Source organism: Alosa alosa, chromosome 23 (assembly GCF_017589495.1).
Source record: "Alosa alosa isolate M-15738 ecotype Scorff River chromosome 23, AALO_Geno_1.1, whole genome shotgun sequence".
In the NCBI taxonomy this organism is placed as follows: Eukaryota; Metazoa; Chordata; class Actinopteri; order Clupeiformes; family Clupeidae; genus Alosa; species Alosa alosa.
In genome coordinates, this window is record NC_063211.1 from 20856916 (window position 1) to 20982883 (window position 125968).

General features: G+C 44.6%; 3 protein-coding genes and 1 non-coding gene across 7 annotated transcripts in view; 2 read left to right on the forward strand and 2 right to left on the reverse strand.

The window, feature by feature from the left end:
- The window catches only part of LOC125288448 (H(+)/Cl(-) exchange transporter 4-like), a 17568-nt gene extending 3664 nt beyond the window's left edge, over positions 1-13904 (forward strand). Inside the window, 10 exon segments of the mRNA XM_048234823.1 lie at positions 1809-1996; positions 2129-2251; positions 3916-4122; positions 7176-7256; positions 7621-8160; positions 8370-8556; positions 9525-9891; positions 9893-9912; positions 10219-10435; positions 12084-13904. Coding sequence (XP_048090780.1) covers positions 1809-1996; positions 2129-2251; positions 3916-4122; positions 7176-7256; positions 7621-8160; positions 8370-8556; positions 9525-9891; positions 9893-9912; positions 10219-10435; positions 12084-12174 — 2021 coding nt within the window. The 3' untranslated portion in view covers positions 12175-13904.
- Positions 13905-13926: 22 nt separating this feature from the next.
- traf3ip2b (TRAF3 interacting protein 2b) lies at positions 13927-36747 on the reverse strand. Of its 3 annotated transcripts, XM_048234824.1 has the most exons (10): positions 36634-36747; positions 35556-35635; positions 34137-34816; positions 31946-31994; positions 30393-30457; positions 29643-29740; positions 25305-25373; positions 24830-24946; positions 24543-24617; positions 13927-15796 (listed from the first exon to the last, which is right to left on the reverse strand). In XM_048234824.1, the coding sequence occupies exons 2-10, from the start codon at positions 35576-35578 to the stop codon at positions 15650-15652; spliced, it is 1323 nt and encodes a 440-aa protein (XP_048090781.1). In that variant the 5' UTR covers positions 35579-35635; positions 36634-36747; the 3' UTR covers positions 13927-15649. The 3 variants fall into 3 exon arrangements, with proteins under 3 accessions (XP_048090781.1, XP_048090783.1, XP_048090784.1); XM_048234826.1 differs by lacking the exon at positions 35556-35635; XM_048234827.1 differs by lacking the exons at positions 35556-35635; positions 36634-36747 and adding an exon at positions 35154-35200.
- An 11878-nt stretch (positions 36748-48625) lies between these two features.
- On the forward strand, positions 48626-116816 carry LOC125288745 (CLIP-associating protein 1-B-like). 2 transcript variants are annotated; one of them, XM_048235348.1, is made up of 41 exons: positions 48626-49151; positions 62494-62572; positions 63046-63149; positions 64383-64474; positions 64595-64670; positions 65053-65150; positions 65990-66054; positions 82417-82551; positions 86719-86795; positions 87133-87225; positions 87549-87694; positions 88061-88196; positions 88460-88530; positions 89967-90026; positions 90896-90973; positions 91205-91372; positions 91690-91733; positions 92235-92408; positions 94805-94912; positions 96335-96364; positions 97216-97374; positions 98116-98223; positions 98692-98754; positions 99637-99740; positions 101732-101982; positions 102471-102534; positions 102740-102742; positions 102877-103040; positions 103589-103667; positions 104364-104507; positions 106431-106569; positions 107177-107291; positions 109244-109372; positions 110449-110596; positions 111171-111414; positions 111703-111762; positions 112079-112272; positions 112644-112772; positions 114105-114311; positions 114616-114732; positions 115425-116816. In XM_048235348.1, the coding sequence occupies exons 1-41, from the start codon at positions 48960-48962 to the stop codon at positions 115509-115511; spliced, it is 4734 nt and encodes a 1577-aa protein (XP_048091305.1). In that variant the 5' UTR covers positions 48626-48959; the 3' UTR covers positions 115512-116816. The 2 variants fall into 2 exon arrangements, with proteins under 2 accessions (XP_048091305.1, XP_048091306.1); XM_048235349.1 differs by lacking the exons at positions 96335-96364; positions 98116-98223; positions 98692-98754; positions 109244-109372 and adding an exon at positions 100718-100741 and having other exon boundaries at positions 106431-106583; positions 107182-107291.
- On the reverse strand, positions 61930-62060 carry LOC125289015. Its single transcript, XR_007192566.1, has one exon. It is a non-coding gene; the product is annotated as a U4atac minor spliceosomal RNA (small nuclear RNA).
- Positions 116817-125968: the final 9152 nt, after the last annotated feature.

Below are 125968 nucleotides of genomic sequence, written 5' to 3' on the forward strand. Positions count from 1 at the left end.
TGAATACATTGAGCCAATCATATGGTGTGTTGTGAAGACATCGTGCCAATCATGTGTTGTGATCTCGCCGCTGGAGAAAGATTGGTGTCGTGAAGCCTTGCCCAGCGCATTTCTGCCGAAATGGATGCTCGACGAGTGCCCAAAAAGCGTTGTCAAATGGCCGCCGAGTGGAGGGACTTGCCTAAAAGGACTGTGCTATTACTGAAGCTTGTTGAAAGTTTGCTACACATCATTTGGAATACTGAAAGAATGTATTCCGGTCAGACGAGAGCAAAATTTAACTTTTTGGATGTCATACTACATTCCATATTTGGAGGAGAAATGGCACTGTGCATCACCCTAAAAATACCATACCAAGAGTGAGGTTTGGAGGTGGAGGCATCATGGTGTGGGGCTGTTTTTCGTCTCGTAGTACTGGCAGACTACATACAGTTGAAAGAATGATGAATGGAGTCATTTTGTTCCTGGAGAATCCTGCCATCCACCAGGATGATGAAGATGAGACATGGCTAGACCTTCCAGCAGGACAATGATCCAAAGGAAACTCTCAATTGGTTTCAGAGAAAGGAAATCAAGGCCCTGACTTAAATCCAATTGAACAGTTTTGGAAGTTAGGATTCACAAGAGGGACCCCTGGAATCTTATTAAAAGACTATCTGTTTAAAAGAATGGGCCAAAATCACACCTGAATACTGCAACTGATAGTTTCGTCATACAGAAAATGACTTGAAGCTGTTATTACAAATAAAGGCTTTTCCACAAAGTATTTAAGAAATCTCAGTAGGTGTGTTCAATACTTTTTTCCTGTGTCATTTCACTTTATTACACACAACTCTACTTATGGTCAGTGTTTGGATTTTTTTATATGGGTGGATTATCTGAGTTAGTACTAATGTCTGCTAACGCAAATAGCCTCATTGGAAGTATACTTACTGAAAAAAATGTTGACATGTTCAATACTTATTTCCCCCGCTGTATGTGTTGCTGACAACAACAATATGTGTTTGAGTCAGCAAATTTGCTTTGTATGTGTTGCTTGAGGAAGTGAAACATATCAGTGCAGCGCATTGTTTTAAAGTGTGGAGAAAATGTATAGGATTGGAAACGTCCAAGTTAAAGATCAGAAGCTCATGTCCTCAGTTCTTCAAAAAGTTAAGGTTATATCATATTGCAGTGGTTGTCTGTGTGTTTACATATCTCATTTGTCACTTCACACTGTATGGATTGTGTAATACATACTGTATACATACAAATATTGGTATCTCTTAAAGTAACACATGGTAGGAATTCCCATGTTCGTCAATTGTCAATGTACTGGGTTCACGTTTAGTGCTAATGGGCTAAAGCTAACGCAAAAGGTCATGCACCTGTTCACAATAACATAGTGAAATATCAGGCTTTCTGGTATTGGTATATTCCGGCATTGACAATGTCAGATACTCTCTTTATTTCTTTATTATTTAAAGAGACATTCTCTTTTTTCGGCTTTTGAGTTTGAAGCCGTTGTGTTGCTTTAAGTAAAAAGATAACCATTAAAGATAGATTTCATATTTTATTGAAGAATCTACATGAAATAGATTCTGTGTTTGATTGAAGGAAGCTCTAGCCTATGGTCTGGAATGTTGTATATTCTGATGTCTGGCCTTCGGTCTGCTGATGCATGTGATGTGTGCTGCTCAGACACTTGCATGAGCGTCATTGACCTTGTGGGCGACTGGATGACGGATCCTGATAGAGGTGGTGTGTGTGTGTGTGTGTCTGCATTCTGCTGATGCTGAACAACTGCGTTGTTGTGCTTCTCTGATCAGGCACTCTGGCAGGCGTCATTGACCTGGCGGTGGACTGGATGACGGATCTGAAGGAGGGGGTGTGTTTGTCGGCGTTCTGGTACAGCCACGAGCAGTGCTGCTGGACGTCCAACGAGACCACCTTCGACGACCGTGACAAGTGCCCGCAGTGGCAGAAATGGGCCGAACTCATGACTGGTTACAACGAGGTCACATTCTTTTACACATTCTTTTAGTATACCTGTCTCACATTCTTTTAGTATACCGGTCTCTTTGGGTGTGACACTGTGTGTGTGTGTGTTTGTTAAATGAAAACTCCTGTCCTGCTGTTTGCTGTCCAGGGTGCTGGAGCGTATCTCCTGAACTACTTCTTGTACGTGATGTGGGCGCTCTGCTTCTCCTTCCTGGCCGTGTCGCTGGTGCGTGTGTTCGCCCCCTACGCCTGTGGCTCAGGAATCCCAGAGGTGAGACCCGTACAGAACCGTCCAAACCTCAGTCCCACAGGATAGAAGGATCTGCTAAGTGCATGAATCTAAATAGTTAAACATGGCTAAAGCTAAACTTGGTTACTAGGTTCCATGGTGACATAGAATTATTATTATTTTTTCCAATTGAGACCTTAAAGCTGCAGTTGGCAAGTCTGACAGATTGAAGGGAGTTAGCCAAAATGTTGAATGTTTACAACTCTCATGCCCCTCCCCCACTACCACAAGCACCCTCTCATCGAGTTTGTTCTCGTCAGTGCGCACCAGACTGCACAGACTGTGATTGGCAGTCAGATCTCACACAGCCCTGCTCTGATTGGACCAGAAGAACCGGGAGCTGTGGATTTTTTAAAACGATTAACAGGCACTAGGTGGAGGTAGAAGTGCGGGTTTTTTTTCTAAAACCGGCTGATTTATGTTGTCCTGTCGGAGCATAGTGTCGGTTTCAGGGAATATGATCAAAAAAATCTTGCCAACTGCAGCTTTAATAGAACCATCTAAACCTCATGAGGTGCAGCTCCACCAGGCTTGTGCAAAATTCCAGAATTGAATTGAAACTGGCTCTTAAATTCTAATTCAATTCTTGAATTTCACTTGCAATTCAATTGAGGTAGCAAACAGGAAGCAGAATTGCAATTCAAATTGTGCACAACCCTGACCTCCACAGCATGGGTCAGGCACCTAGACATATCTGCTTCGGATAGAAGTGTCTCTAAGTGCATTAATGTAAATGTAAACATGGTTCAGTGATATAGAATCAATATTTATTGCAGTCTCCCGGGAGCAACTCGGGGTACAATGCCTTGCCTTGGCTTTGTTTTGTGGCTACTGCATGCTAGGCTAGTTTCTTAGCCACTACACTATCCCCGCCCATGCTAGGCTAGTTTCTTAGCCACTACACTATCCCCGCCCATGCTAGGCTGGTTCCTTAGCCACCACACTATCCCCACCCATGCTAGCCTTAGCCATAACCCAAAGTCCTTTTAGGCAAGTCCCTCCACTTGGCGACCATATTGCAACGCTTTTTGGGCACTTATTATCGGGCATCTATTTCAGCAGAAATGCGCGTGCGCAAGGCTTCACGACACCAATCTTGCTCCAGCGGCGAGATCACAACACATGATTGGCAGGATGTCTTCACAACACACCACATTATTGTCTTCACAACACACCACATACAACGTTTTGCCGCAGAAGGGGTGTGATATGCGTAGACAACTGCAATATTGGCGTTACAAACTATGCATTTTTATAGAGGATTTTTTGAGTGCTGTCTCCTCATTAGAAAGTCTCTGACTACACTATCCTCACCCATGCTAGGATAGTTCCTTAGCCACTACATTATCCCCACCCCACCAAGGATGACTTACAACTATTTGCTGCTACTGACAATTTTTTTGAAGGTGCTTTGTGCAGCTTTTATTTCTCCTCCTTCATTGACCTACTTGTAGGATTTGCACACAGGGCAGGAATAGTAGACTTCAATAGAATAGTAGAATCATAGCACATTAAATATATTGCTGATTGATTAATTGAAAATATGTATGAAGATGTATATAGCATAGTATATTATAATGTAATATAATATAATATAATATATTGTAATATAATTTAACATAATATAATATGCGCTGTCTTGTCAGATTAAGACGATCCTGAGTGGCTTCATCATCCGTGGCTACCTGGGCAAGTGGACGCTGCTGATTAAGACGGTCACTCTGGTCCTGGCCGTGTCGTCAGGCCTCAGCCTGGGCAAAGAGGGCCCGCTCGTACACGTGGCCTGTTGCTGTGGCAACCTCTTCTGCAGCCTCTTCTCCAAGTATAGCAAGAATGAGGGCAAGCGCCGTGAGGTGAGACAAGACACACTCACCATCTCTATTCACACTTTACACACTCACCATCTCTATTCACACTTACCATCTCTATTCACACTCACCATCTCTATTCACACTCTCACCATCTCTATTCACACTTTACACACTCACCATCTCTATTCACACTTTACACACTCACCATCTCTATTCACACTTTACACACTCACCATCTCTATTCACACTCACCATCTCTATTCACACTCACCATCTCTATTCACACTTTACACACTCACCATCTCTATTCACACTTTACACACTCACCATCTCTATTCACTTTACACCACCATCTCTATTCACACTTTACACGCCACCTCTATTCACACTTTTACCACATTCACACCATCTCTATTCACACTTTTAAACACTCACCATCTCTATTCACACTTACTATTTTATTTCACCATCTCTATTCACACTTTTACCATCTCTATTCACACTTTTATTTACATTTTACTATTTTATTTTACATTTTTATTACTCTATTCATTTTTATATATACACTTTTGCACACCATCTCTATTCACACTTACTATCTTTTGTTTCACACTCACCATCTCTATTCACACTTTTTGACTATTTTATCATTCACATTTTATATACTCTTACACCATATTCACACTCACCATCTCTATTCACACTTTTTATTCACACTCACCATCTCTATTCTCACACTTTTTATCTCTATTCACACTTACCATCTCTATTCACACACTTTACTATTCATCATCTTACTTCTCTATTCACACTCACCATCTCTATTCACACTTTACACACTCACCATCTCTATTCACACTTTACACACTCACCATCTCTATTCACACTCACCATCTCTATTCACACTTTACACACTCACCATCTCTATTCACACTTTACACACTCACCATCTCTATTCACACTTACCATCTCTATTCACACTCACCATCTCTATTCACACCTCACCATCTCTATTCACACTTTACACACTCACCATCTCTATTCACACTTTACACACTCACCATCTCTATTCACACTTTACACACTTACCATCTCTATTCACACTTTTATTCACACTCACCATCTCTATTCACACTTTACACACTCACCATCTCTATTCACACTCACCATCTCTATTCACACTTACCATCTCTATTCACACTTTACACACTCACCATCTCTATTCACACTTTACACACTCACCATCTCTATTCACACTCACCATCTCTATTCACACACTTACCATCTCTATTCACACTCACCATCTCTATTCACACTTTACACACTCACCATCTCTATTCACACTTTCACACTCTTACCATCTTTATTCACATCTCTTATTCATACTTACTATCTTTATCTTTATTCATTTACTATCTTTTATTCACACTTTTACACACCATCTCTATTCACACATCTTTACACACTCACCATCTTTATTCACACACACTCTTACCATCTCTATTCACACTTTTACACCTTATCACCATCTCTATTCACACTTTTACTATTCGTACACATCTCACCATTCATTCACACTCTACCATCTCTATTCACACTTTTACACCATCTACTATTCACACTCACCATCAATATTCACACTTTTACACACTTTACCATCTTTATTCACACTTTACATTACACACTTACCATCTCTATTCACACTTACCATCTCTATTCACACTCACCATCTTTCACTATTCACACTCACCATCTCTATTCACACTTTACACACTCACCATCTCTATTCACACACTCACCATCTCTATTCACACTTCTACCATCTCTATTCACACTTTTACCATCTCTATTCACCATCTCTATTCACACTTTTACACACCACCATCTCTATTCACACTTTACACACACTTTATTCACACCACACCTACCATCTCTATTCACACTTTACACACTCACCATCTTCACATTTTTCACACTTTACACACTTACCATCTCTATTCACACTTACACACTTACCATCTCTATTCACACTTTACACACTCACCATCTCTATTCACACTTTCTCTATTCACACTTTACACACTTACCATCTCTATTCACACTTTTCTATTCACACTTTAATACTTCACATCTCTATTCACACCTTTACCATCTCTATTCACACTTTTACACACTTTACCATCTCTATTCACACTTTTTTACACTTACCTTTATTCACTCACCATCTTTATTCACACTTTACACACCTCACCATCTCTATTCACACTTTTACATCTCTATTCTTTATTCACACATTCACACTTACCATCTCTATTCACACTTTACACACTCACCATCAATCTCTATTCACACTTTACACACTCACCATCAATCTCTATTCACACTTTACACACTCACCATCTCTATTCACACTTTACACACTCACCATCTCTATTCACACTTTACACACTCACCATCTCTATTCACACTTTACACACTCACACTTTACACACTTACCATCATTCACACTTCCTATTTCACATCAATTTCTATTTACACTTACACATCTTTACCGGCTTTATTCACACTTTACACACTTACCATCTCTATTCACACTTTACACACTCACCATCAATCTCTATTTACACTTTACACACTTACCATCTCTATTCACACTTTACACACTTACCATCTCTATTCACACTTTACACACTCACCATCTCTATTCACACTTTACACACTCACCATCTCTATTCACACTTTACAATTTACACACTCACCATCAATCTCTATTCACACTTTACAAACTCACCACCACCAATCTCTATTCACACTTTACACTTAACAAACTCCCCATCAATCTCTATTTACACTTTAGCTCTATTCACTCTTTTCCTTTATTGGTCTGTATTTTTTGTATGTCGCTTTGGACAGTGTTAATGTAAATGTAAACCCCAAATTATTCAAACCCACTTCGCTGCATTGAAGTGAAGTCTGTGGTAGTCTGTCTGGCAAAGAGACGGTCGTGTTGTAAGTAGCCCGTTACAGATCAGTGACTGACTGAGTGTGTGTGTGTGTGTGTGTGTGTGTGCGCGTTGTGACCCTTTGACCCACAGGTGTTGTCTGCGGCTGCTGCAGCTGGTGTCTCAGTAGCCTTTGGTGCTCCCATTGGAGGCGTACTCTTCAGTCTCGAGGAGGTAGGGACCGCACGACACTCATACTCATTTATGCAGGTGTGGTGGAGCAGCACTGACAATCGGTCGTCCCGGGTTTGATTCCCGTAAAAATATCCATATTGAACACCTGTGGTGACTTCAAGGAAGGTTTTTTCTCAGAGAGACTGAGAGATTGAGATACTGAGATGATTCACTGAGCTTTAGCCTCACTGACTATCACTGAAACATCCATATTATATTCCCAACTTGTGTGCTTGTGTCAGGTTGTGTCCATGGAGTACGTTAGCCTGTGTCAGCCTTTGTGAGATCTTCGAGACTGGGTTTAGGTGAGTTGATGTTTAGATGAGATGTTTGCCTGAGCTCCAACCTCCTCCTCCCTCTCCAGGTGAGTTACTACTTCCCTCTGAAGACTCTGTGGCGCTCCTTTTTCGCCGCCCTGGTGGCGGCCTTCACGCTGCGCTCCATCAACCCCTTCGGCAACAACCGCCTGGTGCTGTTCTACGTGGAGTACCACACCCCCTGGTACATGGCCGAGCTGGTGCCCTTCATCCTGCTCGGCGTGTTCGGCGGCCTGTGGGGCACGCTCTTCATCCGCGCCAACATCGCCTGGTGCCGCCGGCGCAAGACCACGCAGCTGGGCAAGTACCCGGTGCTGGAGGTGATCGCGGTGGCGGGCATCACTGCCATCCTGGCGTTCCCCAACCCGTACACGCGGCGCAGCACCAGCCAGCTCATCTCGGAGCTGTTCAACGACTGCGGCGCACTCGAGTCCTCACAGCTCTGCGACTACTATAATAGCCCCAACATGACGCCCCCGATCTATATCCCCGACGTCCCGACCGACCCGGTCTACGCTGGCGCCTGGCAGCCGTCGCCGTGACTCATCTTCAAGGTCGTCATCACCATCTTCACCTTCGGCATGAAGGTCAGTCCTGTTCTCATTGCAACAACAACACTTTGCATTCATAAAGCGCTTTTTAATTTCGAGTGTGGCCTGTTGTTAACCTGAGCAGGTGAAATAAATAAAAAAGCCAAAAATAAGTACTTGTTTGGGTGTGAGTTAGGAAAAGACTTAAAGTTGTTAACCTCTTAACTTATTGTGCCCTGTTGTTGTTGTTGTTTTCTCTCTGCCAGATTCCCTCTGGGTTGTTCATTCCCAGCATGGCTGTGGGCGCCATCGCTGGGCGCATAGTTGGGATCGCCGTGGAGCAGATGGCGTACCACCACCACGACTGGATCATCTTTAAGAACTGGTGCCGACCCGGGGCCGACTGCGTCACGCCAGGCCTCTATGCCATGGTCGGAGCTGCTGCATGTCTGGGTGAGTCCTTTATGTCAGAGGTTCACCAAATCGCCAAGACACACCGACTTATGGTTACTGATTATGATGATTTTCACCAACATTAATATAGGCAATAACAGTTGGGTCCTCATTCTTCAAACAGTACACCCATATTTTTTCCCGTGAGCTGAGCACAACAGAAAGGCAAGTTTTGACATTTTTCACAGATTGGGAAAGGTAATTTTATTCTATTGCTCAACAAGGGTGCTACCAAAGTTGTAAGTGTGTTTTTGTTGCTGGAACAGACAGGTGGAAAATCAACTGACTATATAAACCAGAAAAGACTAAAAAAAAAACTGTAGCCTATTTCATAAGCTTTTGCCAAAATGTATTTGGATCCTAAAAATGTCACAGTACACCTCGCTTTGCCTCACGGCTCACTGCTCTGTGCCACCGTTTCTGCCGTATCGTATGTCTGGGGAAATCAGACCATCCATTTAGAGTTAGGCTGCTTTGTCACTTGTCATTATCGGGAAAATAAGTCCTGACAGGGCGAACCGGTTATGGGGGGTGTTGGTGTGTGTGTGTGTGTGTGTGTGTGTGTGTGTGTGTGTGTGTGTGTGTGGGGACGGGGACGGGGACGGGTAATGGGGTCTGTGGGAGAGGGATGATGATGAGCTGTAATTACATGAATATATTTGACCCTAGAATGTTGGGAAATCCCATTCAAGTCAATAGACCATTCTACTAGCATTGTGAAGAGCAGTATAATAAGTGTAATAGTGTAATAATATGCAAATCTGTGACTGTATAATGTAGTGATGCAGATTCCATACTCCAATGACTTGCCACTGTACTCAGTTACCTGTAGTTGAGCCCGGATATAGAAAGGCAAAGGGTTGGATTTCTATATCACTTTATTCTGTAACAGTACACCCAAGCTGTTTAGTTTAAGGACTTGCTCACCACGACGTGTGTGTGTGTGTGTGTGTGTGGTTCCCCTTTAGGTGGCGTGACACGGATGACTGTGTCCCTGGTGGTCATCATGTTCGAGCTGACCGGTGGCCTGGAGTACATCGTGCCACTCATGGCGGCCGCCGTCACCAGCAAGTGGGTGGCCGACGCCTTCAACAAGGAGGGCATCTACGGTGGGCACATCCGGGCCAACGCTACCCGCACTGGACCAGGGACGAAGTTCACGCACCGCCGCCAGCTACGGACGCAGACGCGTCGGCTGCCGAAACGCACTGCCGGGGCCGCCCTCCGCAGGACAGCACCACGGTGGAGGACGTGGAGACGCCATCAGACACACACGACTTCTAACGCTTCCCGTGGTGGTCGCATGAGTCCGAGGCTCATCGGGTTCGGCAGCAGAGGACCTCACCCTCGCTATCAGTGAGTAGACACACACACACACACACACACACACAAACATAAATCACACAAACATAAATCACACACACACACACAAGCATAAATCACACACTCTTAAAGCTACATAAAGTCACACTCTTACACACACACACACAAACATAAATCTCATACTCTTACACATGCTCACACATACACACATAAACAAAAATCACACACACACACACACACAAATGTAAACGTAAATTGCACATCGCACACTCTTGCACACACTCTTCCTTACACTCACACATACACTCTCCTCTCCTCTGCTGTGCCCCCCTGGTGTAGAGACAGCGCGTCAGAAGCAGGACGGCGTGGTGAGCAACTCCATGGTGTACTTCACGGAGGATGCCCCTCAGCTGCCCGCCAGCTGCCCGCAGCCCCTCAAACTGCGGCGCATCCTCAACCTCAGCCCCTTCACCGTCACCGACCACACGCCCATGGAGACGGTCGTCGACATCTTCCGCAAGCTCGGCCTCCGCCAGTGCCTGGTCACGCGCAGTGGGTTAGTAACCGGACACAGAAATGCATAGATACACACACACACACACACACACACACATTCACACACACACACACACACACACACTAACACTATTCACACTCGTACACATACTATTCACACACACACACATACTATTCACACACACACACACACACTATTCACACTCATACATACTATTAACACACACACACACACACACACACACACTACTCACACTCATGCACATACTATTCACACACACACACACACACTATTCACACTTATACACATACTATTTACAGTACACACACACACACTATTCACACACCCATACTCACACACACACACACACACACACACACACACACACACACTATTCAGACTCATCAGACACATACTATTCACACACACACACACTATTAACACACACACACCACCACTATGTACCACTATATTGATAACAATACGCTATGACCCATGGTCCCTAATGCACAGTAAGATGCACATTCTCTCCCACCAAATATATCAGTTGTGCCCTTTACACTGAATCCTGTTGTACATTGTACATTACACGCTCTCATACACACACACACACACACACACACATTTGGCTAGAGGACCACACAGACAGCCCCACACACTCTTAAAGGAAAATTCCGGTATTTAGCACTTTGAGTCTCTTTTCTGGAGTGGTGGACACCGAAATTTTGACGATTGGTCCTGTCTCGACTCTTCTGACTCATTTTGAATTGCCTTTCCTGCTTCAGTGTCTGCCTACAGACATGCACAAACATGTCCTTAAAAATATATACAATAAATACAAATATATCGGCGCAACGTATGATTTCCAGCTGTCTTATTTGCTATTGCGGAACTATTTTTTCAGACACCTCACAACCGCGTATAAACTTCCGCTCAATATTTGAGCCTGAAGCATAGACGGTAGCGCAGTAATATCAACGTGCAATGAGTCTTCCAACAGAAATCAATGGGATTTTACAAAATGCCAAATAAAACACGACAGAAACGGTATTTCGCTACGCTACTTGTTTAGGAACAACAAACAAACACCACTAACCACTCGGTGAGTTGCAGTTTTAAAAAAGGAACGTTAAGGGTTGTTTTAGGACATGTTTGTGCATGCCTGTAGGCAGCCACTCTGAAGTAGTCAAAGGCGATTCAAAATGAATCAGAAAAGTCGAGACCGGACCAATCGTCAACATTTCGGTGTCCACCACTCTAGTTCATCCAAAACAAACCAGAAAAGGGACTCAAAGTGCTAAATACCGGAATTTTCCTTTAAGACCAATGCCCACTGGCGTCTACATTCGCATCTCTGGACGCTCAATTTTCTAAATGTTTGCGTTGATGCGGGTCAGATGCCGCCAGTGGGCATGGCTTTGTTCAAAGTAATGGAGTTCTAAACTTTGGTGTCATTTGATGCGCGTCAGACGCCCACAGTGGCCGTTGGCCTTTACACACACTCACACTTGCACACACACACGTTTGAGGAGAAGACTACACAGTAAGTTCCGTTTGAGGAGAAGACTACACAGTAAGTTCCGTTTGAGGAGAAGACTACACAGTAAGTTCTGTAGGGGCCCTCTGTGCTGTCATGCCGTCACGAGAGGATTTTCACCTTCTCTCCTCTCCCTCTCCACACCCGCAGGCGACTCCTGGGAATCATCACCAAGAAGGACGTGCTCAGACACATGGCCCAGATGACCAATCAGGATCCAGAGTCCATCATGTTCAACTAGACCCCCCTCCCAGTGCTGGTTCTCTGGCCCCGGGAACCAATCACATGCCTTCAAGGACATTTGACATTTGTAAATAGTGCATTACTACTGTAACTTACCAATCACTCACTCCAGATCTCATTCACCAGTAGGTGGCTCTGAAGAGACCTCTTACAGGTAACATAGGAGAGAACGGGAGGGAGGGAGGGGTGAGAAAGGAAGAGAGAGAAAAACAGGTCGGGCCAACAGTTTGTGGTACTGTTTTGTGATTTCTTTTTTTTTTTTGTTAATTATTATTAATGTTAATGCTGCCATATTTATGTTTTTACCGAAGGAAAAAATATGCTTGCGTTGTAATCATGTAGTCAAACAAACATAAATGTGAACAGATGTTGCCAAATTATAAAGGAACAGACCTAAAAGTAATACAGTGCAATACATCAGTCCTGTGATCAATCTTTGCTTCATGAAGGTTATAATATTTGGTATTTGAGTACCCTAATTTAGAAAGCTGTAGATTAACTGAACAAGATCACAAACATTAAGGGCCATTCCTTGCTGGACATGAGACTGCATTCGTTTAGGTTTTCCTAATAAATTGGCTAAATAACTGTACGTTTTCACATGAACACTTTTCCGGGAGCTATTTAAATCTTTCTGGCGACCTATCAATGCCACAGAAGTCTGTTACGGACACTATAAAAAACTGAATGTAATTAATTTAAGGTATGAACAATGGAGGCACTTTGAACTTGACAGATTCTAACCATGTAGCTAACTCTTTTAACGTGTTGCATTTTAGGTAGATTCCTCAGAAGTACACAGTATTGGTCAGTTTAAGCTGCCCCCAAGTCCAACAACTCATAACGGCTGCACATTGAAACCCTTCGTAGGTTTGTTGCGGCACATCCTCTTTGTCTGTCCGTCCCCTTTGACGTTGTTTGAGTTGGTGCATTAATGTTCCTGTTAATTTGTGCCATGAGGCATGCACAGTCCTGCAAGACCCTGAGCTACTACAGATGACTATTTATTCCATATCGCGTTTCAGGATGCTTTATGTTATAATCCGCCGTGAACAGTGAAGACCCTGTAAAGTTATGAACAATGTAGGCTGCTTTTTTTTTTTGCCATGTAAGTTATTTGCATTAACGGAACACTAAAGGCTGTATAAAAGGAAGCGTAGCATAAAACGAAAGATTTGTTTTATTTATGTGGGTCAGCCGCTGTCAACCTCTGGGCTCTAATTTGAATGACTGGCAACGTGCAAAGTTTTAGGTCTAACTAAAGCTCATTTAATAACTAGTCAAAGACAGTTTGCTAGTTTCATGATGACTAAGCTCAATGTTCCGTTATGCCACTCAATAGCTGTACACGTTCATGCACGAGAACTTTGTTTTATGACTTTGCACTTTGCTGCCAAACAAATTTGGGCCCGCTGTCTCACCAGTAATTGGAAAGGCTGTATATGCTGAATCCTTTTCTGCTTCAATCTCTGTTCTTTTCAGTGAAGCGGTGAAAGTTGTGTAGTTGTTTGCACTACTGTATATGAAGGGACAAAATCATGCAAGCATATCAAAGAGTGTTTAAAACACTTAATCTGTATACCGTTGTCTCCTCTGTCCTGGTGTTGCTCTTTCACACTAATATTATATTTAAAATCGACGGTTGAGTTGTGAATATTTTATTTCAAGTTTTAAATTGATTTTCTTTCTTTTTTTCTTTTAATAAACAAAACAACAAAGTCAAGCACAGATATAAGAATAAGTGCTTTAATCAAGGTGAGGAAAACGGAACACAATTATTAATTTGTTATTATATTAATCAAAAAGGGTCAGCCAAATATTCAAAACAAAAAAAACATTCTAAACTAATATTGTAAGTACATTCATTTAAGCAACACAATGTTGTTCTTTAACCTAAAAATAACTGCTTCAAACTAATTTTGATGCAGTGATACACCGACTTGCAATACCGAGACTGAAGTCTCTGACATTGACAATGTGCAACTGGAATGCCTAGTATTACAAAAATGTAACATTGTCGCGGGTAAGAGCATGATTCTTTTTGTTGACAAATGGGGTACCACTTTATTGGATACCCAGTACACAAATTGACAACATGATTGCATTATGAATTCCACTGTAGTGTACAACAGTGGCCTAGGCTCAGACTACAGGGATGAGCTATAAGAACAAAATATGTGTATTGTATTTCCCCTGCAAACCGCATCTTTCAGATACATTTAAAGTAATACAAAAAAATATTTAAACCTATTAACCATTGTGTAGCTGGGTAAAGTCATTTGAAGTCAAAAGTCCAGAAGTTGGACACAATGTTGTTATTCATGATGGAAACACAACATGATTCACACCCCAAAAAAGGCAACAACATAATGGATTTAAAAACAAAATTAAAAAAATATCCAACCAAGGAAATAAACCTGAAATACTGTAGATAAAAGACAGTACAGAACATGATTGAGATGCCAAACGGAAAATAAAACCACCCTCGCAATGGAGAAGAATGTACTTCAGGCAGAGAGCTCAGTTTGGCAGTTGTAAGGGACCTCCTGCAAAGCACTAAATTGCTCATGGGTCTTGAAACTAGCAAAGGCACCGTCGCCACTTTTCATAAACAGGGTTGCATTTCATAAACTGACCGCACAAAAAAACCTAGATGTTTATGTGATATTTTATCAAAGCAATGTGCCGATGTGACACCTTAAATCAAATAGTAATCATGTGTGTGATGTAGCCGACTGCGTGGGTGTGAGACGTGCCCTCTGCCCTCCAGTAAACCGGAGGAAACCATGCTAACAAGAATCAGAAAAATGCTGTCCCTAAACTAAGTGAAAATGTCATTCAATGTCACTTTCTTATGTAACAGAACCTCAAACCTGTATTGCAATTAATGTAGTCCCGCTGTTATTTGTCACATTTTTTGTATTCTATTGATATGTAACACTTTTTAAAGTATGGTATGTTTCCCTTTTCAGCACCTCTTAGTCCACTCCTGAGAGCTATGTTGTGTGATGGTTCTTAGTCTAAATACATCTGACCTGAGTGACTTATCAATGAGCTTATCCTCTGGCTCAAATCTGGTGTGGATTTGGCTGAGACCTGGTTGAGAACCGGTTTGGATCCAGCTGAGTTATGGCTGAGATCCGGCCAAGAGATCAGGGCTAGGAAAGGAACTTAACCGAGCTGAGCTTTGTTGGGTGTCATCACTGTGCCACACACAGACAAGAACTACCTGTCTGTCACTCCCATAATGGGTAACCGACCCAACTTCAAAAACATCTTTCAAAGAAAACCATCTTCACAGTCTGCACCAAACAAAGTCATGCCAAAATCAACATTCCATACAGTACACTCACACACGTATACACACACACACACACACACACACACACACACACACACACACACACACACACACAGGGCGGACCTGTCTTAAAAGGCAGTTGTGCCACTACTCCGTTTCCAGGGCAGCAGGTTTAAATGGGGATTGAGACGATGGTGGGCAGCTCTCCGATGGGCGGAGGGTTGTACTTCTCCACCCTCATCAGTCGCCGCAGGATATCGTCCCGATCCTTGGGCCAGTTGTACACATGTGTGTTCTGAAGCCACGTGGGAACATGGCTCTGAAGAGAGAGAGAGAGAGAGAGAGAGAGAGAGAGAGAGAGAAATGAGACCGGGAGAGAGACAGAGAGAGAGAGAGAAATGAGACAGAGAGAGAGAGAGAAAATGAGACAGAGAGAGAGAGAGAGAGAAATGAGACAGAGAGAGAGAGAGAGAGAATGAGACAGAGAGAGAGAGAGAGAGAGAGAGAGAAATGAGACAGAGAGAGAGATGAGAGAGAGAGAAATGAGACAGAGAGAGAGAGAGAGAGAGAAATGAGACCGGAGAGAGAGAGAGAGAAATGAGACCGGGAGAGAGAGAGAGAGAGAGAGAGAGAGAGAGAGAGAAATGAGAGAGAGAGAGAGAGAGAGAGAAATGAGACAGAGAGAGACTTTGACTTTAAGGTTCCTTTATTGACAGTCAAAAAAGGAAACCAGGTAACATTAAAAACAACCCATAATAAAACCTCCCTCCACCCCACCCCCCCACCATCCCCAAACTCACATCCACAAAATATTCAAAAAAAAATTACCACAAAAAAAAACAAAACAAAGACAGAAAAACAAAAAGAAAACAATCAACCAGACAGACAGACCAACCTAGCTGTCAGACACCCATTATCTGACCCATCAAAACTTGAACAGTAATTCCCTCCTTCATCCAGTGCACAAATACAACCCTCAACCCCCCATGTTCCATTAAAAGTCTCATGGTCACCAATTAGCTGATAGTACTTGTACTCAATCCTCAGCCTTGTGGCCAAGGATAGTTTTAACAAGGGCACCGGCTCTGTTAAGCCTGTCCCCTCCACCCTGTTTCTCCGGGACAGCCACACAGCCATCTTAGCCTGTCCGAAAAGAAAATTCAGAAGAACCACATGAGCCTTCCTAGCCACAGAGTATTTGGGACCAAAAATAAACAAACCCCACGAAAAAAACTCCCCCAATCTCCCACACCACTCCTTCACTAAATCAAACAACCCCCTCAGCCTAGAGCATTCTACAAACAAATGTGGCAAAGTTTCATTCTCCCCACAGAAAACGCACCCTTCCCCTACCCCTGGCTCTAAGTGTGCTCTGTGTCTGTTCGTAGCTATTGCACCATGTACAACTCTCCACTGGAGATCACCCGTTCTTTTTTGAATGGGACACTTGTACATAGACCGCCAACTGCCTTTCGGAGAAGAACCCGGCCCCAAAAAACCCCCCACCTCGACTCCCTCACACCAGAGAAGCCCTGAAGATTCCTGACTTTCACACAGATGTGATAGAGTGCCTTCTTGCTTGCATTCTCAAAAAACTCCAGCTGTGGTGTCGCGAAGCTGAGAAGCACACCTTGGCCCTCACACCACTGTCCGACTGCGGGTCTCACCCGCAGCTCCGGGAACCAGTCCAGCTCACCTATGAACTCCATCGGGGACAGGAGACAATGTTTTGCATCCTCAGGGATAATCCTGTGAATGTCCGTCATCACCCTTGAAACAAGCCGGACTGAAAAAGTCCCCGTAAGTCCTGCCACCTCCTCTGCAGAGCGCCAGGAGTCCGCCAGCACTAAATCCCTGAGCTTCATGATGCCAGCCCGAAGAAAACCAGCCCTCAAAGTGGGGGACTGCAATGCCACCACTGGTAGAGCTGCATTGTGGAAAAGTGGTTCCTCTCCCACCCACATACTGGGTACAATGACCCTTCCCTGAGTGCTTAACATTTTCCAAGCCCGTAGGACTGACTGGTAGAAAGGGGTCAACCCTGAAAGACCTCCTGAGTCCAGGTCCATCAAAAACAATTGCCTGTCCATCCCCAAGCCACCGGCTTGCCTCAACAAAGCACAAGCAATCTGTGCCCAGCTGACCTCCGGGACGTACAGCAGTCTCTGGGCCGCCTGCAGCCGGAAAGCGTCCACTCGGCTTCCTATGTCCATGAGGCCTTGGCCCCCCTCCTGCAGCGGGAGGTATAACACAGCCGCTCTGAGCCAGTGCTGCCCCGACCAAAAGAAGTCCACCATCATACGCTGGATCTCCACCACCAACTCCTTGGGTGGATCCAGAACAGACATCCGGTGCCACAGTGCCGAGGCAATGAGGTTATTCAGGACCAGAACTCTCCCCCTATATGACAGCTGAGGTAGCAACCATTTCCATCTAGACAACCGAGCACACATTTTATTAACTAACCCCTCCCAATTTTTCTGTTGAAAAGTAATGTCCCCTAAAAACACACCCAGGAATTTTAATCCCTTTCGATCCCATTTTAAATTACAGGGGAGCTTTGGAGCATCACACTCTCTCCCACACCACAAGGCTTCACTCTTAGTCCAATTTACCTTAGCAGAAGATGCCCTCTCAAACACTGCCAATGCCTGACGAACAGAGCTCACATCGTCATTATTGCAAATCATAATAGTCACATCATCTGCATATGCTGAGAGCTTTACAGGCTCTTCCAACATCCCAACCCTAAAACCCCCCAACCTTTGTCTAAGTAGACATAGCAAAGGCTCAATTGATATAGAGTATAACAACCCTGAGAGAGGGCAACCCTGTCTAATACCCCTCCCAACCTGAATGGGTGTGCTCAGACCCCCACCAACCATAACCATACATACAGCTTTAGCATACAGGAGTCTCACCCAGGATATAAAACATTCCCCAAACCCAAAAGCCTTTATAGCGTGCTAAAAAGAAAACGATGGTCAACGCGATAAAACGCTTTTTCTTGGTCTAGTGACAGCATCCCAAGGTTTTGATTATGACCTTTAGCTAGGTCTAAAAGGTCACGGATTAAGAACAAGTTATCTTGTATTGTTCGACCCTGAATACAGTAGGACTGATCCTTATCAATTATAGTGTCCATGTGTTCCCCAAGTCTATTTGCCATCACTTTTGATAGAATCTTATAGTCCGTACATAGTAAAGCCACAGGTCTCCAATTGGCGAGCAAACATAAGTCCCCCTTCTTTGATAAAAGTGTCAGGGCCGCCCGTCGACAGCTTTCGGAGAGGGATCCATCCCTGATCCACTCCTGCAGCACTTCAAAGAAGTCGTTCCCAATCATCCCCCAAAAAGCCTTGTAAAAGTCTGCAGGAAGACCGTCCATGCCTGGGGCTCGACCTATAGACAGCTGTTGTACAGCAGCAGTCACTTCCTGAAAAGTTATAACAGAGTCCAATATCCGTCTCTGATCCGCACTGATTTGCAGGAGATTCTGTAGAATATCATCCCCACTCCGTACATCCACCTCCTTCGCAGAATACAAATCAGTGTAAAAACGACCAGCTAACTTGCGCATCTCTGACGGATCAGAAGTGCTGCCACCCTCAGGAGTTTTGAGACTGAGCATCTGTTTATTCTGCCCAGTCTTCCTCTCCAACCCAAAAAAGAAAGATGTAGGCCCATCAATATCCCTCAAAGTGAGAAATCTGCTTCTGACTAAAGCCCCTTTAACCCTTTCTTGTAAAAAAGAACCCAGCTCCTGCCGTTTAGACTTTATAGCCTCATTTAAAGAAGACTCATTATTCCCTGCAAATTGTTGTTCCAAAAGTAAAATCTCCCCCTCCAAACCTTTTAAAGAATTTAACAGCTGCAAAAAGAGGCATACTGCTGACAAAAACCTGTTTCCAAACCATTGTAAATTCCTATATAAATGTTCCAAAAATGTTAAAACGGAAAATTTGTCCTAACAGCTGAGATGTCCAGTTGATGATCAGAAAAAGAGGTTGGATAGATATGAACCCCAAATACTCTATTCCATACTGACTAGAAAACTCTGTCAAGCCTAGCTAAATTCTGTCCCTCCAGGCCTTATCCAAGTATATTGCCTTATACCTGCATTCTTCTCCCTCCAGCCAACAACAGGGTTCATCAAGACGACAACTCTCTCTAAGACACTTGCAGATGGCGGATGAGGCTCTTCACCGTTCCTATCATGCATAAAATCAATAATTCCAGTCACCACCTAAAACTAAAATATCATCATTCCCAAGGCCTGCAGCCCCTGATAAACATTCTGAAAAAACTTAACTCTGTCACAGCCCCTGTTTGGAGCATACACATTAACAAAAACAAAAACAGACTCCCCAATCTCAGCCTTCACTGCTAAACAGCGCCCCCTTTCTATCTCCCACGTTGCTAAAACATTGACTGTCAACGCAGGAGAAAAAAGAACGGCAACCCCGGCGCTAAAATTTGAACCATGACTAAGAAAGTGCTTCCCCTCCCACCATAAACCCCACTCTGATTCATTATTCACATCTGTATGAGTTTCTTGTAAGAAACACACACCAATTTGTTTAACTTTCAACAAATCTGCAATCAAAACCCGTTTCCCTCTATCTCTTGCTCCGTTGGTATTTAAAGATCCCACTCTTAGCAAAATCCCATGAACAGGAAGAGGAAAAAAGACAGAAGAGGCCAAGATAAGCGAGTGAAACCACCCATGTGAATCATTTACCCTTACTTTTCTTAAACTAGCCTTCTTGTTTTCCTTATCGCGGTTAAAAGCGTTGCTTAAAGGCGATAACGCTTTGCTTTGTGACAACACATCATATCCGACCGTCACGGCGCTTTGATCACTGACCTCACGAACTTATCCAAGTCAGGGAAATACCTCCCTACCGGTACCCGTCTACCTTTAGTCTCGTCCAAATAAGCATTAATCTGATCAACAGTATACACATCCTCACTATCCTCAAACTCAAACTGACTGAGATCAGACACCTCTGAAAACCGATCTTCATTATCCATTTCATCCCCTGACGGACCCTCCGAGCTCGGCGGGTCATACACAGAGCCATCCGCATCCTGCTCTTGATCTACCACAGTCACCGCCTCAGCACCACCTGCTACCCCTGCCTTCCTTTTCAAACCACGTTCAGAACCAGGCTCATTTTCTGTTTCACCTACCTCCTCATGCTCAGTCGCTCCATGAGACGCGGAAACACCATACGAAGTGGACGCACCTTCACTCGGTTCATCAGGCTCACCAGATGTCGGTGCCAGCGGTGCTTCCTCCTGCCCAACCTCACCCTCTTCCGCTGGGCCTGAAACCATGTTGCCCTCCGTAGGCACAATAGTATGCGGTTGGTCACCGCCCGGTCGCTTGTGTGGACAAGCGAAACGTTTATGGCCTATATCCCCACATTCAAAACACTTCAAACTCTCCGTAGTAGCAAAAAGCATGTAGGTACTCCCCATATACGGTACACGAAACGACACATCTAAACATTTACCAGGCTCATTCAAAAACATAAACACTTGTCTCCTAAAAGACATAACATGTTTAAGGGCCAGGTTCTTACAACCTAAAGGAATCATTGTCAATGTGCTAGCAAACGTCCCAAAACGGGATAGCTCCCGCTTAATGGTGTCATTGGCGATAAACGGTGGAACGTTCGAAATGGTAACTTTTGTCGCTGGCGCGGACAATGGCGTTACCGGCAAAAAGGTATCTCTAACCCACAACCCAGACTCAATCACGGCACAAGCCAGATCCTGCGTTTTTAGGAAAACTACCACGGCTTTATTCATCCTAGAAGCAGAGCCTATATTCCCCGCACCTACTTTATCAGCGATTGCAACTAACACCTCCTCTATCGCAACTACCGCTTCAGGAACACACCTAATTCCATTACGAATTGAGAGAGATGGCGTGTTCTCTGGCTGGGAACACGCCATCTTCCAACAAAGCCAAAACAACCGCAACAAGGAACTGTTTGCACGAGGCCAAACAACAACAAGAAGGCAAATTGTTAAACCGGCATAGGTTTTGAGGGGGGGAAAAGAAGGGGAAAAAAGAAAGAAAAAACAGACAGACAGCAACCTGTGTCCCAAACACGCTCTCACCCAAGACGCACTCACACCTGAACTCCCAGCATGCCCGTGAGAGAGAGGAAAGAGACCGGGAGAGAGAGAGAGAGAGAGAAATGAGACCGGGAGAGAGAGAGAGAGAGAGAGAGAAATGAGACAGAGAGAGAGAGAGAGAGAGAAATGAGACAGACAGAGAGAGAGAGAGAGAGAAATGAGACAGAGAGAGAGAGAGAGAGAGAGAAATGAGACAGAGAGAGAGAGAGGCAGAGATGGGGGGAGAGGGAGAAATGAGAGAGAGAGAGAGAGAGAGAAATGAGACAGAGAGAGAGAGAGAGAGAGAGAGAGAGAAAGAGACAGAGAAAGAGAGAGAAATGAGACAGAGAGAGAGAGAGAGAGAGAGAGAAAGGAGAAAGACAGAGAGAGAGAGAGAAACGAGACCGAGAGAGAGAGAGAAAGAAACAGAGACAGAGAGAGGCAGAGATGGGGAGAGGGAGAAACGAGAGAGAGAGAAAAAATGGAGACAGAGAGAGAAATGAGACAGAGAGAGAGAGAGAGAGAGAGAGAGAAAGAGACAGAGAGAGAGAAAAGAGAGAGAGAGAGAAATGAGAGAGAGAGAGAGAGAGAGAGAGAGAGAGAGAGAGAGAGAGAGAGAGAGAGAGAAATGAGACAGAGAGAGAGAGAGAGAAATGAGACAGAGAGAGAGAGAGGCAGAGATGGGGGGAGAGGGAGAAATGAGAGAGAGAGAGAAATGAGACAGAGAGAGAGAGAGAGAGATGAGACAGAGAGAGAGAGAAATGAGACAGAGAGAGAGAGAGGCAGAGACGGGGGGAGAGGGAGAAATGAGAGAGAGAGAGAAATTAGTGTGCTGTTTATTTGCAGACATGCCAATAGAGAAACTACCGGTATGCAGTTTTGCCAATTTCTTTGCTGTTTTCTCGCAGGTTTCTCTGCAGGGCTCCCCCTACAGCCTCAGAGTGTATGATTTACGACACTCCTCAGTCAGTCAGTCTGTCGTTTCCTCTTCCCTGTTCCTCCGACAACGGTTTACTCGCTTTCTGCTTCTTTTCGCTGGCTCTGTCATGACGAATGTCTGAGAAACTCCATCGCTACCTTGTTCTAGCCTGGCGTATATGTGTGTAAATGCAGTAAAGCATTTTGTTACACTCGTTGCTTCCTGACACTGAGGCCGTCGGCCCTAACCTGGTAATAGCCAGATGAATTTCGCTCCGCCTAGCTCCACTAATCCATCTGGAACCGATCCATTGAAGTGTTGCTTCAGATGGCTGGGTCTAATCAAAAAATGCTTGCATATGATTGAATAAGCCACTTGTCCGTCATCTATTGACGTGCTACTTCAACCACAGACAGAGAGAGAGAGAGGCCTATAGGTGGCACTGTTTCTTCACAGAAATTGACCAAAGTTTGTGCTTTACAAACAGACAGAATAGGCTATGACAAAATGGCTAGTGCAAGGAAACCAGAATTGTTTGTGTGGACTGATGGTGAACTGTCAACTGTAGTCAACTGTAAAACTAATAAACTTTATTTTACGGTTTGTGAAGGTTGCAGTCCCGTCTTTATTTGGCTAACGCAGGTAGGCCTACTAATCACCTTTACTTTCTTTGGTTGTAGGATAGTCCGTGATTCACATTAGTTTTGGCTATCACCGCAATTAGGCTACTAAACGCAAGGCTTACCCAAGTTCTAGGCTTTTCTGTCGCCACATTTATAATATTGCTATAAAACCTTCAAGTAGTAACAGTCAATACGCTTGCCTGCATCAAATCAAATCGCGCGATTTGCATTCAGTGTGCTACCATCGGCTTAACGTGAGTTCTAAGCGCCTTTTGTATGCTTATATCTGATTTCACTCGACTGTGAATGCATGTATATATGTTGTAAGACATGTCAAATAAATGAATGACACTGGCACTACGCACAAATTAATGTAGCCTAATCTTACACGCACTTTCCTAATAACTGAAGTTCTCTCGCGTCACTGACAGTAGCTAGAATGCATTAAAAACCACCGGGAAAAAACCGTGTTCAGTCCACCAAGTCATAAGCTATCGGCGCTGCGCAGCACCAGTTGTGATATTTATCTTACGGAGTGTAATCGTAGGTAATGTCATGTATGAAAACTAGTATTGTTAGGCAATACTATAAGTGCAAGTCCAGGGCAGCTGAGGTGTGGCGATGACATCATCGATACGCAAGCAGGATGTGCGGTTTCTCTGTCTAAACAAATTCAAACGGGCTACGGTTTCAGATTTCTCCACTCTGGGACCAGGTTTCAGAAAAGTGCGGTTTCGGGCAGTGCGTTTACAGGATTCGTTTGGATGCTCGGCCAAGACGAAGCAAAACCTCTGCGTTTAACCTAAAAAGCGTCTCCGTGTGGACGGGCCCTGAGAGAGGTAGAGATGTTTTCTTGTGTGCCAAATGACGATGTTATGGATCACTATTACATTGAGTAATGGAGTTGATATGAGAGAGAGAGAGAGAGAGTGCCAGCGCCAGAGGTGCTGAGAAGCCAGAACCCACTGTTGTCTTTCAACAAGCTGTCATTAACAGTAAGCTGCATCTGTGCATGGTTACGAAAGAAAGAGTTTAAGGAGAATTTCAGGCAAAACAGGAGGTTTGTCAACAGTCACTGAGATCGGGGGGAGAGAAAGAGCAATGACAGGGCTGAAAATAGACATAATGATGGATTTATTATCCATCATTATCCCCACACACACACACACACACACACACACACACACACACACACACACACACACACACACAAACACTTGTGCACACACATGGTAACACACACACACCTTGTGCACATACACACACACACAAACACACATATACACTTTCACTCTCCTGTGCTTGCACACACACACACACACACACACACACACACACACACACACAATTTTAACTTTCAAAGAAGGTGAGAGAAAAACAGCAATTTGATTTACCTTTTTGGCCCCGGGGAACAGAACAGGGATGAACCTGAAGTTCTTGCAGCCATTTTGGATGAACTCATTCTGGAGCTGCCATGGGAAGACACAGAACAAATCTTGCAGCCAAATCACATAAAAAAAATTAAAAAAACACTTTTCGTTTTCGTCCAAACACGCTGTCACAACACATCCTAGCAAAGCATGCCAGACTTACAAAGAACATAAAAAACTCCAGCAAAACTACTTTCAATTAGTTGCAGTCTAGTTTGACAGCCAACGTTTGCTCCCCCGATGAGCCGTACCTGTTTGTGGATGTAAACGGTGTTTAATGTCCGTTCGTCTCTCTCCACGAACATGCTGTCTCCGGACACAACCTCGAAGTACTTAGGGCTTATGGCGATGATGATCAGGTAATCTTTCTATGAGGGACATGAGACAAAACAAACACACACATACACACACACACTGGACTTTAGAGATGTGAGTTTACAGATCTCGGTGCACAGGGCTGTGCGGGCCAGGGGTCAAACAAGGTCATGAAACGTCCCCCCAGGCAAAACAACATCAACTGAAGAAAATGGGCCACCTCAAGCTCAAAGGTCAACGGCACCTCTGACCTCTTGGATGAACCTCTGTGTGTAGTTGCTAATGAATTGGTGTGTGTGTGTGTCTCACCTCTTGGATGTACGTACATCTGTGCAGTTGACCATGCTGATGAATAAATGATAATAAGACTGCGCTCGCGTTTGTGTGTGTGAACGTGTGTGTGTGTCTCACCTCTTGGATGTACCTCTCTGTGCAGTCGATCTTGCTGATGCTGTTCAGCTGCTGCTCAAAGACGTCGATCTGTGGAGGAGATTGACCAATTAAAAAACAAAAGGGAGCCCAGATCTCATACACATCCCTGGTCTATATGAATAAAGATCTCACATAGATCTATAGTACTGTATGTAGATCTCTGTGTGTGAATATGGATCAGATCACCCACAGATTCTTGCTCTGTGTGTGAACGTGTGAATAGAGGGCTCTTATACACAGTAGCGGCTCCTGGGTTGACAAATAGGCTGGGCAGAGTCTGTTGATCAAGTTTAGAAAAAAAAATTGGCATAGTTTCAGGTCACCGGTAGCTGGACGCACAAGGGCGGTCCACAGAGATTTTGTTCATTTTTATGACTTTCTTTCTATGGCTAGGCTATGAGCGAAATCTGGGGAATGGAATTCCATAATGTTACCACTTGCGGTCAAAATACCGTTTTGTTCATGCATTATTAACCTATAGCCTACTTAATGTTATTTTATTCATAAGAAGTGAAGTTTAAAATGTTGAGATTCCAGACAAATAAAAGCTACAATGTAGGTACCGGTAATCAGCTCATTAGCTCAGATCAGTGGAGAACTACTCAGATCAGTGGAGAACCGAGAATTCGTTGCGAAATCAAAATTCCACTAGAGCTCCAAGTGTAGGCTTCACGCCGCCTTACACCACTCAGCTCTCATAGTCAAGTTTAAGTTGTTTATTGTCATGTAGGCCTAGCCTACTCATAAAAGAAACTAGATGTACCGCAGAGCGGTACAAAATATGACCGCCGCCCAGTCCAGCACATTTTTTCCACAAAAAGAAATCACGCTGAACGGCCTATATGATTCTAACTGTCTCACTAAATTGCATTATCCACACTCAATTCTCACTGGTATCTGCTAGACAACAAGTACCAAAACATGATTAGTTCATAGATTTCACATGTAAAATTCATTTTATACAACCCCACCTACATCTTGCCTGTTCATAATTCTGAGAAATTCTTGATTGTTTGTGTTGTGTTATGTGTGTGTGTGTGTGTGTGTGTGTGCGTGCTTGTGTGTGCGCCTGCGTATGTGCCTGTGCATGCAAGCATACATATGTCTACTGTGTGAGTATGTGTCATACGTATGATTACTGTGAATGTATGTATGTGTGTGTGTGTGTGTGTGTGTGTATCTGTTTGTGCACATGAAATGGGTTAACATGACCCCTGGAGGCAAACATACTGAAAAAAAATGGTCATCCTAGGCCCTACAGTTCTCAAGATATTCACAGAGAACTGTGTCTGCCCCCTCCTTTCGGGGTCCAGTCCAGCGGGGGGCTACAGATCAAAACAAAAATGACGGTTCCATGCTATCCATGTGGGGGTACATGCCCACCAAGTTTTGTGTACCCCGGTCTTTCAGTGTCCTGGGAATCCTTGTTGGTGTACGTCACTAAATGTACACATAAACACACTTTTAATTTCGTGAAGTTTTGACCTTCTCAGCCAGAGATATTGTGATGAAAACACCAAATTTTTTGCTTTTTAATTTTTAACTAGGTGGCTATACATGAAATAAGTGGTAATGGGATGGGTTGACATGCCCCCCCAAGACCAACATACATAAAAAAAAAGGTGGACCTCCTAGGCCCCACGGTTCTCGAGATATTCACAGAAAACTGTCTCCGCCACCTACAGGCCAGTTGGTGTATAGTAACATAAATTAATTTATTGTGTGGCCCCCCATGAACAGAATTCCACAAAACTTGGCGTGCATACAGAGGGTGTCATAATGATCCTACACTTCCAATTTTGTGCAGTTTTGACTATGTTAGGTCACAGATACCTTCAATTACAACACCTCATTTTTACTTTTTTGTGTTTAACTAGGTGGCGCTATACATGAAATGAGTGGTTATGGAATGGGTTGACATGGCCCCTTGAGATCAACATACAAAAAAAAAATAGTCCTCCTAAACCCTACGGTTTTCGAGATATTCACAGAAAACTGTGTCTGCCCTACCCTCCTTTCGGGGGTCCAGTCCAGCGAGGGGGCTACAGATCAACAAAAAAAAACGATGGTTCCATGCTATCCATGTGGGGTTACATGCCCACCAAGTTTCGTGTACCCCGGTCTTTCAGTGTCCCGGGAATCATTGACGGAAATTTGGGCATGCGAAAAATAAAAAAAATACAAAATAAATTCTGACTAAACCTATATGACCGCCGCTTCGCTGCGCGATATTAATTATAAGTAACTAAATAAACAGCCTTTTCCATCACCAGGTTCAATTGATGTGCATAGCAATTAGGGTAGGCTACACTTTCTTACGCACTCCAACAGATGCTCCTCTCATGACACTAGCCCCATCAAATGTCTGTGCAAACAGCCTTACTTTATCTGTGTCACTCTCAGGTGAACAAACTTCATTACGATTTCGCTTACAGTGTAGCCCTCATCGAAGTTGTGCTGCAATATTAGCTTTCCCCAGCATGGCTAATTTGCACAACTCAGATGCTAGCCTCATGTTTTTTGCCTTCTCTGAAAATTTTTTCATGTCACACACCTACACTAGCCTACTCCAAACATCCCCTTGTCCCCCAGAAGATCGGAAAAGCAGGCATGGAAAACAGAACATTTTATTGCGTTCAGGACAACCAGAGCTTCTTATCAGACATATGGCCTACCACGAACGTGAAAATGTCAGATTAAATGACCGACTCTTGTCCTTTGTTTGTTGGTATACGATGTTAATGTCGGGCTGATCAGGTCCTAGGTCTTTGATAGCTAAGTTAACTACAAACTCAAGTCTTTCGAATACGTTCTTTAAGAGAAACTATTGCACACACGCTGTTCACTCGCCATTTTTCAACTTTCTGCCTGACCTCACAAACTTTGTGCGGACTAATACAGTAGGCATAGGCTACTACCTACAGTAGGCAGTAAGTTCTGACGTCGTATAGGGTGGGCAGTGGCATGATCTGCCCACCCGACCTTCTACTAACCGCGCTCTAGCTGCAGTTCCATTATCTGTCGACAGATTTACATAGACAAACAGCAGGCGCTGTTCAATTTCTTCAGGGCACCAGAAATGAAATGTAATGTTACAGTAGGCCTACAACGGATATGATCAACGAGATCTTTGCGATCTTTGCGAAATTTCTTTGCAAATCATACACAAATGTAACATGATTAAGTACTTTGCCACTGATTACAATAATAAACAAACAACATTTTATTTAAAAAAAATATTTTGTGGATCTACTTTTCTAGTGGAATCTTTAGTAGGGCTCTGCCCCTCCTGCCCAAGTGAACGAGCCGCGTCTGCTTATACAGTAGATGCCTCTTCTGCGTTGAGAAGAACCAATGGACATCTGATCACATATCTGCTCAAGTAATGGATCTTAGCTGTTTTTGGTGTAGTGGACTGAGTCCAAAGATGACTCAGCTACTGATGGAATTGACTAGTTGCATGAAAGGCTCTCGGTGAGCTCGTTTATTTCCTGTGGAGCCAGGTGTGTTTGGTGTGAGGGCAGCCGTGGCCTACTGGTTAGCGCTTGTAACCGGAGGGTTGCCGGTTCGAACCCCGACCAGGCTGAAGTGCCCTTGAGCAAGGCACCTAACCCCTCACTGCTCCCCGAGCACCGCTGTTGTTGCAGGCAGCTCACTGCGCCAGGATTAGTGTGTGCTTCACCTCACTGTGTGCTGAGTGTGTTTCACTAATTCCCGGATTGGGATAAATGCAGAGACCAAATTTCTCTCACGGGATCAAAAGAGTATATATACTTATACTTATACTTGAACCTGCCGCTATTTGGAATGTAATTAGTGTCTACACGTGTAGATTCAAACGCACCTGGCTCCACAGGAAACAAACAAGGTAAAATTGTTTGTATATAAGTATAAGTATATATACTTTTTTGATCCCGTGAGGGAAATTTGGTTTGTGCAACTGGTCAATTACAAATTCAACTAAAGATCTGGATCTGGATTAAGATGTGTAGTCTTCTATGCTGAAAAGCTGCTGATATTTGAGCTAGCCTTGAACAGTTAATTGCTCTTAAAGCAATGTGTTGATTGTCTGTAACTGTGCTTGGCTAAGTCTAAGATACTTTGTATTTAAATTTTCCATTTCCAGAGCCAGGACTGTACAAAAACAAGTTGTTTTGAAGGCAGACACAAGAGTGGAGCCATTCACTGAATTTGACAAGAGGTTTTGAATTCTAACTGAATTAGTCCCTCACCTTTTCATTTGCTACAATTTTAGCACAATCGCTACTAATAACTATTTACAAGGTAGGCCTGTAACCTAAATAATCCTAAACGTACATGTGTGTCAAAGCCGTTGTGTCTCAGCAGGGCAACAAACTTGATGATCTCTTTGACATGGTCTTCACTGTCGGACTCGTATGTGACAAACACCTTCCCTTTGGAGGACAGAAAGTTAAAAAGGAATTAAATAATTAACATTATATATACACTAAACACAATAAACTCTAAACATCACACTTCAATAATATGTTTTAGGAAGTATGCCAGTATATAAACAAATATATTGTCACTATATGCCATCGTAAAACTACAGCTCGGCTTCCACTAGAGGCTGTGCAGGAGAAAGGGGAGTCGTTCAGCAGTCGGAGGGATTCTGTGTGTGTGTTTGTGTGTGAATGTGAGGCATGAAATTGTAAAGCATTTTGAGTGTTCAGAGGAGTAGAAAAACGCTATATAAATGCAGTCTATTTAGCATTTCCGCTGTTTTATGAGCTCTTCAGCTGGGTCCCATTTCAGTTGAATGAGCTATGGTATATGAATGAGCTATGGTATTTGAATGAATCTGGGTCCTATGTCAGTGTTATGAGGTACAGTACTTGAATTAATCTGGTTTGAAGGACCCGACCCCATGTTTGTGTGCATGTGTGAGTGACTGTGTGTGTACGAGCATGTTTGTGTTTTTGTGACTGTGTCTGTATGCGTGAGTGACAGTGTGCGTGTGTGTGTGTGTGTGTGTGTGTGTGTGTGTGTGTGTGACTGTGTGTGTATGCCTGAGTGACAGTGTGCGTGTGTGTCGGAGTCACTCACTCTGCTCCATGGATAACTGGGTTCCTCTGGGACTGGTATGCTGGGGTTGAGGAACTACATACTCACTGCAAGAAGACAACATGCAGGACACCCATAAGTTAGGAATGAGAGGGAACAAGCCTGAGTGTGTGAGAGTGTGCGAGAGTGTGTGTGTGTGTGTGAGAGTGTGGGAGAACAAGGGAGAGTGTGTGAGAGTGAGTGAGAGTGAGGGAGCGTGTGTGAGAGTGTGTAAGAGAGTGAGGGAGAGTGTGTGAGAGTGAGCGAGAGTGTGTGAGAGTGAGTGTGTGGTAAAGTGTGTGTGAGTGAGTGAGAGAGGGAGCGAGAGTGTGTGAGAGAGGGAGAAAGAGTGTGGGAGTGAGCGAGTGTGTGTGGGCCAGCGTGAGTGTGTGTGAGAGGGAGTGAGGGAGAGTGTGTGAGCAAGCAACAGTGTGTGAGTGAGAGAGGGATTGAGAGTGTGTGAGCAAGGGAGAGTGTGTGAGCGAGGGAGAGTGTGTGAGTTAGTGAGAGTGTGTGAGCGAAGGAGCGAGCATGAGTGTGTGAACGAGCAAGTGAGAGTGTGTGAGTGAGGGGGAGTGGAGGGTGGAGGGTAGAGTAGAGCGAGGGTGGTAACTCTGTCAAAAGAGTTCCATTTTTCGCACGTCAGCAGGAAAAGGGCAATTTTCTCTGTACTGTCAGATTCAGTTGGTTACCTGGCTGATTGATATTCTTTGTCAAAGTGTGAATATCAATGTTTTTGTCACACTATGAAGACTGACATTTGAGTCACGCTATGAACAAAAGGAATGTATTTTGATGTTCCTGAAAGGCTACGATGAGGCAGAGCAGGTTCAACTGTTGCCCTTGTTAACATTTTAAACACGGGACAGTATAGTATTTTTCTCAGAAGTACTGTACACGAAATTCAATAAGCCTTCATTTGATCTGACACAGGCCAAAATAGGTTACAAAAAACACCATTAATACAATGACATTAGGCTACACACCAGACAGTATAAAACATTAAATTACATATTTAGACATGTATGTAGTACTGGAAAGCTCATTTTAAGAGAGCTATAATGAAACCTACATATTTATGTTTTGGCAAGCTAATTTTTAGCATGATCTTCATATTCATTGTGATGCTATATGGGCCTCATGAAAGATTAATGTTGTCATGTCATTATGTTGTTCGTAACACACCGTGAAATAGTTTTCACTTACAACTTTGCTGATAGCATTTCAAATAAATGCCAGTTTGTGCATTAGCATGGTTATTGTGTAAAGTATACTGTTGATGTTGTTTCATAGCCTTTTGCTTGTGTGTAGTTAGGCCTACTTGCTAGATTTTGGCAGGAGCATAATAACATTATATACGTTTGGGTAAAGCACATTTTAAGTGAGCTATTACATTATGCAAGTATGTGAGGCACATTGTGATTATGTAGGCATGCAATTACAAGCATTTGTCCAGGCTTGCAATGTGATAACCACCATCGCATCACATTACATATCCTATGCAACTGACCCAGCACTGGACATGAGTGGTATGATATGTGGTGGACTGGACCCACCTTTGCAATGAACTAGTTCGGACATGCCCAGGGTGATGCTGCTCAGGACCTGAGGCAGAAAAACATGAGAAGATTGTCAGGTTATGCTGGACTGCTGGAGAGGAGAGCTCAGCGGAGCACTATAATGTTACTTCCGCCATGGGGGGGAGGAATGCGTTTAGAAAAGTAAAAGTATAAGTATATAAGTATAAGTATATATACTTTTTTGATCCCGTGAGGGAAATTTGGTCTCTGCATTTAACCCAATCGGTGAATTAGTGAAACACACAGTGAGGTGAAGCACACACTAATCCCGGCGCAGTGAGCTGCCTGCTTCAACGGCGGCGCTCGGGGAGCAGTGAGGGGTTAGGTGCCTTGCTCAAGGGCACTTCAGCCGCGTCCCACTGGTCGGGGCTCGAACCGGCAATCCTCCGGTTACAAGTCCAGAGTGCTAACCAGTGGGCCACGGTTGCCCAACCAGTGGGCCACGGCTGCCCGAATGATGCTTCAAAAGCATCATTGTGTGTGTCCCTGCATTAGAGAGAAAGTGTCTGTGCATGTCAAATACCTTTTTACTCTCTCTCCCCCATGGGCAAAACCTGACTTGCCAACCTGGCGTGCAACTGGCAGGCTCTGAGACACACACTATGCATGCAGTCCTGCACGGCAATAAATTACCAGGACGATAGCTGCGGCAGAGGCGTATTTCACTCATCCATGAATGTGCTTTGGCAGAGTTCCAATTACACCACGACAATCGACTGTAATTCACAATGTCAATGTGTGTATTAAATGTAGCGAACACCACAAGTCTAGTAATTAAGGTAGGCTGCATCAAGACACACTCAGGTAAACATGAATGTTAATAGACAATGAGCTCATACATTAGGCTGCGTTAAATACACCATTTTAACACAGGTACGGAATTGCAATTTACGTTACATAAGAATATATTGAATAGTGCAATCCCCCCCAGACTGTTGTTTCTATTTCTGTTGGGGGAGGTCCTAATCAGGAAGGTCAGACCCCAACAGAAATACAATTTGAACTATGTGCTGTGGGGCGTTGGACTGACTGACTTGACAGAGTGAAAGGGTGTGTGGTAGGTAATACGCAATGGGGAGACAGGCCTGAGGTGACCAAAGTCATCTGAAAGGTTTAGAACTAACACAAACCATGTATATAACAAACAACGCGTGGCAGGCGGCTAGGCCCAAGGTGGAAAAGGGCACCTCAAGGTGTCCTGGCCATTAAGGCAACTTGCTAGCCTAGAAATCTAGACGCAGCGGCAGCAAATTACATTTGCTTCCAGGGCTAGTCTAGCAACTCTCCATTGGCTTGTGAGCTCGAAAAATTAAACTTCTATCAGGCCAATCAAATTGTGTATAGAGTCGTTAGGCGGGCTTAACATAATGATTGATGGCAGAGTTGCAACGATTGGCTTGAATTCCCTGCTACTTGAAAACAAAGAAGATGGATGTTGCTTTTGGCTAACAGTGTGACATGAGTTAAACTGGTTTTAAGTTGGCAAAAGTTTGAACTAGCCAACTAGCTCCGCTGGTGGGAAAACACATGGGACTCAGCGCTGTCCTATTGCGTGCAGAGGGAATTTGAAAGACAACCGATTATCCCTCCCCTCGGACTGTGCACTGCGAACGGTGAGTGCCCCTACATAATGTGGGTCTGGCTTGTCAGGCTAGCAGCTTGCGTCTGGGGTGCCAAAACTACCTTTTTAAGGTTTAAAAAATGCATGGTAGATAGGTCAGGGCAGAAAGACCCTGGGGGTTTAAAAGTGCATATGGTTGCAAAACCCCTATTGGCCAATGCCCACTGGCGACAGCATTTACGTCTATGGATTTGACAATCAAGAGATAGAACAATTTTTCCAGTGGGCTTTACTACTTTAAAACTAATGGAGTTCTAAACTTTGGCAAAACTTGATGCACGTCCCACACTGCCAGTGGGCGTTTGGCAAACGTGGATTTATCCCAAACTGCCTCTGTGTGATATGGACCTCATACGTGCAGGCATGCAGAGAATGCACAGTACTACATAAGCAAAGACTAATAAACATAATGGTCATTCATTACTCTTTTTGTGTATCGCCCTCATTCAAACCGAACCTTGATGTGCAAACAGGGGGCACGAACCAAAGGAGGATGCCTTTTAATGTTACAGCCTTAGGTGATATACCGGAGGTGAACACACTCACCTGAGGGCTTATAGGCCATGTGGTAGGCAGGCTGGGGGCTGAGCTGATGGAGAGGGCCGGGACCCCTGTGGTGGTGGCCTGGGGGTGTATACTGTGTACAGCAGGCAGGGGCCATGGGCACACAGCCATAGGGGAGAGGGTGGGGGTGGGGGTGTGCGGCAGCCAGAGGTGGGTTGGAAAGCAGGGAGCTCGGCTGCTCCAGGCTGGCCAGGCTGGGGCTGTTTCTGCCTGGGAGAGAATGGGACCGGGCCTGCAGGTGGCTGCCATCATCGGGGTAGCTGCTGTACTCATCTGAGGGCAGGGAGGAAGGCATGCTGTGCGGGTGCTGGTACCCCCCCTCTTCGCGCCCGCTGGCGTAGCTGGGGTACGCCCACGCCCACTGGTAATGGTCTGCGGCACTAGTTCCAGCCACCGCCTGACTAGGGAAGGGCGTCTGTGGAAACCTGGCTTGCGCGGCACGGGGTGGCACCGGTGGCGGGGGTTTGTATCCCGTCGCGGGGACGCAGTAGGCGCCGGGCGTCCACTCGTCCTCAATCTCGCTCGGCTTGGCTTCGGACTTGAGCACGCAGTCAGGCTCCACGAGCGATCTGGGCAGGAAGTCGTCGCTCATGGTCTCATCGTTCTCCTCGGGGAAGTTGAGAGACACTGTCTGATGAGTGAAGTTGATCTGCGACACAAATCTGAGCACAGGCAAGACAAAACCACACAGGCCTTGTTAACATCCCGGAAGACCACTGAAGATCTCAACACAGATCAGTTCCATTTAACAGGAAACGTGTCTTAGCATCGTTGCAAGCACACTATGACACAAACCTTAGGCTACCTTACAAAGAAGTTGAACTGAAATTGTGTTGTTTGTGAAGTTGTTTAAAAAAAATCTAAATACTATTTTTTCCTAGTGATTTAACTAAAACTTCAAACAACTGTTTTAAAGCCTGTTTAAGCAAGAAGAGTGTCTCGTCTTTCTCAGCCCAGAAATTAGCATAGTCAAACATTTGGAATGCTAGGTATGCTTACCAGAGGCTACACCACTAAAACTTCTAGACAGGACTTCACCTGCCATGCAGAATAAAAGTGCATTCTACACACACGCACACACACAAACAGATTGGTCAAATAATTGATTGGTCAAAAACAGGTCAAAACAGTTGGTACTAAAAGGGTATGTTAGTAAATAAAAGCATAAACGATAAAAGATCAAAAACAACTGACGAACACAGCCTATGGAAATAGCGTGCAAAAGAAGCGATGCGTTTTTGTCACGCGCTATGCGCAAAACAAGACCTATGTTGAAAACCAAACAGGCTGACAAATTAGGACTACATAGCAAAAGCAAAAGGCAGACTTCATTATTCTTTCAATAGAAACACACACAGCGAGAGAGAGAGAGAGACATATTCTGAAAGACGCAGTGCCTACATTCTGCTGCGGTTGGGAAGCATCCTCCTATGCGTCTGATTCAAAGACTGACCGCACGTGCACACACGATGGTCCTGTCACTGCAAAAATGTGGGAATCAGTTTAGTTTTGTTGCTTTGAGTTTATTTAGCCAGCACAGCACAGCTTTAGTCGGAGATCTGATAAGGTGTCAGTTAAATCCCCGTCACTGTTTGCGGTTAAGAGCACCTCACAACTGCTGAGCTAGAGGCGAAAAGTAGGTCTTCGCACCCAGGATGCTACTTCTTGGACACTTGTAGAGACTGTTTTTCTTGTGAAACTAGGGCATGTGCGCTGAATGGGTTTTACAGCGTTTCATATGACCTTTTTGTGTTGCCTCGGCATGACAGACTTGCATTGAGTTGCACCGAGGCTGCTTTACTGATAACTATGGCATAGGCCTTGATTAATAATAGACTCTGACGAAGACGTGGGTGCACGTCGAAACGTTAGTCCCTTGTATGTTGGCACCTTAAAACATACAAATCTAGGGATTTAACATATGTGTTGCTCCGGTGAACTACGTCTCTCAAGCCTAGATTTATCTTTAAAATATAACTTGCTTCACCCTTAACACAAAAATGGATGTTAACAACGAAGAGTGTGATGTAAGACAAGAGTTACAGAGTTTTATTATTGGCAACATGTAGATTGGTATAGAAAGTTATAGTTTAATAGATTGGTATAGAAAGGTATAGTTTTATCGATAGATCAGGCGGTTTCACTGCGAACCCCCATCAGAAATAAAAGTAGCCTACGACTGATTGATAGTTTTACTCGTAAAACATAGCATAGGCATTTATTCTGTAGTGTACCATAGAAAGTTCTCACAAAACAGAACTCACATACACATACACACACACACCATTCATTAAGAGCGACTAGACTAGGGTATTCAGCGTTATGAGTTGCCAAAACGAAAATACTGTCAATTGGTGTAACGTTTTTACTTCTGTAGCCTACCAAAAAAAGTAATCGTTGTACAAAAATAACAAGAATGAAACGTCTGCTTCTAGCCTAGGCTAACAGTTTGCTGTTAAGTCTGGAGAAGAGCACTTACGCAAGAGAGTCTGTCGAAGCGCGTATATACTTCACTGTATACAATTGCGCGTTAATTTTCTCCTCCTTCAAAAAATGTCGTTGGAAAATCCCAGTGACTGATGGGAAAAAGTAGATGAAGAACAAATTGTGAAGGAGGAAGTAGCATTTTCGATCGCCAAAGTTACGATACCTGCGTGAGTTTCACCTCCTGCCTGGGAGGCTTCGACGATATACGGAAAAATTTGTTCAAGCCAAGCTAAAGCCACTACTACACTTCACAAAGAGAAGGCAGGTCCCAGTTCGTGTCCCAGTCCCATTAGTCCCGTCGTCCCGTAGATAAGTCCCATTAATTTCACATTTCAATCAATAGTTTCATTCAAATCACGTTTCCAATGCATTGTAGCCGAGAAAAAGTGTTGCTTATTTGCAAAAGTATCGTTGTGTCCAGTATAGCCTACACTGAAACTAGGCTATTTTGTAAAACATAATTTGTCGCGAGAAGAGGCAGCGGCGCGTGCGGGTCGGGAAAGTGAGGTTGGAAGAATTAATAAAGTTGTGCTGTCTGTAATCAGAAGTGTAGAGGTGTACGCACATCTATATAAAATTTACAGGTGCTGGATATTGGGAATACTACGTAGAACACAAGAAGAGATATCCGCACACTGTGTCTAAAGCTCCCAATTTAATGGATGATAAGACCTGAGTGGTCGAAACGTTGTGTATCATCATCCACCATTAAATTGGGAGCTTTAGACACAGTGTGCGGATATCTCTTCTTGTGTTCTGTCTGTAATCAGCACATTTCTTCTACAATAGCAACATGAATGTATTTCTTAATTCAGTCAGTCAGCTTTTGCATAAATAAATATAAACAATTGGTTATTAACTAACTGGTATATAATCTTGACAGAGCAGCTAATTGGATAGCCTAATTCTCCAGCAGGTTGGGTGTGATGGAGAAGGTAAGAGCAAATCAGATTGTTTGAAGAAGAGACAGTTTTCACTGTTGATCCTTTGGGATTTGGCCACATGAAAGTGATCACTCTAAGCTGAAAGCAGTGAACACTACACTTGCATGACACAGAAACTTCCTGGGCAATTCCATGCAAAGGTAATCCTTACCATGGAAAAAGAGTTGTGCACACACAAATAGAACTGTTGTTAAAATGTTCATTTAGGTCTATATTTTATTGTTTGTAACTATACTTGAATTTGATGGAGAACACTCTTTTTACATCAGCAATATGGTGTACAACCATACAGAAACAACATTTTTCACATGGCAATATTATACATATTTTAAAAGGGGATAAATGGACTCAAGGTTCCAACAAATTGTTATCATTGGACAAATTCCAGATTGAAAAGGGAATGGTAGAGCAATGTGTATGCTCAGCTTGCCTAGACACAGCTCCATGGCCATGTCACATCCATAACGTTTTATAGGAAAAGTTTATGCTACACATACAGTGTTGATGCGACAATGTCCAAACTGTCTGTGCAAAACTGATTTATATCAATGTAAAGTATGATGAACAAATTGTGCCCCTTTCTTACTTTTAAAACTTTTAATGGTGTGTTATATTTTTATATTTTAAATTATTTGTCCTAATTCTTCATGTGGATCTTGTGGGCACTCTCTCTCTCTCTCTGTGTGTGTGTGTGTGTGTGTGTGTCTGTGTCTGTGTGTAGATCGATGAGATTAGGCAGCATATGGAGAAGAGTCACAAACAAGCCTGCGTCAATTTGGAGAAGGCCACTGAAACCACCACTCAAGCATTACAGGTAAACACTCTCACATGCTGTGAATTTTATGACCACATATAATTTCCCCCCAATCTAGTGCACACACCACTGAGTCTATTTCTGTACTTGTATTATAAAACTTTCAATACACCAGTAACACTTACTGTTAATGGTTATATACCCATGGGTTATACCCATAGTCAGTTATACCACATGCATGGGGGATCCTAAAACAGTTCTAAATGCTCTGTGGTAATCATTACTGCTATGCTGCCATATAGTGGACTTTTTCAGTTTGCAGTTTCTATACACAGGTTACTACGATTCAGGTCTAAATGAAGAGTTTGGTTCCAAAACGCTATATGTCCATTTTAAAAACATAACACATTAAAAACTAATGTTATTTAATTGTGTATTTCGGGTAATATCAATAAAATTGCAGTTGTATTGTTTTGATTGAGTAAAGATAAATCAAACAACAATACCCAACTACGATTTTGCAAAGTATCCTCAGAGGTTAATACACAGGGAGGGCTATAAATAGGAATTATTTTTTTTTCTTCATTCTTATTTCTGATTAAAGGAGAAATACAATTAATTGTCACATCTCCGTTTCACGAGGTCACAAAGTACTGTTGGTACGAAACCCCCCCAAAACAATTGGTTTTACCCAGCTCAAGTTGTTACAGCCAGCAGCTAACACAGCCAAGCAGCTAGCTACACTCTGGGGGCATGTACATGAGCTCCCATGTACATGCCCACAGAGTGTAGCACTGTAGCTGACTGGCTGTGTTAGCTGTTGCCTGTTTTTTTTCCGTACCGACATTACGAGAAAAAGAACAGTACAGAAACGGAGATCTATGTGAAAACTCGCCGGATTTCTCCTTTAAAGCACTGATCTGGTACTGATTCATTGGACTATTTGGCACTGTGGTTAATACATGAGTGCTATCAGTGTTGGGTCAGATTACTTTGAAATGTAATCCAATGCCGTAATAGTGAATACAGACTACACGCCAGTTTCTGTGATCAGTAACGTGTAATCCATTGGATTACAAAAATAATGTAACATAATCTGAGTATTTTTAGATTACTTAAAAATAAAAGACTCAAGAATTAAATACATTAAATAAAAAAAGACATTGTCTGGGTTAAAGATGGCCTATTCGATAGGCCTAAGTAAAATACTGGCATTGTATCTTCTCCATTCCATGTCCATTCATTCCAAATTGGGTCTATCTTAATTTTTTAACTATTAACTGCACTGTATATTAACTGCATGATGTAAAGCTATGTTATGTATTTAAAGACATAATCAAAATGTAATCAAGTTTTTAATATAGTTTTTATTTAAATACATAATATAGTTTTTATTTAAAGACATAATCAAAATGTAATCAAGTTTGTAATATAGTTTTTATTTTTGTAATCTGATTACGTAATCCAGATTACTTGTAATCAGTTACTACCCAACCCAGGGTGCGATCAATACAAACGTTTTGTCTTTTTTGATTTGCAAAAATCATCCTCGCGATTTTTACACAATGCAGCTAGTACATGGGAAATTACTGTATGTAATGACACTGTATTTGAATGACGTTTTCACTTCGGTACGTCTTGCGTGTGTTTGAAGTAGGAAGGAATCAGGAGCTCTGCATGCTAATTCGCCACCTGGAGGACTGTAAGATGGAGACTGGGCGTATTTGATGAGCTACAGAAACTACAAGAGGACAAAGACAACTCACTAACACAAGCCAACCAGGTGTGTGTGTGTGTGTGTTGTGTGTGTATATGTGTGTGTGTGTGTGTGTGTGTGTGTGTGTGTGTGTGTGTGTGTGTGTGTGAGAGAGAGTGAGAGATGAAATGCAATACTTTCATGTCATTTGTGTGTGTGTGTGTGTGTGTGTGTGTGTGTGTGTGTGTGTGTGTAGAATGTGGCTCTTTTGAAGAATGAGCTGAAGGACCTGCATCAAAAGCTCAAGACCCAACAGAGTAAGCATAGATATTTATCCATAATATATATTATGATAATACACACACACACACACACACACACACACACACACACACATGAAGGCCTTATCCCTGTTTGTTCTAAAAAATTTGCACAGATATTTTGTTCAAGTCGTTTCAGGTTCAACTGGTATGAAGGTCTCTGTGGCAGAGCTCAAACCTGTGGTTGGCTTAATGACTTTTCAGTTTCTTTTCATGCCAAAATTCAATTCCTTTTCATGCCACAATTATTTTTCAAACAGTTGTCTCAACACCTCATTCAGCAAATATTAATCAGCAGTTAAATGTTGAATATTTAGTTTTGGTCGGTTATGCTCATATCCAATTAAAGAGTGTGTAAGCGTATGGAAGTGTTTGTATCATGTCTCTCTGAGACTGACAGCGGTGGACGAATTCCTTTACTTAAGTGAAAGTATAAGTATAAGTATAGATACACTGTCAAATATTACTCCAATACAAGTGGAAGTTGCTAAGTCGGATTTTTACGTAAGTTGAAGTACAGAAGTACTTGATTTTAAAAATACTTAAGTATTCAGAAGTACACGTATTTGTCCTTTTTAATGTATTGTAATGTAATGTTTACTTGGTCATTACAGTAAAAAGGTATACATCATTTGGTCACTCTACGACTTACATCCAACAAAAACATTTGACCTATTTTCATAACCTTGCAACTGTTCAAATGGATGCAATAATACAATGTAAATCATTATTCATTCTCTGTTCACAAATCTAAAAACATTTTAACTGGCAAATACAATACAAAACCAGATAACTCAATTTTTAGTAGATTATTTATTGTTTAATGATGTACGCTAAAGATCTAGCTATGTGGTGAATGTCAGGTGATAGGTAATGTCTAATTTCATTCCAATTTCACAATGATCATGGAAGATAACCTGGTTAACACCAGAACGTTTCTCATATCTCAATTGCAAACAGGTTCGTATAGTTCTCCCAGGCTACATGAAGGATTTTCTGATGAAGAATCTATTGCAAACCGGTTTGTGTAGTTCTCCCAGGCTACGGATGATGTTTTGATGAAGAATCTATTGTCAGATGTCAGCCAAGTTCAAATTGGACTATTGAAAAAAATGAACTTCAATATGGTCAATTGCATTATTGTGCATTATTATACCAAATATGGAGTACTTCATGCTCATATTTCAAATGTAGTGGAGTCAAAAGTACAGTATTTGTCTTTCAATTGTAGTGGAGTAAAAGCCACAAGTTTTAAAAAATATTAATACTCAAGTAAAGTACAGATAAATTATACTTTAGTACAGTAATCAAGAAAATGTACTTAGTTACTGTCCACCATCTACTTTTAACACTGGGAGCCTATTAGCACTATCAAGAACATACACACACGCACGCACAGTTCAGGCCACCCACGACACCTATCCAGTGTGAGACAACACCTCCTTTTCTGACGATAACATTGTTGGACCACCACATCTCAAACATTATCTGGGTGAGCAGTGCTCTTTTTGCATGACAACCGTGATTGTTTACATTGCATAGGCCAATGTTTTTTGTCAGTTGCAGGGGCAAATTGCAGGTTTTAAAATGTTTTAAAAATCAACAATATTTGTATACAACTAAAACCTAATTGTTACTTCAATGCATACGTTTCCATTGTACCAGGCAAATACAGAAATGTTTTAAAACACATGAAAAGCAATCAAGATGCACAACATATTTATATTTATTTTAAATTTTATTATTTTCAGACTACATATTCATAAATATTTTAGTTTCAAACTAAAGGCAATGCTTACTATGAATGAATTAATTAGGCTATCTGTCATCATGGATCTATTCCACCCTTATGAAAAAGAACTATAGCAATACTACAGGATTTCTATAGTAGTTATGTGGTAGTGTATAATACCTACGATGTTCTGCAACACCTCTCTATAAAATCATCTATAATGCTATAGTACAGTCCTATAGTACTTCTGTAGTAAAACAAAAAAACTAGGTTCCTCTAACATCTACATTTCCTATAAGATAACTAGAGATTTTAGACATTTGTTTTCAGACTCCTCGGATCAACCTCGGAAAAACACCGAGGAAAACGAGCCGGGGCCCGTAACAGATTGCGGAATAGAGCTCATAGGCCTCCACTGCCTAGCATTCTCCTAGCCAATGTCCAGTCTCTTGTGAACAAGATGGATGAACTAAGAGCGAGGATACAGTTTCAAAGAGACATCAGGGACTGTAACATTCTATGCTTTACTGAGACATGGCTAACTGAACTTGTTCCGGACAGTGCCATCACTCCGGTGGAGTTTTTCTCTGCTGCTCGCTCTGACAGGACTGAGGAATCTGGAAAATCGAAAGGTGGCGGTGTTTGCATCATGACGAACAGCAAGTGGTGTGATCCTAGAAATGTCACCGTTCTCTCAAAGTCCTGCTCGCCTCATCTAGAACATCTAGCGATCGTCTGTCGACCCTTCTACCTGCCCCGTGAGTTTACTTCGGTAATATTCAACGCTGTCTACATTCCTCCACAAGCCAACACAGATGCTGCGGTTTCAGAATTGCAAGAAGTGTTAAATAGACAACAACACACGCACCCTGAAGCTGCGCTTATTGTGGCCGGTGATTTCAATCAAGTACATCTGAACCGGTCCATGCCTGAATTTATTCAACACATTCACTTCCCTACACGTGGTGACAACACACTGGATCACTGCTACACACAGTTCAAGAACAGTTACAAAGCGAAGTCTCTACCAGCTTTCGGAAAATCAGATCATGCCGCTGTTTTCCTACTGCCTATGTACAAACAGAGAAGTCGGACGGACCCCTCAGTGACGAAGGAGGTCAAGCGCTGGACTGACCAATCGGAAGCCAGGCTACAGGACGCCCTTAGCAACGTTGACTGGGAGATGTTGAAGACGAACTCTGCTGACATCAATGAGTTTACGGAAGTATCATTGAGTTACATCAATATGCTGACTGATTCCATCATCCCAACTGTAAAGATCCGAAGCTTCCCTAACCAGAAACCATGGGTGGATAGAGAAGTGAGAACGGCATTAAAGACACGCACCATGACTTATAATGCTGGGCTTATTTCAGGGGATATGACGGATTACAAAGCAGCATCTTATAGTTTACGTAGTGCAATTAAAGATGCTAAGCGGCGCTATAGAGACAGAGTTGAAGCTGATTTCTTGGAGGGTGATCCAGCACGAGTGTGGAAAGGACTCGAACCATCACTGGCTTTGAAAGAAAGTCCCTCCTATGATGAATGTGAGTAAAGCCCTCCCTGATGAACTTAATGCTTTTTATGCTCGCTTTGACATGAAAAACACAGACTATATTGGACTAGCTGCAGCATGTGAAGCAAATGAGGATGCACCTTTCTGTGTCTCTGAGGTCGATGTGAGCAATGCCTTTAGGAGGGTAAATTGTAGAAAAGCTACTGGACCGGATGGAATTTCTAACAGGGTTTTGAAATCCTGCGCTGCTCAGTTAGCTCCTGTGTTCACTTATATCTTTAACACATCATTGGCTCAAGAGACAGTTCCTACTTGCCTCAAGCAGTCTGTTATTGTTCCAGTACCGAAAAACAAAAAGTCCATCATGTCTGAATGACTACCGCCCAGTAGCCCTGGCGTCTACAGTGATGAAGTGTTTTGAGAAGCTTGTGAAAAACATTATCTGCTCATCCCTCCCTGCCTCCTTGACCCCCTCCAATTTGCTTACAGAGCCAACAGGTCTACAGAGGATGCCATCTCAAACCTCATGCACACCACCTTAACTCACCTGGAGGAGGGGAATGGGAATTATGTGAGGATGCTGTTCATTGACTTTAGTTCAGCATTCAACACGATAGTACCTCTCACCTTGGTCACAAAGATGAAGGCCTTAGGACTGAACACCACCCTGTGTCACTGGATATTTGACTTCCTCACCAACCGTTCACAAGTGGTTAGAGTGGGGGTCTGACATCTGACTCATTAACCATCAGCACTGGTGCTCCCCAAGGCTGTGTTTTGAGTCCACTGCTGTACAACATCTACACACATGACTGCAAAGCCAACAGTAGTCATACCTCCATCATCAAGTTTGCAGATGACACAGTGATCTTGGGCCTGATTAGTAACAACAGTGAACAGTTCTACTTGGATCAGGTTGATGAGGTGGCACAGTGGTGTCAATCTAACAGCTTGACACTGAATATCAATAAAACCAAGGAAATGGTAGTGGATTACAGAAGGCAGCAGCAGAACTACAGTTACACCCCACTAATGATCAGCGGGCAACCTGTAGAGAGAGTCACAAGTTTTAAATACCTTGGTGTCCACATTACTGAAGACTTAACATGGACTGTTAACACTCAATATGTTCTGAAGAAGTCCAGACAACGACTCTACTTCCTTACAGCTAAGGAAATTCAAAGTTTCTACATCCATCATGAAGGCCTTCTACACTTCAGCGGTTGAGAGTGTTCTAACTGGTAGCATCATCACCTGGTATGGGAACTCCACAGTTAGAGATTGTAGTACTCTGCAGAGAGTAGTCGCTCAGCTGAACGTACTATAAGAACTCAACTCCCTGCTCTACAAGATATCTATTCCAGAAGAGTACTCCTAAGAGCCCAAAAGATTCTGAAGGACTCTTCTCATCCTAACAATGGATTATTCCTACCGCTGAAATCAAGAAGACGCGCCTATGTAGTCACAAAGCCAGAACTGAGAGACTCAGGAGAAGTTTTTATCCCCAGGCCATCCGAACTCTGAACTCACACTATACTGACTTTGCACACATTCACTCCTCAGCACTCTCAAACATTTCCCAACTCTGAACTCACACTATACTGACTTTGCACTCATTCACTCCTCAGCACTCATGACCCCCCACACACACACACACCCCCACACACACCTACAAGACTTTTAGCACTTTTACATCCCTCTCCTATGCCACAGACCTTTTATTTATTTTCTTATTTCATCACACGTCCAAAACACACACACACACACACACACACATATCTGACTTTCTCCAACTTTTTGCACACTTTTTTTTTTTTATTTTTGATTTCTCCTCCATCTACCCATGTCCTTGATTGCCTAGCCTTTCTGCCCCCCCCCCCCACCCACCCCCATCCCCAACACACACACTTACATCATCACTGTCATCACTTCACATACATACAGCACACTGCTTGCTACAGTAAGCCTCCTCTACATACTTGCTGCACACTGCCCCCTCCCTACATACACAGCACATTGTCTTCAGGATCTTCTCCAACACACATCCTCTACATACTTACAGCACACTGCCCCCCACCTACCCACACACACACACACACACTACACACACACACACACACACTGCTCCACTCCCCTCCCTCCCTACCACACACACATCTTCACTGTCATCACTCACATACATTACATACAGTACTCTGCTTGCAATAGTAAGTCCCTGACCCCCAACACACACACTTACATCATCCGCGGTCATCACTTCACATACATACAGCACACTGCTTGCTACAGTAAGCCTCCTCTACATACTTGCTGCACACTGCCCCCCCACATACACAGCATATTGTCTTCAGGATCTTCTCCAACACACATCCTCTACATACTTACAGCACACTGCCCCCACCTACACACTACACACACACACACACAGTCACTGCCCCTCCCCTCCCAGCCCACACACACATCTTCACTGTCATCACTCACATACATTACATACAGTACTCTGCTTGCAATAGTAAGTCCCTGCCCCCCCCTACATACACAGCACATTATTTCATCAGGAAGCTTCTCCAACACACATCCCCAACATACTTACAGCACACTGCCCCCAATACACAGCACATTGTCTCATGAGGAAGCTTCTCCAACACACATATTGCACACTGCCCTCTCCCCACATACACAGCACACTATCCCATCTCCCCTGTCATCCCCCAACACACACACCAAGACCCCTGGCAGTTGGGTTAGCCCCTTGAGCCGTGGATCTGCCCAAGGTTTCTTCCTTGGTAAGGGAGTTTTTCCTTGGCCCTGTTGCTCTTGGGTGCTCCTTGTTGGTGCCCCCACCCAATCCCAATCCTCCCCACCTTTTTTTATGCAGCCCTTGCCACTTAATCTACTAAACCCCTCTTCTACTGCACTTTTTTACCCCCATTAATGCACAAATACTTTCTTACTTTCAGTAACTATATGCATGTGACAATTAACTTCCTTGTATCCTTGTATCAACCAGTAGAGGACGCTGTCGATCCGTAAATCTGTCTGATTTCCTTGGATTTCCCAAGCAGAGGCTGAGCCGCCGTATGCTGTTGCTTACTGTACAATGGAACCTTAGATGCTCGTGTTAGTAGCCTACATGAACAATTTGTTGAATTTCGTGCAAAATTAATGTTTACATCCAATTGTTAGTCTTGGTCTAGAAAAGTATAATGACTTATGTTGCCCACGTAGGACCCCTTAGATCTAATTCCAAGTCCTTAACAAACAATTCACAACGTATGGCATTACATTTGTCTAATGGTTATGAAGTGGAAACGATAGAAATTCGAACATTGGTTAGCTTTTTTACCAAAGGCTACATCAAAGATCCTTGATTACTAGCTCCGCTTCAACCCTCTCTGGCTACATTGTAGAATGAGCTCAACGCTCCATCAACAGAACCCAACTGGGCAGTAGGCGCCTGCGCGGCAGGCCTTTGATCATGTTCCGAACACGCAACATTTGGGGCGGAGAAGAGTTGCGAGCTGTACGCAGAAGTGTTGGAAATTCAACAAGCCCGCTCGATATTAATTTCGGCTGATGCACGGAGGCTCGTACAAGGCAAGTAGCCTTAATGCTGATTTGTCCTTTGTTTATGTGGATTTGCAAATCACACGTTCTACTGCCAATTATACCCCTAACTTAGTAGTTGGGTTAAATGGGATTCGGTAGCTTGTTTGAAGTTCTGTAGTCGCCTAAATAGTTTCTTCGTGTCTGCTTTGTTTATTTTGAAATATTTATTAAAGTTAGCCTTCTAAACTAAGTAAATATAACATGTGGAGATTTTGGCTTTAACAATATGAATGGCCAATCAGCTTGCCCAGGCAACATTAACGTTACCAAACCGTTGGTGCATTCTCATATTAGCGGTCAAATTTAAGATCCTTAGAAGCAATCCGTTTATGCTATCGGTTTAGTGGCTAACTTTAGCCGCTTAGCTAACATTACCAGTCCACGTTAGCATAATGTACCATTCTACCTAACGTAACATGGCTCGAAAATGGCTTTTGGGTAATGCAATGTGCATTTACAAAATAATCTGAACTGTAAGTCCTAATCTTTTATTATGGAAAGTCTATATTAAAGATGCGGTAAAGTCACGGAATGACTAGTAACTAAGCTAATTGGCTATCTGGCGTCGTTGGCTTATGGAGATTATAATGTACACATGAGTTAGCTAATCATGCAACGGCAGCTACATCTACTCACATAATGCTGGCCATTGCTACCGTGAGAGGGTCTAGTTCTGTTTGTAAATAATGGAAATATCTTAGCATAGTGGGCCTGCTTTTGCTAGGCTAACGGCACCTAGCTTTTCAGCTAGTCTCTGATTTATCACAGGACCCTCATCTGCTACCCTAGATAAGCTAACGGTTGTGAGAGGTGATTAACGTTAAGGTACTGCGCTGTTACTGATGATGTCCAAACAACGTTTTCTATTAACTTAACTTAATACATCCAAATATATTTTAGGTGCAGCACGTACGCCTGTTATGTATGTACTTCGTGATGTTGCATGATTCTGCTTTTTGAGAGACTTGGTTAATGTCTGTGAAAGGTTTTGTTATAAATAAGGTCTAAGTTGGCTAAGAGCTTGTGTGTTACAGCGCCATACTAAGTTAATTAGTTCGCCAGTTAGCTGGTTATTTCGAGTATGGATCAAATGAACGAATGCCACAATCGTTCCGTTGTAGCCTACATTATGTTCATGATGATAAGAAATAGCTAGTTACATGTTTATGAATTTAAAGTACCACGGTTAGCAATTCTTGCCAATCTTTAAATTCCTATGGAAATACCTTTCCATTTTAATTTAAGGTTAGGTTACTTAATCAGTGATTTTATTAGATTTGATGTGGTCATAGCATGGTCACATTTAACAGGTTTGTGTGGTTGTGATCGTTTTTGTTGATGTGCATGATTTTAATATTTTTTGTTTATGTTATGTAGACTCTTAATCACTGCTTGTTGCTTGATGTTTAGAAATCTGCCGATGCAGTGACGTGCAGTATCTGAAGAGGCCTCCTGTTCGCCCCTACCTGGTCCTGCAGATGTCTTCTCTGCCACTGACTCTGCAGCACAGAGCCTGGACATCAGGAAGCCTCAGTCAAACATCTCCTCTAATGCGCATGACCACCATTTCCAGAACTGCAACTCCACTTTGTGGCCTCCTGCCTACCCAGCCAGTGTTGGGTAGACCACTTGGCATAAAACTTTTTTGGCCGCCTTTGGCCATACTCACCGTTTAGCTGTTGCTTTTTTCTTTTTCTTTTGTGCTTGTTGCCTTGAACTGCTGGCCCACTGCTTGGGACTCAGCATGGAGAATATGGAGCAATGCGTTTCCCAGGTGATGCAGAAGGACCTAGGCCGGCGATTACAAGTCGGTCAGGATATTATAGACTACATCTTGGACAAGCAGAGATCCCACGACTTGGAACAGGATCAGACTCTGCTTGACAGAATGGCGGACAACATTGCCTCGTCATGGGTCAATTCCAGTAATTTTAAGGTGAGTGAGCTATCTACAAGTGGTTTATACTTGAAGATGTTGTTTTGGAATAACTGCGCTATAATGTTTCCTAGAAAGCCAGATCCGTTGGGTTTTGTTGTGGTTCATGTGAATGAAAAATGGCAAGTCACAGGAACAGTTTGAAGATGCAGGCTTTAACGGTATCTCTAGCCGGTATCTGTGGTGCTGTTGTGTCATTCAAACAGAGCGTCTCTTGTATCTGTCGGGCTTGTTAAGGTGACTCCCATGTTTCTCTCATCCTCTGGTGAGGTGATATGGTGCTAATGTAAATCAACACTTCCATGTAAAGTGTGAAGAGTCGAGTTTCCTGTCATCCTACGAGCAGTCACACACACTGTCTCTCTCTCTCTCTCTCACACACACACTACACACACACACGAGTGGCGCAGGGCTGAGAAAAGCTCCTGATTCTGGAAATGATAAACACAACTGCTTTCGTCATAGGAAAATAAGGAAGGTTTTAGAGGGGGTTGAGGCACCCTCTGCCCTTAAGTAGTGGTTTTGACATTAGGGAGTCTGTTGTAAAGTTGGCAAATTAAGGAAGCAGTCATTTTTGAAATTGGGACCAGGCTCTCCCTCTAAGGGGGGAAAGCGTCTCCATAAGAGTGGAGTGTGTTTTCTTTTGTCTTATTGTAGGCCTATCCCATCACTGCAAACAAATGAGCTGTGATGGTGAAGAGTAGAAAGAAAGAAAGAAAGAAAGAAAGAAAAAAAATGGAGTGAATAAAACTCGGTCATTGTTGCAGTATCTTGGCCTGTGTGGAGAGTCTTGGCTCTCCGTAGCACACAAGGCGCGACCTAAGACATGTGCCATAGTGCATAGTGAAAGCCTGCAGGCACTGTTATGAGTTACCATGGAAAGTATTCCAAAGAGGAGGGGGGTGGCGGCCTGGAAAATGCATTGGAAAGATGTTCCCCTCTGGCTCATGTCTCTCCTGTTCGTCATGATGTTATCCTTGGCCTCTCAGAGTGTAAAACCAAACCGGTGTCTGTCTGTCCATGCAGTGCGTCAGCTTTTGGTTATCCCCGTCTGAAAAGGAGCTGTTGGAAGGCTAATTAATTGTTGGCTGAGGCTGGGACTGGGGCTTTGCACTCCTACCAGATCCTGGAGGCAGTCGCTTGCGCACGCTTCATAGGGCTGACGACAGTAGTTTTACAGTTGTCTCTCATTTCCTTTTGAGCTCTGCTTTTTGGAAGGCCGAGTCGGGCTGGAATATCAGTTATCTGGTAGAAAGAGCAACCAAACAGCCCTTTTAAATGCAGATGCTATTGAGTCTGTCTGGTCGTTTGAGGTAATGTACACTACACTCTTGCGTCAGTGAATTGATCTAGTTGGGTTGAGAATGAGAATTGGGGAAAAATGCATCACAAATCCAACACTAACTTATGAACACACAACGTGTGTCTTTGATAAGTCCTCCCTGTATTGGACAGCGTTTGAGACAGTAAGAATGCATTAACCGTCAGCAACGCTAACACACACATGCACACACACACACACACATCGAACACACACACTAGTAAAAAGGCATTCTGAATAATGTGTGCTGAAAGAGTAGAGGTTTTGCAGTGATGTGCTGTAGCTTGAAAGTTGAAAAACACACACCACACACAACCACTAATGACTGTCACAGAAACACACACCTCCAAACAACCCCAAACACACACACACACACACACACACACACACACACACACGCATACTCTATTGATTGTCAAAGAAACCTCCAAACTCCTCCAAACATGAAGAAACATTACTTTAAACACATACTCGTACACACACACAAGCACACACATACGCACAAAGACACGCACATCTCTCAAACTCAAAGAGACACATTCCTGTAAACAATACGCTCATGCATGCACACACACACACACACACACAGATCCATGGTAAGCTGCACTGATGTTGACGCTAGGGCCGTCGTCATGTGAAAGCATGACCTTTCCGCGACTGGGGATTGCACTGCAGCTGAGCTGAGCGGTGATGAGATTACGGCTCCAGCGATAACGTGCTGCTCCTGCGTCGCGCCGCGTCACGTCTCGCCCTGTGCCCTCGCCCCGCTGGGCTGTGAGCTCCGTTACACACTAGGCCTTCTGCTCGCTAGCCTGTGTGTTGTCTGGCCAACAGCATGAAAGGTTCTTTGGTGTCTTTAATGGGCTGGTCAGATAGAGAGATTAACTTGTAATTACGTTGGAAGTTGACACTGCTGTTGATGAAGTCTTTCAGGCCTTCTTAGAACAACATTTACCTCGTGCCGAATTGATGCAACATAACAGATAAACATCAGCCAGAGCCATCGGTAAATGTCATATCGTTTTGCCGATAGCCGATATCAGTCAACAAGGCTGATATTGGCCGATACTGATGTTGACCCGTGTATCGATGCATTCCTAGGTAACTCTCTCTGATACTGAATACCTTTTCAGTATCAGGTCAGTAATAATAGTGTACCTTTTTTTACCTTACTGAACCCAGGGGATCTCAATGGGACACACCTGGTAAAATAAAGGATGAATAGAACATAAAATAATGATATTTTCTTGCTAACTAATACTCGCTCCAACCCCTGGAGGAAGACTATCCTCCTACACGCCACTGCACGCGTCTTGTTCCTGTGATTGCAAAGTGGATTGTTCTCTTATAGTCATGATGAGCGCTCATGAAATATTCAGCTAATTCACTGTAGCTCTGCTTTGTTAGCGCGAACGAGTGAGTGAGTGAGTGAGTGAGTGAGCTACGGACGACTCTGGTCACGCGTGGTCTTCGTCAAGTGATTGCCGAGCCCTCGCCCTCGTTCAGCTCTCTCCGCACCCCGCAAGGAGGGACACAAGTGGCCAAGGCAACACACGGTACCTTGGAAGAGGAAGTGACGGGGGAGACGCCGACCTTCAGCGTTTACACCCAAGGACTGTGAGACCTCCGAGCAGTGAGGTTGTAAATTTGCCATGTGACCGATCGTCATCATTACGTCCTCGGTGCAGATGGTGAGATGGTTCTCACGGTGGTGGGGGCATCTGTAAGCTTTTACCGACGAGGACGGTGAGGTCGTAAATTAGTTGTGTGGCCACGGTCCCTGTGCTCACGTTGAGGTGCTCTAGTGTGTGTGTGTGTGTGTGTGCGCACACTTTCCCCGTCTGTCCTTGCACTGACTTCTGTGAGGAGGAGCCGACGCCACACAGCCTCCCATCCAGAGCTTTTAAAACATTTATGCCCAGCCGAGCCGATCCCAGCCTTCTCCTGACAACACCGAAATCAAATGGAGCAGGAAAAGCGACACAATGCTGTATGCATGCTCTACTCCACCCAACGCACAAGCCCGCCACACTTCAGCCTGACCTGCTTTGCGGGAGAGCAGTATAGCGCCACGCTCAGCAGTTCACTACTCAACGATGACAACAATATCATCATCATCATCAACAACAGCAGCAGCAACTTATCACAGAAGAGTTTAAGTGCTTCAGTGATGGTAGAACAGAGGCAGTGTTAACCCTTAAAGGAGTACCGTGGAATGTTGAGAAATGAACGTTCTAAAGAATATCTGGGTTCATTGAATTCAACATAGAATTTTAGAACCTTCAATTGTTGCGGAACTTAGAACGTTCAAAAACCTACACCTTTAAGGGTTAAGTAGGCATAGAGTTAGGTGTGTGTGTGTCCCTAATACCCTCTGACTTTTCCTGTTCCCATTATTGCTCATTTAGCCGTTATCTTCTAGCACATTCTCAACCTGTGTGTGTGTGTGTGTGTGTGTGTGTGTGTGTGTGTGTGTGTGTGTGAAACCCGGAGCTGAACATTCTGCTGCCGCGGCTGGAACAGCCCCTCACTCTGTGCTGACCACAGAAATATAATCGCAAATGACCGAAACTCAATCTTGCCCTTTTATCTAAAAACTAAAAAAACAAACCATATTTGAACATTTTGATATTGGGTGAAGGATAGATTAGAGCTAGCATCACACATGCAAAAAGACACTTAGGAACTGTTTGTGACCGACCTTATCAAACATTCTGATGCCTTTCTGTTTAAAGACAGCCCTGTATCTGCGTCCCATTGAGACATTGCAAATGCCTTAACAACGAGCCTGATCATCACTGCAGTCTGATGCACAAACACATCCATTGTGCACCAGTGCCGCTTACTGTATACCATAGCATCTATGGTGTTCATTCACTGTGCTATTTCTGTGGTATTCTGCAGAATTATTTCAGTGGCTTATGGCGTTACTATGGTGTTGAGTCCTCCCACTAGCAGGTGCCCAGCTGGCTGGTCTGGCCTTAGACAGCTGTGAGACAGCGCATATACATTATCTTGATCACTGCCGTGTTGGGTAAACAAGTCTGACATTGGTACCCTCAGTCTATGGTTTTTTTTATAGTATGTGCTGTATATACTGTAGGAGAGGTGTTTATATTCAGAGTGCTATAGGTAGGGAATTTCCCTCAGCAGTCCAATCAACAACCAAGCCTATTTACCAATAAAAACAAAATCATTAGCAAAGCAAGCTTTGTGGGCAGAACAAAACAAAACATCACCAACAGAGCAGGCTTCCAGAGCATTTCACTGGGCTTATCAAGCAGACACCTTCCCGCATATGATATTTGAGATTGTGTGTAATTATTTCAGTGGCCTGTGTTATTAGTGTGCTGCTGTGTGACCACCTGAGACCTCGCTCTGCCCCCTGCCCTCTACTCAGATGCCCAGGTGGTGTGTCTGGTAGGGGGCATAGCCAGCTGTTCGTACCTGGGGGAGGTCCTGCCTTAAGAAATCAGCCACGCCGGTCAGAAGGCCACCCTTGGACCATGAATAATTAATTTGTCCTTCACTGAAGGCCTCCAGGGAATAGAAAAGGCTTGACAAGGTTATGCTGGATTGGACCTGAAGATGCAAAAGACGTAACCTTGATGAACTTGAAGATGAATTCTGAATGTAGCCTAGCGATAGGCAGATTTGAATTACTGTAGCTAATATTTCCTTGGAGTTGTTTTTATTTTATTTTCTGTGGTGAGCTGTACTATGAGTATGACGGCAGCAGACTGTCGCACCAATGTGACTAGAACGTTCTAAATTCTATATACTGAATAGGCTAATAATTCTAAATGAGAATGTCTTTGTCCATCAAAAAGATCTTTTAGGATCTTACTTTACGTTGTTGATAAATGCCTTTTTTTTTCAATAGAATGCGCAAAACTTCAACAAGCCTGCTGAAGGGTAAAGAGGACCTGCAGGTCACTTTCTGTTGTGGTTGAGCAATGCTATGAGGTGATGGAGCAACATCATGATGAATCATGGTGCACGGTGATTCAGAGATGGAAGCTGGGGGCTGCTTACAGTGGGAGGTTTCTCAATATAGCCAAGAAACTTTGAAAGTGCTATGCCATACACACATATACACTCACACACATATTCTCTCCCTCTCTCTCTCTCAACCAGCTACAGCACTAAGTTCCTGTTCCTAAGTGGTTTGTCTATGAATACGCAGCTCAACTGGTCTGTGGACATGGCAATAACATCAACACATCACTCTGCCATCAACACACTCTCTGTGTGTTTGTGTGTCTGTCTGTCTGTGTATGTGTGTGTGTGTGACCCAGAGGAAGTGTGGGTGGGGCTGGGAACCTCTATTCTCCTCATCTCAGTGCTCCAGATTTCAATTGTCCAGATTCCTTAGACCCGGAAAAGAAAGATGGCCTGCCGACTGGCCGACTGCTTGTCCAGCCTGCCTGCCTGCCCGCCTGTTCCGCATGCTTGTGTGCTCTGGCCTCGTTCCTCTTTGTTTTCTTTGCTCCTCTCCTCTCCCAGTCCAGTGCAGTCCACTCAAAACAGACACACAGACACACAGACACACAGACACACAGACACACAGACACACAGAACGGTGTTGATGGCGCAGTCCTGTCCCTCAGGCTGCGTGTGGGAGATGTTACTCAGCGTGAGAGACCCGTGTGATCCGATGGGCGATGGGTCAGTAGGTCAAAGCTCCTTGACAGACAGCTTAGTGCACTGCACTGCACGCCCTCCAGGTACACTATGCCCCAATACCAGTGGCGTGCAGCGATCAGGAAATAAAAGCCCACGATCAGAAGAAAGCTCTTATCTGGAGCAGCCATTAGATGTTAAAAGCCTTGTCTTGCGCAACCCTTAGACTTACTGGTGCTTATTTTGTGTGCATGTAGGGAACCAGTGCTTGGCTAATGTGAAGCTGGTTAGCAGCGGGTCTATCAGATTGAGCTCGGCTGGCCTATCAGAACGGAGCCCTGGGTTTTAAGACTCGATCTGTGCCACTTGTAGACTGAGACCTAATGCGTTTAATGAGGACAGGAACCGGTTTTGATACGGAGCTAAATAAAAAGCTTCTGATAGAACAAGCGCACGTTTGGACAGAGATTATTTTCATTTTAAAACATTGTTCTGAACTGAATACACGTGAATGTGGCTGAAGGGGGCCAAGCTTCATCCTGTTTCAGATCCTACTGCTCAAAGACTCCGAGGCGTTCATCATGTGGCGCCAGCCCCCACCGCAATCACCCTCAATACACACACACACACACACACACACACACACACACACACACACACACACACACACACACCAGCACCAGTATATGTGACGGTCATAAACTGTGGTGAAGGGTAGCAGAGATGAAATGGGTGCAGTGTAAATCAATGCACAGACACCACTGCTCTGCCCCTGTTATCCGCCTGCTCTCCACTGTTCACCCCAACCCCACCCTCTTCACTGTGTGTGTGTGTGTGAATTCTGATGTGGGTGCGCGCACAGAGAACATGTGGGTGTGAGTGCATGTCTGTGTGTGTCTGCATATAAATGTGTGTGTGTGTGTGTGTGTGTGTGTGTGTGTCTGCATATGATTGTGTGTGTGTGTGAATTCTGATGTGTGTGTGTGTGCACTCAAAGAACGTGTGTGTGCTCCAGTAGGGCTAGGCCTCATTGCTGCAGAGGGAGGCTTGCGTACCCTGTAAGGGGAGAGCCTTTTCTATTATGAATGCAGTCTGGCTTGACTGCCAACAGAGAAGCAGCAAGGGAGCAGAGCAGAGAAGAGCAGCTTCACTTAATCCCTTATCACAACTCTGGAGCTGGAAAGCACAGCACAGCAGAGCAGAGCACAGCAACCCCCTAGCACAGCAACCCCCTAGCACAGCATGGCACAGCACAGCTTTCTACCACAACACAGCACAGCATAGCACAGCTCCCTAGCACAGCATGGCCCAGCTTTCTACCACAGCACAGCACAGCTTCACACAGCACAGAAGAGCACAACATCCTTCCACAGCACAGGAGAGCACCACATTGTACTACAGCACAGCACAGCACAGGAGAGCACCACATCCTTCCACAGCACAGGAGAGCACAACATCCTTCCACAGCACAGGAGGGCACAGCACAGGCTGCTGGAAACTCAATGCAGGGTAGATCATCAAAGACTGCAGACTAGGATCAGCCAGCAGGAACAGCCAGTTATTGTGCGAGGGGACGGGCAGAGGATGGTGTGTGTGTCCAACAGCAGGATTAAATATGAGGCCGTCCCAGGACTGAGTGGAACCTTCTGGAAATCTATAATCATTTTAACATTCGTCCTCGATCGAGTATTTAATGAGAGGTTTATGTTTATGTTCATGGTTTTTGACACTTTTGTCCAAAGAGACTTTCCGTATATAAACACTGCATTATTAGTTTCAAATAAAGTTGAAAAGCCTACATTAAGCACAGTAATGTTTTTGACAATAACAACAATATCAATGATGATACTATCAAATATCAACAATGAAAAATAATGAGTTTTCATATTAACATACAAACCACAAGTTTGTAACAGAATGCAGGAAGTGAAAAGAGGAGTCTTTAAAGCTTCAAAACTCTCAAGAACTTAGAACATTAGGTAACTCATTCCACCAATGAACCGCTGAGGAAAAGAGTCTTGACCAAAGTCCTTTTAGGCAAGTCCCTCCACTTGGCGGCCATATTGCAACGCTTTTTGGGCACTCATCGGGCATCCTATTTGGCAGAAATGTGTGTGTGCAAGGCTTCACGACACCAATCTTGCTCCAGCGGCGAGTTCACAACACATGATTGGCACGATGTCTTTACAACACACCATATGATTGGCTCAATGTATTCACATCACACCACATGATTGGCTCAGTGTATTCACATGTCGACGTTTTGCCGAGGAAGGGGTGGGATATGTGTAGACAACGGCCATATTGCCGTTACAAACTAACCCCATGCATTTCTATGGAGGATTTTTTTAGTGCTGTGTCTCCTCATTAGAAAGTCTCTGTCTTGACTGTGACCTCTTGGTGTTAATGGATGGTTGACACAGCAGATGCTCATCAGAAGACCATCAGCACAAAGGTTGTGTGTGTGTGTGTGTGGGGGGGGGGGGCAGTTAGGGGCACTTACTGAGGAGACTGGCACATGTATTTCTTGCTTCCTTTAGCAACCACCACCCCTTTCTCTCTCCTTTCTCTTTCTTTTCTTCTTTCTCCTTCTCTCCCTTCCTCCCTCGCTTCTGTAAGCTCCTTGTGTTACACGTTTGTCCTCTTGTGGACCTGAGAGGTTGTGCTCTAATGAAGCTGAATGAGATGAATCTGTCGGCTCTGTTTGCAGAGCCAGAGGCACACCCCGACACTGACAGAGGCACGCCCGCGATCAGAGATCATGAAAGACTGATCAAAGGGCTTTTAAGGACCAAGCTGAGGAAGGACACACACACAACACACACTGCACACACTGCACATTTCGCAAGTTATTAGTTGTCACAAGCCGCCAACACATACAAATGGATATCAAAACAGGTCACTTTCAGGTGGGGTCCAGAAATGACCCCAGGCCAGACTCTCACCTATGTCCCTGTGGGCACTGACCAAACGCTACGGCTCAATGAATAGACAGCTTGATGTGGATTGGTTCAGGGCCACGTCAGTCTCATTCCTCAGCAATAGGATGAAATGATTTCTGCCACTAGTACCTGTGAAATAAGTAACAGGTCAGGGAAAGGTGTCCGCTTTTTACAGACTGCATGAAGCCTGTGCTCGTCCTCTCCCTGACCTGTGGAGGGTTTAAATGTTCCCCATCCTCTTAGGGCTCTCCCTCACGCTATTGCCAGTACTTCAGGTATTGAATGATTATGTTATATAGAAGTCTGTAAAGTGCTAGGCTAGGACTAAGCTGCTGCTTTTTGCACAGCATGAACCATCATCATCATCATCATCATCGTCACCTCTTGCTCTCCTCTGCCGAGCCTCTTGGCGTGTGGTCGTGTCTCGTCCTGTCGGCTAGCGGAGCGATTTGTACGCAGGCGGACGGGTGAAGGTTACGGCTCCTCTCTCGTACGTCCGCGCTCCGTGCCGGTGTGTCTGTGGTGGCGGGCGGCAGCGGTCCCTGCGGAGGCCTGAACAGCCGAGCTGTCGTCAGCCAATGGGCGGGCTGCAGCGGCGGTTGTCCTGGAAACCCCGGCGCTCTTCCTGCCTGCGAGAGTGATCAGCCCACTGCAGTAATGAGGACAGGAGTCCCACAGCTGCCCGGGACGGTGCTTATTTTACTCACACACACACACACACACAGGAACACACATATACAAACGCACGCTCACATACACACATGCAGGAATCCCACAGCTGCCCAGCACGTTTATTTTACACGCACACACACACGCGGCCGACAACAGCACTTTTTATTACCTGCCATCCAACCAGAGCTCTGGCCCAGATCCATGACGCCACGACCCAGTTAGACTGGCAGTGAACCCCCCCCACACACACGCACAGATGGGCAGGCAGTGAACCCCAACACACACACACACACAAACATACACTTTCTCTCATCAACACACACACACACACAGGCACACACAGATAGACTGACATTGAACCCCCGAATACAGCACACACACACACACACACGCACTGAACCCCCATACACACACACACACACACATTCATTCACAGAAATGGGATGGTTGTAAAGCCCCTACACACACACACACACACACACACACTTACTGATCATCTCTCTCTGAGTCCTTAAGGCTTCTACATACCTGACGCACCCGACCGGTAGCGCGACAATGTGACGTCAAAATGACGTAGATCTCTCTAGCGCGCCAGGGTTTTGGCCGTGTAAGCGAGGTAGCGCACCACTCATTTTTTTTTCAGGACGAGCGACAAGGCGGAAACAGGAAGATGGACTAGTTCGAGGGCAAGCGAGTTTTTAATAGTTTGCTGGATAAGTTAACAAAGTTACCAGTGAGAGTTGCAACACATGGAATTAAGAGGAAAGAATAGAAACGATTTATTTTCAAACAAAGGATATCTATTAAGGCCTGAACAAAATCTCTTTCCACTTCAGGAAATTACACAAACTCAGCCAGCTGCTAGCTAGCTAACTAAACTGTTTAAATTATTAAAAATTTCCCTCGGATGACTAAAGTACCTATCTATATATCCATCTATCTATCTATCTATCTATCTATCTATCTATCCCTGTGCACACACCTTGGAAACTACATGATAATGATGATGGTAGTTGTGAATAGTAGCAACCAAAGTCTGAAGTACCATCACAGAGGCTAGCTACTGGTGTTTCTTACCTGCAGCTTCTTCTGCTGTGTAAGTAGTTAATGTTAGTCTTTTTCACAACAGCTTACACCTCTGTTCAGGAGAATATTTCAACTAGTGTTAGCACCCACCAGCTGCGGTATAAATGGTTACGGCGCTTCTGTGACGTCACATTGTCGCGCTACTGGTCGGGTGCGTCGAGTATGTGGGACGTTTTACCCTCCTTACCCCTCAGAGACCTTGTTCCCCTCCTCCTGCTTTGCTCTGGTCTCCTCCTCTCTGCCCTCTGGCCTTTTTCTCAAAGTAACGAATCCTGTGTATGTCACAGTAAAAAAATCTGGCTTAGATAACTTCTTTTGCGTCCTCACACACTACCCCTCTGTAGTAATAGTACAGTAATGAGTCTCCTCAGTTCTTACACAACCGCATTTACCAGGTTTGTTTGTCTGCATGTCTGCAACCTCGCTACCTCTGCCCCTACCGTGAGCCTTAATCTGTGCTATCTATGCCTTATCTTGTCTCGCTACCACTTAACCAGTAGCATATGCTAGTGTGCCTTTCAAGCCTTTCCCGTATGCTGCGATTTAAACGCTGTGCTTTAAAACTCTAAATTCTAAAGATTCATTATATTTTCAAAACAAGATAACATCAGCTAGGTAATGTTAACAATGCACTCTAACAAAAGCACAGATAGTATCACAAGCAACATTAACGTTTGGTAAAAAGCAACCAGGAAACATGCCACAAACATAGCCTGAAACTAAGTTTAAATATCTTAAAACTAGCGCACCAGTAAAAGGAAGTTTGGGACTCTAGATGATAACTTAGTGGTCACAAGCAGGCATTAAATATTCCTGATTAAATTATCCTGAGAGAAATTATAAGAATGAAGTTTCTGATATTGGCGTAGCGAGTGAAAACAAAGAAGACAAGTCTTCCCACTGTGAACGTTAGTAGTAGATTTATATTGAGTTGGAGCTCTAGTTATCTTTTACTCTATCTCTCTCTCTCTCTCTCTCTCTGTCCCCCTCTTCCCACTGTGACTACTAGTAGATTTATGTGGAGTGGAGCTCTGGCCTGAGCTGGAGGCGATGTGGAGAGCAGGAGTTGGGGTCTGCAGAGAGAGGGAGAGAGTCGAAAAGGCAGAAAGAGGAGAAAGGGAGGGGGTAGAGTGAGGGGGAGGAAGAAGGGAAATGGAGGAGAGGAAGAAGAGGAGAGTGGCTGCTGCTGCCACCACTGGAGAGATAACAGATCTGCTGGTGTTCTCGCTCTTCTCTCTCTCTCTCTCTCTCTGTTTCACCTGCTTTTTCGCACTCTTGGCCTCCCTGACTCTCCCGCTACCTGTCTGTTTGCCAGATAGTGCCACTGAAGCACAGAGAAGAGTGAAGCGACACATTCATCTGTAGAACTGAATTACAGGAACATGTCCAACAGCATCTCTGCCTCTGCCACTCCCCAATTCTGCCATCATATTTTTGTGCTTAAGCAGAGGTCTTAAAAGATGGGTTGGTGTCTAGTGCAGTGTGTAGCATAGTTTGTCATTAAATATGTACTGTGTGTGTGTGTGTGTGTGTGTGTGTTTGAGTGTTTGATTGAGAACACACATGTGATTTGTGCATATGTGGGCGGTTCGTAAAGCATGTGCTAACAGGGCCGACATTATGTGGTAGGAAGAGAACATGACGGAGGGAGGGAGGGAGAGGGAGAGAGGGAGGGGTTGGCATTGCAGTGGTGTGCACTGCTCCCTTTCTACTGGATAGAGATCACATACATGCGTACATGGCTGACGTGGGCTTGCAGTGGCTTTTTCATGCACTGAGGCAAACTGTAAACAAAACGTGGCCACATGCAATGGGAATTTTGCACGTGATTTGCTTTTCAGCGTGCGTCCAAATATAGCGAATATGATTTCATGAGATGGTTGAGCGTGGCTCTAAAGCATGTTGTGCTGTGAATTTATGTATGGTAGATGTGGCTTTCCATAGTGTTAAATTCCTATGCATCACATACCTGCAGTGGATGATGCATGTGGTTACTCAGCTCAATAACACAGTGCTCCCTCTGCTGGGCAGTCTGTGCAACATGACACGAGCAGCATTTAACATGTAATTTTGCAACTGTCCTCTAGAGGGCATTTAACATGTGCCTGTATTATTTTACAGTTGAAGTGAAGGGGGTTCCAAAAATTGCACCATAGCCTGAGCTAAAAGCCCAGGTGATGCTAGATGTGTTGGTAATGGTGTTAGCAGGGATATTCTCACTATACGTTCATTGAATAGCCCAAGCCACCCCAAGACAAGGAAGGTTGCAGGTGTGTGGGGGGGCAGGGGACATAACACTTTTCAGTACACTTCTAACTAATGGTGGGTAGTTTCTAACGTGTGGAGTTTACGCTTGTAAAAGTTTAGACTAGTGGTATTAGTTGGATTTGACTACTTTTGGTCCTCCCATTTGGTACTGTTTCCGAGAAAACAGAAGAAAAAGGCATCTTTTTCCTCATTACCCATGATCCTTTGCAACCATCAGTTTGCATGGAGCTACTGAGCTGCAGCTGTCCTATTCCTTATCTTGCTGAGTTGTGGAATTGTGCTTTATCTTTAAACATATCATAGTCTGTTTCCTCATTTAATATGTATTCATATAAAATATTCATAATTTATATTCACTTTAATAATGCATTGTAATAGAATATATTTAATAATATTGTAATCTTTTTTTTTTTTTTTTTTTTTTTTAAAGGTCGCATTGCTGGGAATGGACCTGTTGTCAGCCTTAGTTACCAGGTTGCAGGATCGGTTCCGTCCCCAGATAGGAACAGGTAAGTTCACTAGATGGCACTCCATACTGCTTTCCTTAAAATGTAGCTCCAATTTCCCTATTAAACTCATCACTGTGAGCTTTCATTGTGTACATTGTGGTGGTTGAGATGAGGATCCCCCCTTAATTGTAAAGTGCTTTGACTATTGCTATGTAAATATAATATTGTTTTGCTGTAACAAATGTGTAACATTGACCTGGTATTGAGCTGTGTTAAAATGCTTAGCCTATAGCTTAAATGTTATTCTATTGATGTAGATGTAGCTCTGTAACTTAATTTTTAAAATGGTTAAATGTTAACATCTTAAATTTTATTTTATTGCTGTTAGTTGCTTTGGATAAATGTGTCTGCCAAATGAATAAATGTAAATGTACTGCATATTGTACTGCATATTGTACAATATATTGACTGCATTAGTAGATTGCACCTCCGTGTGTGGATACTAATCCTCTGTGTCCTGTGTGTTCTGCCAGTCCTGCCCAGTCTGATAGACCGCTTGGGGGACGCCAAGGACCAGGTGAGGGACCAGGACCAAACCCTGCTGCTGAAGATCATGGAGCAAGCGGCCACTCCCCAGGTACACTTAAACTCTCACCTGTTCACCTTGCACTGAATTCATTAATTATGGTTTGAATGAATATAGTTTATTTGCTATTTGTTTATTTATTTATAAGGACTACACACATTAATCAACAATTCTGTAAATGAGCTAGTGTTTTCAACTGCAGTCCTGTTAATATGCTATGTTAATATGTTAATGTTGATGCATAATTGTTCGTATGAACTCATAATTTTCATTGTTGATATTTAATATTGTATTGTTACTGATGTTGATGTTAATCCTTAATGTATGTTTTTCAACTTTACTTTGAAAGTTGTTTTTTTTTTTTACTTAATTAGTGTTCATATACTGTTAGTGCCTTTGGATAAAAGCGTCTGCCACATACCATCATCATAAACGTAGAAACATGCACATCCCACTAATCCCCATAAACATGTAAACATACACATCCCACTAATCCCAATAAACAAAGACGCTCCCATCTACACTCTGCCAGACCTGCGCTCATTAATGATCAAGGAGAGAATTAGAATGCCTAGACTAGTGTGATCGATATACCCACTACTGTTCTCTATTAGATGATTAGTCTGATGAGTGAGCTAATATACCCTCAAGAGCCATCCCACCCATCATGAAGCAGTGCAAGGCCACACACATCCCAATGCCAGTTTTGGATGGGCGTACGATCTATTACCAGAGAGCTCTCATAGCTCTCACAGTGTTTATTAGTGATCTACCATATTAGTGATCTACCATACCAGAGAGCTCTCATAGCTCTCACAGTGTTTATTAGTGATCTACCATAATAGTGATCTACCATACCAGAGAGCTCTCATTCACAGTGTCTATTAGTGATCTACCATACCAGAGAGCTCTCATTCATGGTGATTATTAGTGATCTACCATACCAGAGAGCTCTCATTCAGTGTTTATTAGTGATCTACCATACCAGAGAGCTCTCATTCACAGTGTTTATTAGTGATCTACCATACCAGAGAGCTCTCATTCATGGTGATTATTAGTGATGTTTTGAGCCATGCGGCTCTTCGTCAGATTTAAAAAAAACAAAAAAAAAAACACTGTGAATGGGAGCTCTCTGGTGTGCGGATCATCTTTGATTCTCTTGAGCTAATAACATAGACTGTATAAATTATAATGAGGGAATAGCCACTGACACCAATAAAGAGATATGCACTGAGGAGCCTCTGACACAGAGAACGGCGGTCTTGTGCTTGTGTTGTCCTGCAGTACGTGTGGGATCGAATGTTGGGCGGATTCAAACACAAAAACAACCGGACCAGAGAAGGAGTCTGCCTCTGCCTTATCTCCACCCTTAATTTGTGAGTACTTCAGATGTTCAACTGGAGCTTTGTACTTGTGACGTATGGTGTCACTGTAGCAATATATATAAAAAACAGTTTGTTCACTGTAAAGTCTTTATTTATGTTTTGTTCTTTCAGATATGGAGCCCAAGGACTCACCCTCAGCAAAATTGTACCTCACATATGTAACCTGTTAGGAGACCCAACAAGCCAGGTAGACACCGTGTTTGAAAGAGAATGTTCTATGGTGTGAGGCAGCAATTCATATAAAATACTGAAGAGCTTAGGAGACCCCTGGTGGTTGGTGAAAGCATTGCTGTTTTAGTCATCCCAACCAAAACAAAGCAGGAGCCTGTCATATCTTGTCATATCAGTTGCAGCCAATCATTTCTTATATCCAGTGCCTCGCCCATTATCAGTTGAAGGGAAACAGTGGTTAGGAACAGGGATGGAAAATATGTTTTTGATATTATGTGCACCTCAGTAGATACATTAACGTGAAATGATACTACATAATTCTCAATCATAGTACACAATAGTAAGGATTAAACAAAGTTGGTTCTGTTTTGAGGTTGAGGTTTCCCCCTTTCCTACAGGTTCGTGACGGAGCCATGAACTGCTTGGTGGAGATCTACAGACACGTGGGGGAGAGGGTCCGCATGGACCTGGGAAAGAAAGGCCTTCCCCAGTCCCGGTAGGCTGCTCCGCGGCTAACGCTGTCAGCTAACACACCACTCGCATAGCATAGTAAACATACCAATACGATGCTTACGCTAACAAACATACGCCACAAAACCCCTTTAGAAGAACTGAACATTATTCACTGTCCACTAACATTGTCAGCTAACACGCCACTCACATAGCAGACATACCAATAACATTCACACTGCCCTCTTGCACAAGCTCAGAATAAACCTTTCAGTGTGCGACAGCACACATGAGGGCCTTATGCAAACTTGTAAATCCATCAGACTGAGTGATATCCGCCCTAGAACACAAACCACACTGTGGCCACAGCATGACGTGGGGAAAGCTACTCTCAGATCTCCTATTGCTCCGTCACTTCAACATTCCTTACTTTCTCGTCTTGGATGGTATTCTTTGCCTGCAAGTTGCTTTGGGTAAAAGCGCCCGCTAGATGAGTAGATGTGTGAAATGAAATGTAACTTTTAAAGGTCATAATGTGTAATATTGAGCTGAGGAACGCAGTGCCGTCTCTGGAAGCTAGTCTGACTGGTTGTTTTTTGTAAACAAGCTGTACAGTAGTCAGTAAGTCACCAGGAGGAACATGTGCTGAAAGCCCAGGGAGCACAAGTTATTACATCTGCTGCTGAGAAATTACATTTCAGACTAAAGAGCTCCAGCCAGAAAAAAAAGATACAGAAGGAAGGCAGCGTCTGCCTCGGAGTTATAGCGACTGACACCACCTCATTCCCCTCACCCACTCTAGCACACTCTCACTCACTCACTCACTCACTCTCTCTCTCTCACTCACTCACTCTCTCTCTCTTTCTCTCCCTCATCTCTTTGCAGCTTGAATGTAATTTTTAGCAAATTTGACGAAGTCCAAAGATCGGGAAACATGATTCTCTCCTCTGGTGAGTACCTGGACTCTTCTCCTCTCTCACAATCTCTGGACTGGCTGTGTGTGAATGAGGGGTCCTCGAGCTGAGGTGTCCTGCTCCTTGCCTGTGCTGTGACCACTGCGTGTGTATTTTGTGTGTGGATGTAAGATCTGTATGTTTGAGCTTATGTGTGTTGAGTGCTGTATGAAGGAACATGCTTAATCTAGTACATGGGTCTCCAACCTTTTTGGGAATGAGGGCTACCTGAAGACCCGAAATCATATGGAGGGCTACTCATTTGAAACAAACATACCCTCACCCCTTTTTTGCGAGGGTAGTCCTCCTAAATAATAGGCCTATGTGATTTTTACTTTTAATATTGTGTAGGCCTATAAGTCTTTATATATTACGTAACTGTATTTTCAACTTTAATATCAATAGCCTATGCAACACTACCAACATTTTTGTTCAGTTTGTTCATTTCAAAGTTTGCATGGGGAATCTAATCCAATTTTTTTTGTAACAAAAAAACAATATTTTTGTGCAATTAATAATTTGGGTTACAATTTGTACCCAATTTATACCCACCCACCATTATGAATTCAGGGGTTGTTTAAGTCCTGATTTCAGTGGACAATTCAGTTTTAACATTTCAATAGTAATCGCCCATACCACCCTAACATATGAAAACTCCTTTTAAAGTTATTGCATACCTGAAATCTCTCCATGATCTGACAAAAAAGGTCATGCACAGTCCTGCTCAGTCATGCATGCCACAAAATTTTCAGCGCTATTATACGGCAGTAGCCTACGGAGGAGAAAAGGCCTGTGAGCAAAAGCAATTGTTTTTCAGTCCTTGAACAATCATGCAAGAACCGTATTTGATGAACATGGAATGGCCACAGAACTTTTGCAAAGATATGTTTCCATTGGCTACTCCAGACGAGCAAGTTTTTTCCCCCTTTACTGTCTATGCATGCGAAGCAGCGTGTATGCGCTCCGGCCCGTTGTTTAAAGATTGAATGGGAACGGATTTGGAGCCAAAGGCTAAAATGTAACGCAGCTACAATTTGTAAGGTATCACCAATATTAATTTAATGTTACAGTTCTATGGCTACATACATTCTTAAAATGGTTCTGGTCTAGACTTAAATATCTATTGAAAACTTCACAATGGAGCGTGTTTTTAGAGCGTGATCTGCAGGCGACCTGTTGGCTATTTTTAGAAGGTGCGCTGGGGGCGCCTCATAGGCACCGTGTTGGAGACCACGGATCTAGTATATTCATATCATACTCAGATTGTCAATATCACTTGACAAATGATCACTAGATTAACAAGGGCAGGAAAGCAGATTGTGTTTGATCAGAGATTCATTACAGAATTATTTATGTCTCTCCTCAGTGCTTCATGTCCCTTGTGTAGTCTAGTCTGCAGATTGATTAAAAACTGTCCAAAGGGTTTTCTCTGTGGCCTGTGTCAGTCTGTGAGCAGTAGGCAGCTAGGCCACAGTATGGTGTGTGAACTGTAGGCAGGTACAGTAGGCACGATGTGGGGTTTTTAAAGTCAGTTGTCAGGTAGGCAACAGCCCTATGCGGGGCTGTTAAAGTCGGTGTTTGCCCCAGGCATGTTGTGTGCACCTGGACAGGAGCAGGTAGAGCCATCTGTCATGTGGTCGCCCCAGGTGAGGACAGAGCACAGGTAGCATGCCATGCTAGTGTTCTGTGCTGTGCTAGCATACTGTGCTGCTGTGCTAGTGCGCTCTGCTAGTGTGTGGTGCTAGTGTGCTATGCTAGTGTGCTATGCTAGTGTGCTATGCTAGTGTGTTGCTAGTGTGCCTTTCTAGTGCTGTGTATTACTGTTAACTGGCAGAAAAGGGCTACTGGTGGGTTACTGTTGCCTGAGGAGAGAGTACAAGTTCCTTTTTATAGTGTGGATGTGTCCAGGTTTGTGATTGAGATTCAGCAGCAGGGTTCGTATGGATTTACTCCGGCTGAAGCGGGATGTGTAGGAGGGAAGCCCCTTTACCCCCCTGTGGAGTGGGCACGCTGCCTCAAGGAGAGAGAGAGAGAGTGTGTGTGTGTGTGTGTATGTGTGTGTGTGTGTGTGTGTGTGTGTGTGTGTGTGTTTGCTCTGTCTGTGGCTGTGTCTGAAAATACTTGAGGCCTTTCTTTGGAATGTGATTGGTTGAATCGAGTACTTCAAGTCTTGAAGTATTTACGTGGGAACGAGCTGGCTCACATCAGACAGTGAGACCTAGTTGTTGCCCAAGAATATCTTTCTATGAGACCCTGGAAGACTGTGAAACAGTCAACACATACACACACACACACACACACACACACACTTTTATATTTTTGAGCATCAGAGATTCTACCAGTGACTGGTCTGAACTGGAACAGAGGAGTGTGTGTGGCTGTGTGTGTGGGCAGGAAGGGATTCAGCATTCAGAGCACACTCAAGCGAGAGGCTTGGACACACTCCTCCTTTTCAAGGAAATCAGGCCATGCTGTGTTTTTTTCTCTCCCATGTGTGTGTGTTTGTGTGTCTCCCAGAAGTTTGACCCTACTTGGAAACTAATCTTTGTGTTTGGGAGAGAGGTGTGGTGGTGGTGCGAGGGGAACAGAGATCTGATGCTCTGCTAAGTGAGCTTTCATTTGGAGAGAGTGACTGTCATTTCACCAACCAGTGGTTCAATCACACAAATGCCTGCTTGATCATTCGCCTCATCACACACACACTAATGCTATGCTAATTCCTATGGGTTAGTACCATGTAAGCTAATCTAAGAGCTTTCTGTTGCACCCAGGCAGTAACTTGGCATACATTGCCCATTTTTCACCAGTTTTTTAGATTTTATCTGATGGTTATTTCTTCCCTTGTACCTAAACTCAATGATTGTACATTTGTCATGATTTTCAAGAATCAGAATTACAAGATTTAATGCAGGTTTTTACCACTGCATGGCCATTGATTATCTGACCTAGATAATCAGTGACCAAATGACCAAATATTAAAAGTGTGTGAGTGTGTGTGATCTGATGCTCTGATAAGTGAGCTTTCATTTGGAGAGCGTGACTGTCAACAACCAGTGGTTCAATCACACAATATCTGCATGATCATCTGCCTGATCACACTTCATTATTAGTTTGGTTGCTTTTCATATGATTAGGCAGTGTGACATCAGTGTGTGTGTGTGTGTAATAAATCACTAACAACACATGCGCAAGGATTTGATACCCAGAAAACAGATGTAATAAAGAAATAAATAACTGTACAATGTTGTAAGTAGCTTTGGGTAAATGCATCTGCTCACTGATGAAAAGTAAAAATGTAACTTGTGTTTCAGGTGTTTCAGTTGACCTGTGTGTCCGTGTGTGTATGTGTGTGTGCAAACCAGAATCAGCCCTAGGTTCAGCTTTAATCCCATTTTGAGTTGAAATTAAAGTACTGAGTCCGTTTTCTGGGTAGGTTGATCAGATGGTGAGGTAATAAAGGAGATGAGGTGGAGCTGTATGGTTGGAGTTCTAGACTCTAGATTTATTAGGATTAGGACTAAGTTATAGGAACTGTAGGTCTAAGAAGGCCGTGTGACTACAGCTGATCCTGTAGAAACCGCCCCTCTTTACTCACATGCCGTGGGTGTGTATGGGGGTGTGTGTGTGTGTGTGGGGGGCTGTGGTGTGTGTTTTATGTAGGAATGCTGTGCATGCTGCTCTTCAGCTTTGTGTCTGTTTTGATGCTTTCAGTCTCTCCCCTTTTCAATCTCAGACTCGGTGTGAGCGCTTCGTCATTTAAAGGGTCCCATCAGTCCCGACTGGGTGCTGTTTTAGCGGCTCTTTACTCACTGTGTGTGTGTGTGTGTGTCATTTAAAGCGTCCCATCAGTCCTGACTGGGTGCTGTTTTAGAAGCTCTTTACGTTCCTCTCTGACGGCTGCAGTTCCTGTGGGACCATTCCTCAGTCTCTGTTTAACTGATCAGAGTGCAGGAGTTCCCACGTGTGTGTGTGTGTGTGTGTGTGTGTGTGTGTGCGCGCGCACGCACATAAAACACACTCTGAGCTGTTATCGACAGGGGTGTGGTGGGGCAGTCCACACACACACTAACGGCTGTATTGAACCAGTCCGACTGGTGATTAATATGGGAACTAGGTCTCCTTTCCTTTTAGCCTATCTGTAGCTCTCTTTGTATGTCACCTTTCTCTCTCTCTCTCTCTCTCTCTCTCTCTCCCTCCTCTCTCTCTCTCTCTCTCCCCCTCCCTCCCTTATCTCTCTTCTCTCTCGACGTCCCCAGAGAGGACGCAGAAAGCTCTGTTTATCTCAGTCATGTGGTTGTCCTGGTCATGGTGGACTCCGTGGCAGGGAAAGAAACTGAGTGCTTTAATCCACTTAGAGCAACTTTTTGCCCTTTTGCCCCTTTTGCCCTCTGCTGTTCTCCTGCCTTAGTCCCAATGGCGCCACCACTTTTCTATCAATCAACAGTGTGTCTTTTTAGATCCTGTTTTTTCATTTGTTTGGATTATTTATGAGACTGATGGTGACTTTAAAGGTGAACTTTAAATGTGATTGATATCAATCTGCCTGTGTGTGTGTGTGTGCCTCTCAGAAAAGACTGATTATCCCCTTCACTTCTCCCTTCTCCATCTCTCACTCTAACTCTCTTCTCTCTCTCTCCATCTCTCTCTCTCTCTTCTCTCTCCCTCCATCTCTCCCTTCACTCTTCTCTCTCCCCTGCCCCCTCTGTCTTCTCGTTATCCCTCCTCTCTCTGGACAAAAAAGTTGGAGTTCGATAATCTCTTGCTGTCAGTAGTGTTTTTTTTTTTTTTTACCACTCTTTCGAAGGGATAACAAGACAGAAAGGCAATAACACTGACCCCCCACACACACACACACACACACACACACACACACACACACACACACACACACACACACACACACACACACACACAGACTTCAAAGATGCTACTTTAGGCCCCCAACAGCACCTGAATACCAAACACCCAGAAAAGTGGAAACTCCCTCTCCATCCTGGAGCCCCAACTGGGATGAGAGAGAGAGAGAGAGAGAGAGAGAGAGAGAGAGAGAGGGAGAGAGAGAGAGAGATATATATATATATATATATATATATATATATATATATATATATATATATATATATATATATATATATATATATATATATATATATACATATATATATATATATATATATATATATATATATATATATATATATATATATATATATATATATATATATATATATATATATATATATATATATATATATATATATATATATATAGAGAGAGAGAGAGAAGAGAGAGAGAGAGAGAGAGAGAGAGAGGGGGAAAAGGAGAAGGAGAGAGCCCAATCGCTGCAAATGAAAAAGACTGATTCCGAGGAGGAGAGCAGACCAGTAGAGACTTTTATTTTGGAGAGCGGTGGTGTCAGGTTGGTCCGTGTGCGGTCACAAGACCCGCCGAAGAGGAGGAGGGAAACGAGAGAGAGAGAAGTGTGAAGAGGGGGAGAGAGAAAGACTTGAGCGACTTCTCTTCTCTTCTGTCTCTACTGCAAGCCTGACGCCATGACAACAGGGGAAGGTATGAGTGAGGAGCACATTTTGACATGTATGACGTGTGGTTTCACAAATGCCATGTAACTAGCACACCTGTCCATGCTTTTGGGTTTTTTAGGAAAGCTAAAGTGTTCAGGACAAGAATGACCTACGGTTGAAACCTGAAAGCGACTGTGACCAACTGAAGTGTTGCAGACTGTCTGAAATCTGTTTTATTGGCTATTTTTGCAAGCCCCATCCAGACCTCCCCTGTGTGCGTGCGTGTGTGTGTCTGTCGAACAGGTGTCCCATTTATAGACGGGCGAGGGGCATCTCAATGTCAGGTGTAGAGGGGGCTTTTTAATAGGCTGGTGTGTGTGTATGCTGATGTATTTCGGTTCTCTGTGTTGCGGTGCGTTTCTTGTGTAAGAGGATGTTTTCTATGCCTGGCTCCTCGTGATTGTCCAGCTCTGGGCAGCCTCTGCCCTGTGCACGGCACAGGAATGCAGCTCGGACGAAAACCCCACTGGGGTCTGAACTGGACTTGAGTTCAGCTCCAAGTTTATTTCTGTGTTTCTGTATTTATATTTTGCAGCAATTTCACACTCTAAAAGGGCACAGTTTGTGCTTGCATGCAAAGATGCCTTCACAGTTTCTGCTGCGGCTTTGTGTTGGACCACTTGTGCTGATGTAATCCTTTTGGCCACAAACTGTCCCAGTGAGAAATAATGAAGTTATTGTAATTCCCTGCTGTTATGTAACAGGTCCCATAGCTACTGATGTTTGTTTGTTTATGTAAGACACATCAAATCTCCTCTTAAATAATGTTTAAGTGGGCCTGAGCACGTAGTTGGTGCTTGTGGAGGATTTAGCACCCAGGAGAGCTATGTTGTGGTCACAGGTGCTGTGTTGACCCATGTGTGTTCCTGTGTGCTTATCGTTGTGAAACTGTTCTCATAACGTGTGTGTTGTCCCATTTCATGCTGCCTGTTCTGTTGCTTTGTAGAACGTTCTGTGTTGGAACACGTTGGAATATTGTTGTGGGGGTAGCGTGTGATTGTGCTTCCATGGCGATGCCATGCCACGGATTGTGCCCGTGTTAAAGCGAGGGTGGCATGGGGGGGAGTGTGGTTTGCAGGTGGCACTCGTCCCCAGCACTGAGCCCCTGGCTTCCTCCCCAGCACCGCCTGAGAAGGTCACAGCGTTCCATGCCAACTGGGGTGTGGGGGTCACTGAATGCGGTCTTTGTTGTGCCCCCCCACTCACCCACCCATTTCCCTACAATGCCCACTGCGGCGTCTGAATAGACCCCTCCTCTCCTCTCCTCTCCTCTCCTCTCCTCTCTCTTTCGCTCCACTCTGCTCCTCTGTTCGCCTCTCGCCCATGTGAGGTGCCCGCTGTCCAGCTCAGAGCCAGCAGGAGGACGTTGGCATTGAGGGGGAAAGGTGGCCTCATGCGCCATGCCACGGCCAGCCTCTGATTTCACCGGGCACTCTTGCCCAGTCTGATGCCATGGAAGCTGACCTTTAAAAAAGTTGAAATGTCCCAACTGAGAGAGAAAGGGGGAGAGGGAGAGCTGTTGGGAAGAGAGGAAATGAAATAGAAGGACAGAATGGGTAGACACTTTTAAAATCCCTTTAAGATGCCCTGTAGGTTTACAACACACACACACACACACACACACACACACACACAGATGATGATGGATTTCCCCCAGCAGGGTGGCTCTATACAGACAGGTGGATCGGCAGGTGTCCTCTCCTGTGCCCAGTACATGGGCACCGTGGCAATGCCAGGCTCCGTGGAGGCCCTCCTGCTGGATTAATTAAGGTGCCAGCCTGAGTGGAAGTGGGTATGGGTCTGTTCTCACTGTGTATTCAGCCCATACGCACACACACACACACACACACACACACACAGACACACACACACACAGACACAGACACACACACACACATAGACATACACTAACTTAAATAGGCGTTTTCAGCTTTTATTGTCTCAGTGTTCTCTCTCCACTGCTCTTTTAAGTGCATTGTTGTGCATTGTGTGGATGTGAATACTTGTTTGCACGCACTCTGAATGTGAGCACTTGTCAACCCAGTTTCCCTGCCTGCCTGCAGGGACCCGAGTGTCATTCTCACCAGGCAAACCAAACTGTTTCTTCTGGGTTCCATTTTTCCTGCACCTCCGTGCTGAGATGGAGAACTAGAACCAGAACTAGAACCAGAACCGCCCAATGCTCCTAGTTTCCAGCGTCCTCGGGCCAAGGAATCCACATAACACGCAATGTGAATGATCAGAGTAAGATGTTGGTTAGTGAGGTGATTGTGAGGCGTTTGTTCCCCCGTGGCGTGTAGCCCTGTAGCGGTCCGTTTGAGGACAGCCCAGTGGCGCCGTGGTGCAACCAGAGCCCGGCTTGAGGCTCCACGGGTCGGGCTCGGCGCTGAAAGGAGATCTCCGCCGACGCCTCTCTGTCCGGGTCGGGTTTCAGGTTCCCAGATCCGTCTCAGGGGGAGCTGGCGCCGCCCCTGCTGCAGTGCACACACACACACACACACACACACACACACACACACACACTCACACTCGTGATTCACCTCAGAAATGTAAACACGACACTTCAGGTCAAATGAACCATAAAATGTAAGCTTTTACTGTAGAACTGTAAACTTGAGATTTCAGATTTAAGATCAAACATGCCATAGATGCTCCAGATTTGACTCCATAAATGTAAAGACCGGAGAGACTTCATATCAGTATAGCACATGCTAGTGTTTGTTTTTCTGTGTCGTGTTTTATGGCTAAGGAGCCTGTGTGGGGAGGTCTTCTTTATTGCTCGCAGGAGACGGTCAGTCCGCGAAGCCCAGTGTTCAAGCTGGGAGGGGACTGTTTATATCCCCTAGGTCCCCATAGGTGTCTTGGGGATTGCCTGTCCAAAAGGGGGAAGGAAGATGAATGGCATGTTGGGAGCTTCAGGGCCCTTGTGAATTATAGGTGAACAGCAAGGACACAAACACTCTGTCTTTTTTGTCTCGCTCTCTTTCTCTCTCTCTCACACACACACACACACAAACACACACACACACACACACACACACACACACACACACACAGATGATGATGGATTTCCCCAGCAGGGTGGCTCTATACAGACAGGTGGTCGGCAGGTGTCTCTCTGTGCCCAGTACATGGGCACCCGTGGCAATGCCAGGCTCGTGGGAGGCCCTCCTGCTGGATTAATTAAGGTGCCAGCCTGAGTGGAAGTGGGTATGGGTCTGTTCTCACTGTGTATTCAGCCCATACGCACACACACACACACACACACACACACAGACACACACACACACAGACACAGACACACACACACACATAGACATACACTAACTTAAATAGGCGTTTTCAGCTTTTATTGTCTCAGTGTTCTCTCTCCACTGCTCTTTTAAGTGCATTGTTGTGCATTGTGTGGATGTGAATACTTGTTTGCACGCACTCTGAATGTGAGCACTTGTCAACCCAGTTTCCCTGCCTGCCTGCAGGGACCCGAGTGTCATTCTCACCAGGCAAACCAAACTGTTTCTTCTGGGTTCCATTTTTCCTGCACCTCCGTGCTGAGATGGAGAACTAGAACCAGAACTAGAACCAGAACCGGCCCAATGCTCTAGTTTCCGCGTCTCGGGGCCGCGAGAACGACGACGCAATGTGAATGATCAGAGTAAGATGTTGGTTAGTGAGGTGATTGTGAGGCGTTTGTTCCCCCGTGGTGTAGCCCTGTAGCGGTCCGTTTGAGGACAGCCCAGTGGCGCCGTGTGGCCTGGTACAACCAGAGCCCGGCCCAGGCTCCGCGGGTCGGGCTTCGCGCTGAAAGGAGATCTCCGCCGGCCGCCTCTCTGTCGGGTGGGTTTCAGGTTCCCAGATCCGTCTCAGGGGGAGCTGGCGCCGCCCCTGCTGCAGTGCACACACACACACATACACACACACACACACACACACACACACACTCACACTCGTGATTCACCTCAGAAATGTAAACACGACACTTCAGGTCAAATGAACCATAAAATGTAAGCTTTTACTGTAGAACTGTAAACTTGAGATTTCAGATTTAAGATCAAACATGCCATAGATGCTCCAGATTTGACTCCATAAATGTAAAGACCGGAGAGACTTCATATCAGTATAGCACATGCTAGTGTTTGTTTTCTGTGCGTGGTTTATGGCTAAGGAGCCTGTGTGGGGGAGGTCTTCTTTATTGCTGCGCAGGAGACGGTCAGTCACGAAGCCCAGTGTTCAAGCTGGGAGGGGACTGTTTATATCCCTTTAGGTCCCCATAGGTGTCTTGGGGATTGCCTGTCCAAAAAGGGGTGGGAAGATGAATGGCATGTTGGGAGCTTCAGGGCCCTTGTGAATTATAGGTGAACAGCAAGGACACAAACACTCTGTCTTTTTGTCTCGCTCTCTTTCTCTCTCTCTCTCACACACACACACACACACACACAAACACACACACACACCAACACACACACACACACACACACACACACACACACACACACACACACACACACATTGTTGCTGTGTCACAGCAGGTCAGGAGTGAGTGATGAGACTGTTATAGAGAAGTCTCAGGGAGGACTGCTGTCGATGCTGTTTTAATCTAATTAAAAACTGCAGTTTGAGAAATTTAAGCTGAGAACTCTTTTAGCTTGGTGAAGGATATGCCAATTTTACATGATTATCTTTCATCTATCTCATCAGTTTTGCCTTGGTGTTAGTTGGATGAGATGCACACTACTAGTAAAGACGTTTGCATGTCTGTATACTAAAGGCCCGCGCGTCAAATGCTGTGGAATTCATCAATATTACACAGTGCACACATTTAACAAAACATTTACATACTGTTTTCTTTTTGTCAAACTCTTTTGAAATATAAGAAACTGAATCGGCATATTGCGTGTGTGTTTCGCTGTGAAAATGATCTACTGTGTCAGAAGAACCTTTGGCCAGCGGTCCAGTTCTTCGTCATGATGGCACTGCACAGATGAAACAAGACCCAAACACTGGTGTGTGTGTGTCTGTTGGGTGAACCTCTTTTGGTGTGTGTGTTGTGAACCTTAGGGAGCTGAGGAATGCTGTTTATGCTATTAAAGCTGGGCCCAGGGGTGTTTCTCTCTCACACACACACACACACACATAACGCCCTGGCTAAGACATGCACATACTTATGTATAGTACACATGCAAGGCCATAGACTGTCTTACACACACACACACACACACACACACTCTCACTCACACTAATATGCTGGTACTCTTGAGCCCATACATCTTACATAGATGGAGCTCAGTCCCAACATATGGTACCTCAGTGCCTACCTCTGATGGCAGTCTGCACAATCTGTGCCCTCTCTGCAATGACGACAACTTCCTCTCATCTTACTGCCTCACCCACATGTCCTATTTCACTGTGTTCAGTCCAGTTGAGCTGCGCTGGATTTAGTTTGTGCTTGTTGTGTGCGTAAGTGGGGGTCAGCAGAGCTCTCAGCAGAGCACTCAGCGTTTCTGCCCCCTTTTGTTCCTTCCTGGAAGTCTTTTCAGGCAAACCTGCCCATGCTGTTTAGGACTAGAAGTCTAAGCCCTGCGTTATTTAATACGGTGTACTTTTTCTCTATTTATCTGCATTTGAAATGGAAAAACAGAGCAAGCAGACACCCCCAGCTGTGTGTGTGTGTGTGTGTGTGTGTGTGTGTGTGTGTGTGTGTGTGTAACCTGTGTTTTAGGTCTGCAGAGATTTCTTGTTCATCTGCTTTTGTTGCTGCTGTCTGAGGGAGGTCCTGGTCTAAGACCAGACGTTTCAGCCCAGTGTTTCAGAATGTATTTTCCGTCCTCATATCTTGTCTTGTGCTTCTATGTAATGGTTGTGTGTATGTGACTGAGCAAGATTTTTTTACCCATACTCCTTCACACTCAACAGCACAGTATTAGAGAGGGAACTATTAACGATCTGCATTTCCAGACTTCATAGGCGCTTTCTTTTGTCCAGCATGGAGGGGAAGGCCCCTGAGTTTTCCACCAATTTCCAGCATTAGCGTCTGAGGGATCAGTTGTCTACTTAGATTAGAAAGCCAAAGCTGTCTGAGCAAAGCCAGGTAGGCAAGGCTGGGATTGAACTGGAGTGTTTATTTAGAGCTTAGAGTTGATACGTTTTGTATTTGATAAGATTCAGTGTTAAATTGATATTGTATTAATGTGTAGTGACCAGTTGTATATTTGTTCATTGATAAGGAGCATTGATAAGCAGTTATCACGGCTCTTTGTCAACTAACAAGTGATGCGGTTGAGAATCATGTAGCTGAGTTTGTGTAACTGTTACCTAGTGTGTATGTGTGTGTGTGTGTGTGTGTGTCTCTCTGTCTGTGTGTGTGTGTGTGTGTGTGTGTGTACCAGCCAGAAGAACTGAAAGAAGGATGCCATGTTTACAGAATCGCAATACGGGTTTTTTATTTTAAATGAAGCTAAATATGCAAAATATGTTGTCCTGCATTGTCATTCTTTACGTATTGATCTCTGAGAGAGACTGAAATCCCTCTGACATCACTGTAACCTTTAGCTGTAGCCATGCACTGCTGAATCATGTTTTGGCTCTGCCTTTGTTTGGGTTGGCAGCGCACACTGCCCTCTAGTGGTCAACCAGCACATTGAACTCGTTTCCTCACATATCAATGTGAGGATGTAATTAAATCTGCAAATGTGAAGACCTACTTAGGCTGTTAGTCGGACTACAGATATAACTAACACAATGCACATTGCACAGATGTGTTTTGAACATTGGCTTGTGCTTTAAGTCATTAAGGGTTTATTTACTCTGATACTCTTCCCAATACTTGATATGTAGTGTGTGTGTAGTCACACAGCAGCCAGGCACAGAGAGCACACATCTGATCTCCAGGATGACAATGCACATGTGCAGTAATAGTGGGAGGTTATATATAGTTATATATGGAGTTATATAGTGACTGCAGTCCCTAATGCCAACCTGGAGCATGAAACACCAACCCCCCACACTGTCCTTCATGATGGCTTTCATTCATCCTTACCTCTCTGTCTCTCTCACTCCCTCTCTCTTTGTCTCTCTCTCTCTCTCTCACACACACACACACACACACGCACACACACATGCACACACACACACACACACACATACACACACACACACACGCTCGCTTGCTCGCGCCGCCCTCCCTAGACGATACTGTCTGACGCTTCTCACACGGCAGACAAAATAAATCAGCTTTTCCTTCCGCGCTGTTTACTCTGCCTCTTAACCCAGTTTTCTCCTGTGTGTGTGTGTGTGTGTGCCTGCGTGCGTGTGCGTGTGCGTGCATGACTGGGTGTGTGCGTGCATGCATGCATATGCCCGCACCTATTTCTGCTTATATTATACTTTGAGAGCTTCTCTGCTGTTACCAAAATAAACAAAAGTTCTAAAATACTTTCCACATACACACACACACACACATACACTCTCCTCTGTCTGTCTTTCTATGGCATGTCACAGGTGATATCTCTCAACAGTGACTGGAGGACAAAAACACAGAGCTCTAGTGCTCTAGTGTGTGTGCGTGTGTGTGTATATGTGTGTGTGTGTGTGTGTGTGTGAGTTGTTGCACTCCAATCCACAAGGACATCTTGAAAAACACTGATGCATTGACGGTGTTAGAGCGGGCGTGTGGCTGACAGAGGGGGGTCTCTCTCTCTCTCTCTCTCTCTCTCTTTTTCTTTCTTTCTTTCTTTCTATCCCTCTCTCATCCATCTATATCTCTCTCTCCCCCTATCATCCAACTCCCTCTCTGTCCCTCCCTTTCTCTCTCACAGACACATTCATTCTCTCCATCCTTCTCTTCTCCATGTCCCTTTCACACACACACACACACTCTCTCTCTCTGTCCTTTGCTCTCTCTCTGTCTCTCTCCTCTATGTCCCTTTCTTCCCCTCCTCTTTAGCCTCTGTCTGTCCCTCTTTCTCTCCTCTATCCCTCTCTCTTTCTCTCTTCTATCCCTCTCTCTTTCTCTCTTCTACCTCTCTCTTTCTCTCCTCTATCCCTCTCTCTTTCTCTCCTCTATCCCTCTCTCTTTTTCTCTTCTACCTCTCTCTTCCTTTCCCCCTTCCTCCCTGTCCCCCTCCCCCGCTGGATGCAACATGAGGCGGAGCTCGGGGACTGACAACTCAGCATACAATTCGGAAGGGGGAGGGTAACACACACACACACACACACACACACACACACACACACACACACACACACACACATATTGAGAAAGGGAGTGGAGAAAAATCCTGTTCAGTGTGGACCTCCATTTGATAAGCTCCCTGCTACATGATCTGCAACACGCGCACGCACACACACAATCACACACACACACAGAGTCACACACACACACACAGGGTCACACACACACACACACACATACATACATACATGTGCACACACGACATGCGCAGACTCAGGGTAGGCAGGGAGGGGCAAGACTGCGTGGTAGAGAGGAGAGAGACTGAGGGAGAGAGAGAGAGAGACAGAGAGGGAGGGAGGGAGAGATAGAGAGAGAGACAGATCGGGAAAGAGAGAGACGCGTGTGTAAGCTGAACGAGGGATGAGGAGGCCGGTGAGGAGAGCGTGAAGGTATGCTGAGGAAGCTGGTGTGCAGGAAAATCTGTGCCTGTAAGCAACCCTCTCTTTTTCTCCTCTCTTCGCTCATTCTCCCTCTCTCTCTCTGTTCTTCTCTCTGTCTCTGTAACTCTACTGGTCCAGCTGCTTATTCTTGTCTCTCTTCTCTCTGTGTCTGCCTCTGTTATCTGGCTCAAGGACAGGAGCTTCTCTGAGCTGTGGATGGAGAGAGTGATTATGTGTGTGTGTGTGTGTGTGTGCGCGAGAGAGAGAGAGAGTGGGAGTGTGTGTGTGTGTGTGTGTGTGTGATGGCTGGCTGGATGGGTGGATGTTGGCATTGGGGTGCTCGGAGGAAGAAAGAGAGAGAGGTGGAGAGAGAGAGGTGGAGAGAAGTAGAAAAGGAGCGCTGCTGTGTTGTTGTTAATAAGAGAGTCATGGCCACACGCAGTAGACGCAGGGAACCGCATCGACTCGTGTAGAAGCAACAGGGTGACATCATAGAACAGGTGTCTGTGTGTGTGTGTGTCTGTGTGTGTGTCTGTGTGTGTGTGTCTGTGTTTGTGTGTCTGTGTGTGTCTCGGTGTGTTAGGCTTGTCTAGAGGCTCCCTGTTGCTACCCAATCTAACATGTGGTGCTGCTACTGTGCTAGCATGGGAGCTAACAGAAGTGAGCTAACACTAGTGCAGACGGCAAGGCAGCATGTCACTACCTCCTCTCTCTCTGTTACACCTATCTTATCGCATCAGCTCTGGGTGCTCTATGTAGAAATTACTGTGTGTTTACTGTGTGTGTGTGTGTGTGTGTGTGTGTGTGTGTGTGTGTGTGTGTGTGTGTGTGTATGTGTGTTTGGGCGTGTTAATGATGTGTGAGGTAGGAATTGTTAGAGTGGACGTTAGAATGATGAATGTGCTTGGTGTGTGAGCAGAATGGTTATGCGTGTGTCAAGTATGTGAATAATTCATGCGGATTGATCTGGTCGGTGTGTGTGTGTGTGTGTGTGTGTGTGTGTGTGTGTGTGTGTGTGTTGGGGCTGACACTTTTCTTCCTCACAATAGAAAAGGTAAATTCGCTCTTTCTCTTTCTCTCACTCATGCGCACACACACACACACACACAGTGAATTGGCCATGTCATCCACAGTGAGGTCTTAGGCTCCTTCGGAAACACTACAGTGTCCTTCAGAACTGGAGCCAGTCCTCCACTCATAACAGGAGTGTGTGTGTGTCGATGTGTGTGTCCATATTCAGGGCTGCCCTTCTGCCGTGATTAGCTCTCTGTGTGTGTATGTGTCTCTCTGTTTGTGTGTGTGTGTGTGTATGTGTGTTTGTTGGGTGTGTATGTGTGTGTGTCCTGACCAGTAGTCCTGCCCTCAGGGCCCTGGCTTGGCTCTGCATCCATCTAATCTATTTGATACCCATCCAGTGATCAAAATGTACGCCTGCACATACACTGCAATCATAAAAAGTGCTGTGTGTGTGTTTGTTTGTTTGTGTGTGTGGGTGTGTGTGTGGGTGGGTGTGTGTGTTTGGCCGAACTACACTGTCTGTGTGGGAGAAGTACACTGTTATTCTGTGTGTGTGAGTGCTTGCATGTTTATTTATCAGCAGATGTACGTGTGTGTGTGTGCGTGTGTGCGTGCGTGTGTGCGTGCGTGTGTGTGCGCGCGTGTGTGCGCGCCTGTGTGTGTCTGTGTTGTCCTCCGTGTGAATGCAGACCAGAAGGCAGGACTCCCTCGTTAATTCACGGGCTCTTAATTACCATGTGAGCTGAGGCTGCAGATTCTGTGGCCTGACCCAATTGCTCCTGCTGCTGCTGCTGCTTCTCTTTGTTATAGTTATGGGCGTTCTGCCTGTGCTCAGATAGGACAGTGGACAGTGACCGGAAGAGAGTAGGAGAGAGAGATGAGGTGGGATCAGGAAATGACCGCGGGTCAGACTCAAATCTGAAAGTGGTACGGATACTGTAGCCACTTTTCCACAGCTTCCTCTCCGTTGCTTGTCCTCTCAGTTAACATGGGATGTGATTATGATACTCTTCTGTGTGTGTGTGTGTGTGTGTGTGTGTGTGTGTGTGTATATATTTACATAGATGGATATGTATTAGTGTGAGTCTTTGTTACATAGGGCATCTGCTAAGGAGGCTCCACTAACTGTGTGTGCTTGTTTGGTTTGCAGATAAGAACATCGACGATGACGACTCTGTGGACGGGGGCCGTTCCTCGTCCTCTAAGGGGGCGTCGTCTGTGCGACGGCCAGGAAACACCGGCTCCATGCGCCGGCCTAGCTCCGCCTCCAGCTCCAAATCCACAGGTGAGACACAGAGGTGTGTGTGTGTGTGTGTGTGTGTGTGAAGCCAAATGATGATAATTCCATATGAAATACTATGAGATCTCATGGTATTCAGCAGTTTAAATGTAATATATCTGTGTAGCACTTTCTTGTTTGTTTTGTCCATATTCAGTAGTTTAATTCATGCATTTGTTACACGTGTGTGTGTGTGTGTGGTGATCTTGTATTGGGTTGTCTTGACTCTTGTCTTCGTGTTGCCCCGTAGTTGTCCATGTTGCTCATTTCCCTTCGATTCAGTCGTCATTACTCTGTGCTGTCCTGCCTCATTCTCTTAAATCCTCCTGTCCTTCTCTAACTCACTGTGTGTTCCCTGTAGACATGCACTTCCCCCCATCTCTCATCTCTTAAAGATCGGTCTGTTCAGTCATTCATCATCCGTGTGTTTCCCATAGACATCCCCATCCCCATCCCCCTTTGTCTGTTTACTCACTGACCAGTGACTGTATATAGAGATGGACATCTTCGTCTGAGCCTCTATGTCCACCTCTCTATACCTAGTCACTGTCTCCAACTCGCTGTGTAAAGATTCCTCATCACTCATCCTCTGTCTCTGTTCTCTCTCTCTCTCTCTCTCTCTCTCTCTCTCTCTCTCTCTCTCATTTCTTGTTTTCATCCATCAGTGGTTCAATGGAGAAGCCATTGATAAATTTGCACAGGGTTTCCCATCTATATCATTGAGCTGTATCTGCATACGGTTGCTTTGAAGGAAAGCCTGGTGCTGTATATATGAAAGTCCTAATGCCCCAGTGCAGTGATGGGGATACTGTGCTGTAGGAGATGCTGCCCTTCCGATGAGATGTTAAGCCGAGGTCTTATTCGTAGGGGTTAAAGAGTGGTGGGTTCCCCAGTGTCCTGGCTAAATTGCCTACCTGGCTCATTCAGTCTGGTCCCCTTATCATGACCGAGTGTAATTGGCACATTCATTCATCCCCTCACAGGCAGGCTGCTCCAGACATGTAACTGAAACGTTCTGAGTGCGGAGTATATGCTGTACCCATTAGCTTCACCACAATCAATGGTATATCAACCAATCAGTGATGGGAGTCTTCTAGAACTATTTTTATGCTCCGCAAATGGAACACTCCTTGTTACGTGCCTGTGTGTCACTATCCACCTCAAGCTAGTGTGTGTGTTTGTGTGTGTGTGTGGTGAGCATTGACAAGCAATGTTTTGTTGTGTTGCATCTGTTCCTGTGACATCATGTCGCATAGTAATCATCATTGTCAAACATCATCATTTACAATATATGCTGCCATGTTGTCAATGCTAGCAGCCGCAGTGATCCTACCCCCGTGTGTGTGTGTGTGTGTGTGTGTCTATCCTAATAAAGTGCATTTTAGCTGTTTCTTTTTGCTCTGGGTGGTTGTATTTTGATCGCTGTAATGGAGACCTTAGACCTCGGAACCTCCACGAGAGTGTGAGGTTGTGCAAGGTCATTAAAGGGCATCGGAGAGTGCTTCCCCTCTGCTGAGGCCAGGGCACAGTGCTGAGGTTGGGGCTACTTGGGTGTGTGTTACACAAAGACAAAAGAGTCGGAGGTCGATTATCTCTTGCTGTCAGTAGCCTTTTTTCCCCTAGCACTCTTTCAGAGGGATAACAAGGCAGAAATGCAAAACCACTGCACAGACACACATACACACACATACACACTCACACACACACACACACACACACACACACACACTGAACTACACTACACTCCCTCACACACACGTGCACACATTCCATAGAAATACTGACACACACACACACATACACTCCATCTGCACTCCATAGGAACACACATATTGGCCAAGCCATGAAAAATAGATGAGGAGAACCCATGGCCATGGAGTGTGAGGGCAAGAGATAACAGACAAGTCTTGGCAGACAGCATCACCACACCACACACACACACACATACGCACGCACACACACATACACACAGACATAGACACACACACACCCCAGATTGTTTTTTTTTTAATGATACCTTGCAGATTCAAAAGCAACTGTTACAAGTTCTGCTTTCTCCCAACTTAAATAACTCTTCTAAATAAAAATACCACAGTCTTGAATTTCATACACAAAGTGTAGACGACCTGTCTACTTCGGTCAGTTCTCCTCTGTGTCTTATAGTCGTGCTACACCTACAAATCATTTTAGAAGTCTGGTCTTATTTTGTCGGATGTTCCCGCGTCACGTCACTGCCGTCACGTCTGGTGTAGCCAGGTCCATTGATTACAGTGGAAGATAATAGTTGCAGCAGACGCTCCACAAATGGAACTCTTCAGTTACAGAACGTGCCCGGCGTAGCCTGTCTGGTACTGTGTTGCACTAATGTGTTGATTGATTGAAAGAGCGGTTTGTTCTGATGCTTAAGTCAAGTTTCTCCCATCAGGACAATAAAGTTTATCTGATCTGATCTTTCTCTCAGTCTTTAATGTCTCTCTTTCTCCATCTATTTTTCTTTAGATCTATTACTCTTTCTCTCAATCTTTCTCCATTGTTCTCTCTGTCTGTCTGTCTGTCTGTCTGTCTGTGTCTGTGTCTGTGTCTGTCTGTCTGTTTTTCTCTCTCTCTCTCTGTCTCTGTCTCTCTCTTCTCTCAATTCAGTAAAACTGAAGGTACAATATTACCAAAGTATTAATGTGAGTAATGAAATAAGTATGAGTAGTAGTAATAAACATATACACATATAATGATGGTACATACAATTCTTCTCTCTATCTCTCGCTCTCTCTGTCTCTCTCTGTCTGTCTTTCCTCACATCTCTGTGTTTTTTGTGGAGTGTGAGATGTTCCAGGAGGTGATTGAGTCAAATGGAAGGCATTAGGGAGGGCGGCAGCTCGTTGCTCAGAGTAATTGGGCCGTCAATCACGTTGACATTCTATCCAAATCTTTTCATGGGTCTCCGTCTGACAGAAACGCAGGAATTCTCCAATTTTTGGCACAGACACACAGAGACGACTTTGGCCATCGCTGCCCCGTCACCCCAGCTTTCTCTTTACATCTCCAGCATATTAAGAGATATCATATATTTTCATATCCTGGAGCGTGGCCAGATAAGCAAGCAGCCAGCTTTGAGATAAACCAGAGTAGAAATCTTCTGAAATCTACTGAAATATATATTGGTAGCATTTAATGCCTCCCAAAAACATTCCCAGTGCTAAGGCTCACTTAGCAGCGAATGGAACCTGAAGTCTGTGTCAGATGCTGTTTTACAAGCCATTTACAACCCTATTATTAGGCTGAGGAATAAGATGGCCCATTTTAGCAGATATCTAGCGCCCCCTCATATTTATCTGGCACCCAAATGAATAATTAAGAGAGCTTTACGCTGATTGGCTGCCTGATATGCTCCAGCAACCTCTTCCTGAATCTTGAAGTGATAAGGTACGTTGTGGAGTGGGGCCTGGGTCAGAGGGATGGTTCACTTCACAGTCTTTGTTGTTCAGATTCGCCTGTTTTTTAGTGGTCATTTCAAACTCGGAGATTTACGTAGGAAGGAGGAAACGACTGTGTTTTCCGTTCACGGTAGTTTTGTGGCCATGCACCAAACTGTCCTAATTCAACTAAGCCAAGGTAAAAATGGTTTTCCATTCTATGTCCTCTTTAAATTAGCAAAGCTTTCACATTGCCTCTGGGAGCTTTGCCCATACCTTACCACGTTGGCACTTGGGATCTTTCTCATAGCATTAAATTAGCAAATTGGTTTGCCAAGTAATTAAATTAGTTTCGGTTCTTGTTGGCTTTTTGCCCGACTTTGCTGTTTTGCTATTGCTTATATTTGGGCCCGGTGTATTTAACCACTGTTGATAGTGGCACAGCCTAATAAACAGGAAGTTACCTGAGGGTGGAACTTCTGAGAGTATGCTATCTTCCTTCCTGTCTCCCCACGTTTTATGCGACAGCTGTAAGAGTGGAGTTCTGCTGTTTTTACAGCAGTCTTTCTGTGGGTGTTAAAAAGCAGTCTTTCTGTGGGTGTTAAAAGCAGTCTTTCTGTGGGTGTTAAAAGCAGTCTTTCTGTGGGTGTTAAAAAGCAGTCTTTCTGTGGGAATGTTGTGAATGATTGCTGAAAGGGATAAGACCAGTGGTGTTGTTCACAGAGGAAAGTAACTTTGTATGTGTGTCCTTTGCTGTGTGCAGGTAAAGAGGGTGGCAGCGCTGGGGCCGTGGATGAGGAGGACTTCATCCGTGCCTTTGAGGACGTGCCCACAGTACAGGTATGAGCACCAGTGCCAACGTTACTGTGCCCTGTGTTCACTCAGGCCCACAACCAGAATGGTGTAAGAGACCTTGCCATCATAGACCCTGCCAGCACTGACAGTTCATTTAAACAGGGTGTTGATATGAGAGACCAATAACTAACAACACAAAAACATTATCTGGTGTGAATCAAGTTCAAATCTGGTTTGAATCCAATTTGAATCTGGTGTGACTCCAGTTTGAATCTGGTGTGACTCCAGTTTGAATCTGGTGTGACTCCAGTATTAATGTGGTGTGACTCCAGTATTAATGTGGTGAGACTCTTGTGAAGCCTGCTCTGGTCTCTTTGTGCAGATCTACTCGAGCCGTGAGCTGGAGGACTCCATGAACAAGATCAGAGAGGTCCTGTCAGACGAGCGTCAAGACTGGGAGCACAGGGTCACCGCGGTAAGAGCCACAAATCAGCCAATCAGAGTCTGCTTTGTTAGACAAGTTAGACACCACCCATTATGGGAGTATAGATGATTGTCATTGTCATTTGTTTGTTAATGTTGATTGTTCATCAAATGTTGCTAGATTAGATGATTGATTGGTTGTTCAAATTGATTGATAAGTTTGCTATGTGTATGTGTGGTAAGTTATGGATGTGGTTAATTAGTACTTGGTTGGGTAATTTTATATCAGTAAACAGTTAAACAATTAAATAATTAATACAATGGTGTGTGTGTGTGTGTGTGTGTGTGTGTGTGTGTGTGTGTGTGTGTACTCAGCTGAAGAAGGTACGCTCATTGCTGCTGGCCGGCGCTGTGGAATATGAGGGTCTCTCTCAGCATTTGCGTCAGATGGAGCCGGCCTTCAAGCTCTCGGCCAAAGACCTGCGCTCACAGGTGGTCCGAGAGGCCTGCATCACGCTTGGGTATGGATCAATCACACGTCACGTCATGCAATCGTACACGCTCATACAATCTCACACATATCACGCAATCATACAAACTCTCACACACATCATGCTGTCACACATGCTAACACACGTCACATGCTGGGAAAAAAAATAGTTTTTCAGTGGCTAGGGTGAAACACACACACATGTACACACTCACAGGAATTTTGTCTCTGCATCTGACCCATCGGTGTGTTGTTAACACACACGCACGCATGCACGCACACACACACACACACCTTGATCCATATGATCCAAATCATATGTAGTCCAAATGTAACAGGATGGTTCAATAAAGGGGTTTTGAATATGCCCACCCCCCCTCTCTTCATTACCCATCAGGCATCTGTCCGTGTTGCTGGGTAACCGCTTTGACCACGGCGCGGAGTCCATCATGCCCACGCTGCTCAACCTGGTACCCAACAGCGCCAAGATCATTGCCACGTCCGGCATGGCTGCCGTCCGCATAATCCTGCGCGTGAGTGTACACACACACACTTTCAATTTCACACTTTTCTACTTTTTTTACACAGACTTTTCTAGTCCACCCATCTTTTTTTGGGACTATACTATTTACATACAAGTGTGTGTGTGTGTGTGTGTGTCCCGTTTCTACCAGGCAGCCCTGCCAGTGGTGTTCTTGGCAAGGCCCCATCTGTGTGTGTATGTGGTCTGTGTGCTTGACTGTGACAGCGATTGATTGATTGATTGACAGGCGTCTGTGTTGTCTCCTCTCTGCAGCACACCCACTACCCTCGCCTCATCCCCATCATCACCAGCAGCTGCATCTCCAAATCTGTGGCCATCCGACGGTGAGCAGCACTGCACTGCACGTGTGTGTATGCATGTGTGAGTGTGTAAGATTGTGAGAGTGTGTGCTTTTGTGTGGCCGTTGGCATCAGACAGTAAAGAGCGGTGTTTGTGTTTTGTGTGTGTGAGTGTGTGCATGGCCGTGTGGATTGCAGCAGAGGAGTTTTGTGATTGTAATTAGTTTTGAATAGCAGTGGGCATGATTCATACATGAGCATAACTGGCATCCGCACCAGTCATCACCACAGGGACCAGCAAATCCACAACAGTGCCACTGACCAAACGTTTGTATTGCTTGATGTGGATTATTGATTAACTCTGTACCATCACTAATATCCAGGGTTCCCATGGGTAATTTTATTATTTTTGGGGCAAAGTCATGGAATATCAAGGAATTTTGTTGCAGCAGTTTAAAATATACTTGCCAAAATACATTAATACAAATATATTTTCATGCAGAATTTGTATATATCTGCTTACAGTATTAGCTTTACTGTTTGCTTGCTTAGCTGTGTTTATTTAAAGCCCATTTATTCTAGCCTGGCCCCGCCTACCTATCTACATCATCTTTCAGGGAGATCTAGTCTCAAACACCATAGTTCATAACCTTTTCCCGCAAACAAGAAAAATGTCAGGCCAATCAGCGACGAGAGAAATGTATGAAATGCAGAAATGTATTTACAGCAAAGGTAGACTCACATACATTGTGTCTATTGATGCTGTTAATTGTCAGTTTGTAAAGTTTAGGCAAAGTAGGAAATAGCGTTAGGAATCTCTGATCAATGTGATTGGTTAGGCTGAACCAATGATTTCAAAGTTAGTGCCTGTTGCTATGCAAGTTTTGGAAACAAATCCCTATGGTGAATGAGTCTGGATTTTTCCAGGCTACATTTATTCATCTCCTGCTCTAAAAAAAAGTCAAAGATTCTTGACCGTTACGCAGGTGCTCTGAAATCATTGGTCGGGATATTGTACTATTCATTATGTAGTAAGTCATGGAAATTCAGGTTTTATGTCAGGGAAAATTTTATGTCATGGAATTTTACATTTGACTTAGAGTGGGAACCCTGAATATCTAATATCTGTAATGATGATCAATCTCTCTAATGGCAGTCTGCGTTAAAGGCTTGGAAGCTCAAAGCAAGTCAACACCACGCAGTTACTTGGCTAAGACTTCCTTGTGGGATCTGTTCAAATCAGACCAGACCCTGTCCACATTCAGATGCATTCTGGGAAGGCAGTGAAGTGACAGGGATATATATCTGATACATTCTGGGAAAGCAGTGAAGGGGTGGGGGTATTTCAGATGCATTCTGGGAAGGCAGAGACGGGGCAGGATTGTTTCAGATGCATTCTGGGAAGCCAGTGACGGGGCGAGAGTATTTCTGAAGTTTGCTGCGTGACACTGCCTGACCTCTTTCTTTTGATCCCCCTTCAGGCGCTGTTATGAGTTCCTGGACCTGATCTTACAGGAGTGGCATACAAACGCTCTTGACAGGTAAAAATGTCTCACAAAGTCTACTAGCATTTTGCTTAAGAATTAATATTTACTGGTAATGTCATAAACTGACATACTAATACGTACACACATTTTACTCACTCTCTCTGTGACACACACACACACACACACACACACACACTGGCCTTCCCAGCTGAGTGGTCCTGTTAGCTCCTCTGAGAAATTAATTATGGTGCATGTGGGACACCAAACAAAGGGCAGGGCCGCCTTTTGCCTCGTCCCAGGGGTTTCCATGGCAACACTTGGCAGTGGCATCTGGGCACTTATCGGCCCTTACTGATTCTGTTAGTTCGGCCCACAGCTCCTCAGTGTTGGTTCCTGTTGGGCTCAGTTCTGGTTGCAGTGGATCCACAAGTCCAGTCCTTATCTGTCCTTGTGGATTGAGTTAGTTCAGCTCTGCTCTGCTTTGGTGCATCCGGTCCAAACAGCTGCCCCTTGTAGGCTGCTGTTACTAATAGTTCCGGTTCTAGATTCCATGGGTTCCTGCTCTTATCATCAGTTTACATTTGCATTTAGTAATTTATAGTAGCAGACGCTTCTATCCAAAAGCACACGTCAACTACATTACAAGGGCCATTGTCCCTGGAGCAGTGTGGGGTTAAATAGCTTGCTCAAGGGCACAACGGTGGAAGACGGGAATTGAACCCACAACTTTTCTGGCTACTGCAAGCTAGCCCAGCTCCTTAACCACTACGCTACCACTGCCCAGTTTATCTCTTCTTGACAACACCAGTGCAACTCTCATTTCCTTTGTCACCCAGTTCTCTGTGGTGTGTGTCCTGCCACCCAGCCTGTCCCTGCGGCTAGTTAGTAGCCCTGGTGTGAGGTGTTTCTCTGTGTCTTTGCAGGCATGTTGCAGTGCTCAGTGAGACCGTCAAGAAAGGAGTCCATGACGCAGACTCGGAGGCCAGATCTGTGGCCAGAAAGTAAGCTGCACGCACACACACACACACGCACACACACAGAATGGTGAGAAAATAGGTAGAAATGAATGTGTTTGGCTATGAAAAGGACTTTTTTTATCCATCTATCTTGAGTGATCCTCTACATGCCTAAACACAGCTTGGATGGGGTCAGATTTCCACCCTGTTGAACTGCATCAAGGTTGGGTATACCTCACCAGTTTTGTAATTGGCTGTCCTCTGCCCCACCCACAGGTGCTATTGGGGTTTCCATGGCCACTTCAGCCGGGAGGCGGAGCAACTGTTCCAGGCTCTGGAGCTGTCCTATCAGAAGGCTCTTCAGTCCCACCTAAAGGGCTCTGACAGCGTCATGTCCCTCCCCCAATCAGATCGCTCCTCTTCCAGTTCCCAGGAGAGCCTCAAGTAAGGCCGATGTTACCCTCTCAACTGGGTCATTGTGTATTGCACTTTACATATGTTTTTGAAAAAATGACTCGTAGTTTATTTACTGAAATTAACTAAAATAAACTAACAAAATATCTAGCACCACATCTTGTCATAATTTACCACAATATATATAATGTAATGATAAATCACTATTTTTTCATTTGAATGGTGTTAGATCCGTGTAAAGTCTTTAGTTGTCTTATGTATTATGTAGAACGTAGAATGGCATTCTAGAACGTAGGATGTTGTTGTTCACTGCTTCCTGTCTTCCTCCTCCTCTCTCTCAACCGCAGTCGGCCGCTTTCGAAGAGCAGCCTTGGAGTTGGCGCAGGCAGAAGTAAGGACCCTACACACACACACACACACACACACACACACACACACACACACACACACACACACACACACACACACACGCACACACACACTATACACACAACCTCTCAGAGCTGATTAACCATGGGTCCAGCTGATTTAGTGCACTGCAACAGAACTCTCTAAATGGCCGCATTGAACTGGCTCATTTGCTGAAAGTTTAGGGTCTTTCTGGGTCCTTTACTTCCCCATTTCTTGGGTTTGTTAGAGGCTTGACATTTTGTACTGTTTAATAGTAGGGAATGGCCAATCACCACAGACTGAAGATCTGTGATGCTACCCAATCACAGCAGATTGGTGTTCTGGCAACATTGACATCTATTAATATATGTATAAGTATGTGTATGTTGTTAATGTGCATACTCTAATCACGTGTGTGTTTGTGCGTGCGTGTGTGTGTGTGTGTGTGTGTGTGTGTGTGTGTGTGTGTGTGTGTGTGTGTGTGCGTACGTGTATCTTTCAGCTGTGAAGGCGGTTCCTTCGCGAGCGACTCCAGGCTCCTCCTCCCTGCAACGTTCCCGTAGCGACATCGATGTGAATGCCGCAGCCAGTGCCAAGTCTCGCATGCCCTCAGTGCCCAGTGCTGCCCCCTTCAGTTCCGCCAACGCACTGCCCCCCGGCTCCTACGCCTCCCTAGGTACACTCTACCCTAACACTCACACACACACACACTAACACACACACACACACACTCTACCCCAACATACACACTTACAAAGCAGACACACACATATTGCCTCCCAGCTCCTATGCCTCCCTGGGTACACTCTACCCCAACACACACACACACACACACACACACACACACACACCAATTTGCATGCCACACATGCAATCTATCCCAACACACAAACACACTCACTCACCCAACACACTCAAAACAAGTAGTATCTGCTACCCTGCCTAGCTCTGCCAGTGTTATCCTACAGTATGTCCCCCCTTGGTACCAACCTCCAATCTCCTGACACACACACACACACGCATGCACACACACGCACACAGACAGATATATGAACGAAAAGAAAACACAAACACACACACGCTCAGGAAAAAATAAGTACTACTCTATGGCTCCTCAATCCTCTGTTGGTTATTTTGTACACACTGTGTATTTCGGGAAGCACTTTTGAGAGAACCCCCCCCCCTCATTTGCCTGCTCCCTAAGTTCAGTGGTAGAGTGCAGATGACCTCTGGGAATGGTACCAGTCAGATCCTGAGATATCCCTACTGTCTGTCTCTCCAGTTTCTCAACACACTCACCAAGGAGTCGCTAAGGACAAAAGCATCTGCAAAATACTATAACTCTATAACTAAAACTATAACTATAACAATCTTACCCCACTCACACCAACATTTTTACCTCTACCTTTAACCTCATAGACTTACAGCTGACCAACATACTCCTTTTAATGCTGCAAAGCTTCTCTTAATGCCTGACCAGCTCTTATAAGCGTCCTCTGTGCTTTTAACCCTCCCCCCAAACACGCCACTTTCCTACTGCTTCATGTAGCTGAAGTCCGAGGCTCTCTTGATCTCTAATCTCTTGTTGTGATTACCCCCCTGACCCCATCCCACCCCACCCCACCCCCACCTCTGCCTCTCTTCCTCCTAAAATCTTGTGCCCCAAGATGGCGGTACCCCTGGTAAAGTGGAGGGTAAGGCTGTATTTGTGTGTGTGTGTGTTTTCTTCTTTAATCTGTGTGTAAGTCTCACAGTTTTCTCACAGTGCCCCCCAACACCCCAATATTATATATATGTATATAATCCCCTCCACTCGCGTCCTCTCACCTTTCCTGTTCTCTGTGCTGTATTGTGGCCATACGGTAACATACTGAAATGTACTCTCTACTCTACTCTACTCTACTGCACTGCACTGAGTGGAGGCCTGCATGGTCCATGTCTGCATGGTATCCAGTGTGTTTGCTGTTGCTGTGGTCTGTACTCCTCTCCTCTCCTCTACCCTGTCCTGACCTTACGACCTCTAATGTGATTAATAACTAGGGGCAATATAAAGGAATGACAAGGGAATATATGCTAGGTATATGTATGGAAATATAAAGGAATATATGCTAGGTATATATTTGAAAATATAGAGGAATATATGCTTGGTATATATTTGAAAATATAGAGGAATATATGCTAAGTATATGTATGAAAATGTAAAGGAATATATGCTTGGTATATATTTGAGAATAAAGGAATATAAGGTAAGTGTGTATATATATAAAGGAAAGGAATTGCACAACACTTGCAGTAAAGGAATTGCACAAATGACTGACTAAATTCAATGAAGATATTTATGATGTCTGAAGTTTTGCTCATTTTACAACACATGTTATGAGCTTAACGTCATACAGATCACCAAGCATTGTATTGGCCTCAGTAAACGCAGGTTTTTGGCGTATAAATATTTACAATGTTTGAGGGGACGACAGCATCAGTTGTTTTCTGGGATATCACCTGTGGTGGTGACGTTGTGTGTTGACGTGTGTGTTTTGTTGAGAATGGACAGTCCTGGTCACGAGTCAGCCCTTGTGTACGCCGTGCCTGTCACTGCACCAGGCCAGTAGAGATCTGAGGCCCAGCTGGTGCTCCTAATGCACGACTAAACTCATATGAGCAGCATCTGCACTGTGACCTATGTGGGGACTTAAGTACAGCATGTGTATCTGGTTTGATGTGCTGATGTAACCTATCTCTCTCTGTCTCCCATCACTTTCTATCCTTTCTTTCTTTGGTCTCTATCCTCTCCTCCTTTGGTCTCTCTATCCTCTCCTCCTTTGGTCTCTCTCTATCCTCTCATCTTCTGGTCCCTTTTGGCCTCTTGTATCTCTGGATATCTCTTGTTCTCTCTCCTTTCTTCTCCTGTTCCGCTCCTCCTCTTTACCCTCCTGCTCCTCCTCCTTCTCCTCCTCACTCTTCCTCTTCTGTTTCTTCATCATCCTCTTCTCTCCTCTTCCTCTTCTTATTCCCCCCTTCCTCGTTGTTGTCCTCCTCCTCCTCTCTCTCTCTCTCTCTCTCTCCCATTCTTAGGTCGTGTACGTACCAGGAGACCAAGTGCTGGCAGCACAGCAGGAAGTGTCACCCCAGCCACAGACAGCAGGGGGCGCAGTCGAGCTAAAGTGGTGTCTCAGTCTCAGCGTGAGTATCCACTCCAGACAGGCTCTGTGCCATACAGACACATCTACTTAGGTGTCAGCAATACTGTTACACTGAACGATCGACACTAGAATATCATCTAAATGTTCTTTCAGATTTGTGTGTAACACTGTGATGTACTAACAAAGTGTGAAGGAGCTCAGTCATTGGGATGCAGATGTATGGTGCTTGAGGAGGGGTTTTACACCCATGGGAAGTGGTGCATTGTGACAGAGATGCATGTTTTGTCTACCACAGATACTGAAATGATAGTTTCAGCTATCATAGTGTTGCGTGAAGAAAATGTGTTTTGACAGATTTTTTTTTTAGATTCCCTGCTGTGGTAGTCAGGATTTGGCAGATAAATCAGTGTCAAAATATCAGATGTTATCCTCCCCTCTCAACAAGAAAAATTACCCTCATCATTCTTCCAATTCAACGCCTGCAGTGCAATGTCATGCTCCTTCAGCTGTGATGGAATTATAATGGGCACAGTATTATTAAGAGACGAAACGTAATAGGAATTTACAATCGACTCGCGTGAGAAGAAGCTTACAAAAGCCGATGTGTAGTTGTTCAAAAGTGACTTTCAGTGCCATATACTGGACTGTGACGGCAACTATGTGGAATCTGTTTTGTTCGTAGTGTAGCAGCAGTTATAACAAACTACTTTGCGTATTTTGAAATGGTAAATTGGGGAAATGTTCCGAACATAATGAATCTTGATAACTTTTACTAATGAAGCGGTGATTTTTTTTTTTTTTCCTCCAACCCTACTTGCATCTTATCATTAGAATTGTTGAGAATACTGAGAGAAGTATTGTCATTGTAAGAAGAGCAAACAACAAAATTAGGGGACCAATTAGTGTATGAGAAAAGAAAAAAAGAGGACACAAGGACAACACAAGGTATTAATAAATAGTAAAAAGTTAGATGCCGTTCTTATCGCACTATAATGAAGTGTTCTCTCGTCTCTACTTCTGCTGCATCTTATTAGTGCTCATCCTACATCTGTCTCTCTCACTGATATTGGCATCATAACCCCAAGAGTGGAAAATCCAACACGTCAGACAGTTCAAAGCCCTCAGCCGATGCTTGAGGCTGCCGTCTGTTTTTGGCTTGTTGCCATCACAGCACAGAGATAGACATCGGGGTGAGAGTCAGCTGTGTGAATCTTGTTAGGACTTGGAAGTGTCTGAAGTTGGAATTTACCTTCTCCACCCCTGGTTTTATTAGGATTCCAAACATCATCAGAACAGATGTTATGGTTCTTGTAACATCTGCGCGCATGGTGATGTCATGATTCAATGCATGCTGGATAATGTAGTGTTTCACATCTCTGGTAACTGGATGCCTCCTTTCGCTGTCTTGCATCCTGCTCTTTCTCTCTCTCTCGTTCTCTCTATTCTCTCTTTTAAAAACAAGGATCCAGATCTGCTAACCCCACAGGCAGTGGTAAGCCTAGCCCCAGCCAATCAGAATCAGTCTTCCTTATCCACTCTCCTGAGAGGGAATCAGCATGTGCTGTCATTGCTCCAATAGCCTGCAGATGGTTGTTTAATCCACCCTTGCATGACTGCTCCTGGTTCACCTGTGTGTGTGTGTGTGTGTGTGTGTGTGTGTGTGTGTGTGTGTGTGTGTGTGTGTGTTTGTGTGTATGTGGCTGCACTCTCTGTTGTGTTCAGTGTTGCACTGTGGTGCGATGGCTTCTTGTGTTGCTTTGTTTTTCACCCTGCTTTCAGCTTGTCAACGTTGAGTTCTGTTTTAGACATTAGTCACTCGGTATAATTTTTGACCTGAGAAATGCTTTAAAACTCCGATCAGTGAGGTTTACTGTGCACAAAAGGTGAATGGGTTGAGTGGCCCTCATACAGTATATCAAATAATGGCAAATTGATATAACTGCATATTTGTTCGGAAATGTATTGGTGAATTTACATTGTTTTATTGCAGACATTGATTACTATAGCACCCATGTGTACGCTATAGTAAGTTATGGCAAATTAACGTTTATTGCTAAATGAACAGTTAATGCATACAGTACTTTTACTATTGCCCCATCAGACTTTTCCAAATTACTTGAATTGTGAATTGAGATTAGTTATTTTAAAAGTATATTGGGGCTTATGACCTTGTAATTTCTCTGCCACCTAGCTTTGCTGGCTAATCTGCAAGAACTTCTTCAAAATCAACCGTTTTGTCCAGTGGATGTGAATTTGATTTTAATATGTGCAGGTCAGTCGCTGTCGTGTCTTTTTATGTCTGCCTCACACACTCTTTCTGCCCGTGTGTTTGTGTGTGTGTAGCGGGCAGTCGTTCCAGCTCCCCCGGTAAGCTGCTCGGTCACACGTACGGGCGTATCCCTCGTCCCACGGGAACCGCAACGCCGTCGGACGGCAGGCGCAGCCGCATCCCCCGCAGCCAGGGCTGCAGCCGCGAGACCAGCCCCACACGCTCCAGCTCGGGTGAGGACACACACACACATACACATACACACACACACACACACACACATCACGCTGATCAGTTTTTTGGACTTATAAAAAATGTTTTTTGAAAATGTTATAAGTGTCTGTCTGTTGTTGAAATTGACCCTCGACCACACAGGTTTTGGGTTCCGTACTATACCAGAGCAAGACTGAGAGAGAGCCTTGCATGGCAAACTATGTGTTTTATTTCTGATCTGAAGATTTATTTTGGAGCATGGAGAATATTTACATGTGAAGGTTTTCATTTTTTGACAATCGTGTGTTGTCAGGGTAATGGTTTATATTAGTGAATTAAGGTGTTTATGTTTGTATTGAAGTGTTTGTTTTGGCCGGATTGTCCTCAGGTGTCTGGACCTGTCTGTGACTTCCTCCTCTCCCCTACCTGTGTGCTGTTCTATTCTGCACTGTTCTATTCTGTTCTATTGTTCTATTCTGTTCTACTGTTCTGTTCTGCACTGACCTGACTAATCCCTGTCCTCTTGTTCCTGCTCTAAGAGCATCAAATGCATCACATCTTTCTCTCTTTTTCTCTTTTTTCTTTTTCCTGTGTGCCTGCCTGCCTGTCTGTCTGTCTGTCTGTCTGTCTGTCTGTCTGTCTGTCTGTCTGTCTGTCTGTCTGTCTGTCTCTACTTGTTGATGTGTGTGTGTGTGTGTCTGGTGCGTGCGTGTCTGTGTGTCTACTCTCTGTTCACCTTTGTGTGTGTGTGTGTGCGTCAGTGCGGGTGAGTCGTATCCCGCGGCCCAGTGCGAGTCAGGGCTGCAGTCGTGACACGAGTCGCGAGAGCAGCCGTGACACCAGCCCCGCCCGTGGCTTCACCCCGCTGGGTGAGTACGGCCACACCAAGCCCACTACCCACAATGCACCTGTGACCTCTTAACCTTACACTTACCTCACCCTAAAACTAACCTGAAGCCTCTGATAGTTGTCCTCTAACAGTTCCGAAACCTCTCCATACAAACTAAGCTTTGTTTCTGTCTCCGTACTGGTGGGTTGAATAAGTGGAATTTTAAGTCGGCTGTCTGTAGTCAGTGCAAAATGCTAATGTGAACTGTAATAGGGAGTCTATCTACAGAGAGCAGTCTACTGAGGGGAAGTTTGGGTTGATACTGTGAAGCAACGATCAGTTAGGAAAACTATGGCTTAAAGATATGTGGCTAAAACTAAGAAAGACTGAATATGATCTTGATTGTTAATGTAGACCCTCAGGTAAAACAAACCTGCAGGTAGAATGCGATCTGTGTTTGTGTTTACCCTTCCCCTGACTGTTTCCCGCTGCCACACCCCGTCCTCAGTGTCACGGCGTCAGTCCCGCTCCACGAGCGCGCTCACAGCGGCCGACCCACTCGGCTACTCAGGTGACCCTTCTCATCCACGGCGCTTTGCGTGCCCGGTGCTGTAACGCCTCATCCAGCCACAAGAGGGCGCCAGAGATTTGAAAACCTCACACTTCCCAAATGCTGGGTAACGTCAAGCCTGTAGCCTCAAACAGACACTTTCACAGCTAGTCTTAAACCCACTGGCAGGTGTCCAGCAGGAATTCAGTTTTGTGAAAATAAAGTACAGTTAAGAAAGGTAAATATATTTAGAAAACAAAAAATGTTAAGCACCTCTTTATGCATCTGGTGAATTGTGAGGTTTTTGTCTCGTATGCCCCTTTTCCTTCTTTTTAGTGTTGTTGCAAATGGTTCTGTTCTTTTTTTTAAGTATACTTTTTGCAAATCTTTATAATTTTTTGCTCATGTCTGAATTTAAGGGAGTTATTTTGTCAGCTTGCATACCGTATTATTACATTAACTTTTTTGATGAAAATGTTTAATTTGGTCCATATTGAATTGTTCTTATTTTCCAAGGCATTATGTCATCTGCTTTTTATTTTCATAACCAATTTTTGTAATGTGTTGCCATCTTTTTTATTTTTTAATTTGCCGAGTGGTGCAAATGAACGCTGTGAAATGGCATGTTTTAATTTAAAGTAGCCCATGTATAAAGATTTGTTAAATCCCTTTTGACATGCCTACCATCTTCATGTAATGTACATCTGTGTGTGTGTGCCGTTAATGTTCTGCCAGATATGATGACTTAACGATGGGCGTCATCTCATCTTTTGTCGTTTACCTGACTTCCCCTTCATCCATCCATCCCTCCCTCTTTTTCCACACCTCTCCTCTCCTCTCATGCATCTGTCTTCCTCTCTAATGGTGTGTGTGTGTGTGTGTGTGTGTGTTTTTCCCTGACAGACCGCTTTGGCCTGGCCCACCAGGCTCGGATCTCGGCCTCCGTTAACGCCATGCGCATCCTCAACACAGGCACTGATGTGGAGGCGGCTGTGGCAGACGCTCTGGTGAGAACACTCACACACACACACTTAAGCCTATTTTATGCTTCTGCATCGAATCGACGGCGTACCCCCGCAGACCTCTCTGCGTCATCGTGAACCCCTCTCCGACCCCTCCGCCGTAGCTTAACGTGCACATCCAAAAAACTGTAACTTTGCGTCGAGGCGACGCAGACTGCAAGGACTGTGATTGGTCAACTTGCCCTGTGTGTTCATAGTCGGTGTTTCAAGCAGCCTACTGTGGGGATTAGCAACAAGCTAGTTCACTGACATTTGCAAATAAACTCAGTCATATTTTGGTTACAATGACGGGGTTATCCGTTTGTAAAGTGTTTATATGTTAGTATGGTTTTGAAATTAGCACTTCGCCAACAAGCAGTACTTTGTGGGCAGTTGTGCTAAAGTTCGCCTCCTAACATAACTTAAACTGACTGGCAGACATCTTGCAAATAACCTCAGACTTATTTGCTTGTTTACTGTGTCTATTTCTCGATACTTTGTACAAAATCTAAGCAAGAAAATATGGCAAACAAATTAGAAAATGCACCGCGATGCAAAGCAACCCGACGCAGAACCATAAAATGGTCACGACGCCGTAGGAGTGCTGTGGAGTTGACGTAGAAGCATGTTGAGCCCTTCACAGTCACACACACATATTTGATATCCTTAGTTGCTTAGTGTTATTTAAATGAAAATGTCTTAAAAGGGATTTGAGATGTAATTAGATTTTTTAGATATTGCCATGTTGGAGCAAATAGGCTTATCAGTTACTGAGAAGTTATCCAAAAACAGGACCAGTACACTGTGTCAAATGTGAATTAATACTGATGTAATGTGAAATTGAATGAATTCAAATTAATCAAAAACGTGGAACACTGGAAATCCAGACGTGTGTGTGTGTGTGTGCTGTGATTCTGAACTAAGACCTTTGAGAAGTAATGTCTTGTACTCTTCCCTCCTTGGTTCCTCTTTAAACCTCTCAGCTTTTAGGCGACTCCAGGAATAAGGTAGTTGTTTAAAACCACTCCCGCTGTTCACACTCCCTCAAACGCAAACTCATACTCATGCAAACCCACAGGAAACTCCGCAGGGATTCATACACACATGCATAGACCAACCCTGATCAAGCTCCTCCTCCCTCACTTTAACCAGCTCTGATGACACACACACACACACACACACACACACACACACACACACATTTAATCAGAAGCCATGCTGTCATTCACAGTAGTGCTACAATATATGCCGTTAACAGCGGCCATTAACATTTATTAATTAACATTTATTAATTAACATTTCAAATACTATTGACTTCTTCCCAAGGAAAGAGACTCATCCTCTATCAGTACACACACTATAATTTCATGAAGTGATAATTCACCTCAGCCATGTGGACCATCACCATACACCAATGAGCATCCAGTTTGATCATCAATACTCCATCCACCAATGACCATCCTGTATCATTATCGATACTCCATCCTGTTCCTCTGAGAGCTCCATATCTACTCAAAGACACTGCATGCCTCCTCCTCCTCCTCCTCCTCCTCCTCCAGTAAACTGATTGACCCCTACCCCCAGTAGCGTAGCTGCATGGATGTGACTGGTGCTTGTAGATTTTGTGTGTCCTAGTTGACGGTTAGCTGGAGATGGTCACTCATTTCCAATCTCTCTGTGTTTCCCTCTCTCTCTCTCTCTCTCTCTCTCTCTCTCTCTCTCTCTCTCTCTTCTTTCTTTCTTTCTTTCTTTCTTTCTTTCTTTCTTTCTTTCTTTCTTTCTTTCTTTCTTTCTTTCTTTCTTTCTTTCTTTCTTTCTTTCTTTCTCTCTCTACCCCCTTCTCTCTCTCTCTGTTTCTTGTCTTATCTTTTTGTATGCCCTCTTCCTCCTGTCATCTCTCTCTGTATCCTCTCTTCTTTCCATCTTTCTCTCTCTCTCTCTCTCTGTGTCCCGTCTCCTCTCTCTCCTCCCTTTTCTGCCCTTTCCCCACACCCTAGCGGAGGCCGATGCGGCGTCGGTACGAGTCTCCGGGGATCTACTCTGACGACGACGCCAACAGCACGGCCAGCGTCGGCTTGCTTCGAGCGGCGTTAGACGGCGGCTCGGAACGCAGCGGCATGCCGCACTACATGCGCCAGACGGAGGACGTGGCCGAGGTGCTGAACCACTGCGCCAGCTCCAACTGGTCGGAGAGGAAGGAGGGCCTGCTGGGCCTGCAGAACCTGCTCAAGAGCCAGCGCATCCTCAGGTCAGACCAACAGAACCGTACTACAGCAGAGTGTATTTAGAACCCTTAGGACAACACTTATCAGATCTTTTCTGTTAAATCAAAACCGGATTATCCTCAGGTCAGAACCACACAACGGTTCTTTAGCAGAGTGCATTTAGCACCCTTAGAACATCACTCATCAGACCTGTTCTATATTACTTTGGAACCAGATTATCCTCAGGTGGCCACATGCTTGCCACTCATGCTCTCACCATCCTGGTCTTTGACAGAATTTAGTCAGAACTCTTATGAACCCGTAGAACACTTTAGGCCCGTTATCAGATCAGTTACTACCAGATCTCGTGCTCCTGCTCCCATTGGTAGTCATTGCATTAAGTTACAACCCTTAGATCCAGTTACAGAAGTCATTACATTGAAAATAGGATTGAATTTCAATTAAGTATGGAATTATCTTTGACACGGAGTTGAATTTAATAAGAAATTACCTTTTTCTTATGTGCCCGCAGCCGTGTAGAGCTGAAGCGGCTCTGTGAGATTTTCACCAGAATGTTTGCAGACCCACACAGCAAGGTAAGCACACACACACACACACACACACACACACACACACACACACACACACACACACACACACACACACACACACACACACGCACACTGGTTGAGACACCTGCAATACACACTCATTATTACACACAGAGTGGTCATTTCACTGCACTCACTTCTGCTCTCCCTGCATGGTCTGCCATGGGTGCGTGTGAATGGACATCATCAGAGAGTAAGTGTTCTGTTTAATCCTGTTTAGTTGTAATTTTTATATAAAACCAGTTTGACTGAAGATATTTGATATTTGACACTATACTACACAATCTATAGAGCCTTGATACCGTATAAAGTCTGTGTGTGTGTCAGGTGTTTAGCATGTTCCTGGAGACACTGGTGGACTTCATCACGCTGCACCGTGAGGACCTGCAGGACTGGCTCTTCGTCCTGCTCACCCAGCTGCTGAAGAAGATGGGCGCCGACCTGCTGGGCTCCGTCCAGGCCAAGGTCCAGAAGGCCCTTGACGTCACCAGGTCTGCACACACACACACACACACACACACACACACTCACTTAAATATACGCGCACACACACACACACACACACATACACACACACACACACACACACACACACTCACTTAAATATACGCACACACACACACACACACACTCACTTAAATATACGCATGCACACACACACACACACTCACTTAAATATACGCACGCATGCACACACGCACACACACTCACTTAAATATACGCATGCACACACACTCACTTAAATATACACACACACACACACACTTACGCACGCACACATGCATGTGTACACACACACTTACACCATGGGTGCAATGAAATGATGTTGAGAAAATAAATCAGACAAAAGACCAATGTGTTTAGAATATGTAACTTGAATGTGTAATATTTAAGCCAACCTTGAAGGAAACTGTTGTTTTTTGTCCACAAACTCCTAAGAGGACCTCAGTGATAGGCTTTTCTTGTCTTTCCTATTTGCCTTGTGGCTCCCTGACGTCCATCTTGTTTTTCTCCCTCTCTCCCCCACTGGTGTTCTCAGGGATTCCTTTCCGTACGATCAGCAGTTCAACATCCTGATGCGGTTTATCGTCGACCAGACTCAAACACCCAACCTCAAGGTTGATGGATGTTTTAATTCTCTTTCTCTTCACATTCTCCCTCTCTTTTCCTCTCTTTTTCCTCTCTCTTCTCTCCCCTCTTCTCTCTCTCTTCCACCCTGTTTTTACTCTTCTCTGTCTCCCTTACACTCTCTTTCTTCATCCTCTCTCTCTCCCTCTTTCTTTTTCGCTCTCATTTCCTCGCTCTTGCTCTCACCCTCCCTCTCCTTCCCTCGCTCTCTCTCCCTCTCTCTCCCACCTTCTCTCCCTATAACCCTCTTGCTCTCTCTTCCTTCTCCCTCTGCCCCCCTCTCTCTCCTCTCCCCTCTCTCTCTCCTCCCTCTCTCTCTCCCTGTCTCCTCTCTCTCTCTCCCCCATCTTTCTCCCCCACTCTCTCTCTCCTCTCCCTCCTCTCTCTCCCCCCTCTCCCTCTCTCTCTCTCTCTTTCTTCCTCTCTCTCTCCCCTCTCTCCTCTCTCCTCCCTCCCTCCCTCCATGTCGTTCTGCAGTAGAGATGACATTATTCCTGTTCTGTGTGGGAAGTGTGGGTGTGTTATTGTTATGGCTGTGGGCTGTTGGCCACACAGTGGCTTTGCCTGCCTACGCAGCCCAGGCTGCCGCTGTAGGCCTGTAAAAGCTGTTTTTGGACCGGGGGGGGGTGGTTTGTGGTGAGGTCAGCTCGGACACGCTGTGTTTGTTTTTCCTCGTGCCTGCCTAGGTGAAGGTGGCCATCTTGAAGTACATCGACTTGCTCGCCCGCCAGATGGACCCCACGGACTTCGTGAACTCCAGCGAGACGCGGCTGGCGGTCTCGCGCATCATCACGTGGACCACCGAACCCAAAAGCTCCGACGTCCGCAAGGTGAGTCGAAAAAAAAAACCACATTGTATAGGACCAACAGCCATGGCTACTGTCCCTCAACTCTTCAGACTGTGTACAACCTCAAAAAGTCCTGGATGCTCTTAAGATTTAATCTTCTGTCCTTGGGCAAGCATCTCTGTCAGGTTTCATGGTTCATTTATGATTTTAGTGACTTGAGTTGTGTTTGATACTTTCTTTTTACTAGATTCTGAATAATATTGTAGCGCGTAGTGGGCTGGGGGTTTGAAACACTCTCAAACCACATGATTTGGTTTTATGAGTGCGGTTTTATAAAACGGGGAGCCAGCAGCAGGCTAGTGTTGTTTCTGAGGGTGGCTGTGCACATGCTGCCGGCCAAGTTTCCACATTCCCAAGTGTAGCAGCTACACGCAGGACACAGAAACCAGGAGGTAGAGGGCTTGGTCACTGAAACAGGAGAAAAGGTTCACTTAGTGGTGGACACTCCACAACTTGGACTTAGCTAGTATACAATTCTTCAGATTCTTAACATTTACAGTTATATTTAGTCCTTAGGTCAGCACTTTTAGCAACGGCAATATTTTATTACAACAGTATTTTATAGATATATAAATAATTATTTCCATAGGTAGGGTAAGGAAAACAGCCTTCTTGGTAGAATAACATAGGATGGATTATGACCGTTTATACAAACAGTAGTTTAGCCAGAGTTTTTATCCAAGGCAACTGATTTTACACATACATGTTCATCAGTACAGGTGTTCTCTGGGTGTGGTACCCATGATCCTTTGTGTTGGACCTTTCTCTGCCAGACCAGCTACAGGTGCACAGAACATGTCTGTCTCTCTGACGTTTACCCATCATTCCTCAGACCCTAACATGTCTCTGACCTCTACCCACAATTCCCCAGACCCTGCAGAGCTGGGCAGGGGATGACTGGGCTGGCAGGCCTGGCTCTCTGCTTTCCCTGCCCACGGAGAGTAACATGGAGGAGAGGTGCAAGCAGGTAGAGACCCCCCTCAACAACAACCCCTCCTGCTCCTGCGCCCCCAAACTCGCCCCCGTCTGTGCTAAACTAGCTCCTCTCTGCCCGCGGACCCGTCCAAAACCCCGCCAATCCTCTCGACTACTACAGACTCTTCCTTCCTATTTCTCTTTCTTTCCTTTTCTTTCTCTTCCTCTTTCTTTCGTTCTCTCTCTTTCGCTCTAACCAAGCTTTGCCAGATGGTTGCAGATTGATGTCAGTTTTTTTTATCTCTCTAGCTGTGAATACTGTGCTGTAGCTACAACCCATAAAGAGACGTGTGTTTGTGAACTCTAAGGAAATAGTAACCTTGTGGTTCGATGAGTGTTTTCCTGACTAAGTCGCTCCTTGTTTCACACTTTTTTTTTTATTTTGTTTACACTTTGAGTGACTTCTGCTTTAACAGTTAACTGGCTATATGGCCGATCTGATCCGACCTGACCAACATGCATGCCGACAACAAGCTATGCGCTAAAATGGTCTACTACTACGTGTGTGCCAGTGCTGATCTCAACTGATGAATGTTCAGGGAGTGAAGCTCTCTCTAACCTTTGACCTGCAGCCTGCTTCCAGGCTCTTTCCTGCCTCTCTGCTCCCATGCGGTTTGCATGTCCGAATGGATTGCCCGGGAGTGCCCTGGGGAACTGGAGCTGCATCAGACCGCTTTAGCTCAGCGGCGCCCTCTGCTGCTCTGGAGTTTTGCTTGCGACTCAAGACACTCTCATTGATTGCCTCACTGAGGCTCCTTGTTGATTTTTCTCTGAAAGTCTACACACACACACACACACAAACACACACCATGCTTCAGAACACAGTGCCAGTGCACTCACCCTTTTCACTGTTTATCTCTCTGTCCATTTAATATGTGTGTGTGTGTGTGTGTGTGTGTGTGTGTGTGTGTGTGTGTGTGTGTGTGTTAGGCGGCTCAGATGGTCCTGATCTCTCTGTTTGAGCTGAACACCCCGGAGTTCACCATGCTGCTGGGAGCTCTGCCCAAGACCTTTCAAGACGGAGCCACCAAGCTCCTACACAACCACCTCAAGAACTCCAGCAACGCATGCCGCTGTGGTAAAGCACACTCTCTCTCACACACACACACACTCTCACACACACACACACAAACACACGCTCTCACACTCTCAAATACACACACACACACACACTCATAGCGGCACACACACTACAGACGTTTCATAACTGTTAGTAACAGCTGAGACATATTAAAGGTGACGTCTGTGAATCTGGCAAAATGTTTGTGCAGCCACTGGCCCAGATGTAAGGAGAGTTGAGGACAAAGTTTAAGTGAAGGCAAAAAGGGCTGAAAGTGTGAGGGAAGTTTTTATGGACACTAATGCCTTTGCAATGTTTGTTTCATGAAGCTGTAGACTCTGTTGTGTCTCCAGGGTGGGATAAAAGCTTGGGCCTCTGGCCTAGCACACTGCATTACACTGACTGCTTTCTACAGAGTTTTAAAATGTTTCTCTCTCTCTCTCCCTCCCTTCTTTCTGTGATCTTCCTTCTCTTGTCTTTTCATTTTTGCTATGGTCCTTTCTGCCCTTTTTATCTCTCTCTCTCTCTCTCTCTCTCTCTCTCTCTCTCTCTCTCCTTTTCTCCCCTCGCTTCCCTTCTTTCTCTTGTCTTCTCCTTCTCTCTCTCTTTCTCTAAACACAGGGTTCTCCCAGTAACACAGTTGGCCGGACCCCTGCTCCTCGCCACCCCAGCAGCCGCACCAGCCCCCTCACCTCCCCCACCAACTGCTCCCATGGGGGGCTCTCGCCCAGGTGCGTCATCCATACACACACACACACACACACACACACACACACACACACACACACACACACACACACACACACACACACACACACAGGTTACACACACACACACACACACACAGAGGTGCATCCATGACTTATGGATGAGAAAGTCTATATAATAGATTAAATATATATGAAAGTACGTATACTTTATTAAAAGTGTGTGTGTGTGTGTGTGTGTGTGTATGTATGTATGTATATATATATGAGAATGAAATTCCCTGTGAATGTTAGATATATATTATGAATATTATTAGTATTACTATATAGGGATTACATTCTATAGATAGATAGACAGATAGAAAGAATACACACAGTGCATATAATATGTACAGTAAAGCTGGACAGCGTGGGAGATGTGGTCTGGTGTTGTATAAACAGGGGCCCTCAATCAGCTCAGTGTTAGCACCTCTTGCATTCCCCAGCAGTAGCAGCCTGTGTTGCTTTGAATGTGTGTGTGCTGTGAATGGCCCTCATGCTGGAAAAAATAGAGCATTGACTCTAGACACACACACACACACTAATACATTGAATGTTAGATATATATTATGAATATTATTAGTATTACTATATAGATTACATTCTTATGATAGATAGACAGATAGAAAGAATACACACAGTGCATATAATATGTACAGTAAAGCTGGACAGCGTGGGAGATGTGGTCTGGTGTTGTATAAACAGGGGCCCTCAATCAGTCGGTAGCACCTCTGCATTCCCAGCAGTAGCAGCCTTGTTTGCATGTGTTGCTTTGAATGGCCCTCGTGTGTGCTGTGAATCTCCCTCATGCTGGACATGTCTAATAGAGCACAGACTCTAGACACACACACACACACACCATTCAAATCTCCCATTAATGGGAGAGTGACCGTCCCATGGCTACAGTATCTGATGTAAGTTATTACGTCTGTTTGTTTATTGAGAGATGAACATGCCAAAGCTGCTCTTCTGATGCATTAGATATGCCCTCGTGGCCAAAGAGCATCTGGCGCCAAGACATATGAGGGAATTCTTAGCTTTGTGTAGGCCGATAACTGATCGACGTTCATGAAAACAGCTGGAGGCACAAATATTTACAGCTCTGAGGGAGCCAAAGATATTCACTGCACTTTTTTCTGATGTCAGCCTACATTTGAGTGACATTCGAATGAGTAGACAGTCATATTCAAATTTGCAGTGGTCTCTTAATTTTGAATATGACCGTCAATCAAATGTCACTCAGCAACCATAGGATGACATCAGAAAAATGTGCAGTGGTCTCTTCACTTTTTCCAGAGTCGTATATTGTGCAGGTTTTGTGTAATATTATTGGTTTTAGCTTTTAATGTTTCTCTTAAAAAGGCCTTTGTTTCAGTAGTAGTAGTCTTTGTATCATTATTTACTTTAAACACCTAAAACCAGCCAAGTAAATAGGTCTGAAGCTCATATCTCAGTATTTTCTGAATCTTTGTTTTTGGGTTGGTGGGTTTCTTTTCTGTGGTCTTGATTTTATACTTCACAGCAAAACAAATTCTTTCACTTTTTCTCTCTCTTCCCCTCTTTCCTCACTGCTCTGCCCATTATCCATTCCTCCATCTCTCTTTTCCCCTCTTTCCTCACTGCTCTGCCCATTATCCATTCTCTCTTTTGTCTTTCTGTTTTGCCGATTATCCATTCTTCCATCGATTTTTCCGATGCTTATTTTACACATTTACTTTTCTTTGTTTGCCTCCTTTTTTAACTGACTTAACATGATCTTTCTCTCACTCTTTTCTCTTTTACATCTCTCTCTATCTCTCCTCATCCATCCTTTTCTCTCTTTCTCTCTTGATCTGATTCATTATTATCATTTTCGACGCAAGTTTGTCTATCGATTTATCTTTATTTCCTCCTCGATCTTATCCAGATCCATTCTTTTCTCGCTTCCACCCACCCAGTCGGCTTTGGGGGGGCAGCTGGAGCACTAACGGCCTTTCTAAGCACCCCCCTCCCTTCCCTCCACCCTCCTCCTCCACCCCTGCCGCTCCCTCCACTAGGGGTCCTCCCCGCCGCGCTTTCTCCCCCAGGTAATGCACCTCAGCCGGGGGGCAGGGTGGGGCACGCAGTGGGTGGAGAGGAGGTGGAGATGGAGCTTCAGGTGGAGAGGGTGCTGCTCTGTGTCTATATACCAACTGACACCTGAAACGGCAGACAGATCAGAACAGACTTCCAGATTTTGATATCAGATTAGGGCTGGAGCATTTCAGCTATAGTCATCTGGTTTTCTGGGTTAAATTTACAAATTTGATATCAGATTAGAGCTAGAGCATTTCAGCTGTAGTCATTTGTTTTTCTGGGTTAGACTTCCAGATTTGATATCAGATTAGGGCTGGAGCATTTCAGATATAGTCATCTGGTTTTCTGGGTAGGAGCCATTAGGAGATCATGTTTGCAAAAGAAAATCCTGTAATGTAGGCAGCACTGACATGTTCTACTCTACTCATACAGTGTAGATCATATTTGAGTAGAGGATGAGATGCTTTTCACTAAGATTTGAGTGTTAGCATTTTGAGGCTGAAACATGAATATCTCGTCTTGTCCCATTGTCACTGTGAATTTCTCACCGTGTCTGGAGTCCAAGTCAAGTGTGTGTGTCTGTGTCTGTGTGTGTGTGTGTGTGTGTGTGTGTGTGTGTGTGTGTGTGTGTGTGTGTGTGTGTGTGTGAAGCGTCCCTTCTCTTTCTCATGTCTCCCATGCTTATGGCCTCCTGCTGTGCATCTCTGCTGCTGTTTATGTTCTCGCCCATCCCACTGGCTGTATTTCCTGTGTGTGCGTGCGTGCGTGTGTGAATGCATGAGGGAGAATCAGTGCCGTCGCTAGTGGACGCTCCCATGTCTGGTGTCTAGATTTGTTTTTGTCTGCGTCACGTGGTCGTCACTCGAGTTGAAGTTGTCCTTTGGTGTGTTCCAGTGTCCTTTGGAGGCTGATTTGTACGTTCGTTTCGATGTGTCCCATCATCACTTGCCTGCCTGGGGTTTGTTGAGGGGGACATGCTGTACTCGTCTTTGTGTCCCTGGTGTGTCAAGCGTCTGCATTCATGTATATGTATGCATATGTATATCTAGTCCTCACTTTGTGTGTGTGTGTGTGTGTGTGTGTACAGCATGATGGAGTACGACACAGAGAACATGAACTCGGATGAGATCTACAGCTCGCTGCGCGGCGTGACCGAGGCCATCCAGAACTTCAGCTTCCGCAGCCAGGAGGACGTGCTGGAGCCCGTCAGAAGGGACGGCAAGCGAGACGACCCGGTCAGTGTGCGCGCACACACACATGCTCAAACTCACACACATACACACATACTCTCATACACGTACACACACACACACACACGCAAAGCTCATGCTCACACACATTAATTCGCTGAACTCGTTGTGAAGTTTAAATGAACCGTCACGTTGCATCCAAGCTGTAAAATGCAGACGTTCAGAACACAGTAACGTTGTAGCATATGACGGAGGTGGCTTTTAGCTAGATGGATGACAGCAGGCTAAGTCAAATAGCGATGTTTCAAAGCTAAAGTTCATCAGAATCTTGGGATACGCCCGCTTGACAACGGGAGAGATAGAACTAACGACTGGCCTTTGGCCGTAGCAACCATCCATTTAGAACTAGTAACGGCAGTTTGTCCTGCAAGTTGAGAAATTAGCTGGTATGTGTCGGAAAAAAGTAGTTCTACAAACAAGACAGTTTTAGCGATTAAAGAGTTTAAATTGTAACAGCCGTTTTACAACCTCGACCGTGCATTAACTTCTGTGAACAGACCACCGTATCGTCCATTATCCCTTACTTCATCCTCTCTCTCTCTCTCTCTCTCTCTCTTAGGCTGGCGGTATGGCGTCGTCAGGGGCGGAGCAGCGGGTTGGCATGGACGTGGTGGAGAGCGGTGGCGGTCGGACGGCGCTGGACAACAAGACGTCTCTGTTGAACACGCCGTCGCCGCGCTCCTTCAGTGGCCCGCGCGGGCGCGACTACAACCCCTACAACTACGCGGACACCATCAGCGGCTACGACCGCAGCGCCCTCAAGGAGGCCGTGTTCGACGACGACGCCGAGCACTTCAGAGATGGTCAGTTCCTTTACATAAGGCTTTACATACTTAACCATTAAGCTTGGGTCTTTTGCCATTTAATAGTTGAGTAAGACCTGTGTGTGTGTGTGGCAGGACCATGAAAAGCATCAACAGTGAAACCACTGTAAGAAAATCTGAGTCACAGGAATAACAATAAAGTCCAGATGCAGTTCCCAAGCTAATATTTAATGGCGTGGCGTAGCGTGGCGTGGGTTTCAGACGGGTGGTGTGTGGACTTCATTGCTTTGACATGCACTCACAGACACTCACTTGTGCTCCTCGCAGGTCGTCGACAGCAGGAAGGTGGTGAAAATAAGATCATGCACCCCAAAGCCTTCCCAACAGGTAGGACCCAGGGCGCACACACACACACACACACAAAGAAATAGCTTAAAATCACTGATGGGACCTTTAATAGCTCCCTATCAGCCAATCAGAAAAAAGTATTTCTCTGTCCCCGGGGGACATTGTACTATACATAATTCGGTTATGGAAAGGTGGAAAGTGCACTCACAAGGCGTTTTTGTGATTACTCAAGTTTCATTCTTTAAAAAGAAAAAAAAAAAAGTGTGAAAAAGTGATCACCACTTCCCATTATGTGCAGAGCAGCGGGAGATATTGTAATAGATAATACACTTCCAATTCTGACCCCCACCCCCAGGTGCAGGGCAGCAGCTGGAGCTGGTGGGGGACCTGCTGAAGGAGCTGTCCAGCTCCATGGGTGACCGGGTGGAGGAGCGGCGGACGGCGCTGCTGGAGCTGCTCAAGGTCACGCGGGAGGACTGCCTGGCCGTCTGGGACGAGCACTTCAAGACCATGCTGCTGCTGCTGCTCGAGACACTCGGGGACAAGGACGTAAGGATGCACACACACACACACACATACACATACACACACACACACACACACACACACACACACAGACAGACAGTCTGGATACAGCCGGGGACAAAGATGTAAGGATGCACGCACGCACACATGCACACACACGCACGGCACGCACGGCACGCACACCCTGGATACAGCCGGCGACAAAGACGTAAGGACACACACACACACACACACACACGCACATACACATACATACATGCATGTAATTTTAAAAGCCCTGTTGGATTAGTTGACTTTGTTAGTTGTTGAGATGAGCTTGATTGTGTTCGTTTTAATGGTGTGTGTGTGTGTGTGTGTGTGTGTGTGTCTATCTCTGTGTCTCTTCTCCCCTTCAGCACACCATTCGTGCCCTAGCGCTCCGGGTTCTGAGAGAGGTCTTGCGGAACCAGCCTGCCCGCTTCAAGAACTATGCAGAACTCACCATCATGAAGACCCTGGAGGCCCACAAGGACTCCCATAAAGAGGTAGAGCCCGACTGGACTCTAGGAAACCCCCTGTACCTGAATTCTGTATGGCTAGCCGTCTTAGAGGTCAAACTACGCCAGCTAACTGTCCTCTCTTGTGTCACCATCTTCTGGCCTACTTGTGTGGTTTTCCAGTGTCAACATATAGAACATGTATTGCGCCATATATTCGGACAGTCTTCTGTGTGTGTGTGTGTGTGCTGAGAGAGGTCTATACGTACAACCGGCGTATTGCATTTGTATTTCAAGTGATAGAATTAAGGTGTGATGTTTAGTTCACGCTATGACGTACAATTTAAGCTTGGCCGAACTTAGTTATACAGTCAGCTACTAGCAGCTTGACTGTGACTATGTTCGTGACACTCCTGTAACGGCTTCTGCACACAGCTGCGTGCGTTGCAGTGCTGGAGACGCATCCTATTCACTTTACATGGGCTCACGTCATCCGTTGCCGAACTAAATTGTGGGTCCGTTGCGTTGCGTTTCTCCCGTAGCTCGCGTTGAGAAGTTCAGCTGTTGCTGCACCGACAGACGGCACCGGCCAATCAAGCCAATCGACGGATGGCACCAACCAATCAAATTACGTTTATACTTCAAGTCATTTGCAAAGCTACCGTCGGGAACACTCCCGTCTCTCTCTCGCTTTTCTCTATCTATCTCTTTCTCCCTCTCTCCACTCTCTATTTCTCTCCCTTTCTCTGATTCTCTCTCTTAAGGTGCTCCCACACCTATTGTGTTCTGGAACATGGGTTGAATACAAATGTTGCGATTGTCTCTGGGTCTGTTTCGTGTTTACACAGCAACATTTAGAGTGACAGACTTTCCAGACATAAAGTACTGCTGTAGAGTTGGATTGGAGATGTTTGGTTTGTTCTGAAAAGAAGCTCACGCATACCCACTGATCTTTGGGGGCCAATGGTCCACGTTCCGATTCAACTGTACTCTGTGTGTGTGTGTGTGTCTGTGTGTGTGTGTAAGAGATGTGTGTCTCTGTGTGTGTGTGTGTGTGTGTGTAAGAGATGTGTGTCTCTGTGTGTGTGTGTGTGTGTAAGAGATGTGTGTCTCTCTGTGTGAGTGTGTGTGTAAGAGATGTGTGTCTGTGTGTATGTGTGTAAAGTGTGTGTGTCTGTGTGTGTGAGATGCGTGTGTCTGTGTGTATGTGTGTAAGAGATGTGTGTCTGTGTGTGTGAGATGCGTGTGTCTGTGTGTAAGAGATGTGTGTCTGTGAGAGAGAGAGATGCGTGTCTTTGTGTGTGTGTGTGTGTGTGTGTGTGTGTGTGTCTGTGTGTGTGAAAGCACCCATACTCACTCTTCCCCCTCCATCCCCCCCAGGTGGTGCGTGCGGCGGAGGAGGCCGCCTCCACCCTGGCCAGCTCCATCCACCCAGAGCAGTGCATCAAGGTGCTGTGCCCCATCGTGCAGACGGCCGACTACCCCATCAACCTGGCCGCCATCAAGATGCAGACCAAAGTCATCGAGCGCATCGCCAAGGATTCGCTCATCACACTGCTGCCCGACATCATCCCAGGCCTGCTGCAGGTATGCCCACCTGACCCTGACCCCAACCCCTACATTATCATATAAAACGAACATCATCCTAGGCCTGCTGCAGGCACTGTACCTTGGTATCTACTAACAACCCCCATGATGCCTACACCATCACACAGAAACCCATAGCAATACTAAACAAAACATCACATTTTGATTTTCAAGGGACCATTAAGTAAAACAAAGGATTGTTGTCACTCCAGAATGGGAGGAAGTAAACCATGACCTTGTATTCCTCTGTGTGTGTGTGTGTGTGTGTGTGTGTGTGTGTGTGTGTGTGTGTGTGTGTTTTCAGAGCTATGATAACACTGAGAGTAGTGTGCGCAAGGCGAGTGTGTTCTGCCTGGTGGCCATCTACTCTGTGATCGGAGAGGATCTCAAGCCTCACCTGGCCCAGCTCACGGGTAGCAAGGTACGCTGGACACCTCCACTACACACCTGATGCTCCAACCTCACAGTCACATAGAATCAATATATTGGGGTGGGGGGGGGTGCTGTGGGGCCCACAGGGACCCGGGGTTGAGTCTGACCCGGGTCATTTCCCGATCCCACCCAATCTCTCTCTCTCTCCCACTCACTTCCTGTTTCTATCTTCAATGTCCTGTCCGATTAAAAGGCATAAAAGCGCTAAAAATATTTAAAAGAAAACAAATCAACATACTAGACACTTTGTTCTGGTCATCAAGCACAGACACACACTTTTATTAGCTAAGGTTTCTACATTGATATAGAAAAATCTCTTAATCAACTAGGAGGTTCTGACAGAAAAATCCCTTAATTCGCGAGGAGGTTTGCGGGGCAGGGCGATATGTGGATGCATCTCCTTTTGTCATTTTTCTTTCTGATGAAAGCACAATCTGATTCTAATTTATTGGGCTATTGGGCAAACAATAACGTAATATGCATACAACACTGGCATGCGATTTATACACAATGTAGCCAATACGTGGGAATTTACTCTAGACAGGTGTACAACAGATGTTGTCAGCCTTGTATTACACAGGAAATGACTGTGTACATGTTGTCATTCTTCTAATTGTGTGTGTTATTGTGTAGTGTTGTGTGTTATTTCTAATTTGTCTGACGATGTGGTCGCTTCCCCAGATGAAGCTGCTGAACCTGTACATCAAGAGGGCCCAGACCACCAACAGCAACAGCAGCAGCTCCTCAGACGTCTCTTCTCACAGCTAAAGACCACGCCTCCAATCCTCCAATCACCTTGGCACCCCACTCAGACGTCTCGTCCCACAGCTAAAGACCAGTCCTCCGGTCACCTCACCGCTCCACTCCGCCACTTAGCACCTCCCTAATGTCACACACCCGCCCATAAGGCTTTATCTACACCCAGAGGTTCCGATCATAAGCAAGACACTTTATCCCGCTGAAATTCAGTGTAGTTTGTCCCTCTGTCTAGCCCATCGGTAAACAGTGTTTTAGATTGTTGTTTTTTTTTTTTCCTGATTTGGAAATTCTGTTAACTCCACTCTGTTTATGATTGCGTGGGTATTTCAGAATATGGTGTTCTATGTTTTCTTTTGTTTGTTTATTTTTAATTGTTTGTTGAATGTAAAGGGACTCTTTGGGTCTCCATGACTACGCTGCCTCGTGGCTCTCCAGAACATTCTGATGTGAGATCAGTCATCTTGGGAACAGAGACGCATTTATGGGCATTTAAAGATTTTACTGTAAGTGTTAAAACTCTAGAGGAAAAAAACAAACAAACATGCAAGTCTGTGATGAAGTCTCTACTTGATCTTTTTGTTTTCACATTGCCCATGGAAGGTGAAGAAGAAACTGTGAATTTCTAGGGCATCGTTCCTTCTCCGTCTCCCATCACAGTCACGATGTTTGTTGTCGGTTGGGAGTGTACAGTCGTGGCGTGGGTGTTTTCAGTTACAATCATTCACTTTGGGTTTGTTTATGTGTGCTAGACTGTCGGATCATTGTTTGGCAGGGCCAGTGATTTACATTACAAAATTCTGATTTGACCTCTCGGAGGTCAAAGGTGAAACTTGGAACATGAGGAAGTAGAGACTTTTCCATTATTTTTCACAAGGACCACTTAATTTTATGTGATTTCATTCTTTTATTTTTTTTGTTATTAAGGACCAGATTATGTAAGAAGGTTGAATATATAAATATGATTGTGTATCAGATAGAACCGTTGTTACTTTAAAAGAAGTAAGAAGCACTAGTAAACTAAGTATGATTGATAGTTCCCTGAAACATGAGTTTATGCTGGAATTTTTAAATTCTTATCAGTGTTTTGTTTTGTTCTTGAAATCCCCAAATAGAACATGACTTGGCATAAAGGAAATATCAACTTTATTGATAGCTTCTGGGAGGGGAGGGTAGAGAGGGGTGTTTGGACAATCTCAGTTGTTGTGTGTAGGATAAACATGCAGTCCCAGTGATCAAAATGAAAATTCTTACAAAAGGCTGTGGAAATATCAGCCAAATGTCAATGTAGGATGTTTTCCAGAGCAATAATTTTTAGAAAAAAAAATTAAATAATCCAAATTGGATTTTCTCGTATTCAGTGCAAACAAAAAATCGTCCCAACCCAGTATACCCCCTTATTCCTGGCGTCTGCGTCGTTTTTTTGGGCTTGTAGAAGGTGAAAGTTCACAGACACTTTCAGCTGCTTTACATATGAAAGCCCGACACCTCACCTGCAGTATGTACTTGCTGAACGTTGGAGTATTGGAGTACGTCATTTGGGGCTTGGGAGGGGGGAGTTTTCTGACAACACTAGTCGGCCTTACTGAGTACTGTCTCACTGCGTGGGGGCGTCCCGTGAGCGGTGTTCTCCGAGCCCTGTTAGGGGGGGTGGGTGGGGGTCCAGTACTTTAGAAGAGTACTGTGGATGGAAACAGTGATTTTATAGTTTGATTTTCATCCATGTCTTATCTATTTATGGAAGTTCTCTGCCTGTTATCTCTTCCCTGATGTGATTGTCGAGCTTTGGGCAGTTTTTAATGAAAAGCTTTATATATATATAAATATACATACTAAATCTACACACACAGCTCTCAACCCAAGGCCACTGCTTTGCCAGGTTTTGAACACGTAGTGTAAAGAATTACTCACTCTTCTTTTGCACGCTAAGCAAATGCATGCACGTTCTCCCTTTATTTGCTTTCTCAGCCCCTGCAGTCCTACAAAACCAAATCAACCTCTCCTTCTGTTTTATTTGATTTGATTTGTTTTTTTTCTCTCTCTCTCTCTCTCTTTAGCCCACCTGTGCATTTTGGCACCGCGTCTGTTTTGCTCAAGCGTAGGATGCAGCTGAGACTGAGCTTAACATACTGCTTCTGGCTAGCGTTTCCGAACCTCCAGAGCTGGACGTATAACCCTGAGCGAGTGCCCACCCTGCCACTGGGACTCGAGTAGACCAGGGACCTCTGTTACTTTATGTTACCGTTTAGTCATCTCTCTACACGTCGTTTGGAAGTCTTGCATAGAGTTTCGGACTTTGGAAAAAGTTACTGGTGAAAGTGCACACTTGGAGAAGTGTTTCCCTGATGCCTAGTAGTACCATCTGTTTCACTCTCCTCCACTTGATCATCCGCAAATGTATTTAACTGGGAGATGCTTCCCTACACCTGCTAGGGAGAGGGCCACAGCGTTCAGTAGAAGGCAGTTTGTTAAAGATGGCAGCCGATTTACGTATTGCTTTGTTGCTCAGCTAATGTTGACCATTAGGAATGGTGTATTTGCAAACTGCTTACTGCGCATGTCCTTTGTTCTTTGTTTTCTTCCTTCTTCTCCTTCTTCCTCCTCTCCTTGTTAGCTTCTGTTCTCTAATCTGTATTTATGTTCTTTTTTTCTTTGTGTGTATTATGACAAATGTACATATGACCCATTTTCTTTCTTTCTTTCTTTCTTTTTTTTTTTTTTTTGTCAAGTCACTTGTGATGGAATTTGCAAAATGAACTTAATTATGCTTTAGAAATAAAATAAAACCTCAGTTTTCCATGTGGGTGTCTGATCTTTGTCTCTCCACCCCAGTCCAGAGGCCTCCTGATAGTGTTTTGGTTATATATTACAGTTAGTGTTTTGTCACTCTTTGGTCTCTTTGATAACTAATGTTTTCCAGTAATCCACAGCAAAGGTAATGCTAATCAGACCTCATGACCAAGTAACTATTAATAACCAAATAGTGTGAGTATTCCTGACTATACAGTAATTCCCAATAGTGTGAGTATTCTTGCCTCAGCTATCATCTCCCGTTGTGTCATGTACAAATGTATTTTTTTTTTGGCAATTGGCTCACTTGCAAGCAGTTGCGTCAGTCCTTCACTTGGTGCCACTGTTGGCACCCACGTCTGAATAATGAATAGCGGATTGTAGTGAAGCCTCATTTGGGTTTTTACCAAGGATGTCGGGACACTCTTTCATGTTCTTCCAGTGGTCAGCTTGGTAGTTCCCTTTGAATTGGGACACTCTGTTAGTATTGCACTTATTTTTGTTTAGGCTTATATTAAATGAAACCCATTCCTCTATGATCCCAATGACCCGATGGTAATTTGCGTAAGATTGGGTGTAGATTGGGGTAGGCTACTTGAGAAGAATGCGACGCAAATGCTTAATTGTTTTGACCCATCCTTCATGTGAATACATTGATGTTCAAACGTAAGTGGTTGCCTAAAATCTGGGCTAAATAAACAGGTTTATGTAGGATAGAGAGGCATCACATAAATCAATTTCCAAATCATATTTGATCCTAGCCTAGGCTACTTATTTTCCATATTGTTAATATCGCCTGGCTGCAATGGCACGTGGGTAGGCTACTTTGCTGGAAGTCTGCCATGTGAATACCAAGGTATGGGTAGAATTTTTAAAAACATTGTTTACATATAGAAAAGCTAAGCAGCTTTCCTTATGGTTCTATGGTTTCTCCTCACAAACCATAAGAAGATTTTATTTCAACATCGGAGGTGCAAGCTTTACATCTTGACACTGGTTCAAATTGAGGACTACCTGACTTTTGAAACCATGGTAAGCTATATTTTAGTGAAAACGTTTCTGCGGTAAACGTTTCCGTTACAGAACAATTGTAAAAGCCATTCAACATAACTTTACAGACTTTCCCAGTGCCACCCAAAGAATTGCGTAGCCTATAACGAAAATAGTTGGTATCCTGCCTTGCCTAATAGCAGGTAGACACACATTTGTGTTGGAAGTGGTTCCTAAAATGTGGTCATATAGATCTAGTAAAACTGATGGTTAATATCCTGAAATTAGCTGAAATGCGACCGTTTGTTCAGGTGTGCCACCTTACAAGGCCCCTAGCCGTAGGATGTGGTAGCGTCTCAATGCCACCAGCAGAGGGAGCCGGCAGTGTGCGTGTGGGAAAGCCCAGGGGTTCTCACAGTAAGAGTAACCGTAGACCGGTAGGTCAGATGTCTGATCGGGCGGGCAAAAGGGTAGAACCCAAATGAACCTGTTCGCAAATTTCAATTTGCTCTGCAGGTTGGTCTGGAAAGGTGCCCACGAAGTTTCTAAATTACCAAAAACCCAGGAATGTTTATTTTCTTTGGAATTGAGTAAACAACGACATTTAAAACCTCTGTTACTTCTGAAAGGAATTTGTTAGAGTTTAGTTTCACTTCTGGTGCCTGTGGAAGCAGTAAATCGCCAAATTTGGAAACGGGTGTCAATGGTCCAGATGGACCTGCAGAGCACATTTACATTTGCTAACAGGTTCACCCATGCTAGGGCAAAGGGGCCAATTTATAGATAGATAGATACTTTATTGATCCCCTAGAGGAAATTCAAGTATAACATACTAACCCTTATGCTACAAAAAATAACTGCAGTTATACTGCAGTTTTTTTTCCGAAGTAGGCCTACAGTGCAGTTATACTGCAGTTTTTGTACATTGTACTGCAGTACAATAATATATGTCCAAAATTTTGCATTTCTGCAGTAAAATACAGTACTATGTAGTAAAATGCAGTTTTTTAATGTCCAAAATATTGCATTTCCTGCATAAGAACTGTAAATAATTGCTCCAAAACGGCATTTTATACTCAGAAAACTGCAGTTACGACCCTTGAAGTTATTTTCTATAAGGGTAAGCTATGGTACTGACTTTGAACAGACCCACTATCAGCACTGGCGAACATATAACCTCCTGGACATTGTAAATGTTAGACCGAGACAGTACGGTTAGTATGAGGTGTAGGCTACACTACGCAAGTTAAACTGAAAGGCATTTGAAGAGGTGTTGTCAAGACTAGGCTACTTATGTGCTGAAAGTCCCTATCGGCATGTATGCTAGAGATGATAGACCTGGGAGCTCTTGTGCAATATTAATCCAAAGGTGAGTGAGTGTGTATGTTATCTTCCTGTTTGATGAATGTAGGCATTGCTGTTTTTATGGAAATTGCTATGGATTATCTAATTTATCTGTTAGTCTTACAAGGACATTTAATTTTAGCACCACTAACACCACCACTGCAAGTTGTATGGCAATTTATAAAACCATACATTTATATGTAATTCTGATCCATTATAAATTATACTCACCCTCGTTGATATACAGGTACATTGAAACATTCTTTATCAGAGAAAAATATACATTGATATTTTTGTCCTCTTAATGTTATGAATATCTTTTGTTTCACGATTCATGTGTCAGAAATCAAGGAAGATTTGCCCTTAAATCACAAAGTACGCTACGGGCAGAACTGGCAGAATTTAATTTCCAACTAAATTGTTGAACTAATCTTTCACTTTAGCGTTTAATTTTATGTTCCCCAAATGGTTGAAGTTTCAGAAACCGAAGCCCCATGTTAAAAGATTTTTACATCAACATAATGTATCACCTGAAGTAAATGAGGGTCTCGTTTAGTCTGGTGCTTAAGTGAGTCATATACCTCCAGGAGAGTGCTGTAGAGAGTGTTAAAATGACCACCCTCTAAGGTTGAAGTCTCATAATAGTGTCAAAGCTAAATGCTAGTGCCATATTTCTGAATCATTAACATTGTGCCAGACCACCTGATATCTTTCCCATTAAACAATCTAACCCCCCCCCCCCCCCTCTCATGGTTGTCCAATCTCTCCGTTCTGCACATCGCCGACAAACCTCTACATCTTCATCAACATTCACACCCTGTTGAAAATTAATTTTATTTAACCCCCTTACACACACACACACACATACACTCCCTAAGCAGCCCCCCTCCCTTGTTTAAATATCTTTTTAGTGCCTGATTAGCAGATATTTCCCCAACCTGGCGGCGAGTGGTGGCAGGGTCGCAGGGTCCCCCGCATGAAAGAAAACGACTTCATTGTGGGCTGACTGCACCATTAATCATCGGCCATTTTCTATAAATCACGGCAGATGGCAGGGAGCACGCCGAGGCTCATGGGAGCCCCCGGCCGCCTGGCCCTGAGCATGATGGGAAGGGGCGGACCTGCGGATGGAGCTGGCAGAGTGAGAGGTCAGTGGCGGCAGAGGAGGAGAAGGAGGAGGAGGAGGATGAGGGGGGAGGGAGGAGGAGGAGGGGGGGTTGACGGAGAACAGGCGACTGCTGAGGGGGGGGGATGAGGGGAAGTGTGTGTGTGTGAGAGAGAGTGAGAGTGTGTATGTATCTGTGTATGTGAGGGAGAGAGAGAGAGTGTGTGTGTGTGTGTGTGTGTGTGTATGTGAGTGAGTGTGTGTGTGTGTGAGAAAAAGAGAGAGAGAGAGTGTGTGTGTGAGAGAGAGAGAGAGAGTTTATCTGAGTGTGTGTGTGTGTCTGTGTGAGTGTGTGTGTGTGTGTGTGTGTATGTGTGTGTGTGTGCGTGTGTGTGTGTGCAGAGCTGGGTCGAGCTTCAGCGCCTCCATCCGTTTGGCTGTTGGCTGAGGCTGAGGCTGCCGGGATGATGATGGATGATGAGATGCAGACCTGGGGGTCCGGCGAACGCCACCCTGCCAGAGCAGCGGCCACTTAACAATCCTAATCTGCCTCTTTAATATGGATACGCTCAGTTCATCCTCATCACACTGCCCACTCTCACCTGCCCTCTCTAACACTCGTTTTCCCCTCTCGATCTCTCCCTCTCCTTTACTTTCCTTTACTCTCTCTCTCCTTTCCTTTTCTCTCACTCTCCTTTACTTTTCTTTTCTCTCTCTTGCTCTCTTTCTCCTTTCCTTTCCTTTATCATCACTGTCTCTCTTTTCCTTTAGTCTCATTCTCCTCTCTTTCTTTCTCATTCCCTCTCTCTCTCTCTCTCCCTGGCCCTGGCTCTCGTGTGGAGGGGAGCTGATCTGGGAGGCTCGGATGAGGAGCGAGCAGGAGCAGGGACAGTCCAGCGAGAGCGTTGGGCTCCTCCCGGTGTCCTCCGTGGTGATTATGGGGAGGTAATTGAGCCGAGGGGCCGCGGGGGGGAAATGAGATGGTGATGATCCCGGGGTCTGCTGGAGGAGGAGCGGAGAGGAGACAGTTGGATTATGGGTCATCCAAGTGCATTCTGTCCTCCCTCAGGCTCCGCAGCCTCTGTCTGTCTGTGCACTGTGATTACACTCATCCCTTTCAGCAATGGAGTTTGGAACATTCTAGTGTTCCAGAATACGCTCATCTCAAATGTAGGATTCTGAAATTTCATGTTGTATTTGTTCATTCTACGGCATTCTAATCACACCCGTGTGATGGTGGCGCTTGCTGAAGGTTTAAGGAGCTCTGGTCAAGTACAGCGTCTGTTCTAGTTTATATGACAATGTCAAGGCTTAGAGGCCGGAGACCCTGACCAGACACTTATAGTGCCCTCTGAAGAAGAGAGGATTGTTAGGAGGACCACCACTGCCCAACGCGGCGACCCCAGTTAGCCGTTGCTCAGGGGGAAATGGTTTGTGGGACCAGGTGACTCAGCGAGCAGCAGGAATGTCTCCTCTGCCCCACAGACAAGAGTTCACAGGTCAGGGGTGAAAGGTCACAGAATCCGGCTTTGAGGAAGTAAATCCTCTGCCTCACCTTACACCCCCACACACACACTGTATGAGGGACTTTGACCCCAAACCCATGATAGCTGACATGGTAGCTGACATATTCCGGCATGACATCGTGATGTGGGTGAGGAGAGCCGAATACCATTCCATTCTGTGGGAGGATATTGCGCCCATCCTGGTCCCGGCAGAGAGGAGACAGACAGACCGGAGGAGCGGATATCATCGCGCTCGATTGGAGGATTATATCCATCCTGCGTGTAGCTCTCCGTCATGTTGAGCTCAATCAGTTCCACTGGTGATCTCCTCCATGGCTGATTAACCAGTGATTGCATGGTTAGGGAACCCAGCGATGGGCGGCTTCTCAAATACCAATGGCGGTGAAATGCCTCTGACGTGCTCTCATAAGTAGAGCCAGATGTCAGGGCCCATTGTCTGGAGATCCACTTTGAAATGGGTATTGGTTTATTTTTCCTGCTCTTTCTGGATATATGAGGTGATCAGTCCTCAGAACAAAGACAACAAGTGGAGCACCAGAAATGAGAGCTGACAGGCCATTAGGACAGAGTTGCTCTTGCTTTACATATTAAAAGCACAATTTCATCTTTGTGCTCTGAAAATAGAAAGAATATACAGTACATGAAGCACATATTTTGCACTGCAGAATCTTAAACAAACGTTCTCCCTCCAAAAATATTTCTAAGACTTTTTAAATAAGAAAGTGCCTTAATATTATATTAAGCTCAGAACTTACCTTGGAGAGAGATACAGTAGAGAGCTATAATGAGTGGAGAAGGTTTTGGCCTGGGATGTACCCACACCACAGAAATCCACCATCAACCCTGCTCTCTCTCTCTTTCTTTCTTTCTTTCTTTCTTTCTTTCTTTCTTTATCTTTCTCTCTCTCTCTCTCTCTCTCTCTCTGTCTCACCTTTATTTGTTTATTGACCTTGTCCTCTCGGTAACTGGCAGTTGTCAGAGTTGGCAGGGCAAAAACTCAGCTCTGGAAAAAATTCTAAAAAAAGCACTTTTTATAGGATGTCCCACAGACATGTTTGTGGTGCTCCGGTGGATGTAATATTTAGCTGTTGGGTTCATGTCTGAGGATTTAGGTCCAATGTGGAGTTACAGTAGATTTTACGCTTCCATTTATACAGCTGCCTGGCCGCTGCTGTGTGTCTAAGAATCAGTAATTAACTCACATGTGGGACTGCTGGGTTAGGCTTTGCTCAATCCAAAATTAAATCACTTTTACCAAAATTATAACCAGGACCCTAAAAACTAATTATGCCCCTGTGAATAATCAGGGAATAAATAAACTGAAGCAGCACCTGATCATAGTTCCATAGCGCAACACATGCAGACCCAGCAGGGTTTCTCCAGCAGAAATGTCAATCATTGGCCCCAGCCGTGGCGTGACTGGCTGGGGCACCTGCACTGTACGCCGGCGACCCGGTTTCGATTCCCGCCCCGTGGTCCTTTCTGGATCCCGCCCCGACTCTCTCTCCCACTTGCTTCCTGTCATTCTCCACTATCCTGTCAATTAAAGGCATAAAAAGCCCAAAAAATATACTTAAAAAAAAAAAAAGAAATGTCAATCATTTTTAGACAGCCCTGCTATTTGCTTCGAGCTCTTTTTTGCTGTTGTCTGCTACTGGTCTCGAAGTCTCGAACGGCCAAAATGTACGTTTTCAGATGGATTCCTTGTCTAGCTAAATGTTCTTTTCTCACAAATGGGTTGGAAGATGAGTTTCTGAAAGTGTTGTTCCCTTTGAGTCCAGCAGAGGGCGCTTCAGTGCTGTTGAGTCTGGGGTCATGAGGATGCTGGAGGATGATTGAGTTTGAAACCTGTTGCTCCATCAGTGACGGGTGCTGAAAGCATCTGGTCAGAGCCCAGTTGCTTTTGGTTTTCAGAGTTTGTGCTCCTCCTAACAATCACACAAGGTACAGGCTAAAGACTGCAAGAATCTTGTGAATAATACAACAATAATGTAACTGTTTTCTATTTTATTCTATTAGATTCTATATAATATTAAGCCAAATGTGTACTTAAATTTCAGTATTTACATTGATATTTATATTATTTATGTAGGCTATGACTGTAAACAAATAGTTTTGATGGCCTCTATATTTGAGTTTACATGTTATGGTTTCGGATAGTGAAAATAAAACAGCACTATAGGGCACTTGCCTGAGGCCTTTCCCATGATCCTCTGTCTGGCTTCTCCTGTTCTCTGTGTTGCGTGGCTGCTGCTTCCCATGATCCTCTGCTGCGGTGCCTCATCTGTGCTCTGTGTTTGCCTGGCTTGGTCCTTCCCATGGTGCTCTGCGGTGCCTCGTCTGGACCGTGCGTTTAATTGATCTCTCTGAGGCTCGGCTGTTTGGGCGTCCGGCCGTCCGGCCGTGATTAGGTCGCCGCTTAACAGGGAAATAAAAGAAGCCTTCCTCTCCTCTGAGCTGCGATTTATGGGCCTGTCTGAACAGCGGGGCCTTTAGCCCTCTCAGATCTGCACTCACGCCCATGACCTTTGACCTCCGGGGGTCATTAGAGACATGTGAACCAGCTCGATTGGCTGACCACGGGCTTTCGGCCAGACCAGGCTCCTAATCAGACTTGGCTCTTAATAGGGTTGGAAGCAGCGCCAGGGCTAACGCACAGCTGTTTGGAGTTGCCACCTCTGATAATTGCACGATTGCAGGGTTTTTTCTCTCTC

Coding starts and splice junctions, on each gene's coding strand:
- traf3ip2b (XM_048234824.1), bottom strand. CDS start 35,578: ATGCTTCCCAACCGCAGCAGAAT. Junction 29,741..30,392: donor CCAGTTATCCATGGAGCAGA/GTGAGTGACTCC, acceptor TGTCCTCCAAAG/GGAAGGTGTTTGTCACATAC. Junction 15,797..24,542: donor TGTTCCCCGGGGCCAAAAAG/GTAAATCAAATT, acceptor CTCTCTCTTCAG/AGCCATGTTCCCACGTGGCT.
- LOC125288745 (XM_048235348.1), top strand. CDS start 48,960: ATGGAGAATATGGAGCAATGCGTTTCCCAGGTGATGCAGAAGGACCTA. Junction 103,668..104,363: donor CTCAAACACCCAACCTCAAG/GTTGATGGATGT, acceptor GTGCCTGCCTAG/GTGAAGGTGGCCATCTTGAA. Junction 109,373..110,448: donor CGCCGCGCTTTCTCCCCCAG/GTAATGCACCTC, acceptor GTGTGTGTACAG/CATGATGGAGTACGACACAG.